Source organism: Perca flavescens, chromosome 2 (assembly GCF_004354835.1).
Source record: "Perca flavescens isolate YP-PL-M2 chromosome 2, PFLA_1.0, whole genome shotgun sequence".
NCBI lineage: Eukaryota > Metazoa > Chordata > Actinopteri > Perciformes > Percidae > Perca > Perca flavescens.
The window spans coordinates 10,432,417-10,575,175 of NC_041332.1; the positions used below are offsets into that span (position 1 = coordinate 10,432,417).

At 40.3% G+C, this 142,759-nt stretch overlaps 10 protein-coding genes across 15 annotated transcripts; 4 read left to right on the plus strand and 6 right to left on the minus strand.

The window, feature by feature from the left end:
• Positions 1–214: 214 nt before the first annotated feature.
• Positions 215–14,375, minus strand: tmprss6 (transmembrane serine protease 6). The gene is made up of 17 exons (XM_028566312.1): positions 14,301–14,375; positions 13,796–13,928; positions 12,815–12,984; positions 11,542–11,609; positions 10,203–10,390; positions 9,394–9,598; positions 9,037–9,173; positions 8,727–8,839; positions 8,503–8,612; positions 7,079–7,221; positions 6,841–6,939; positions 5,648–5,761; positions 5,329–5,445; positions 4,780–4,948; positions 3,394–3,671; positions 1,405–1,541; positions 215–610 (listed from the first exon to the last, which is right to left on the minus strand). Exons 1-17 carry the CDS (start codon positions 14,373–14,375, stop codon positions 446–448), a joined length of 2,421 nt encoding a protein of 806 aa, XP_028422113.1. The 3' UTR covers positions 215–445.
• Positions 14,376–15,150: 775 nt separating this feature from the next.
• Positions 15,151–29,390, minus strand: LOC114563768 (uncharacterized). Of its 2 annotated transcripts, none has more exons than XM_028590630.1 (10): positions 29,179–29,390; positions 21,956–22,173; positions 21,675–21,789; positions 21,475–21,568; positions 20,432–20,519; positions 20,198–20,337; positions 19,785–19,995; positions 19,001–19,094; positions 18,780–18,858; positions 15,151–18,158 (listed from the first exon to the last, which is right to left on the minus strand). In XM_028590630.1, the coding sequence occupies exons 2-10, from the start codon at positions 22,044–22,046 to the stop codon at positions 17,145–17,147; spliced, it is 1,926 nt and encodes a 641-aa protein (XP_028446431.1). In that variant the 5' UTR covers positions 22,047–22,173; positions 29,179–29,390; the 3' UTR covers positions 15,151–17,144. The 2 variants fall into 2 exon arrangements, with proteins under 2 accessions (XP_028446431.1, XP_028446438.1); XM_028590637.1 differs by lacking the exon at positions 29,179–29,390 and adding an exon at positions 23,807–24,035.
• A 6,377-nt stretch (positions 29,391–35,767) lies between these two features.
• LOC114563754 (colony stimulating factor 2 receptor subunit beta) lies at positions 35,768–58,170 on the minus strand. 4 transcript variants are annotated; one of them, XM_028590616.1, is made up of 10 exons: positions 58,039–58,170; positions 43,257–43,474; positions 42,989–43,103; positions 42,794–42,887; positions 40,359–40,446; positions 40,125–40,264; positions 39,719–39,929; positions 38,425–38,518; positions 38,215–38,293; positions 35,768–37,212 (listed from the first exon to the last, which is right to left on the minus strand). In XM_028590616.1, the coding sequence occupies exons 2-10, from the start codon at positions 43,345–43,347 to the stop codon at positions 36,199–36,201; spliced, it is 1,926 nt and encodes a 641-aa protein (XP_028446417.1). In that variant the 5' UTR covers positions 43,348–43,474; positions 58,039–58,170; the 3' UTR covers positions 35,768–36,198. The 4 variants fall into 4 exon arrangements, with proteins under 4 accessions (XP_028446417.1, XP_028446389.1, XP_028446408.1 ...); XM_028590588.1 differs by having other exon boundaries at positions 42,794–42,890; XM_028590607.1 differs by lacking the exon at positions 58,039–58,170 and adding an exon at positions 54,781–54,990 and having other exon boundaries at positions 42,794–42,890; positions 43,257–43,410.
• A 1,247-nt stretch (positions 58,171–59,417) lies between these two features.
• Positions 59,418–61,965, minus strand: LOC114545357 (3-mercaptopyruvate sulfurtransferase). The gene is made up of 2 exons (XM_028563634.1): positions 61,323–61,965; positions 59,418–60,328 (listed from the first exon to the last, which is right to left on the minus strand). The coding sequence occupies exons 1-2, from the start codon at positions 61,900–61,902 to the stop codon at positions 60,030–60,032; spliced, it is 879 nt and encodes a 292-aa protein (XP_028419435.1). The 5' UTR covers positions 61,903–61,965; the 3' UTR covers positions 59,418–60,029.
• Positions 61,966–65,001: 3,036 nt separating this feature from the next.
• On the plus strand, positions 65,002–70,747 carry rps19bp1 (ribosomal protein S19 binding protein 1). The gene is made up of 4 exons (XM_028603453.1): positions 65,002–65,221; positions 65,716–65,889; positions 67,107–67,204; positions 70,244–70,747. The coding sequence occupies exons 1-4, from the start codon at positions 65,167–65,169 to the stop codon at positions 70,391–70,393; spliced, it is 477 nt and encodes a 158-aa protein (XP_028459254.1). The 5' UTR covers positions 65,002–65,166; the 3' UTR covers positions 70,394–70,747.
• A 2,416-nt stretch (positions 70,748–73,163) lies between these two features.
• LOC114546471 (apolipoprotein L3-like) lies at positions 73,164–81,808 on the plus strand. Its single transcript, XM_028565256.1, has 12 exons — positions 73,164–73,234; positions 73,660–73,767; positions 74,129–74,236; positions 74,592–74,699; positions 75,061–75,168; positions 75,528–75,635; positions 76,836–76,886; positions 76,985–77,024; positions 77,102–77,153; positions 78,193–78,322; positions 78,468–78,656; positions 81,074–81,808. The coding sequence occupies exons 7-12, from the start codon at positions 76,884–76,886 to the stop codon at positions 81,500–81,502; spliced, it is 843 nt and encodes a 280-aa protein (XP_028421057.1). The 5' UTR covers positions 73,164–73,234; positions 73,660–73,767; positions 74,129–74,236; positions 74,592–74,699; positions 75,061–75,168; positions 75,528–75,635; positions 76,836–76,883; the 3' UTR covers positions 81,503–81,808.
• Positions 81,809–83,589: 1,781 nt separating this feature from the next.
• On the plus strand, positions 83,590–88,571 carry atf4a (activating transcription factor 4a). The gene is made up of 4 exons (XM_028605297.1): positions 83,590–83,809; positions 85,147–85,323; positions 85,631–85,939; positions 86,838–88,571. Exons 2-4 carry the CDS (start codon positions 85,278–85,280, stop codon positions 87,827–87,829), a joined length of 1,347 nt encoding a protein of 448 aa, XP_028461098.1. The 5' UTR covers positions 83,590–83,809; positions 85,147–85,277; the 3' UTR covers positions 87,830–88,571.
• An 8,630-nt stretch (positions 88,572–97,201) lies between these two features.
• Positions 97,202–101,412, plus strand: LOC114569994 (uncharacterized). Of its 2 annotated transcripts, none has more exons than XM_028600188.1 (3): positions 97,202–97,442; positions 98,869–99,133; positions 100,292–101,412. In XM_028600188.1, exons 1-3 carry the CDS (start codon positions 97,351–97,353, stop codon positions 100,967–100,969), a joined length of 1,035 nt encoding a protein of 344 aa, XP_028455989.1. In that variant the 5' UTR covers positions 97,202–97,350; the 3' UTR covers positions 100,970–101,412. The 2 variants fall into 2 exon arrangements, with proteins under 2 accessions (XP_028455989.1, XP_028455994.1); XM_028600193.1 differs by having other exon boundaries at positions 97,355–97,509.
• Positions 101,413–103,393: 1,981 nt separating this feature from the next.
• LOC114547095 (G-protein coupled receptor 4) lies at positions 103,394–107,028 on the minus strand. The gene is made up of 3 exons (XM_028566330.1): positions 106,999–107,028; positions 105,505–105,918; positions 103,394–103,924 (listed from the first exon to the last, which is right to left on the minus strand). Exons 1-3 carry the CDS (start codon positions 107,026–107,028, stop codon positions 103,394–103,396), a joined length of 975 nt encoding a protein of 324 aa, XP_028422131.1.
• Positions 107,029–113,182: 6,154 nt separating this feature from the next.
• On the minus strand, positions 113,183–128,429 carry sun2 (Sad1 and UNC84 domain containing 2). The gene is made up of 17 exons (XM_028566350.1): positions 128,260–128,429; positions 125,670–125,778; positions 125,425–125,528; positions 124,343–124,723; positions 123,671–123,730; positions 123,367–123,441; positions 121,964–122,112; positions 121,212–121,262; positions 120,962–121,012; positions 120,824–120,862; positions 119,289–119,483; positions 118,083–118,220; positions 115,645–115,741; positions 115,190–115,305; positions 114,756–114,929; positions 113,480–113,569; positions 113,183–113,302 (listed from the first exon to the last, which is right to left on the minus strand). Exons 2-17 carry the CDS (start codon positions 125,774–125,776, stop codon positions 113,183–113,185), a joined length of 1,947 nt encoding a protein of 648 aa, XP_028422151.1. The 5' UTR covers positions 125,777–125,778; positions 128,260–128,429.
• Positions 128,430–142,759: the final 14,330 nt, after the last annotated feature.

The window sequence follows — 142,759 nt, forward strand, 5'->3', positions numbered from 1 at the left end:
AATTTAACATAGGGGTGTACTTACTTATTCACCCTGTATTTTAAGGAAGAACATTCATTTATTTGCGATACATTATTCATTCACAAAGAAAATTGGTGTCCTTAAAGGTTGGATTTTTCCTATTTTTTTTTAATTAAGGCATTAAGATCAATTTCCAAAAGATGTTTTTTTTTTTTATTCCTCTTTTTAGTCAACTTTAGCATGGGTTCATAAACTTATGAGTGCCACTGTATGCTGCTTAAATAAGGTTGATTATTATTAGCTTTATTACTTTATGACTTTGGAATAAAGGGTTTTTAACGTTTTATCAGCTTGATGTTTGGCTGAGAAGCAACCTTAATTCATTTTCCAGCACTTTTTATCCTCACTTGATTAGTGTTTTTATTTGCACCCAGCTTCGGATTATGAGTACATTGATGTAATGATGATGAAGTTCCCCATTGTCTCAGGGGCTGTTGATGACCTGTTTGATCCAGCCAGTGAGCCTGGTGATGCGAGTGTAGACGCCGTAGTAGTCTGGACGCCCGCAGCCTTTGCCCCAGCTCACCACCCCGGCCAGGAACCAGCGGCCTGATGGCTCCTGGCACACCATGGGACCGCCAGAGTCTCCCTGACAGAGACAGGCAATGTTAAAAGGACAAGGGGTAAGATTTAAGTGTCTCTATAGCACAAAGGAACCAAAATAATTGATAAGGTTGATGATCAATACTTATGACTCAACTATGACATCACTCGGTGCTTGGATGTCTGGCTTTAAAAACTCATGTAATGACCTGAACTGTTTATGAGGAACACAAACTGGATGATTTATGATGTATTATATTAACTATAGAATATTGGCCAACTAGATAACTGTATGAAGTGCCAAATATAAAGCCTCTGAACATGTGCTTTGATTTAAACCTGCATTCATTAATTTTATATATTTGTTGCCACTTGGTGGCAGCGCAACTCTAGCTCTACAGTAAACACAACTGTGACACCTTATCAAGTTGTCATTCTGGATTTTTTTTATACATCCAGCAGACACAGCAAACATTATCATTTGGAATCATATTTCTGTCCACTCAACAAATATAAATCCTATATTCACTCTCCTACTAGCTCTATTTTGCTCTCCACCAAGTCCTGAAGGAAAACTCTAACTCTTGAGCTGCTAAATGCTAGACTATGTTCACCAGCTAGTCGCTCATAGTGACATTTTATATCTGTTTGACTGAAAATAGCCTGCTGCAGTTAAAAATAAGGTTGATGAGAGCGGTGAGATTGAACCAAAACAGTAAAGGGCCAGGCTGTAAAATCAAGTGCAACTGTAAATTCAACTTGCATTGTGAAAGGAAATTAAAACAAGCATTAGGCATTTATATCATCTGGTTTTGTATTTATGTGTTTTTTTGTTGGTACCTGACAGGCATCTTTGCCCCCACTGCGGTAACCAGCGCAAAGCATTCTGGGAGTGACCAGGTGGCCGTAAGAGCGAACGCAGGCTTCCTCGCTGACCAGGCGAACATCCACCTTCTGAAGCACATTACTAGCACTGCCTGAAGAGATCAGAGGGGAAAAGTCAACCAGGGAAGGCCAAAAGAGTCTTCCTCTTTTCTTTTTTATACACTAGAGACAATGTACGAATTATATTTTTAAGATAAAGTCTGCATTCACTTTGCCTTCCTAAAGTTGCTGTCACATTTGGCTTTTTCTTATTCTACACAAAGCTGATACTGACGTCTTAACTGCTGAGTTTCGATTTACCCACTGGATGTCAATAGTAGAGCTGCAGATCAAACTACAAACCCACGGTGAAATATGTCACAGACTGCTGATATATTGATTGCTCAGCTTCAGCAGAAATCATTAAATGTACCATATTTATGTTTAACAAACAAAAACCAGCCTGCAGATTTTCTTCATGCTGTAGTTGCGCTTTTTTATGTGCACACAATTACCCACGAGCTGTTAACAAAAAGGTATAGTAAAGGGTTCATCTTTAGAGTGAAAAGAAACCACTTCACTGGAAATATAGTGGTGTAACCGCACCTTAAAAAATGCACCTAAGCCTTTTCTCTCCAACACGTCTCCTTCAAACAGCCTTGATCTGTTAATTGGTTCATCAGAAACCCCCAGCCCACACACTTCTACTCACATCACTGTCTCCATCTGCCTCTTCAGTTCATTTCATGTGTTTTCACTCTGTTATCAAAACCACCAAATTACCAAGACTCTCCACTAAACAACACCACTCAAGACTTTTCAAGGTGCCACTGATAAAATGGGGGTTTTAGAGGTTGCACAAGTCACATAAAATCACTTCCTGTGAAAATACTGCACTACACTGCACAATACCTAAGCCAATGGAAAAGGTTAAGTGTTCATCCTGTAACAGACATATTAACAAATTGTATGAAAAACAATTAGTGCACTTGGACATCAGACTTTATACAATAAACCTACAAGTTATAAGCACCAAATAAAAGTCCATCTTACAATGGTTCATTTTTATAAAGCTACATAGTTTCATGTGAAAGTGTCCGTTTACGAAGCATGATGATGTGTTCCTGTAGGTCACGCATACCAAAGCCTTAGGCTAACTGGAAATTATAATGGGATACATGAAAAACTATTCCTTTACCTGAAAAATGAGGTTTTGCAACATAACAAGTCCTTGCAAAATAGATTGTTGAATTAATTAGTGTGATCGGTAGTTGTGCTCCAAGTGGGTCCTAACTTCGAGCTGTGGTCCTTTTAGGGGGTCATAAGATAAATCTGACTTTGTAAGATTGTCACGATGTAAACCTCAGTCCTCAGTCCCTCTCTTCAGCCACACACTCACTTCCCCAGTCCCCTGCATTGTGATTCTCCATCCATCCACCAGATGCCCTCAGACCTTCCCACCTGTCTTAGTCTCCTGTCATGTCTGATCCAGTCACTCTCTCCTGCCCTGCAGTAACCCCTTTCCCACCTCACCTGCTTCCCATTTTCATGGCTGCCTGGCTGTATCTTTACCAGCCCCTTTCCACCTACACTTGCCAGACTGTCATTGTTGTTTATGCCTTTGCTTTCCAGGCATTTCCAGCCTGATTATGCTACGATACGAAGAACTAAGGGAGGACTTAACACACAAACATTTGCTGCATTCGAAATTGCCTACTACATACTACCGACGAACACACTGCATACCTTTTTTCTGAATCAGAACAACATCCGGGTATTTTTGGCAAACTACAGATTTTGCTTTTGTTTACATACTACATGCTAAGTTTTAGGCAAATCAGTACGTACTACTTGTATTAATAATAGGCGACTTTGAAGACAGCTTTGTTCATAGACAAATATTTCACCCTCTATCCTCTCTCCACATTTCCCCCCAAGCTCCCCATTCCCTCTTTCCATTCTTACCCCCCTCGCGGAGAGTCCCCCAGCCGGTGACCCAGCAGAGCAGGCCCGGCTCCAGCTGGTGGGCGGGCGGAGGCAGGCAGGCGGGTCGAGCATGTCCAGCCAGCAGCGTGGAGGCGGGCCGGTCTAGCTTCAGCAGGGCCAGGTCGTAGTCGTGGGACTCGTCGTCGTAGTATTGGTGGAGGTGGATTTGCTTAACACGAGCCACTTCTTCAGTAGGGCTGCTGCGGCTGAGCAGGAGTTTCCCCAGGTAAACCGTCCACATCGAGGGGGAGTAGACACTGCAGGCAGGAGGAGAAAAAGAGTGTGTTACAGGGGAAATAAGTCAAACTTTTCTTTCCCAAGTACAAATTAAAATAACCAATATCTTCAATTTAGTATAGTTTATATACTGTATAGTTGCAGTCGTTGACTGTTGCCAACAAATGAGTCTATATTCAGGAAGTTCCACTTCCGGGATTGCTCCGGTGCTGCCTGAAATTCTGCCGGATGTCCCTCTTTTTGGCTGGATGTCCCTCACCTTCCACTTTCTTTGTGTTGGAATTTTAAACTCCGGTGGATTTCTGAGGACTATGGTTAACTGCTCCGCAGATCTCTGCAGGGTAAATCCAGACAGCTAGCTTTCTGTTGCACGACTAAAACATCTTTTGAACGTACACACATTCCACCAAAACAAGTTCCTTCCCGTGGCTATTTTGCAGTGGCAACGCGGCTCCGTCCGGCGATTAGCGCAGCCCATGACGATTGTGATTGGTTTAAAGAAATGCCAATAAACCAGAGCACGTTTTTCCCCCCATCCCCGAATGCTGTGTGGACTAGCCAGACCCTTCTCCTGCAGCGCTGTGGAGGAAGGTCTGGCAATGTGAGACTACCAACAAATACTTGAGCAACTGTTTCTCAAGTCTCTGGAAACTTAATTTCTATTTCCGTTTGCCCACTGAAATATCACCACTCACTAAATGCTGCACAAGCTTTTAATCACCACACAAAGAACATTAAGAGCAAAGACTGTTTAATCCTCTACAGGATGCTATAGTTTTGGTCGTGGTCCAGCCAGCGCAGTCTGGCTTTGAAAGACACAAGTGTACACACACACACACACACACACACACACACACACACACACACACATATAAATTTGCTGGCTTTGAATCAGACAGGCTAAACCCTAAACAGCAAAGACACAACAGCAGGTGTAAACAAAACATATTTAAAAAAAATGTTAAAATGCTTCATCAACTTCAACGAATAAACATCTTTAGCTGAAGAGAAAAAGCTTGTGATTTTTGCTCAAAGTCCCTCAAACTGTTTTTTTTTCTTTTTTTTTCGAAAGAACATTCTAACACCTCAATTAACAGACCACTTCCTTCCCTCTTTTCCTGCACTTACCGGTCGTCATAGAAACAGTGAGCAGCAGACACCACCCATTGGCTGGAGATTAGCGCGCCCCCGCAGATGTGCGTACCCCGCACCTGAAGGCTGGCCTGCCAGGGCCACTCCCCCTCTGTGGCATTGGTCCCCCCCACAATACGGCTGGAGAACTGCCTTAGGCCGCAGTCTGAATACACACACGGAAATATTAAAACAAACATTCAAAAATGTGCTTAATATGTATATGTAAATAGAATCAGCATAGTTGTATTGGGAAAAAAAGGAAATGCTTGAGAGTTCATTTCCAGTACATCTAATTCTTCCTAATGCCAATGGGAGAAACAAAACTAAATAAAAAATAAAAATAAAAAGTACAAAGTCAGATTTCATTGATTTATTTCTTTTCACTTTTTATCAAAAACCAGGTTGACAAGTCTACGAAAATCTCAAGGAACCTGTCCAAGGGAGAATGAAGGCATCATAAAAGTTAAATGTATAAAGTCCAAAACTGAATTAAGGTGGAATTAAAATATTAAAACTAGGTTCTGATAGGGGTGATATTCTCACCACACGCTTTCTCATCTGAGGCGTCGGGGCAGTCGGTAACAAAGTCACACTGTGGGTTTGGCTTTTTCAGACACGTTCCATCAGCGCACACATAGGTCATATCTGTACACTGCACACCTGCGCGCACACACACACACACACACACACACACACACACACACACACACACACACACACACACACACACACACACACACACACACACATACACACACAGATGTTTAATGGTTTGTTTTGCTGCTGATAGAGCCTCCACACACTAAAATGTAGGACTGAGATTTGATTGACGTTGACATTGTGATGAGTTTGAGTGTGTTACCATCAGTACAGTTCATCTCATCTGTTGCCTCAGGGCAGTCTGGGAGTTGGTCACACACCTTGTAGTAGTCCACACACTGACTGTCCTCCGGACACTGGTACTGTGCCACACACACTGAAACACACACACACACACACACACACACACACACACACACACACACAAACATAAGGAAATTGTAACAAGGCATTGTAACAGTTAAAAGTCCGGCATATCAAAAGATAAAGCAGCAAACAGAGGTAGTCTGCTGTGCTTTGCATCTCCAATTTATATTTTCATTTTCATTTGTCACTCACAGTTTCATAATTTGAGACTTGAATGTTGTGGGTAGATAAACCGATAACCAGATACAGTACATTTTGCCACATTTGACTATCTTTGCTGGGGGAAAATGATAAAAGTGGTGAAGAAAAATGTATTTTCCCCTTTTTATTTTATACAATCTATGCTTTTATGCTACATAAACTATCCATATCATATCATATGCCATTCTGCAAAGCATGCAAAAACAATTCACAAAGCTTTTACTTTCTCATGTCTTTATATCACATATATCACGTTTAACTCCCTATTAAATAGTATCTTATTAACGACTAATCCGTGTCCTACCAGTAGTAACGCCTAAAAAGACAAACCAATAATAGCATCGTAGCTTGACAGGCTGCCAAAACGAACAGGTTTTTACATTGTGAGATATACTGGCTGGCATTCAAATAGATTCTGAAGATTTAGAAAGAAAAGGCCCATGCCATCAGATGAGATCATCATCACCCTGCGGGCATTCAGGACAGCCTTTCGTGTGCAGCATGCTGACAAGGCTCATGTTACAGATGTTGAAACATCCTGTCTTTAGCAGTGTCTCAAAATAGCAACTTTTTTTATCTTCTGAAGTGTGACAACATGGTGGTGGATGTTTGGTTCACCCCTGACAGTCAGTCCCTGTCCTTTTTCCTGAAGAGTGAGTTGTTGCATCTCAATGTCTGCAATTCATTCATTTTGAAACATCTGTGATAAACTCAACGTTATTTGACAGTAAATACATCAAAATGAATTGGGCTTTATTGGCTCTGCATGGTGGTCCGACCCATTCGTTTACCCTGTCCTGCACCATGTCACAATTTCCTGTTTCAACAGAAAATAATAAGTACAACAAACTATGTGGGAATAAATTCTTTTGAAACATAAATGAATACCACAGTTCCTCTCGTCAAGACCGTTGGGACAGTCCTTGATTCCATCACAGGCAGGAACACACAGGCCGTTAATAGTGCACAGGAACTGGCCTGGGCAAGCTATAAAACACACACACAAACACATGCACACACAACATTAAAAAAGAAGATCTGTTTGTAGACATAGGTAGAAGACAACATTACTTAGCAGTTCATTTATCCACATGTCTTGGATGTCTCGCCTGCATCCACAACTTACGATCTGATAGGTTGAAGACACTGTAGCGCAGCTGAAGTCCCGGCCCTGTGAGTGACACCTCTGATGTCATGGCAACAGTGGCAGTTGTGGAGAGCAGGAAGAGGCGTTCATTGTATGGCAGCAGGCCCCTGGTGCCACACAGTCTGAGAAATGGACAAAGACTAATTTAAATGGAAACTCCAGGTTTCCCTGCAGAGACAGGATGGTGGAAGCCCACAGGTTGGAAAAGTGTTATTTAAATCACTATAGAGTTCCCTTAAAGCAAGACACTTGACTAGTTTGTCCAGGGCACTAACGAAAAACCTATCCTGGCTGAAATCTGGTTAGAAAAACTATTTGGTGAAAAGATTTAACAGTTGGAAATAAAAAAGAAAGGTAAAATGCCTCTAAATTGAAAAAATAAAATAATGGCCTCACATGAACTCTAAGGAAGCTAATATGGGACACTGCTGCCCCCTGTTGTTTGCTACAGAGTAGAATAATGTGACACTATGAACAAAAACTCTTTAATTCGTGCCCGGGTTGGATCAGTGGATAGAGCAGGCACACATATACTTTGAGGCTTATGCCTTGATGCAGAGGTCTAGGGTTCGAATCTGACCTGTGACGATTTCCTGCATGTCTTCCCCCTCTCTCTCACCTAGCTGTCCTATCAATAAAGGTGGAAAAGCCCCAAAAATTACCTTTAACAAAACATTCTTTAATTAGGTCCATTTGTGTTTTTTTGTCTTGTGAAACTATCTGATCTTTCAGCACATTATGACGTGAATGGAAACATTAATATGCACAGGTGCTTCCTGTCAGACACCAAACCCCACGCAGGTGGCAGTTAAAAATAGACATTAGTTTAATAATATGACAAGACACATGACTTTTTCTGATCTCTCTGCTCGTAATTGTACTAGGATGATCCCTTCAGTTAATTTATATATTGTCCTTATATTGTAGTAAGCAGGTTAAAAAAGCAGTAGGGGTCGACCAAAATGCAGATTTAATAGTTTAAATATATATAACTTGTTGTTATATGTGTGCAGATCTTTGTAGTTGTTTTTTATTGAAGGTCTGGCACGTTTTTTTGTAAAAAAAGAGGAAGCTGTTCGCAAAGTGCATGTTTTGCAGAGAGTCACACAGCTTATCAGTTAAAGTATAAAGTGAAGACAGATTCATTTTTTACAGAAAAATTTGTAAATGCACATTTATATTGCAGGTTGATCCAGACGCTGGAGATAAAACAAGGTGCAGTTGATGTAAACCATATTGGTCAGTTGAAGTTGTGTCTAATCAACTTCTAGTCTGCTTTTTTCCAGCTAAATTCTCATTGGCCTGTTATCAGTGTCGCTCTTGTTTGGCTGTGTTGTCTAACCATCCAGGCCGAATCTTACAGTCTTAAAGACCACAACTAGACTCATTGTGGCACAGCCTACCTGCGGTTCTGGATGACCCACTGTCCCTGGGTACAGTTCTGGTTGTAGCTGGCTCTGCTCAACTCGTAGCCCTCGAATTCCAGAGACAGGCCCATGCCTACACTGGGCATCTGAAACCCCACAGGACGATGAACACAAAAATACGAAAAAGTTCAAAACACACGCTGTAAATAATTATTGAACAGTCAAGAAGTGGGGGACATATAGAAGAGGGAGTGTCTTACAGTAAAGCTCCAGGTACAGTTGGTGTCGGGGGGGTAGTAGCTGGGAAAGAAAGGCGTGCTCAGTGTCCCCTGGACCCCTAATACTGCCTTCAGCTCTATAGTGGACTTGCAGTCTGAGAAATAGAAAGAAAAAGAGAGAGAGAGAGAGAGAGAGAGAAGTATTTCAATCCACAATGCCGCTTTGTGGCATCAGCGTATTTTTACTACAAAACAATAGATGAATACTCTCTCCTCTCAGTCTGTGTATGTAACATTGCGTGCAACATTTTCGAAGTAGTAAAAGAAGGCCTGGGCTTTCAGGTGGTCTTACCCTGGCGGCCCCAGGCCTGTGCAGACAGAGAGAAGGGGTCCTTGTAGTTGTACAGACCCTGTTTCCAAACCACTGTCATCCACTCGCCTGAAGACAGGACATGCACCACCCGCTCGTGTCTGCTGCAGCCATACACGCTGAGGGGGGGAGGAGGGGGGTGATGGACAGAGAGAGACAGTGGGATAGTTTGTCTAACTCTTAAGTGAAAAATTCAAGAGTTTCTTGAATGAAAAACGAGTGCTAAATATGATGCAAATTTCTTTAGAGGTGGACCGACCAATATCCGATGTGCAGCAGAGAACACATATTACCCTGCAAATGAATATATTCTGTCTAACTCTGTGGCTGGGGACTCACGATGTGATGAGGTAAGTGTCGGAGGGGGTGAGTGAGTTGTATACCACCAGCCTGTCCCGGCACTCCGGCAGCAGCCACTCCATCTGGAGCTCCACCTGGGAGCCAGGGGCGGCCTGGAGGTGCCACAGGCAGGAGGAGCGCTGCGTGTCGGGGCCACGGAGAGCCAAGGGGCTGCTAGACGCCACCTTCTGGTAGCGGTAACAGTCTGGAAAGGATGCCAAAAACTGGAGAATTAGAGTTGCGCTGGGTTAATTTGGGATCTGTGTTGAAGTAAATGTATGTAAAATTTTGCTTTTTTTTGATTTTATGTTTGGAGCTACTGTATTGAATAAAACACAAAAATTAACATTCAACATCAACAACCCCTCCCTTGAACAGAGATTGTCCAATCATAACGTAGCATTATTAACTAGTCACAGCAGGTCTGTCAAGCTTTGGATTTCTCGACTGGATGTTGAAGCAGTGCACATGGGGCTATAGTAAGAGAAATATTCCATATACAAAGAGTTTCAAAAGGGGTGCACATTGTGCTGCATGCTAATTACAGTTCAAATCAAAGCGAAAGATTGATCCAAATAAATTATGAACAAGCAAATGAAAATAAAGTGGGATACCAAATGAGGCTTTCAAAAGCTCTATAACTTTGGAGTCGGTTTCTGTAAGGAGCACAATACAAAAAAAGAGACATTTAAGTTAAAAAAAATGTCACTGTTTCTCACTTTTTTATCTTTCCTCACTGGCTTACACACACACACACACACACACACACACACACACACTGGTTCTCTCTGCTCCTCTTTTGCTCTCACCACTGATAAACAACGAGGGGAGGTGTAGGAGGTATCTGGAGAAGCTGGCCGTCTCACTCTCCCCTGACTCTTTGTACTCCCTCAGGCCATTCTCCAGGCTCATGGTGACTTTCTCCAGTGTGACAAACTCAACACGGCTACCTGGCACAGACATCACTATCCAAAAGTGAGCCACAACACTCCCTTCCCTGCAGAAACAAACCAGAGACCAACATTCACACAGCCGTTAAAGGTGTATCAAAATGACAAGAGGCAAATAATATAAGATGCAAATGGTTATTACAATTTATTAGGACGAAAAGCAGTGTTTCAATAGCCACTATTGTTTAAAGGTGTGGTCAGAAGTGTGCTTTGTTGCACCTGTAACCACACATGACAGTGATCTCACAGTGTACCGACACACCATGGGGTACACTTCTACATCACTGCAGCAAAAAGAGAAATGAAACCACTAGAGCTCAGCAAAACATCCTTCTCAGCTGATGTTAGGTCGCTCTTTAAATCCTGGATGCATTGTGCAGCCTTTAAATCACATTTCCTGTGATTTAGCCTGACATATTTGGTATTGTTGGAAAGTTGTCCATACAAGACAAAGTTGTAGGAAAATATTTTTATATTATATTTGCGTTTGTGAAATCTTTCCCCGTTCTTGTAGATTCTTAGTCTTAGCAAACTGCATTACCGTCTGCATGAAGGAGGACCAACCTGACATTTCCAGGTGTCTTGTTGAGGCGATTTGTGCCATGGCTTTGTTTTCACCCAATCATTTGAACATTACTAAAGGTATTGTATATGCTCCATGTACTGTGTATTCCTATGGTCTGTTTGGAGCACCACAAAGCTTGCAAAGATTGTTTCATACTGTCAGATTTTCCTTAAAAAAGAATTAGGAATCATGTGCAGAGCTGAATATACAAGCTTTGGACACAATTTACAGGCACAAAAAATGCTCCTTTAATATGATATTCCATACATAAGTTCAACAGGTTTAAATGTTGGTATCTGAGCTGGTGCTTCCTGTTAAAAGTGAATATAACAGCAACACAGACATAGAGGGGATACAGATGCTAACTGGGAACCACTTTTTCTGTTGTCACATGTTCTGCGGCTGAGCCTAGAAGTTACAGCTGTTATCAATCAGCAAAGTATTGATTACCATACCTGATTAATTGAATGAATGAACTGTATATTAACCAGCAACATGTGGTAACATGTGACATCTGACTAAGATCTTCCACTATAAGTATTTACTGTATGCAAGTTCTGTCACTCCCATATTGTGTCTATTCTTCCTGGTTATTATTACTGTACTGTATATGAAAATGTTTGATCCACATACCCAAAGGCAAACACAGTGGTGTAGTTGAAATATCGAGAAAGACTGGACCCCTTCATTATTTTATTTACCTGGAAGACAAAAAAAACAACAATATCATCTGTTGACATGAGTCTCATCAAGTTGTTTCCAACAGAGTATTGAATTGAATTTAAAATCCTTCATCTCACCTACAAAGCTCTTAATGGTCAGACAGCTCAAAGCACTTTTAGTAGTACTACTTACTCTATTATCCCACTAACACTGCAGTCCCAGAATGCAGGGTTATGTGTGGTTCCTAGAGTCTCCAAAAGAACATTGGGAGATAGAGCCTTCAGCTAATAAGCTCCTCTCCTCTCCAACTATCTTCCAGTTTTGGTTCGGGAAGCAGACACCGTCTCCACATTTTAAGGTTGCTTAAGACTTCCCTCTTTGATAAAGCTTATTATTAGGGATGGCTAAGGTTTTCCTTGGACCAGACCCTAGTTATGATGCTTTAGGTTTAGACTGCCAGGGGACTTCCTATAATACACTGAACTCCTCTCCATCTGTACGCATTAATGCCCCATTAATGCAAGTTACTACCTTGGTATCTTCCCTGGGGTCCTCATGCTTTCTTGTCCCAAAAGATATCCATGGATTGTGGTTGCACACGGATCGTGGTTGCGCCAGCTGCCGTGGTCCTGCTTGACGCCTGATGCTCTTGTTATTAGTCATGTTTATATTATTATTATAGTTGTTAGTGATATTATTGTTGCTGTGCTTCTCTGTCTCTCCCTCAACCCCCGGCCTCTCTCTCTCTCTCTCTCTTTCTCTCTCTCTCTCTCTCTCTTTCTCACTCTCTTGTTTGAGAGAGACCCAACCCAAAGGGGAATTCTTCCTTGCCCCGTTTGCTCTTAAGGAAATGTTGGGTCTCTGTAAATTAGAGAGTATGCTCTATACCTGCTCGGAATGAAAAGTGTCTTGAGATAACTTCTGCTGTGATTGGAAGCATTATAAAAAAACTGACTTGACTTGACTACTGCTGCTTTTCTTTTTTTACCAGGTAGTTTAAATGCATTATGAAAATGACATGGAAAAATATAAAAACCAAAAGCAGTCTTCAGGGGCGTCGGACTGGGGGGAAAAAGGGGCCCGAGTACCTAGGGCCCTCATGTGAGAAGTGCTCAAAAAGATTCTAGAATGAATAGCTGTGGATGCGGAGAGGGGACCATAGAAAATGCCTTTCTACAGGGCCCAGAATTTTGTGCTACGCCCCTGGCAGGCTTGATCCTTTAACAAAGTTGTTCTAGTGTACATGAGTATCAGAGGAATCCTTGCTCACCATGTTCTCTACTTCCTTGGCCTCTTTCTTGAACGCAGGGCTGTTGTGAGAGGACAGATCAGCAGAGAAGTTCCTGTTGAGGATGGACAGGTAGGCTGTGTACTGCTGCTGGACACGAGGCTCCAACAACCAAACCCTGTGTTCTGTTACAGAGGAAGGTGGGAAGATCAATACAGCATAAATAGACCTAAACAAGACATAAGAATCTACAGCCAAGCTAGCAGCTCTGTGAGACTGTACTTAGGCACAGCAGTGCTTTGAGCTAAATGCTACCCTACATGGCAGCATGCTAACATGATGGCAATGCTAACATGCTTATGTTTAGCAGGTATACTATTTACCATAGTCATCATCTTAGTTTAGCGTGTTAGCATGCTAACATTTGCTAATTAGCAGTAAACACAAAATTCAGCTCAAGCTGATGGGAATGTCTGTAGTTTTTAAACCAAAATATTGGACAACATTTTTAAATATTATATTTCACTCTGAGCGGGACATGAATGTCTGAAGTACATTGCATGGCAATCCATCCAACAGTTGTGTAGTTGTTGAGAAATTCACAAACAACAAATGTCATGACTCATGGTGGTGCTATGAAAAGTCATCGCCAAGGAACCATGAATATAACATACAGATACTATAATAATAACATTTTGTGCCAATCAATCAATCATTCAGAACTTTCACTGGATACATGGAAACTTTGACCTGCAGGTCACGCTACAGGAAAACTCGGAAGATCGCCAGAGTCAATGGGGTTTATCCTCTGCGGAACATTAATAGGCCTACCTGAGCAAAATGTCATGGCAGTTAATAGTTTTTGAGATGTTTCAGTATGAGCCAAAGATAGGGGACTGACTGACCTACATACCAATATTGCCATCCATAGAGTCATGCAGCTAATGTGACTGAAATGCAATTAATAAATAAAGAGAAAGAGAGAAGTCTCCTTACCCAGGAAGTACCAGGCTAGTGTGGCTCCTGCGGCTGCGAGAATGATGATGGTGATGATGAGGAAGGCCAGAAGACACTTAAAGGACCGAGTCTTCCTGGTGGGTGTAGCCACAGATTGTCCACCGGCTTCCACCTGTAGAGAACAGACAAACCCTTTTTATTTTGGGTTAGAAATAAGAAATCTGCTATGTAAGGAATCCAGTCTGAAGTGTCTTATCACGCAGTCTCTAAGTGAGGGAGTATCAGGGCATTTTTCCCAGTGGATTATGTTTTGCTGCAGGATTTTTTAGGTTTATCTCCTCTGTTGAAATCTATCTGCAGACATCATAGACCTAAACACTCAACATTACTTTTACAGTTTTGGAATTCAAAATTATAGTTTTTACAGTTTTTCATCTGCCAAAACCAAGCCTCTAATGATTTAGTTATACTAACTTATAACGTGGTTCCAGATCCGACTACATATGTAGCCTATAGCCTATATTATAATATTAGCATTACTGACCCCATTGTTCCGAGAAGCAGGTGTGACCCCCTGGTCACAAGAAATCGACTTCTTAGAGCCGTACACGAGCGCCATTGCATCACTCCGCGTCCTTTCTTCCTTGAGAAAGCATCTCACTTGCCTTTGGGGCTCATTAATGAATATCCAATTTAGCTTTTATTTTGCATCTCTTGTAAGCACATAACCAGACATGTTGCTCCAACAGACAGAGAACGACTCCCTCTCTGTTTGTAAGTCCAAAGGTGAAAAAAGAAAAAAAGAAAACATTAATCAATATTTCCCAAAGCTCGTTTGGCTCTGTCTATTGCTAAGTGATACTGACAGTAGAATCCAACCTAAATACATCAGCAAAGTCATAACCTGTTTAAAACTAAGCATACATACTCGTCCAAGAGGAGCAGCAGTGACTTAGAAGAGTACAGGTACTGTTTAACTAATCATTTCCTGGCAACAATGATGCGCCCAGTCAACTCCTCTGCACAGTAAATCTAATGGGAGTAAAGCAGAGTCAGGCTATGTACGTACTCAACTCATTTCCCTGGGTTCATTTCCATGCAAACAACAAATCCCAATGGGCCATTAAGTGAGTTAGATGCACAGACAGAAAGCCTGAGGTTGGGGCAGAGATTTGTTTATTGAAGGAGACTGTGAGTTTACCTCATGCACTAAAGATTCACTAGTACCTCAGATACTGACTTCTTCTGTCTGAAGTGCTAAGGAGGTAAATTGTTTATTCCTCGATTACATGTTAAATACAGACCGCTTTGTTGAATTGGGCTTTTGGAATCACATCAACACTTCAGATATTGAAAAAAGAAAAAGAAGTTTACAATAAGTTTACAATAAATACTCACATTTCTCATTTATTTTATTGAAAATTCAGAGTCCAGAGATGGACTACTGTTGGTCATACACATCGCCTTACACCTTACAGATTAGTTAAGACAATGCCTTTGTACATCCAAAAACATTCAACATAACCTGTAAGAAAATGTCTCTTGAGCAATTGTTCTATAAGTGTTGATCATAAAGACATTAATCATACTGTATGGCCAGAAACAATGTGCAATATATGATAAATTATATATAATTGGGCTAAATGTGTGTAATACAACAGTGTAGAAACTAAATACATTCAATGTTCAACTCTCAACCTGTCTTTGAGAGCATTTAAAATATCAGTATGATACGTTTGGTCCCGCTCCTGTTCAGACAAATTTCCAGCCTTGCTTGGTTTTCGAAAAACAACCAAGATAATTATAATAAGCCTTTTTTACAAAGCACTTGTTAAAAACACTTTCAAAAAGTGCTTCACGGATACAAAATACACAAAGCAGAAAAATAAGTTAATTGCAGCATAGATAAAAATAAAAAAGAATTCACAATTGTACAGCAATGGCTGGTAGTGCCCCTGTCTCTGTCTTAAGCCTTGCCCTGGGGACCGAGAGCAGCAGCTGTTCTAAGAGTACGAACAGAGAGGTGAGAAGGTTGATCATGTAAGAAAGGGTAAGGCCGCTCCGACAAGCAGTACAATTTCCAAATGAATTCCTAAAACTCTGGGTAAGCAGTGCAAAGAGGCATGAATAGAGGATATGTACTATTACATTCGAGGTTTTGTAAGAACTCTAGCTGCCGTATTCTGTACAAGTTGGAGGTTAAATGATTTCTAGGTCAGCCTGGCAAATAATTAGATGTCTGCAGCTTATCTGTTGAAGTACAATTTTGAAATTCTGATGGCAAAAACATTCATTCACAGACATAATGATGCCATCACAGCTCATCTCTGCACCCTGTAGTCTGTTTTTAAGTAGCTCAGTAAGCATTACAATGATACAAATAAACAGTAATACTTCACTTTAAACGGATATGTGAGTAATAAATATACAGAAAAGCAAATGGCAGGAAAAACATCAATGAAATCAAATGCCAGTCACAAGACATGTCAATGGTCTACAAAAAATAAATAGAAATAGAAAATAATTTACATCACAAGTATATAAGTTATTGTGGTAATATATAGCTGCAGTTCTTTCTCAATAAAAGAGAAATTTGACTTTAGCAAATTTACATTTATGATGTAAAACTTTTCAAAAAAATATTGAGATTGTTCAGAAACTATTATTTTTCATATATTGTGTTGTACCTGAGAAAACAAAACAGAAACACATTCTCCAGTAAAAGGTCAAAATTTCAGATAATATTATTGTATTTCTCAGTATGGCTATGTTCAGAAGATTGTGGTGTCCGGTGACTTTCCTGCGCAGAAACTCTTCTTCTGAAGAGTCCATCATGTTTTTTTAGTCCTCTGTCCTCCTTAGCTACTAGCAACTGCATCAAGGAGTATGAAAAGTAGCATGTCTGTCTTGTTTTATTATGAATATCTAATGAGAAAGCAGCATAGGTAAGCATAGAAATGCCCTTTCAAAGACGTTTCAAAGAAGCCACTGGTTACATTTCCTTTGTGATTGGGGAAAAGTTTAAAGTAGCCTAACTTTGTGTTTTTTATCCTCATTGATAGATACCCCTAAGTATGTTACTGTATATTTGACAGAAATGTTGGAAGTTGAGTAAGTAACAAATTATTTCACTGCCAATAATTTGCATTTTGTTACATTCAAGTATAGTCCAGAAGCTGGAGAGAATTTGACCGCTCTTACATCACATGTCAGTCTATCCAATCAGGTCCAGAGGCATGTTGGTCTACCTCAGTTTAAACCGCCCCTTGGAAATTGGAAAATGAAGTGAGAGGTTTCAGACTACACACATTTGCGATTTGGTCTAGCGATGTCAGGCTAGCGACATACAGTATTGTACAGCATTTACTGTAAGGCCTGCTGTCAGTTTTTAGCTCTGTTCCTGTCGAACTGGCATATATCCGTCACCAGAGGGCTCCACTGACCGGTTAGTGGACATTAGAGCAATCCTCTCAAGTAAATGACTTGGCAGAGGTTGCAGAGCTGGACTCAAACCTGGCCCAGAGAAGTTCAAAGGCAGTGGTGTGAAAGAGGGCAAGGAGCATGATAGGACGCTGGAAGGAGATGGAGAAGGCAGGAGGCTTGTAGATTCAGTGGACTTCCCAATATCCTCCAAGCTTTCCTCCTGACTCATCTGCTTCTCACCCCCGCTACCAATGTCTGAATCCAGGCTCCAGAGCTCAGGGCTGTCAGCTGGCAGCTTCTGGACTTGCTCGTAACCGGAACAAACCTGAATGGATCCTTTGCCTAAAATATCTACGCTGCCTCCAAACAACTTCTGCAAATCTACATCTTTGCCATTCCCTCCCTCCATCTGCTCCTCTCCTTCAGGCCCGTCCTCATGGCTATCAGTCAGATTGATGCTATCTGCCTCGAAGCTCTCTTGACTGACCTCTTCGCCACTGCACACGCCTGAATCCAGTCTCTGGAGCCTGAAGCACTCGACCTGGAGCTTCTCAGCCTTCTCATAGTCTGAAATTACCGGCATAAGCTCACTGTTGTTGCTGCTTTTGGAGAGCAACTGGCGGATCTCCACTTCTTTCCCTCTCACTTCCCTATCCTGTTCGGCATTGTTACCTTCACCTTGACTACCAACGGGTCCATAAGGTGTATCGGTGGCGCAGGGCGCCAGATTCCCCGCAGTGAGCGAGGAAACAGGAGGAGGAGGAGGAGGAGGAGGACACAGCTGGGAGTAACTGGGGTTGGTGAAGTTGGAACTGGTCGACGTGTGGCTGCTTTCACTTCTCATCTTCTCCAGCAGTGCCGCCTCCGGCCCGCAGGGTGCAACAGCATCCACAGTGGTGGTTACCTCGACAGAGACGATATCCACCGGTTTTAAGAAGGATTGAAAGGATTCACTGGTGAAGTAAGGGCTCAACCAATTCTGGAGGTGAAAATGTCAAAGATGGGGGAGCAAGAGGAGGAATTTGTCAAAGTTAAAAAATACAGAAGTAGTTTAATTTGTGATACAAGGTCTGTAAATAGTCTGCAAATACCCAGTGTTTGAGGTGTGTCCGTCTCTTTTCTATGTAACTACAATAAAGTTGGATTATAAAGGTCATACTGTATGTCTTTTGACTAATGAGTCATTTTTTCTGTCTGGTTTCACAGCCTATGTGGGCTGAACATCCTGCTGTTTTGTGTCATTTTGAGCTCTGCCTTTTTTAAACAGCTTTTTTAAGTTGCTGTGTTTAAAGCTGCACTAATGGAAATGTATTTATTAACCATGGATCATATGACGATGTGTGCCACTGGTAATGACAAACCCACAGAGAACTATCTCCCTACTCTGCAGATCTGTTCATCTTCATTGAGCCTTTTAGCATCTTTTAGAGAATTATTTTGGTTATTTGGATTGCAAATTTAGGGTCAAATCGTAGTTCAGCCTCACTGATATTGTCAAGCTCGTATCCAGCTGCTGCTTAAAACTCACTATAGTATGCTAACTGTACAGCAAAATCTGATTCAACTGAACAGGAAGAAAAAAAAGATTTCATACGCTCACCTGGAAATTTGCATCATTTAGGAAGGAGTTTGCTGGGTTCGGCAGGGGCGGACCTTTGATTCTCTTTGCGATGTAAACCCTACAAAACACAAGGATGTAATCCTAAAACAGAGTTGTCGGAAAAAATATACTGCTCTTGAACATAAAAGACAGCGTGTTATATGTTTTTGTAGCACAGGTGACACAAATGTCTTGGTAAAGTAGTTTGTGGTTGTGCTTACCAGGTGGTTTTGTCTGTCTTAATGTGAATGACAACCAGAAACACTGCAAACACTGTTGCCGCGGCAACAATGCCAAAAACACCCCCAGTAGGATCTGTCAAACACAGGAAAGAGCATATCACGTTAGCTAAGAGATAAGAACACTGTATTTATCCCACCGTAAAGACCAAATCTGTCTTATATGTCTGTGTTTTTTTATTGCAATTATCCTGATACTGTACACAATGGCATGTTAAGCAATTAGTTACCCAGATCTAGAAATGTGTTCTGGGAGAGCGAGCGATTTGGTTGCGATCATAGTAATGCCCTAGCACTCCCATTCAAAAGGCAATTTGACCGAAAACGAAAATACGCTCAATCTTAAAAGTGCCGCTTCCGTCCTAAATATGCCTTTAAACGAAAATTTTACTCGGGCACATTCACAAAAAGACCCTAGGTTGCATTTTGGCGAAGTTCAAATATTAGCAATCTTTGTGCAGAATCACTTACTGCACCTTTACCAAGATATTTTCTTGCCAAAAACTATGTTTTAAACTGCAACTCTAGTGAACCGTCATAGTTTGACATGTATAAGTGACGTCAAGTGTTCCTGAAAATATATGTGACGAGTGGCGTGCTATTAATACTATTTCCCATGAGCTCATAGTGCCAAATGCTCAGCAGGACTGGAAGGTAATCAAATACCTGAACTTGTCTTCAAAGACATTCATAACATGAGCTTTTCACTGCCTGCATTTCTGAAACTAAATCTCAATTGGCTTTGTTCACATTTGGCAACCTTTACCTGATGGTGGGGGGGGTGGTTTTGTGCTTCCTATCTGAGACACCCATGATGTAGTGGGGCTCCAGTCACTCCACATTGACTCTGTGTCGCGTGCAATGGCCTTCACTCGGGTGCGTGCCTGGTACCTCTCGGCTTGTATTATCTGATTAGGGTCCAGCTCCGCTGTGCAGTTATATTTACATTCAGTGTCAATTATTTTCACAGAGGGATCCTGAAAATGAAGAAATGTGTGGATATTTAATGGGCTGATTTCATGTACAGGTGCTTGGATTTTCTACTACCACAAGGCATGGATCATTTGTGCAAACAATTTAACATTCAATCGTGGGATCTATGATTTCTGACAGAATACACATAGGCCTACTCATTTAAACATTCACATACACACACACAGACACAGAATATATACACACATTCCATGACACATTCTCTTGTTTCCACTGCAATTGGGAGCTGTATAATCCGATTCTTCTATTCCCTTTGGGTGTAAGTCGGGATAACCAGGAAACGGTGGTAGAGTTGATAACTGGTTGTCGCGGAGGATCCAGCTTTACTGCAGTATCACACACACATAGTTTGTTTTAGGTTATTGTTGATAGCTCACAGGGTAAATCACATAGAGGTGATATGATATTCATTGTACTCACTGTGACAAGCTGGCGTGAAGGAAATGCTCAAATTCTGCTTTGCAAGGCTACAGCTCAGATGAATAGACAGCTGGTCCTTTTTTTGAAACTGAGAAAATTTCAAGAAAGGAATAGAGCTCTTAGGAAACATTCATAAGACAACAATACAGAATTAAATAAGATCTTAATTAATGTGGTGGTTTGAACATCATGATGTTTTTGCTGGTAGTAAAGGTGATCTGCTAAACAGGTGAACTAATAAGATGGTCTGATTAAAAGCTCCAGCTAATAGCCTTAAATGTAGACATAAATGCTGTACCAGAGGTTGCCAGATGTCAATGGAACAAATGACATTACAAGGACAAGGACTAAACTTTGAAAGACAGACTTAATGTATTTCATGAATGGTTACTTGTTTTGCTGCTATTCAAGCAATAAAGACCACTGTTTAGTTTGTTTATTTAGCCTTAATCTTCCCACTACTGTGGGGGCAGGATCAGCACCTTGGAGAGTTCCTCAGTCCTTGTCTCCTCTGTCCTTGACTGTCCCAAATTGTGCACTTCTGTACTGTGTCCTGTGATACTACTGCATAAAGTTGGTGCATTTATTAAAAAAAAACGACACGTGCATCACTACAGGCCAAAGTATCCCCCCTGTTTGAACTAAGGCCTAGTCCACACATACACAGATATTTTTATGAACAGAGTTTACTCCTTCATTTAACAAAAAAACTCTCCTCTACAAAACCAAAGCTTAAAAAAACCTCTGTCCACATGTAAACGTAAAAACATGCTGATACTGCGTTTGTGTGTGGACGAACGGCCAAACTGCATAGAAAAAGCTGCGTTTTTTAAAATACCTGTGTTTGTGTGGACAGGGCCTCAGCTAAGCTAACCATCTACAAGCTGTAGTCTTATTTAACAAATAGACACTCTCAGTAAGAAAGCAAAGAAGCATGTTTTGCTTTGTTAAGTGTTAAACTATTCTTTCAATGTCCACTATTTCATTCTTCTCTCAGTTGAGATATTATAGTGTGTGGTTACATGAGAGCTCCTCAGACTCACATTCTCTCCTCTTTTGTAGCTCAGGACGCACTTCTTTGGCATTGGTCTGGAGACGTCAACAGGCTCCAGGTTACATGGACTGCTATGAAATTTACTGTTGGAAAGAAAATGTCATGTTTCTTTTCATTTTGCTGCACTCATACACAATAACTGTATATTTGAATCTGTCCAGTTTTTCTTTTTGGGGTTGATGTCCTTACCTCCCTTTGGATTGTATTGTGCACACATTGTCTGGCTGATCAGACACATACGTGCTGTTCCACACACAAGTGATAGTAGAATTATAGTCAGTGTAGCAGGTGAGATCTGAGACACCTAATGGAGATGAGAAGAAGAGAAAAACATTAAACTTTGTCAATTTCAAGGGCTTTCACATTCACTTGTGTTGTCGTTATTCTCTGTGTAACAAAATATATCGAAATCTATTATTATGCCAGGCAATATAACAGTATAAAGTTAAGTTATCAAAAAAATCACTAACTCTTATGGAAGCACAGAGGGTTTCCAGCAGCACAGTCACAAAGCAGAGCCAGAAGAAGAAACAGCACAGGGGTTTTCTTATATCTCTCCATTTATGGTGTCATCACTCTTCTTTTTTGAGAGATCTCAAACCAGCAGGATGGTTGTTTCCAAAGCTGGGGGTTAGATGGATTGTTTTCACTTCAGAGTGTAACTCACTGCTTCCTCCTTCTTGTCATTCTGTGCAAAGGGATGACACACACTGTATGTTTCTCTGCTTCTTGATTTGTAGTATTTAACACACACGCACATGCACGCACGCACACACACACGCACGCACGCACACACGCACACACACACACACACACACACACAAAAAAACCTGCCCTGACCAGAAATACAGCAAGAAACTGCCAAAGAACAGGTGATAAAAAAAAAATCCAGAAATAAAAATGTTTCAGATCCTTGTTCTGTTTCCACGTACACAGACTGATTAAACACCTGTGTTACATGTGATACCCACAATACCCAGATACAGTGACAATGTAATACTTCGTAAGTAAATCCTCTGTTCACTGAGGCTTCAAAGGTCAGGATCAGCACCACATTAAACCTTTTTCTTTTGTATTTTTTAATCTTTTATTTTAATTGACTGTAGATTGAAAACAGAATCTGGGATCGAGGGTCCTGCACTTATTGAAGCCAATATGTTGAGATTTAAAGAGGAGCTTAAAACCAGGCTGAAAGCAGTGTTTTGTTGCCTTCCAATCCATTCTCATGAACGGATTTGTATGATATTTTATGAAAGGTTATGCATAGCAATTCGTATGATATCCTACGAAATAGGCGGCTGCAGGCTGTACCAGTTTCCAAATAAATGTCAAATAACCAAATTACAAGTAGTGAACATGGAACAGTTGGGGCTCCTGAAGGTTTGGGGCCCCGGAGCAGTTGTCCGCTTTTGCTTTGCTAATTGAGCCTTGGCTAAATTTTGGAATGAATTAATAATGTAATAAGTTGCTTTTGGGGGTTATATAATGACTTTAGGATGCAAAAGTTCACATTTTCAAATTCTGCACATAAATAGCTTTAAAGAGACAGAAAACCATGTAGTTTTGGGGTGCATGATGCTGGTGTTGTGTTTTGGGTAGCGATGCTGTGATGCTGTATAAAATCATTGATCTCACTCAGCCATCTAATCACAGAATCAAATAGGAAATCCTCTTCAACACATCACTCTGCTAGGATGAAAATCATTAACACAGTGCTCATGATTTCTCACCATATTTGAGCTTTATACAGACTTTAAACTTATAGGGCCGGATACCACACTGGCATTAATACTCACTTCTTCATTAACTCATTAAAATGCTGACAAGCCAATCATGGTCTACCATGAAAATATATCTTGGACTGTATACTGTCATCCGTGACATCTTTGTAGTTTGATTTAATGTGCTCCTTCTCATAATGTCAAATTAACAAAAACAAAGTTCTATACTACTTGAAATGATCTTTAGACATGTTATGTAACAGCAGTTGATAAATGAATTATCAAAGTGTCTTTAGTGGCTATGATTAAACTAAACAACCCATGGTAAAACACTACCTCGGCCAGATCTCTCTTGTAAAAGATATTTGATCTCAATGGGTCTTCCTGGTAAAATAATGATACATTACATTTATTTAAAAAAGACATAGCTACAGTCATTATACCAGTGGTCCCCCCCCCCCCCCCACCATTTAAGCAGATCAGCTGTCTGCCTGCTCAGCTTTCATATCCTCTCGTAACGGACACAAAAAATAAGTGATATGCAGCACATTTGTCATATATTTACATGGAAATGTACTAGTCTTATTCTTAATGTCTTACCTGTTGGTGAAGCTGCTCAGGATCTGCTTCAAAGTGCTGGTTTCATTCTATTTAATGTCTTGTGGACAGAAATAGTTTTTTTTTTTCTACAGGAAATGGCAAACCACCACACCTAGCATTATGAATAAAAGATAACGTCTGCACTCTTTGAAGGTCAATACTAAGAAATACAACCGCAAACCTAGATGACTTTTTTACTTCTCTCCATTTAAATCCACTTACGCTCAAGGGTGTGAAAATGTAAAGTTTTTGTGGTTAAGTTAAGTATGTTAACACTTCAGAGCAGTTTTGTATGTTCCTTCAACTGATCATTAATGACATATTCTAATGGCAGTACGTGTTGTGCACCTGTTGCTATAATTAGAAGCTGATACAGGGTTTCAATAGGTAAAAAAAACAATACAACAACACACACAGGTGGATACTGGCTACTTCAGTGTGGATGCTACAGTTGTATCACCTGTACTAGTTAATTTGTCCTTTACTTCCTTGCAGCCTGCTATTTCCCCAGTCAGTTATGTCTATTTACACGGAGCACAGGCACTCGCACACACACACACACACACACACACACACACACACACACACATACAAACCCCATGCACATATGTACATACATACATACATACTCACACTACATGTTATTCCTGCGCGTGCACATTGAAGTATATGCGCAAGTAAGGTATCCATGTAGCAAACCTGAAGTATATATGTATGTATGTGCAATTGAAGTATGCATATCTCAGATTTGAGACGAGTGTTTCTTCATTTTTTGCACTTTGTGACAAACCCTCAACTGATACATACTATATTGAACGGTTGTTTGCTTTTGAATCTGAACCACACTGACATTTAAAGTGTATCAAAAACAGGATGAAAAATAAGTGTCTCAGGTACATGATTTGTGGTATGTGGTTACTACAGGCCACTGCAACCCGACCCACAAACACCCACAGCATCAAATGCAAAAAACTAACTTTCTCTCTGTACAATAACAGCAACACTACTTCTTTTCAAGACCCTCTAAACATTTTATATTTGTAAAAATACATTTCTAATGAAGTACACTAGCAAACTTGTCTTTTTTGCCATGTGCACACAACATTTATATAAATATAATTTTTTTCAGACTTTTTCCATTTCCTTGCAAAGGGGAAACAGCCCAAGTTCTTGCAGACAACCCGGTCACCTGTTTATGCGGTTTAATAAAGGTCAGAGTGTTTTTTTTTCTGAGAACCTGAATGTTCCATTATTCTAAAAGGGGCACTTCATGCTAACGGCACTTCCTTTTCTTAAAACAGCACTAATCAGACTGTAGATCATGTCCTTATTGTCACAATGAGGTAGTCAAAAAGCTGAAGTGTATGCATTGTCAGTTATATGCATTAAGGGAAACAACTTCCTGACTGGCACATTTTCTTGACAAATTTATGAACAAGTCACTTATTTTTCTTTTGGTAGTTCCGCACATTTCCACCTGTTTCCGGTCAGATCATTATATGTACTCTTCACTAAGCCGTCCAGCCACTTTGCCTGCATGCACCTACCTGTATGACCAACTCCCCTAACTTTGAAGCCCTGACTTTTTCCCTGCTTCCAGCTTGGTTCAGTCTACTTTCCTTTGTTTGCCTGCTTGGTGTGTTGTGTTGCTTGTGTCCTGCAACCAACAGGCCGCTGGCCACTCCCACCAAGAGTCTGGGTCTGTCCAAGGTTTCTGCCTGTTTAAAGGAAGCTTTTCCTCGCCACTGTCACACCAAATGCTTGCTCTTGGTGGGAATTGTTGGGTCTTTGTAAATCATAGATTGTGATCAAGCCACTATAAATAAAATTGAATTGATTTGGTTTCAGTAAAGACACTCTTTTATCTCTACCTGCTTGGTCTTTGAGTCCTGCTTTTGGGTCCAAACCTTTGTTCACCAAATCATTACAGATTTGTACACAAACCAGATCGACAAGTGTAATCCACTATTACTCCTCAGTGTGCGCGGCTTATGGAAGCAGTTTTTTACTCTGACTGATCTATAAAACCTGAATTATGCGTAATGCAATCACAGTACTGTAAAAGTAAAGAAACCAGACTGCTCAAAACAGAGTAGATCGCCTTAACTGATGATGGATGTGGGAGTATTATCATGCTTAAAGCCATAGTTATAATCATATAACAACATGGCTGTATTCAAATCGTAATCCATTTGTCAGTTTGTCAGTTTACCTGAAGGTCAGATAAAGAGCCCCCATTAGGGTTAGAGTTAGGGTTAGGGTTCATGTGTCATGACAGTGTCATGTGTTCATGACAGTGTCATACCACTCTTATGTAGATACCTTCAAGTAAAGTGTTACCCTAATGGCTAATGATTTTAGTTGTCAAACTCTCTATCCTGATTGGAACTGTGATGAGATATGTTCAGTGGAACCAGCTTACTTGTCGTGTCATTGTGTGTCATGATGACACGACAAGTAAGTTGGTTCCACTGAACATATGTCATTCAAAGTCATCATGATGTACTGTCCAGCAACTTCCCCAGTTAAAGGTCTGTACTTATCCAGCTCATGATCAGTGACTGAAAAACCTCACTGGTCAAGCAGCAGTTTGAATCAAGACAACAAATAGAGAACTCTTTCAAGTCTCACAGCTACTATCTGCCTCTGTCTAACCTCTCTCACTGAGTTCTGCTTTTATGCGCCCTCTTCTAACATTTGGATTTCCCCTAACCGGCTCCAATAGCTGACGCTCTGTTCTCTCACTCACTTTCCTCTCAAAAGCACAGAAATAACCACAAACTACACACACACACACACACACACACACACACACACACACACACACACACACACACACACACACACACACACACACACACAAACCACTTCCTAACCCCCTTCTCTTTCCAGAAAGCTACTGATGTTTCTAATAAGAAAAAAACAACTCATTCCCTATGAAGCAAGTAAATCTTTATTGATCTCTTACATAAAGAAATGTAAGTTACTTGTGGAAAAACTACTATGGTCCACTGGTGCCAGAATAGGGGGGACAACGAGACTTTATGTCTACCCACTTTCAGGTGTTATGGTAATAAAGTGGTAACATCTAAGCCACAGGTAATACAGTCATGCCTCTCTCGGCCAGGCTCTCTCGGCGCCCACCTGCGGTCACTCGTGCACGGGGTGGGATCAGTAAGAACACATTGGGTGCATTAAAGACAATCGTGGCTTTTCACATTTACTACTTTCACCCCGTTTAATCAGAGAGTTCTCCCAATCATGACCCACTGACAGTTTAAGGAAACTTATTGTTATCTGGGATGAAAATAGTTTTTTGAACTTTGGTTTTGAGCCCGAACAATCTCTCTCTATCAAAATGACAAGTTTGATTTGTACATATTAAGCATAGTGCCAGATGCTTTAAATTATCGTAGGCTATTTTGAGGGAAATTATCGTAGTTTGACAATGTTTGTACTAGTCTACTATATTACAAAATTAAATTACGAGACGCCACAACTGGAAGCCTGTTTATATTCCGCATGAAACAGTTAAGGCCATAAACTAAGCTAATCAAATACATGTACACAACTGGGCTTACTGGTGCATTCAAAAGAACTTGACTTGAACACAGCATACCTTAATGAGAAAGTTCAAGCTTCATCTCCAAGTCGCTGGCTGTGGCTGATGCAGGAGAGAGAGAGACAGCGCTGCTTGCGCTAGAGCGCAGACTAAAACCAACAACTACATTTTAAAATGGTCAAATTATCCTAGATTATGGCACTTTTAGCATTATTGAGCGTACATCGCACAGAGGGCAAAATTATCGTACAAATACAACATTTATCGTACACGAGCTGATCTGCCGTGCGTAATTGTGCGCAATGCTAAGTCTATATCCACAACGTTCCACTTCAGTGTCACTCTTTTCAGCCAGGTGTCCATAATCCACTTTCTTTGTGTTGGCATTTTAAACTCTGGTGGATTTATGAGGACTATGGTTAACTGCTACTCAGATCTCTGAAGGGTAAATCCAGACAGCTAGCTAGACTATCTGTCCAATTTCAGTTTTCTGTTGCACGACTAAAACAACCTTTCAACAAATTAACATAACTTGTGACAGCATCATGTAGCACGTAGGCGTAAACAACAGAAACAGCAGCTACAATGTGACAAATCAGCATAATAAGACCGTGGGCTTGAATTATATATTCAACATTTAAGCCTACTGGATAGATTACTACAAAATTTGGGACAGACCTTCCTGGTTCAGAACATCTATCCCAATAAATGTGACATCTATAGAGTGAAATGTCATAAAAACTGTTGGGAGGATTCCCGACCTGTCCTGTAGCGCCAACACCAGGTCAAAATTTAAATCTAATACTTTGGTTGCTAACATCAGCATGTTAGCCCTGTTATTGTGAGCATGTTAGCAATGCTACCGTTAGCATTTAGCCTAAAGAGTGTTAGTGTACATTCTTGTTTATTAGGCAAAAAGCATGTTAAACTACTGATATGGCCTCCTAAACACTCCATTGTGAGATCTGGGTCCCTTTTTTCCTCTCTCTCTCTCTCTCTCTCTCTCTCTCTCTCTCTCTCTCTCTCTCTCTCTCTCTTTAGCTCTCTCTCTCTCCTCACTCGCCCACAGTTTCCGTTTGTCTCTCACTCCCTCCACCTTCTCTCACCTTCCCACATATTAAACCCCACACACCTGCCTTTCTCTCTCTTGTTAAATATATTTTTGTATAAAAACTTGTGTGTATGTATGTAAGCGTGTATGTATGGCAGGGTGTCATCACTTAACTTTGAGTATTATAAAACCCTTATTTTAATAATGACACCATGTGAAGAATTTCATGCCAAACTACTTTCATTTGTTAGTATTTTCTACACATGAAGTTGGATGGTTGGAAATTGTAACTAGGATGGAACTCTTAATTTGAAAAAGTTCACCGGCATGAAAATATATCTCACTAGCACTAAATTATCTTTTATAAGATTTGGCTAAAAAAGTTTGTTACCACAGTGACATAACTTGCAACCCAAAACTTTTCCAATTCAAACACCAAAATTTGCTGTCATTGTCATATTTCATTGGCAGAGCATGAGAGGAAAACTTAAAAAAACAGCTAGCAAGAGGACCTTGAGTTCAAAACATCTTTTTTTAAACACTTTTTTTTATGTTACTATAAAGGTTTTTGCCAACATTGTCATCATCGTTTTGATCATCAAACGCACGCACTACAAGTGCCTCATGAACAAACAAAAATTGCTTATCATCCACACCATCATCATTGCCACTTCTGCTATAGCATCAGTTCCTGTCAGCGACTCATTCATTCATTACACAAATTCCTCTTAACCAAAGATAATTTACACAAGAACCTACCTCTCCAGTTTCTTTCTGTCACAAGTTCTTCCCCTGTTCTTTTACATCACAAATATTCAAGATAATCAATCAGTCGTTTTCATGTCTGTAGACTCCTTCAGACTTAACTAAAGACTTTTGCTTCGTATCAAAAGCTAAACCATCTCTTGTCAGCTTGTGAAGTGACGTAAAAAAAAAAAGTGGTTAATGTGGTTCCCCCATTACTAGCATAGTGATATACGATCGTGTGTTTCAAGAGAAACTGTGAAAGAACAGGGTGGAAACCCTTTTATTGTCAGCATTTTTTCCATTCTCACTTTGAGTTCATCACTTTAGGATCAGGCAGAGTAGAAACTCTGAGTTTCATTTATTGTTGTTTCTTGTCATTGTGTTACTGTCCTTGAGAGCAGTGTGTGCTTTCCCAGACTAGAGCCTAAAACGCCCTTAAGCACTCATTAAAAGACAAAAATAGCACCACACTTCAACGGTAGCATAAAGAGGGTCCCTACATGTAAACCGAAGCATTGAGAACTTTGTAAGTGTACAGTGACAGTTTATAAAAAAAGATACATTATAAAGACCAGTCGAACGACGAACGGCGTGCTTGAGCTATGTTACTGGTTACTGGTTGCATGGTGTTCGGCGTTCGACTGGTCATGACTGGCGCCTGCTTGTATACGTTCAAGCTAGAGACATATTCAATTAGCATGAAAACATATCCCAGAGAACGGTCGACTCAGTAATCATGTGTTATAAACCCCTAGGTTCATTTTGCGCTGGATTGTCCTTTAAGGTGTAAGTGGATATTTCATGGTAGTCATATCTAAGGATGTGCTGGAATGAGATATCTTGAGTTACAAGCAGAGCAAATCATGCATTTGCACGAAGAAATAGTTATGTTGGACTTTACAAGGATGAGGAACTCCAACAGACAGAGGCAGACTACCAGGAAACATTCCTCTGCCACAGAGGGATGCAAGACTTTGGAAGAATCCAACTTGATTCATTTAAGTCAGACTGCTGAAGCCTCATATTGAGTTCAGTTCAACTTTAAAATGCATGTCATCTCACAGTGTTGTGCTATAGGGATCACTTCATGGCAGCGTGGAGAGGAGGAATGATTACAGCAGCCAATAAGGTAACCCCTAACCCAATATACTTGACTTGTAAAAATCCAAGCCTGTCCTTTTAGGGACAGAGCACTTAAACATACCTTTAATTCAGTGATCAGCCTTCAATAATAAAGGCCTGGTCAGACAAAGGTGCAGGTTGGACTTGTAGGGCTTCACTTTGTTTACCTAATTGTTTTTTTTTTATCACTACAAGTAAGTTCTTTCATGCACTTGTTTTGCCTGAATGCTACTATGAAAAGTTAAAGGGATTGTTACTGTAACAGAAGATAGATAGATAAATAGATAGATTGCAAAATCTCTGCTTTGTTTGTTTAACTTTGGCTCCCCCCAGCGGTAGCATCAGAAAGATGCTGAGAACATTTGCATGGATATGCAATGTGGCAGACAGCAACACTGCTAAGTCATAAAATGTTAACTTGCATTGCAAAACCAACAGTTACCCTTCACGGCGTTGTGATCAGTCAACAGCAAAAAAACAAAGAAAAAAAAAAACATGTTGCTGTTATGCAGACTGACCATCATAAGCTGTCACACAAATAACAATTGGTTTTCCAGATTTTATTTTTGCGACACATCTGAGAGTGAAACATTGGGTACCTGCCCCGGATCACATCACACATGAACTTGAACGTTGAACTTCAACATTTTTAAACCAGCGCACACAAATGAAACTTCGGCTTTGGCCACTGCTGCTCTCACATCTCTGTTCACAACGTTACATGCAACCCTGTTTCCTAAAATAATGATGTTCCTACACAATGGAACTGCATACTCAATTACGTTTCGAGGTAAAACCAATTTACCAGTGCACGTTGTGAAACAGTCGCTGTTTTAAACATGTGTTTAACGGTATGAATTGAAACCAAATTGGTTAGGTTTAGAAAAAAAGGATGATGGTTTGGGTTTGAATAAGTACGTTTGGTTGTTGTCAGATGTTTTGCTGCCCTCAAGTGCAAATTGTTTAACAACCAAGATAATTATAAAAAAGCACTTTTCAAAAACACTCTACAAAGTGCTTCACAGATATAAAATACACAAAGCAGAAAAATAAGGTAATTGCAGCATAGATTTAAAAAAAAGAATAAAAGCACAAAACAAAAGAAAGGTAGCTTGCCTGATTACCAATGGAGGATTATTTCACAAGTGTACAGCGAAGACTGGTAGGGTCCCTGTCTCTGTCTTAAAGGTCCCATGGCATGAAAATGTCACTTTATGACACTTTTTAACATTAATATGCGTTCCCCAGCCTGCCTATGGTCCCCCAGTGGCTAGAAATGGCGATAGGTGTAAACCGAGCCCTGGGTATCCTGCTCTGCCTTTGAGAAAATGAAAGCTCAGATGGACCAATCAGGAATCTTCTCCTTATGAGGTCATAAGGAGCAAGGTTACCTCCCCTTTCTCTGCTTTGGCCGCCGAGAGAATTTGGCCCACCCATGAGAGAGAGACATCATAGCTTTCAAACAAGCAAAGTGGCAGTTGGTCAAGGCCACACCCTCACCCTCCATCTTGCCTTGCCCTGGGGACCGAGAGCAGCAGCTGTTCTAAGAGTACGAGCGGAGGAGTGAGAAGGTTGATAATGTAAGAAAGGGCAAGGCCGCTCCGTGATTTAAAACAAACAGTACAATTTTAAAATCAATTCCTAAAACTCCGGCTAATCAGTGCAAATAGGCGTGAATAGAGGATATGTGCTCTTACTTTCAGGGTTTTGTAAGAACTCTACCTGCCGTTTTCTGTACAAGTTGGAGGTTAATTGATTTCTAGGTCAGCCTGGCAAATAATGAGATGTCTGCAGCTGATCTGCTATCTGTTGAAGTAGTATTTTGAAATTCTGATGGCAAAATCGGCAACACTCATTTACAGACATATTGATGCTACACCGTCACAGCTCATCTCGGCACCCTGTAGTCTGTATTTAAGTAGGTCAGTAAGCATTACAATGATACAAATAAACAGTAATACTTCACTTTAAACGGATATGTGAGTAATAAATATACAGAAAAGCAAATGGCAGAAAAAACATCAATGAAATCAAATGCCAGTCACAAGATATGTCAATGGTCTACAAAAAATATATAGAAAATAATTTACGCAAGTTGTATAAGTATACAAGTTATTGTGGTAATATATAGCTGCATTTCTTTCTCAATAAAAGTGAAAGTTTACTTTAGGAAATTTACATTAATACATATATTGAGACTGATCAGAAACTATTATTTTTCATATATTGTGTGAGAAAACAAAACAGAAACACATTCTACAGTAAAAGGTCAAAATTTCAGATAATATTATTCAAGATAAATTTACAAATATTTTGCCACAGTTTACAGTTATGCATATTTCCAGAACGGACAATATTTTCAGTATGGGAATCACATAAGGCACAGCTCAAATCAATATAATTTTGGAATTTGATAAAAACCTAACCGAGAAAGACATTGATAAACAACCCTTAAACAGCATCAAAGATTATGGAAACGTGTTTAGGAGATACAAGTATCTCATAATTGTTTAATGATTTCCTGTTAACAAATAAATAAATAAAACACCATTACTATTGAACCATTGATTCACCAAATAACTAATCAATGTTATTATTGACCTATTCCTTGTAAAAAGGGATGTGTTGTTCTAATGTATATCTCTATTGCTTCATATTTAACGGTGGTGCGGGGAAATTGTGTGCTTATATATCATAGACCATGCAAGCAGCGCTTGTTTGATCAAGTTAGAAAGGTGAATAGGAATGTTTTCAATGTTGTAGATGCACACTATTTTGCAAAAATGTAACTTAAAGCTTTACTGCGTAACTTTTTTATATTAATAAACGTCCGTTACGTTCAAGCCATTGCCAAATGAGTTGCTAAAAAACTAATTAAGACTATCAGCTCCACACAACTCTCTCTGGATTTCCCAGTATGACTTTCACGCGCAAAAACTCAAGTGAAGATTCAGTGAGATTGAGTGAAATTACCTCTTCTGAAGAGTTCATCATGTTTTTTTAGTCCTCTGTCCTCCTTGGCTACTAGCAACTTCATCAATGAGTATCAAAATTAGCTTGTCTGTCTTGTTTTATCATCAATATGTAATGAGAGAGCAGCATAGGTAAGCCTAGAAATGCCCTTTGCTTTTGTAATTAAAGTTCTACATTTCAAAGAAGCCACTGATTACATTTCGTTTGTGATTGGGGAAAAGTTTAAATTAGCCAGCTTTGTGTTTTTTTATCCTCATTGATAAGTATGTCACTGTATATTTGCAGTGGTGGAATGTAACGAAGTACCAATACTTCGTCACTGTACTTAAGTACATTTTTCAAGTATCTGTACTTTACTTAAGTACAATCAATAGTGCATACTTTTGACTTCTACTTTTTTTGCAGCAATTATCTATACATTTCTACAACGTTCCGTTACATTTTCGTTACATTTTCTGACCAGTTTTTCCCCCTGGCGATATTACAAATCCCACAATGGATACACCAAGACCTGCCCTTCAATAGCATTTATTGGCCAGGCGTCCATGCTTACGCAAGGTAACATAACCCCATTTGTTCAGGTCCTATCCCCTGACCAATCACCTATCCTAACCTAAACCACTCAAGGTCAAATGCCTAACCCCAACCAATCGAGCTGCTTCGTAGGGCGGGTCTTGGCGTGGCCATAGTGGGATTCGTAATTTCGCTTCCCCCTGCCAAAAGGTCTTCCTGACTGTCACACGTTTGCAGTCCGCAGGGAAGCCTTCAGCAGCGGCCGTCTAGCTCCCGGTGCCGCTCGCGATATTACAAATCCCACTATGGCCACGCCATGACCAGCCCTTCAATAGCATTTATTGGCCAGGCGCGTACCGCTCCCGGTACTACTGCTCCAGGTACTACTGCTCCAGGTACTACCGCTGCTCCCGATACTCTGCTTGGTCATATGTGAAGCATCCGTTCACATAGGGTTAATATACAACCCGTATATTTATCTTAAAAACACTCACAGTCCTCCTCAGCTGTGAAGCCACGTACTAGTGATGTGCGGATCGATACTAAAGTATCGATATTTACGATCCCAACGTCTCCTGCTCTAGTATCGATTCTCTTATAAAAAGATCGATATATAAACTCAGTAATTTGGTGTGAGTGTTTATGTTATCATAAGTAACTTGTTGTCACCAGAAAAGTCTAATTCTACCCGGTTAGGTGGAGGGAACTACTTCTCCTTCCGCCGGTCAGTTGTGTGTGCACTGTGGCTCTGTGACGGAGCCGGCTGCTGCAACAGCCCTTCTTTAATTTCCCACTAAGAAGAAGACTGCAGACTGCAGTCTGCACAAGAGTGTGTGGAAAGACAGTGAAATACAGTGGTAACACTACAAACCTCGCTAAACATCTGAGTCATAAGAGTGAATATGATGATATAATATAGCGTCAGTCTGAGGAAGAGGTCCAGGGCGAGAAGACGCAAGGTGCTAGGGCAAGACATACTTCAATCAGGGAGTCATTTGGCAGCAGCGGCAGAAGTTATCCAGGTACAGGGAGATAGCATGATAGGCTCACTGACTGTGGGAAAGTTATTAACGCTGTTAAGGCTTTAGTTTTTTAATGTTCAAGAGTTCCCTGGAATCCCAGCATTCTTACAAAAAGCTAACAGAAAGCAGTTTGTTCTGAGATTGTCTTTATAATTAAATAATATGAGAGTAGTTTATTGTCTTGTCATTATGCAGCTATAATTTGGAATTGGTAAGCCTACAGCCTACTTTTTTACTTTACTTTAAACTAGTTGTCACATCACACTACAAATAAAATACGTAAAAAGTATTGGTATTGGTATCGGTATCGGCAATACCAGCCTCGGCATTACTTGGTATCGGATTGAATAGGAATTAAGTGGTATCGCACATCACTACCACGTACTTGTTGTCCAAGCACGTGTGTTCTCACTAGATAAACGAGTGCAGCATTCACTGTCCCGTGGGAAATAATGCAAAGTCGAGCATCATGCAGATCACCCTGATAGATAACCAGAATTGTAAGTCAGAATGTAAACTGGGCCACTTTTTAAGTCTTATGTGAATATTTTATATAGGGCTTTTGTTAATTTATTGATAAACTATGTATTTACTGTAGTAGTAAATCTTATAATGCAATGTTTTTTGACCTGTGTGATCTTAGCCCGTAGGACTATGGATGGAAATTAGCCCTTGGCTACAATCCGGCATGTTTACAGGCATGTATTCCATATTTGTTTATTAACATGCACTGTCCCAATCAAATAAATTAATTATTATTATTATTACAGATGGTAAGGACAATTACATTAACCTAAAACTAATTTAATTAAAATGCCACAGCCACGTTAAGAGAATAAATCGTTATGCAAGTACTTTTAATACTTAAAGTACATTTAAAATCTGGTACTTTTTACTTTTACTTAAGTAGGGTTGCCATTGTTGTACTTCTACTTTTACTATAGTAAATATATCTCTGGTTATTTGTACTTTTACTTAAGTACTGAGATTCAGTACCTCCACCACTGTATATTTGACAGAAATGTTTGAAATTGAGTAAGTAACAAATTATTTCACTGCCAATAATTCATATTTTGTTACATTCCAGAAGCTGGAGAGAATAGATGTATTATATCTACAGAACAAGATATCTGAGCAATGCTATTTTTTATTTTTAAACAGTGCTTTCATCTGCTAGTTGGCTCTGCTGCAGTCTGTTCACATTTGACCGCTCTTACATCACGTCAGTCTATCCAATCAGGTCCAGAGGCATGTTGGTCTACCTCAGTTTAAACCGCCCCTTGGAAATTGGAAAATGAAGTGAGAGGTTTCAGACTACACACATTTGCGATTTGGTCTAGCGATGTCAGGCTAGCGACATACAGTATTGTACAGCATTTACTGTAAGGCCTGCTGTCAGTTTTTAGCTCTGTTCCTGTCGAACTGGCATATATCCGTCACCAGAGGGTTCCACTGACCGTTTAATGGAAATTAGAGCAATCCTCTCAAGTAAATGACTTGGCAGAGGTTGCAGAGCTGGACTCAAACCTGGCCCAGAGAAGTTCAAAGGCAGTGGTGTGAAAGAGGGCAAGGAGTATGATAGGACGCTGGAAGGAGATGGAGAAGGCAGGAGGCTTGTAGATTCAGTGGACTTCCCAATATCCTCCAAGCTTTCCTCCTGACTCATCTGCTCCTCGCCCCCGCTACCAATGTCTGAATCCAGGCTCCAGAGCTCAGGGCTGTCAGCTGGCAGCTTCTGGACTTGCTCGTAACCGGAACAAACCTGAATGGAGCCTTTGCCTAAAATATCTACGCTGCCTCCAAACAACTTCTGCAAATCTACTTCTTTGCCATTCCCTCCCTCCATCTGCTCCTCTCCTTCAGGCCCGTCCTCATGGCTATCAGTCAGATTAATGCTATCTGCCTCGAAGCTCTCTTGACTGACCTCTTCGCCACTGCACACGCCTGAATCCAGTCTCTGGAGCCTGAAGCACTCGACCTGGAGCTTCTCAGCCTTCTCATAGTCTGAAATTACCGGCATAGGCTCACTGTTGTTGCTGCCTTTGGAGAGCAACTGGCGGATCTCCACTTCTTTCCCTCTCACTTCCCTATCCTGTTCGGCATTGTTACCTTCACCTTGACTACCAACGGGTCCATAAGGTGTATCGGTGGCGCAGGGCGCCAGATTCCCCGCAGTGAGCGAGGAAACAGGAGGAGGAGGAGGAGGAGGAGGACACAGCTGGGAGTAACTGGGGTTGGTGAAGTTGGAACTGGTCGACGTGTGGCTGCTTTCACTTCTCATCTTCTCCAGCAGTGCCGCCTCCGGCCCGCAGGGTGCAACAGCATCCACAGTGGAGGTTACCTCGACAGAGACGATATCCACCGGTTTTAAGAAGGATTGAAAGGATTCACTGGTGAAGTAAGGGCTCAACCAATTCTGGAGGTGAAAATGTCAAAGATGGGGGAGCAAGAGGAGGAATTTGTCAAAGTTAAAAAATACAGAAGTAGTTTAATTTGTGATACAAGGTCTGTAAATAGTCTGCAAATACCCAGTGTTTGAGGTGTGTCCGTCTCTTTTCTATGTAACTACAATAATGTTGGATTATAAAGGTCATACTGTATGTCTTTTGACTAAAGTTTTTTCTGTCTGGTTTCACAGCCTATGTGGGCTGAACATCCTGCTGTTTTGTGTCATTTTGAGCTCTGCCTTTTTTAAACTGCTTTTTTAAGTTGCTGTGTTTAAAGCTGCACTAATGGAAATGTATTTATTAACCATGGATCATATGAAGATGTGTACCACTGGTAATGACAAACCCACAGAGAACTATCTCCCTACTCTGCAGATCTGTTCATCTTTATTGAGCCTTTTAGCATCTTTTAGAGAATTATTTTGGTTACTTGGATTGCAAATTTAGGGTCAAATTGTAGTTCAGCCTCACTGATATTGTCAAGCCCGTATCCAGCTGCAGCAGACAGCTGTTTTCAGGAAAGAAAATAAAACTCTTATAAACTCACTATATGCTAACTGTACAACTGACAGACACTCTCTGGAGAAGAAACTAAACATCTATCAGCCAAATTGACACCAAATAGAGTAAAAAAAAAAGAGTGAACATTGGACGTACATGTGCGTACATGTTGTGTACACAACACGATATAAATGCTAATGATGCTCTCTCTCTGCTAAATATGTAAATAAGTAATTTTACACTAAAATGCTTACCATAATTATATATTTGCACATCAATGCAGCTTTAATGTGTTTAATGTGCAGCTTTTAAGCTTGATCTAATACAGTTTTTACAGTGTGCTATAAACATTTTATAAGAATGCACATTTGAAAACAATTGGAAATTGTTTCCACTGTAAATCAAGTCTGTATTTGCAGCAAAACCTGATTCAACTGAACAGGAAGAAAAAGAAGATTTCATACGCTCACCTGGAAATTTGCATCATTTAGGAAGGAGTTTGCTGGGTTCGGCAGGGGCGGACCTTTGATTCTCTTTGCAATGTAAACCCTACAAAACACAAGGATGTAATCCTAAAACATATACTGCTCTTGAACATAACATGACAACGTGTTATATGTTTTTGTAGCACAGGTGACACAAATGTCTTTGTAAAGTACTTTGTGATTGTGTCTGCTTACCAGGTGGTTTTGTCTGTCTTAATGTGAATGACAACCAGAAACACTGCAAACACTGTTGCCGCAGCAACAATGCAAAAAACACCCCCAGTAGGATCTGTCAAACACAGGAAAGAGCATATCACGTTAGCTAAGAGATAAGAACACTGTATTTATCCCACCGTAAAGACCAAATCTGTCTTATATGTCTGTGCTTTTTTTTGCAATTATCCTGATACTGTACACAATGGCATGTTAAGCAATTAGTTACCCAGATCTAGAAATATGCTCTGGGAGAGCAGGTAAAGATATTTCAACAGAACAAGTGGGAAAAGTATGACGTTTCAAAAGAGAAACGTTGGTGTATGTTTTAAGTGCATTAGACTTGGATTTTTATGTGAGAGTACACCTGTTTAATCAACATAAAACATTTCCGATGTGATGTATTTTTCCTTTAAACTTTCTCCAGAAAGAGGAGACATAGTATAAAGATAGAAAGCAATTTAGGGTGACTGGGAGAGTTGGTGGATGGGTCAAACAAACACATTGTCACTCAGGAGGCCGCTGTTTGTGTCCCGTGTGAAACCAAAACTCAACGTTGGGTCATTTTAATTTAAATAGTAATCGTCATTATTTCAACCCAAACCACACTGTTTTCCTAAACTTAAAGGCATAGTAAGCGATATTAATCCAATACACTTTTTGTCAACATCAGATAATATCTCCTCACAGCCACCCAGCTCTCTGTTTCCTGTTTGCGTTAAAAAAGAAATCCGGTGTTAATACAAACAGAAAACAAACAAAAGGAGTGCACAAGCCACAAAACACTGTTCCAGCCAATCAGAAACAGGCAGCGACAGTTAATGATTGGGGGGGGAGGCAGCATTTGAATGTGCCGGCCGGCTAACTAAAGTAGTTAGGAGCTTCTGAAGGGGGGGTGAGGGGGGATGTATTTGTTTGGCAGTAGAGTTCACATATCAGCAATCTTTGCACAGAATCACTTACCGCACCTAACCAAGATGTTTTCTTGCCAAAAACAAAGTGTTTGAATTTACAACGTTAACCATGTTTAAAACTGCAACCGTAGTGAACCGTCATAGTTTGACATGTATAAGTGACGTCAAGTGTTCCTGAAAACATATGTGATGAGTGGCGTGCTATTCATACTATTTCCCATGAGCTCATAGTGCCAAATGCTCAGCAGGACTGGAAGGTAATCAAATACCTGAACTTGAAAGACATTCATAACATGAGCTTTTCACTGCTTGCATTTCTGAAACTAAATCAATTGGCTTTATTCACATTTGGTAACCTATACCTGATGGTGGGGGGGGTTGTTTTGTTCTTCCTATCTGAGACACCCATGATGTAGTGGGGCTCCAGTCACTCCACATTGATTCGGTATCCTCTGCAATGGCCTTCACTCGGGTGCGTGCCTGGTACCTCTCGGCTTGTATTATCTGATTAGGGTCCAGCTCCGCTGTGCAGTTATATTCACATTGAGTGTCAATTATTTTCACAGAGGGATCCTGAAAATGAAGAAATGTGTGGATATTTAATGGGGTGATTTCATGTACAGGTGCTTGGATTTTCTACTACCACAAGAAATTGGATCATTTGTGCAAACAATTTAACATTCAATCATAAGATCTATGATTTCTGACAGAATACACATAGGCCTACTCATTTAAGCATTCACACACAGACACAGAATAAATACACACACTCCATGACACATCCTTTTGTTTCCACTGCAGTTGGGAGCTGTAGGAATCGATTCTTCCATGCGGTTTGGGTGTAAGTCGGGTTGACCAGGAAACGGTGGTAGAGATGATATCTGGTTGTCGCGGAGGATCCAGCTTTACTGCAGTATCACACACACATAGTTTGTTTTAGGTTATCGTTGATAGCTCACAGGGTAAATCACATAGAGGTGATATGATATTCATTGTACTCACTGTGACAAGCTGGCGTGAAGGAAATGCTCAAAATCTGCTTTGCAGGGCTACAGCTCAGATGAATAGACAGCTGGTGGTTGGTCACAAACTGAAAAAATGTCAAGAAAAGAATAGAGCTCTTTGGAAACATTCATAAGACAGAATTAAATAAGATCTTAATTAATGTGGTGGTTTGAACATCATGATGTTTTTGCTGGTAGTAAAGGTGATCTGCTAAACAGGTGAACTGATAAGATGGTCTGATTAAAAGCTCCAGCTAATAGCCTTAAATGTAGATATAAATGCTGTACCCAGTGATGGGTGTAACGGCGTTTAAGTATAACGGCGTTACTAACAGCATTATTTTTTAGTAACGGAGTTATCTAATTAATTACTTTTCCCATCGTTGCAAGGCCGTTATCGTTACTGAGAATGTAAAGTGGCGCGTTACTACAATTTGGTTGAATGAAGCGCAAGGTGTCAGGCTTTGGCTACACATCAGCTGCCTGGAGAGAGCAGGGGTGGGGATGGTGACACCGTTGCAAATGTGATGATGATTGTGCACTTCTGTACTTAAACTTGCTATTTTGAGTACATAGTACTTTCACACTGATGAAGTGTGGCCAAATGCAGCGCACTACCAGTACCCTGATGCGGCACTCAAAACGATCAAAACGTTGAGTGTGGAACGCTGGACACTACTCGCCCTCCTCAACTTTTTTTTGCTACCTAGCAGAAGCCACAGGACCACCATGTATTTTTGAACTTGTAAATATATGGCGGGCGAGGAAGTTACAGCAGATTGCTATATTATATTGAAATGCTCATTCATGTGTAATTACTTCCACCAACTAATCAAAGTATTCTCGTAAGCGTAGAATCTGCCATTTAGAATCATTCAGAATACATAGGAGCAACTCACTCGAATGATGGCAGCCATGTAGCGCCTTTAAAATACATTAGCCAAAGAGGGACATACCTCCACATTTCGCCATCTTACACCTATTGGCACCGTGACGAATGCAAGGGGGAGATTACTCGCAAGGGAAGCGAAAAAGACAATTAAAACGACAACACGACAGGCAAAGCAACAACACCAAAGATAACATTGAAGCCGCAAGCAGCGTTGGACGGGCCCTTGCGCCTCTGCGCGCGTCGGGGTTACATTCAAATGCTGCCTCCCCCCCCAATCATTAACTGTCGCTGCCTGTTGCTGATTGGCTGGAACAGTGTTTTGTGGCTTGTGCAATCCTTTTGTTTGTTTTCTGTTTGTATTAACACCGGATTTCTTTTTTAACACACACAGAAAACAGAGAGCTGGGTGGCTGTGAGGAGATATTATCTGATGTTTACAAAAAGTGTATTGGATTAATATCGCTTACTATGCCTTTAAGTTTAAGAAAACAGTGTGGTTTGGGTTGAAATAATGACGATTACTATTTAAATTAAAATGACCCAACGTTGAGTTTTGGTTTCACACGGGACACAAACAGCGGCCTCCTAGGTGACAATGTTTTTGTTTGACCCATCCACCAACTCTCCCAGTCACCCTAAATTGCTTTCTATCTTTATACTATGTCTCCTCTTTCTGGAGAAACTGGCGGACACTGCAAATCGTCACCAATGAAAAGCAAACAGTTATGAAAGGGGTGTGGCTTAAGCATAGGGGGCGGACCAAACCATCGCCAATGAAGAAGGAACTCTGTGCTGAGTTCAATGACACCTCACACAAGACTACCTTAAACGGTTAAAATTGTATGAAAGGGGCGTGGCCAGCGTAAGTGGGCGTGGTTATACGTTTCATGTAAATTGGATGATGTTTGTCATATAACGCTGATTTCCTGTTGCCAGTGGGGGGCGCTGTGACCAAAAGTCAATATTGGCCTGTAGATGTCCTCAGGCCTGGATTCTTGTTGATTGTGGGAAATTACCAAGCAGATATGACAATGTACACTGTAGTTACAGCCACTTTCTCGTCTATGCTAAACACTCAAAATGGTCGCCACGCCCACACCGTTTGCCGAAAAGTTTTTCTTTTAATAACTTTTCATCTTTAAGGTGTTGAGATGGTACAGACTAAATTTAAAGTTGATCTGATGAAATCTCTAAGAGGAGTCTGTTAAAGTACGACATGTGGAAATGGCCAAAATCACACTAATTTCAAACTTTCAATTCAAAATGGCAGACTTCCTGTTGGGTTTAGCGTATGGCTCCAATGAGCTTCTTTGTTCATGTGGCCAGGACCTAAGCTAAGCTAACCATCTACAAGCTGTAGTCTTATTTAACAAATAGACATGAGATAGGTTCTAGTCTTTTCATCTAACTCTCAGTAAGAAAGCAAAGAAGCATGTTTTGCTTTGCTAAGTGTTAAACTATTCTTTCAATGTCCACTATTTCATTCTTCTCTCAGTTGAGATATTATAGTGTGTGGTTACATGAGAGCTCCTCAGACTCACATTGCCTTCTCTTTTGTAAATCAGGACGCACTTCTTTGGCATTGGTCTGGAGACGTCAGCAGGCTCCAGGTTACATGAACTGCTATGAAATTTACTTCTGGAAAGAAAATGTTATGTTTCTTTTCATTTTACTAATACACAATAACTGTATATTTGAATCTGTCCAGTTTTTCTTTTTGGGGCTGATGTCCTTACCTCCCTTTGGATTGTATTGTGCACACATTGTCTGGCTGATCAGACACATACGTGCTGTTCCACACACAAGTGATAGTAGAATTATAGTCAGTGTAGCAGGTGAGATCTGAGACACCTAATGGAGATGAGAAGAAAAGAAAAAGATGAAACTTTGTCAAGGGCTTTCACGTTCACTTGTGTTTATTCTTGTGTAACAAAATATATTGAACCCTATTATTATCCCAGGCAATATAACAGTTTAAATTAAGTTATCAAAAAAATCACTAACTGTTATGGAAGCACAGAGGGTTTCCAGCAGCACAGTCACAAAGCAGAGCCAGAAGAAGAAACAGCACAGGGGTTTTCTTATATCTCTCCATTTATGGTGTCATCACTCTTCTTTTTTGAGAGATCTCAAACCAGCAGGATGGTTGTTTCCAAAGCTGGGGTTTAGATGGATTGTTTTCACTTCAGAGTGTAACTCACTGCTTCCTCCTTCTTGTCATTCTGTGCAAAGAGATACACACACTGTATGTTTCTCTGCTTCTTGATTTTGTAGTATTTATCAGACACACGCACGCACATACACACACACACACACACACACACACACACACACACACACACACACACACACACACACACACACACAATACCCCTGCCCTGACCAGAAATACAGCAAGAAACTGCCAAACAAAAGGTGATCGAAAAAATAAAACGGAAATAAAAATGTTTCAGATCCTGCCTCAGCTTGTCTGTTCTGTTTCCACATACACAGACATGTGATACCCAGAATACCCAGATACAGTGACAATGTAATAGCCTTGTGAGACCGTCCTGATCTCGCGAGCTCCAGTTTTCCACTCGCAGAAATTTGGAGCCGTTCGCCAAACGACTGACCAATCAGCGTTGGTTTTGAGAAGCGACCGTTCAGTCTAAACAACATTGCAGCTTCCACGGATGAGATGAGCGTAGCTATCGCGCAAGTTTTATCCGAATTAGAAAGTATTCCTTCATTGAAAGAAGAGCAAAAAATGGCACTGGAGGCTTTTCTTGGAGGAAAAGATGTTTTTGCTCTTCTCCCGACTGGTTTTGGCAAGAGTTTGACCTGATTGGTTGATTTGGCTCGTCTATCACCAACATAGGTGGTGATAGACAGATGGTTTATCCAATCAGCTAACCAGTATTTTCGCCCATTCCCCAAAGTTCTCCAACGGAAAGTTCCCAGATGGATATGCCGAGCAATGCGAAGCAAACCATCTGGCGGAGTCAGTTTAACAATGTAATACTTTGTAAGTAAATCCCCTGTTCACTGAGGCTTCAAAGGTCAGGATCAGCACCACACTTTTATTTTTGCATTTCTTATCTTTTATTTAATTGACTGTAGATTGAAAACAGAATCTGGGATCGAGGGTCCTGCACTTATTGAAGCCAATATGTTGAGATTTAAAGAGGAACTCCAGGCTGAAAGCAGTGTTTTGTCGCCTTCCATTACATAACAATTCATATGATATCCTACAAAATAGACGGCTGCAGGCTGGTCACTTGGCAACCAGTCAAATGACATGTTAAGTTTTCACATTATTATTAACTAAAACAATGTAAATGTAGATTTTAAGTATTTTTGGAAAGCCTTTTTTTTTAGCCTAAATTATAGACGGAGAGATGACACAAAACAAGTGCAAGAGATAAAACAAAGGTTCCCAGCTGGACTCAAACCCAATTGCAGTTCATGGATCTTAACCCCAAAGCTACCGGCACCCCAGGAACCAACTTGGTTGATATTGTACATAAGTAGTACCAATTTCCAAATAAACATCTGCAATTAATCAAATAACCAAATTACAAGTAGTGAACATGGAACAGTTGGGGCTCCTGAAGTTTTGGGGCCCCGGAGCAGTTGTCCGCTTTTGTTTTGCTAATTGAGCCTTGGCAGAATTTTGGCATGAATTAATAATGTCATAAGTTGTTGTTTTTTGGGTAATACAATGACTTCAGGATGCCAAAGTTCACATTTTCAAATTCTGTACATAAGTAGCTTTAAAGAGACTGAAAACCGTGTAGTTTTGGGGTGCATGTTTGTAACAAGCACTGCCAAAGCATGATGCTGGCATTAATACTCACTACTTCATTAACTCTTTAAAACGCTGACAAGCCAATCATGGTCTACAATGAAAATATATCTTGGACTGTATTGTGTCATTAACAAAACCAAATTGCTATAATACTTAAAGGACAATTCCGGCACAAAATGAACCTAGGGGTTAATAACATATGTGTACCAAGTCAAAGGTTCTGTTTTCATGCTAATTGAATGCGTCTCTAGCTTTAAACAAGCTACCACAAACCGGTGGTTAGCAGCTAAGGCTAGCTTTTGGGGCAGAGAGTAAATCGCTATTTTATACCACTAACAAGGCTCCGAATAGCACCACACTTCAACGGTAGCATAATGATGGTCCCTACATGTAAACCGAAGCATTAAGAACTTTTTAAGTATATGATGACTGTTTTCCCAGATGGCGCCTGCATGTAAACATGAATGCTGCTATCTTTATAATCTATCTTTTTAATAAACTTTCTGTACACTTACAAAGTTCTCAATGCTTCGGCTTACATGTAGGGACCCTCATTATGCTACCATTGAAGTATGGTGATATTGTGAGCCTTGTTAGTGGTATGAAACAGTGATTTACCCTCTGCCCTGAAAGCTAGCGTTAGCAGCTAACCACCGGTTTGCGGTAGCTTGTTTAAAGCTAGAGATGCATTGGATTAACAGGAAAACATGTCCCAGAGAACGTTTGACTCGGTACACATATGTTATTAACCCCTAGGTTCATTTTGCGCCGGAGTTGTCCTTTAAAATGATCTTTAGACGTGTTATGTAAAAAAAAAGAGGACCAACAATAGTGCAAGTTACAGCAATTGATAAACAAATTATCAAAGTTTCATTAGATGTAGGTGTAAAGCTCTGCAAACCCAATGGCTATGATTAAACTAAACAACGACACAAAACAGACACAAACAATAGGTGATATGTAGCACATATGTCATACCTTTTACATGGAAATGTACTAGTCTTATTCTTAGTGTATTACCTGTTGATGAAGCTGCTCAGTTCTATTTAAAAATGGAAAAAAAGGAAATGAAAAACCAACACACTTAATTAGGCAAATAGAAGATAAGGTTTGCACGCTTTGAAGGTCACTACTAAGAAATGTAACCGCAAATCTAGAATAGTTTTTTACTTCTCTTGAGTTAAATCCACGTACGCTCGAGGGTGTGAAAATTTAGTTCTCACTTTAAAGTTTTTGTTGTGGTTAAGTATCTTTACACTTCAGAGCAGATTTCTCTTGTATTTTCCTTTAACTGATAATTAACGTTCTAATGGCAGTACTCGTTGTGCACCTATTTCTAGAATTAGAAGCTGATACAGGGTAAAAAAAACAAAAACTACAACACGGTCCTCACACAGGTGGATGCTGGCAGTGTGGATGCTACAGTTTTATCACCTGTACTAGTTAATTGTTTACCTTCCTTTGCTTCCTTGCAGCCTGCTATTTCCCCAGTCTGTTAGGTCTATTTACACAGAGCACAGGCACTCGCACACACACACACACACACACACACACACACAAAACCCCATGCACATATGTACATACTTATGCACACATACATACATACTCACACTACATGTTATTCCTGCATGTGCAGTTGAAGTATATGCGCAAGTAATGTATCCCTGTATGCAAACCTGAAGTATATATGTATGTATGTGCAATTGAAGTATGCATGTATGTGCAAGTGGTTAGTACCAGTATATATGTATGTGCAAGTGTTTAGTACCAGTATACATATACTCTATTTCCAAGTGAAGTATTCAATTCTAGCCTAGACGGCTTCTCATAGCTTTAAAGCTCAAATGTTCTCAATTCTTTTTTTGCACTTTATGGCAAACCCTCAACTGATACATACTATATTGAACGGTTGTTTGCTTTTGAATCTGAACCACAGTGACATTTAAAGTTTGTCAAAAACAGGATGAAAAATAAATGTGTCTCAGGTACATGATTTGTGATATGTGGTTATTACAGCCCACTGCAACCCGACCCACAAACACCCACAGCATCAAATGCAAAAAACTAACTTTCTCTCTGTACAATAACAGCAACACTACATATTTTCAAGACCCTCTAAACATTTTATATTTGTAAAAATACATTTCTAATAAAGTACACTAGCAAACTTGCCATGTGTACACAACATTTTTTTCAGTCTTTTTCCATTTCCGTGCAAAGAGGAAACAGCCCAAGTTCTTGCAGACAACCCGGTCACCGGTTTATGCGGTTTAATAAAGGTCAGTTTTTTTTTTTTCTGAAAACCTGAATGTTCCATTATTCTAAAAGGGGCACTTCATGCTAACGGCACTTCTTTTCTTAAAACAGCACTAATCAGACTGTAGATCATGTCCTTATCGTCACAATGAGGTAGTCAAAAAGCTGAAGTGTATGCCTTGCCAGTTATTTGCATTAAGGGAAACAATTTCCTTGAAAACTTTATTAAAAAGTCACTTATTTTTCTTTTGTTATTTCTGGATGTTTAAAAAAAAAGGTGAGAAAGAGGAAGCTGAACTGCATACATCCTCTTAAAGCCACAGTACTTAGAAATTTAGAAATTCAGGCCAGCTGCTTCTTGTAAGGGTCAAAAGGTTTCCAGTATTGAACACAAATTAGTTCTTTATAGTTTTGTCTTGTTCTTCTTTTTATGAGTTGTGTTCTTACACTATCACAAATGTTTCCACCAAATGTCAAACCCAGAGAAATCTGTTATTTTATTTTTTTGACACCGGACGTTACCTTGGTTGCCTGTCAATGGCGTCATATAACCTTTCACCGTCTAGAAACTCGTAACTTCCGTCAGAACACTGGCACTCAAATGATACGTTCAGGAGTAATTGTAAATCATACAATGTCACAGAAAAAAAATAACTATCATTTTGTGATTGATTACATGCTACTTTTTAACACAGTAATACAACAGAGACCTTATTTATCCAGCTTAACGTTACTACAATGTGCTGGTTGACAAGTAGCTAACTTCAATGCTAATGCGTAGTGGGTAACATTATGAGGTTACAACATCTTTCAACACGCTCATAAAGTTATTTTTAGTATGATTGTTTTGACCACGGTCAACAGGACTGAGCTAACCCACGAATAACTTCACTAGTAATGTTAACGTTAGCTGTAGATAGACGATTAATCTAATGCTAATTTAGCCAAAGTAGCACACCCCGGTCTGTCTGCCTCACTCCCCCGGCGCAGAGAGACTCAGTCGGGATGACAGCTGACAACAGCCCCGGGACATATAGCTAGCTAGTTACCGTTAGCCCCCAGTCAGCTAGCAGCCAGTCACTTTCATTACAGCAATCCACCCGGCCAGCACTTACAGCACGTTACCTTGTTCATCTTTGTTTTTAGCCATAACGTTATGTCTGTTTCTGTGTTGAAAGCAACACAAAGCCAGACTCGAATTCCCTTGTGTTTACACTTACTTGGCCAATAAATCAGTTTCTGATAAAAATCTGAAATATAAGTTCTTTATTTATTAAGTATCTTTGCAGTGTGGGACCAACCTTATTTTTCAGAATTAAAGCATTATTTTGGAAAATGCACCCACTGAACTTGTGAAAAACTTTGTGAAAAGGTATTTTTCATTGCATGGCACTAAACAAATTAATTGGAACTGCTGCCACAGGCTTGAACTAAAGTTATGGTAAGACTTTACAGTAAGGGTACATGAATTAGGAATTTATGCATGAATTAATTCATAATTTGTGCAATACTTCATTCCTTTATAACTTATGAATCACCAGGAATTGACATGAGTTCATAGCCTCTCATTCATGACCTCATGCATGAACAACATATCAACTAAAGCATTAGGTAAGGTGGGTACAACATTATGCACAAGTTGTATAATAATAATAATAATAATAATAATGAACTCTTCGAATGTTTTGTGTGTAACAATTTTAATTTGTAAAGCAACTAAAGCTTGCATATAAATGCAGTGGAGTAGAAGTAGAAAGTGAGATGAAAAAAAAGTACAAATACTTATAAGTACAGTACTCGAGTAAAACTTGAAAGGTCCAGTATGTAATAAATTTATTGTATTTAATCAAGAAATGTCCACAATATTTCAACAGATATTAAGGAAACATGCTAAGTTGAAATACTATATTTTCTGACAACAATGCCAAAGCCAGTGTTCTCCATATTTAAATATAAATTTCCATATTTTGGCCTGTGTGTTGCCTATTTTGACACCCGTGTTGCAGCCGGACAGGAAACGCAAATACACAAAAAACAAGGTGCTGGCAGCACCGATGGTAGCAACAACCTAACAAACTGGATTAACATATATAGATTCATTCTACCCGACCTTAAAAAACTCAGCATCTTTTCTAAACAGTTGCATAACCAGAGAAGAGGTAAAACACGGGTAAATATTGGAGATGCATGTAAAATGTGGAGAAAGCTTAGAGCCCAAAAGGACGACAAGTTGGCTCATTTCCTCCTAACTAAACAGGTTAGCTTCATAACACAGCTAACGTAGTAGGGATGGACATTATCAGTCATTTCAACAATTCATGTGCTTGCATAAATTATATAGAGAAGCCTACTCAAGTTAGTTACTCGCGATATAGCCTAACCGTTACAACGAAACAGATAAGAAGAGGCATTGCGACAATGTTTACAAATATACATTATAACGCTGGCTGTACAGATTATGCAGACACAGACCGCTACGATTGACTGACACACACACACACATTGTTAAAATCATACGCTGGACGCTTTATTAGTCTTTCTACATGGGTTTAGTTAATGATCGGGCTATAATAAGACCACGTCGGCTATGTAATCGTTGACAACCGGGACAATTTCATAGTGGTTGGTGTAAAATGGGACATTGTAGCGTTCCGACAGGCTTTTGTCGGGACTCGGGAAATGCAACTGAAAATTGGGACTGTCCCGGTCAAATCGGGACTGTCCTGGTCAAACCGGGATGTCTGGTACTAAAACGAATAGTTAAGATTACTTCATAAAGTGAAGGGGGGGGGGGGAAGACATGCAGGAAATCGTCACAGGTCAGACTCGATCCCAGGACCATCTGGATTGAGGAATAAACCTCAGATTCATTTTAATTATCTGATAAGAAAGTATCAAATCAGAAGTACTACTGCTATGGTTAACCACATTTTAACATTCACCAATAACAACAGTGTCACTTTTCCACTTTTCCAGTGTTTTGCAGCTTTGTCCATATTAGGGACTAATGGCTAATGATTTTAGTTGTCAAACTCTCTATCCTGATTGGAACTGTGACGAGATATGTTCAGTGGAACCAGCTTACTTGTCGTGTCATCATGACACACAATGACACAATTCAAAGTCATCATGATGTACTGTCCAGCAACTTCCCCAGGTCAGGTCTGTACTTATCCAGCTCATGATCATTGACTAATAGTTGGAAAAACCTCACTGGTCAAGCTGCACTTTGAATCAAGACAACAAATAGAGAACTCTTTCAAGTCTCACAGCTACTATCTGCCTCTGTCTAACCTCTCTCACTGAGTTCTGTTTTTATGCGCCCTTTTCTAACATTTGGATTTCCCCTAACCGGCTCCAATAGCTGACGCTCTGTTCTCTCACTCACTTTCCTCTCAAAAGCACAGAAATAACCACAAACTACACGCACAAAAAACACACACGCACACAAACCACTTCCTAACCTTCTCTTCACAGAAAGCTACTGTTGTTTATAATAAGAAAAGAAAAACTAATTCACTATCTAGCAAGTATGCTCTTCCTTTATTGATCTCTTATATACATTTTTTTATGTTACTTGTGCAAAAAGTACTAAGGTCCACTGGTGTCAGAATAGGGGTGACTTTTTGTCTACCCACTAAGCCACAGGTAATACAGTCCCGCCCCTCTCGGTGGAATCAGTATTTATTATTATTATTTATAGACACCACTAATGTGTAGCACCCACCTGGGTGATGCACGGCAGCCATACAACGCCTTACGACGCCAGACGCCAGAACGCTCACCACACATCAGCTAGTTAGGGAGGGGGACACCACACATCAGCTAGTTAGGGAGGGGGACATATTTGGGGGAAACCGGAGAAAACCCACGCAGACACGGGGAAAACATGCAAACTCCACACAGAAAGGCTTGGATTTGAACCCAGAACCTTCTTGCTGTGAGGCCACAGCACTAACCACTGGGCCACAGTGCTGTCCAAGAACACATTGGGTGCATTAAAGACAATCGTGGCTTTTTACATTTGCTACTTTCACCCCCTTTAATCAGAGAGCTATCCCAATCATGACCCACTGACAGTTTAAGGAAACATATTGTTATCTGGGATGAAAATTGTTTTTTAAACTTTGATTTTGAGCCCGAACAATCTCTCTCTATCAAAATGACAAGTTTAATTTACATAGTGCCAGAGGCTTAAAGGAATACGCCACCGTTTGTTGACGTTCTACCCTGGCTGTAGATTTTTTGTCTCAGTGCAAGTAATTAGGTTGTTTTTTTGTCTTTTGTTGGCTCACTTTTACTCACAACATTTTAACCGGCAACATAGGATTCCATTCACTATGCTAAGCTAACTAGCGGCGCCGTTGCCGGTGTTGCACCGGACTAAAACAATGCATGCACAAAAAATGCGTTGGCCCATCTATCTACAGCTAGGGGAGACCTATTTCAACAAATGGTGGCATATCCCTTTAAAATTCTCATAGGCTATTTTGAGGAAAATTATCGTACGCAAGTCGTAACAATGCAAACAAATAGGCATAAATGTGTAATTTAACAAAACATGTATTGAAGCACGCCTACATATCTGCCCACATTGTTTCTTAAAGCAAGCGGACAGGCTGCCTGCATGGGGGCCATCAGACTAACAATGTTTGTAATAGTCTACTATATTACAAAATTTAATTACAAGACAGCACGACTGGAAGCCTGTTTATATTCTGCGTGAAACAAGTTAAGGCCATAAGCTAAGCTAATCAAATACATGTACACAACTGGGCTTACTCAGCCTGGGAAAACTCTGATGGACTTCCGGCAAATTTGAGATTTGCTCTGCAAGTCAGTCTGGCCAAGAGCCCATTGAAGCCCATTTACAGTTTTTCCAAATCGAGGCACCAATCACAACCGTTGAGGAGGGCTTTACGCAATGACAATAGCGCAGCAACGGCAAACAGCTTTTCGTTTACATTCACCATGACAGCCACCGAAGCGCAGCAACCCGTTGATGCTGCTGTCGCTGCTACGTCACCCGGATCGTTGGTCTGATTGGTTGAAGGACTATCCAATTGCGCCCAGAGGCATTTGAGCGGCGTCCGTTGGTGACGCCCCTTTGGAAATGGCCTGTGAATGAACCTTGCAGATCCACTCTCGTCAACCAGGCTAGGGCTTACTGGTGCATTCAAAAGAACTTGACTTGAACACAGCATACCTTAATGAGAAAGTTCAAGCTTCATCTCCAAGTCGCTGGCTGTGGCTGCGGCAGGAGAGAACGTGCTTGCGCTATAGCTATAGCGCAGACTAAAACCAACCACTACATTTAAAAATTGTCAAATTATCCTAGATTCTGGCACTTTTAGCATTATTGAGGGCAAAATGATTGTACAAATAGGATATTTATCGTACACAAGCTGATCTGCCGTGCATAACTGTGCGCAATGTTAAGGTCACATTTCTCTAACAGCTGCCACATTGGCAGGTAGAAGATAAAGTAGTCTAAGTCCTGCTAGCATTTAAATGCATTAGCCTAATACTGACTGCTAAGGTGGCTAGTTTCACGCAATATACAAACATTTTAAATCATTAATATCCAGACATTGGAATTTGTTTTAAGAACATGTAGAACAAAGATTCAGGATATGTAGGCTCTTATGAAGTTTGAATCAGTCGGTGTTTATTGTACACAAGATGGTTATTACTGATCCTTATACAAGCAGAACTAGCCTAAAAAAGCATGTTTAATAGTGACTTAAGTTATGCTGTGTTCAAATAAAGCCTGCAGGATCCAATGTGCGATGGAGTTGCATCAGAAACACAGGGACCCTCATTGTGTGAACTCATATCGATAAAAAGAGATTAAAACACATCAGTATTCTAGACTGTCTTCCCAGGAAGAACAGCATCAGACAACACACCACCACCAACACAGCCACCTGTGTTGTTAACACTGGTCTGTTTTCGGTTTGAATATTTGCTTAGCTATCGACAGTTCTTTGTGTTGGCATTCTAACCTCTGGTGGATTTTTTGAGGACTATGGTTAACTGTTCCTCAGATCTCTGAAGGGTAAATCCAGACAGCTAGCTAGACTATCTGTCCAATCTCAGTTTTCTGTTGCATGACTAAAACAACCTTTCAACAAATTAACATAACTTGCGAGAGCATCATGTAGCACGTAGGCGTAAACAATAGAAGCTGAAACAGCAGCTGCAATGTGACAAATCAGCATAATAAGACCGTGGGTTTGAATTATATATTCCACATTTAGGCCTTCTGAATAGATTGCTACAAAATGAGGGACAGACCTTCCTGGTTCAGAATATCTATCCCAATAAATGTGATGGTCCTGGTTATTGCTCTTGTGCCACCTTGACATCGTGTGTGAAAATGTCATAAAAACTGTTGGGAGGATTGCCTTGAACTTTGGTTCAACAATTAATTGTCCCGACCTGTCCTTTAGCGCCAAAACCAGGTCAAAATTTAAACTTGTCTAATACTTTGGTTGCTAACATCAGCATGTTAGCACTGTCATTGTGAGCATGTTAGCAATGCTACCGTTAACATTTAACCTAAAGGGTGTGGGTGTTCACTCTTGTTTATTAGGCAAAAAGCATATGTTATGCTGATATGGCCTCCTAAACACCCCATTGTGAGTTATCTGGGTCCCTTTCTCTCTCTCTCTCTCTCTCTCTCTCTCTCTCCTCACTCCCCCACAGTTTCCTTTTGTCTCTCACTCCCTCCACCTTCTCTCACCTTCCCACATATTAAACCCCACACACCTGCCTTTCTCTCTCTTGTTAAATATATTTTTGTATAAAAACTTGTGTGTATGTATGTAAGAGTGTATGTATGGCAGGGTGTCATCGCTTACCTTTGAGCATTATAAAACCCTTATTTTAATAATGACACCATGTGAAGAATTTCATGCCAAACTACTTTCATTTGTTAGTATTTTCTACACATGAAGTTGGATGGGTGGAAATTGTAACTAGGATGGAACTCTTAATTTGAAAAAGTTCACCGGCATGACTATATGTCTCACTAGCACTAAATTATCTTTTTTAAGATTTGGCTAAAAAGGTTTGTTACCACAGTGACATAACTTGCAACTCAATTTTCCAATCCAAACACCAAACATTTGCTGTCATTGTCATATTTCATTGGCAGACCATGAGAGGAAAACTTAAAAAAAAACAGCTAGCAAGAGGACCTTGAGTTCAAAATATTGTATTAAACTTTGTGTAAAACACTTTTTTTTTATGTTACCAAAAAGGTCTTTCATTATCGTGACAGATGCCGAAGTTATGAGCATCAAACACACACAATAAACCGCCTCATGAACAAATAAAACCCGCTTTATCATCCACACCATCATCATTCAGTTCATCATCAGTTCCCGTCAGTGACTCATTCATTCATTACACTGAAAAAAAGCTTGATCTACATCAACAAAGTCCTCTTAACCAAAGATAATTTAGACAAGAACCTACCTCTCCAGTTTCTTTCTGTCACAAGTTCTTCCCCTGTTGTTTTACATCACGAATATTCAAGAAAATCGATCGGTCGTTTTCATGTCTGTAGACTCATTCAGACTTAACTGAAAACTTCAAAAGCTAGACCATCTCTTGTCAGCCTGTGAAGTGACGTAAAAAACAACTGCGGTTAATGTGGTTCCCCTATACCAGCATAGTGACATTACAAGCCTGTGTTTCAAGAGGAACTGTGAAAGAACAGGGTGGAAACCCTTTTATGGTTGGCTTTTTTTCCATTCCCTTTTCACTGCTGTTCATGCTGTTCATCACTTTAGGATCAGGAAGAGTAGAAACTCTGAGTTTTGGTTTATTGTTGCTTCTTGTCATTGTGTTACTGTCCTTCATCATCTGTGAGAAGTGACAGCAGTGTGTGCTTTCCCAGACTAGGGCCTAAAACGCTCTTAAGCACTCATTAAAACACAAAAATACATCTTAATACAAAATGGAGGACAAATGAAGGGTCCTTGAGTTCCTTTACTTTGCAAACTTAAAGGATAGCTCAATTTATAGTGTAAGTAATACTTTTATTGAAATGCCCTTATTTGCTTTCTTGGCAATAGTTGACAATGAGAATATTAATACCACTCCCATATATGTATGATAAATATGATAAAGATGGTTAGCATAGCTTAGTATAAAGACTGGAAACAGGGGGAAACAGCTAGCCTAGTTTTGTCCAAAGGTAACAAAATCTGCCTATCAGCACCTCAAAAAATGACCAGTTGACATGCTATATCTAGTTTGTTTAATAAATTTAAAAACCAAGTGTAAAAACTACATGTTGTTGGACTATTTCCTAGCCAGAGGAGTACACATGGTTGGTTGCTGTGATTATTCTTTCTCTCCAATTGGCTCTGAAGTTATCACTTACTATCATAATTCAAGTCTGTAAGAGAACAGTCCTCTTTCTCTGTCAAACTCAAAGTTCAGCTGAAGTTAATATGCAGCAGTCTGAGTCAGCCAAGTGGGTATCTTCCTAACTTATGGTGTTAGGGGATATTTCCTGGTAGTCATGTCTAAGAATGAGATATCTTGAGTTACAAGCAGAGCGACTATGAGAGCAGCGGAGCTTTGGCAGCTAAAATGTGACATACACCTCAGACCCACAAAAATGTGCAAAGTTGCTCTACTTGGGACTGTCTTTGACTTTGAATAAACAAACGGCAATTCCCGAATTTAAGGACGTTTCAGAATCCCACACATGCAAAGCACAACCAGCTACAGACAACAAGTGGCAGCGAGACGCATCTGTATATGTGTGTCCGTGTTTGGGGCCGTGTTTGGGGGCAAGGTAACCTGCACATCACACGCAGACGCCACATGCAGAATGATTTACAACAGCAGGGAGGGACTCTTTTCCTGCTATTGTATTAAATTGCTGTGAGCTATCAGAATGTAGCGTAATCTCGGAGATTATTTCTTCACAGCACTTTGCAATGCAAGAAAATCTCAGAGTTGAAACGGGCCGACACATCAGTTTTCATCGGACTCACCCTGGGTCAGGTTAATTAAGTCTACTGCTGACTTACAACACTAATAACATTACCGTCGCCAAAGACAACACCGTCTAACTCTGTCTCTCTCTCTGTGTCTCTCTGTGTCTCTCTCTCTGACTCTCTCTCTCTCTCTCTCTCTCTCTCTCTCTCTCTCTCTCTCTCTCACACACACACACACACACACACACACACAGGGTCTGGTTCTGGTGGTTGATTACCACAGTTATGTGCTGATTAGCTCTCATAACGGGCCGCGTGGGTAGCACACTCCCATGACACTAATGTCTCATTACTCCACAATGTCATTGTGATATTGTGTGATTGTGCCCCGTTCTCTATAGTAGTACAAAGTCTTCCTCTGATGTAGACGTAGCCTACACTGTAAGTCAGTAGTAGGCTATACAGTGGAGGTGCATATTACGTGGTTTGGGGTCCTTCTGTAAGTAATTTGGGGTACAATTTGGTTTTGAAGAATTCTACAAGCAGCAATACCAAAGGCCAAGCAATTGCCCGTTCCAAACAGGCACATTTTCAACAAGCACTGCACTAGTACCTTTAATTCAGTGATTAGCCTTCAATAATAAAGGCCTGGTCAGACTAAAGTGCAGGTTGGACACGTAAGGCTTCACTTTGTTTACCTAATTGTTTTTTTATCACTACAAGTAAGTTCTTCCATGCACTTTTTTTGCCTGAATGCTACTATGAAAAGTTAAAGGGATTGTTACTGTAACAGAAGATACTGATAAGTTTGTTTGTTTCACTTTGGTTCCCCCCAACGGTAGCATCAGAAAGATGCTGATAACATTTGCATGGATATGCACTGTGGCAGACAGCAACACTGCTAAGTCAAAAATTTTTAACTTACATTACAAAACCAACAGTTACCCTTCACAGCGCTGTGATCAGTCAACAGCAAAAAAACAAACATGTTGCTGTTATGCAGACTGACCATCATAAGCTTTCACAGCCACAGCGGGTTCCGGAAGTAAAAATACAGTGCAATTTCTCCATTGACAATTGGAGTATAAGCCATAAAATCGTAACTGTCGATGGTAGACTTAAAACCAGCTACGACATGACTAAGCGATTGCATATGTCCATATAGATGCTAAAAGTTCATGGGGCACCAACCTTGTTTTGAGATAAATGTCTTTTATTTGCAATGTCTTGAATAAGTACTCCATTACCCACAATCCTGAACAATTATTATTTTAATATTTTCAGGTTTTATTTTGAGGCTAGCAGTTAGCTGAATTAGCTGTTAGCTAAACTAACGTAGCTTCCTTTATTCAGTGGTTTATGGGATGAGTAGTTCTTTCATTTGGTTGTTGTCAGATGTTTTGCTGCCCTCAAGTGCAAACTGTTTAATGTTACCATCCTGAACAAAATATTTGTCATTAGCAAGGTCTGTTTGTATCAGCTGAAATCCAGAAAATAATTTTGTTTTTAGAAAATAGAAAGGCTTTCATATATTGTTCACTGAACAATTCTAAAGATTACACGTTACTAAAGAAAATAATTGTCAATCCTGAAAGACAGTGGCAAACTTCAGTGGTATAAAACAATGACGTGTGGTTTTATATTTTTAAAGTTTGATTTGAGAACAGTCTTGGCGGTGTATTTCTCCCATAGCTCGGTCCATCTTCAACACGGTGTCGGAGGACCTCATGTTCACAACGAGATAACAGAAATAATTTCTTTATCAGATCAACACACTCACCAGTTATGGCCAGGACGAGAGGCTACTCCCTCAGGCTGGAACAGCAGAGATGATGAAGTAGAAGAATTATTTGACACATTTTTGTGCTATTTGTAGAACATCTGTAAACGAGAATATTGTGAGCAGACTGACTGTCCGCTTGAAAACTAAAAAAGGGAAGTTGGGAAATGTTAAGGCTTCATTTCCTTTTTTAATTTTAAACTGTACTGTCCATGTCCTCTTTATTATTGGGAGCTGTGTGAGAGGTAGTAGTAGGACCTACTTAATATGATCAGTTATTGTCTATAACTGTTTTGTTTCTCATTGTTTTTATACAATGTGTGTGTGTGTGTGTGTGTGTGTGTGTGTGTGTGCGTGCGTGCGTGCGTGCGTGCGTGCGTGCGTGCGTGCGTGCGTGCGTGCGTGCGTGCATGCATGCATGTATGTGTGTTTGTGTGTGTGTGTGTACGTGTGTCTAATCAGCAATCAGCTCAAAGGTCTGAAGTCCAAAGGTCAAATTTAAAGCGCACTTTTACAGCTTGCCAAACTAGACGCTGATCTCAGGTCAGTTTTGTGTACCTTCTAAATTAAAGCGTAACTCTCACCAAAATGCAACCTAGGGTGTTTTTATGAATGTACCCGAGTCAAACTTTCGTTTAAAAGCATATTTAGGACGGAAGCGCCACTTTTAAGATTGACCGTATTTTCGTTTTTCGGTTAAATGGCCTTTTGAATGGGAGTGATAGGGGCACTTTTATGCTAGCCTCAAAATAGCTATTTTTACAACACTAAGAAGGCTCGACACAACATGAAACTTAGCTCGAAGTATCACCAGGGGCTCTACACCTTAACACAAGCATTGAAAACATTGTTTGTGTACCCAGAGTTTACTAAAAAGAAAGGTTTTGAACAACTCACTGTAGCTCTTGTTGTTTCCGGCCGCAGCCATTTTATCAGTCAAAAATAATCGATTTCTGAATGCAACATAACAGGGAGGAGAGTAAAGACGGAAAGCTCCTAAAGTTTAGTTCCATATAAATGCACGGATAATTCGTTGTTTTGTTGTTAGTGAAAAACAATATTGACCTTGTAGTTAAAAAAGGAGCCTCATATAAGAATGACATTTCCTCCTATGGAATCCGTTCATTCGCATTCGGATATCGACTCGTTTTGACTGCCGAGGTGGTAGCGGCCGGAAACAACAAGAGCTACGGTGAGTTGTTCAAACCTTTCTTTTCCATTTGACCGAAAAACGAAAATACGGAAATCGGATACATTCACAAAAAGACCCGAAGTTGAATTTTGGCGAGAGTTACGCTTTAAAGCCCCACAAAATGTATACTTACACATATTTCATGAAGAATAAAAGTACATGAGATTGTTCATAATTTATTCCAACATAAGCATTACAGCTGTAAACAAATCTTTTCCGGTTTCAAAACGGATTATAAAGTCAAGTTTAGTGTTCACATATTGCCGGCTCTTTAGTCAAGTCATCTAAGGTGTTTGGAACAAAAGAAAGGTTCCTTAGTGATGTATGCTTGGATTACCCATTTTTGGCAAAGGAATAGTTTGATTTGTTTTGCTGAGAATTAAATGAGAATTTGAGCTTAGCATAGCATAAAGACTGGGGGCAGTAGAAAACAGCTAGCATGGCTCTGGCTCTTTTGCCCTTTTTTTTGTGCACAGATTAAACAAGATATATCGTGATAAATTAGTCTAGCACAATAGTGCTGGATGACAGATTTTCTAGATCTGTGAACAGAGTCAGGCTAGCTATTTTTATATTAAGCATACAGACATTAGAGTGGTATCAATCTTCTCATCTAATTCTTGCCAAGACAGCAAATAAGCAGAATAAGCAGAAAATATTTCCCAAAATGTCAAACTATTCCTTTAAACCTTAGCACTCAAAAACAATCAAAGAACATCCCCCTTCTTTTCTTGTCCTCCAGTACCAGTCTGATCCAGTCTTAACCCAACCAACCACACCTCCTGCTATCATGAACCAATCACAAATGTTTCCCTCGTCCTTCAGATATGACGTGCTCGGGCACGGCGCGGGTGTACCACTCCGACCACCCGCCGTCGTACACCGACACCCCCGGGTGCCCGCACTCGTGAGCCGCCAGCGCCACAATACACGCAGTCACGGCCGAGCCACACGAGACACAAATAGGGCGGCCGAGGTCCACACCAGCCTGGGCGAACAGAACCTGGAGCTGCTCCTTGGGCAGGAAGTGACCCGATGGGGACAGGAAGGAGTGGAAGGGCATGTTGATGGAGCCGGGGATATGGCCTGGCTCTGTGTCTGTCGATCAGAAAGAAAGAATAGAGTGAGATATATTGAGTGAGTGAGGGAGTGAGTAAGGGAGTGAGATATAATATTTTATAATAATTGGCAACATTTCAGTTTGTCTGAGGTCAAGGTTCAGTGCTGAGACTGCTTTTACAAAAGGAGTTTCACATGTGGGTGGGCACAGCACATGTGTGTGTGTGTGTGTGTGTGTGTGTGTGTGTGTGTGTGTGTGTGTGTGTGTGTGTGTGTGTGTGTGTGTGTGTGGGTGTGGGGGGGGTGGGGGTGTATGGAATAAGATAAGGCACGTACTATGGGTGTCTTATCACTGTAGACTTTCTGTAAAGATCAACATATCTAAGGGCCAATATCTACATTCTAGGCCATTCAGTCTACTGTCCCGCAGTGTGTGTGTGTGTGTGTGTGTGTGTGTGTGTGTGTGTGTGTGTGTGTGTGTGTGTGTGTGTGTGTGTGTGTGTGCGCGCGTGTGTGCGCGCGATCGTGCGTATGTGTGGGTCAGTGACCGTAGATAAAATGCATGTCTTTATCACTCACTAAGCTCTGTGCTGACTAATTTGTGTTTGGCTAACGTGCCAGCCATTCAGCACTCACAGTAGTTTGTGTGTAAGCGTGATCAATGAGTGAACAGCATCTGATCAGTGAGGCTCAAACACATGTAACTTGATTTGTGCGATCAATAAGGCTATGGATTAATTATTTGTGGGGCAGTTACTAAAGAGGTTTTTAGTTAAACACTTATGAATCATTATGAAAATTAATGAAAATCTTTCAGTGCTGTCTGCTACATTTTCTTCATTAAAAAGACTCTGATCTCCTGAGCACCCAAAACTGCAACTCAGTTATGGGTTAGCCTATGAAAGGAAGATGAATCAGTAGACGGCACAGCCTATGTTGTTAGACAATTGTAAAAGATATCTTAAGGTAATAAACCCGTCCTGTGAATGGGATCCATGATTTAGAGCTGCACCTTAACATAACACACACTCACTGTCTCTGGGTTCCGGGTCCAGTCCTCTGAACCTGCCTGCAGGCCTGGCGTCCACCACCTGGAACCTTTTGGTGTCCAGGTTATTCAGCATATCCTCATAGCTCTTGATCCAGGAGCGGTTCAGGGAGGCTTTAAACTCGGACGGTGTTGGTCTGACGCACTGGTCACTGACTGGTCGACCCTCCTGCTCCCAGTTCCCGAGCCCCCCGGTGAGCAACGAGACCGCGCTGTGCCCGAACACCCGAAACATCCACCACACCCGAGGCGCCGAGAACGCGCCGAACTTGCTGGCGTCGTACACCACGACGTGCGTGTCGCGCTCTATTCCCAAATTCCCGACATAATCTGCAAAAATCTCCTCCGACGGGAGCATGTGGTCCAGAGGAGAAGTTTTATCACAACACTGATCTATGTCGAAGAAAGATGCGCCCGGGATGTGCCTCTTCTTGAACTCGCTCCGGGCGTTGCGTCGCAGTTTGGGCAAAAACCAAGAAGTGTCCAAGATGCGCATTTTCCCCCGGGCCAACACAGCCTCCGCGAGCCATTTAGAGGTGACCAGAGCTCTCGCTTGAAGCGCCATGGTTAACTCTGGAGAGGTAGACTGGGCTACAAGAGTTTACTATAGGTTACTGATCGACCTGATTGTGCGAGAGAGAGCGCGCGCGAGAGAGAGAGAGAGAGAGAGAGAGAGAGAGAGAGAGAGAGAGCACCGTGCAACAGCTGAAGGTGATTGGAACCGGTGACGCGGCGTTACACTAAACTGACAGCTTTCTATACGGGCTATTCTGTTAACTGTGTAACTCGTGTATACATTTACAAATAAGCCTATAAGTCACTGCACAATCACATTCAGTTGTACCCCTCCTGAAATTTGAAGTAGCCTATTAGTCCAAAGTATTATTCCACAGTGACAGACACTCGCTTACAGCTCTCTGCATTCTTTCATTTCTGACCCGATGCAGCAACATACACATTGGACCTTTGCTGTGACGCTGCAGGTCATCTTTTAGGGCCAGTTGTTCAAAACATTTAACCTGGATCAAAATTATCCGGATTTAGAAATCCCATTTTTTGCTATCCAGGATCAGGTAATCCGTCTTACTTTTTATGCCGGTTTTTCAAAGCAACATTGGACTGGATCACCCTGATCCAGATACACAGTTTTCAAGATTACCAAATCCGGATTACCAGTGCTCTAAATGGGACAACATATTACAATGTGGGCTACCAGCTATGTAAAGAACAGGTAGGAGAGCCAACATGGGGGTCACTGTAAGTGTTTCTTATTTTGAGACAAAACACAACAATAACATAACCATCCACTTCCATTCATAATTTCTTTTATGACCCCTCATCTGAGCCACAACAAATAAAAACAAATATACATTAACAAATACATTGTGGATATTTTGAAAACGTCAAAACAAAAGTCTAAATGTCCAATAGTTAACAAAATAAAGAATGTTCAGGGTTCTTCTTCATCTGAGGAGGAGAGACCAGCATTTCCAAGCCCTGCTTTTAGGAGACGGTCTGAAGTTTGACTTTGGCTTCCTCCTGTTATCTTGAACCAATCACAAATGTGTTGGTCAGCTTGATTTGTTCCTCTGCCAGGACGATCTGTGCTTCGGCTCTTTCAGTTTCTCGTTTAGACATGGGGACATGATCATTTTTATTTTTATTTTATTTTTACTTTACTATACCGAATAGCTTAATTGGTAGCCTATGTCTACTTTATCTACTTTACACTGTTACAACGGTTACACAAGTCAAGTGCAAAATATAAATAAAAGTATTCACGATACAAATGTATTATTTGACCAATTTTAAAGTTTTACTACATTTTCTTCATGGAATCCACCTTGAAATCCTTGGGATAAGGATAATCCTGTTTTTTTGGATCAAAGTTATCCAAATCCTACTGACAACACAAACTGAAGGTTTGATCCAGATAAAACTAGGATTGGATTCCGTGATCCAATCGGATTTCAGATTCCTTCTTTCCCTTTTGAACAACCCATTTTCAAGATTTGATCCAATCCGATAACCAAAATCCGATCAGTTTACCTTTGAACAACTGGCCCCTAGTGATTACTCTGAGATGAGTTTGGATATTTATCTATTTGTTTATTTAAATTCGTAAAGACAGCTAAGGTTGGAGACAGCCAAATTAGGTTTGTTACGGAAAGTAAGTATAGGCATAACATAGTCATAGCCAAAATAAAAGTATTTGATTTTTCCAAGATGTAATTATTTAGGCTTTGCTGTCCCCTCCTCTTGCAGTTGGTTATTCTCTACCCGCTCCATAAAATATTCACAAACATGCACAATTAGGATTGATTCTTAAACACATTTGTGGACAACTTTCTTCTTCTCATGACCTTTTAGGCCTACTGCACATAAAAATGTTTTGACATAGAAGGCTATATGCTACAGCTGCTGATTATGTGCGGTCCTCTTAAGTCTGCAATCCATTGTTTCATACTTTTCTTTTTCTCTGAGCATATTCTAGTGTGGAATTAGAGCTGGGCAATACATCAATATTATATTGATATCGTGATATGAGACTAGATATCGTCTTAGATTTTGGATATCGTAATATTGTGATATGACATAAGTGTTGTCTTTTCCTGGTTTTAAAGGCTACATTACAGTAAAGTGATGTCATTTTCTGAACTTACCAGACTCTATTATTTGCCTTTACCCACTTATTCATTATATCCACATTACTGATGATTATTTATCAAAATTTGCATTGTGTAAATATTTTGTGAAAGCACCAATAGTCAATATCGTTGCGGTATCGATATCGAGGTATTTGGTCAAAAATATCGTGATATTTGATTTTCTCCATATCGCCCAGCCCTATGTGGAATGTTGGTGCTTTTCTTTGTTGAGGGACACTGATGCTCCCTCAATTTGTTCAAATTATTAGGCTAACCAAATTAAATGTATTATTATTATTATTATTATTATTATTATTATTATTATTATTATTATTATAAGTAGTAGCAGTAATAGTAGACGGTCTAGTAGTAGTAGTGGCAGTTGCCTATAAACATAATAGGGTAGGTAAGAAGTTCCTAAGGGGAAAAGGAGGCTATAGATGTCACCATTAATCTATCCAAGGCGGAGGGTAAAAGTATTGTGTGGCAGGGAACAATTTTCAAATGGCAACAGCTCTGGGAGCAAGAACATAAAGGCAGGCATTTATTCTCAATCTCTAGTAAGGTCACTGACTCAGTTAATGTTTGTACAAGAAGGGAGGGTAGACGTAGGGACGAGGTTATTATTTCTAGAATGAGGATTGGTCACACGTTTCTGAATAGCAATTTATTTATTTTAGGTAAGCACCAGAGTGGTTTGTGTTCATGTCAGGATCCGGAGACAGTGCAACATGTTTTGATTTCTTGTGGAAATTATGACCGTCAAAGACAAGATCTACTCAGAAATTTGCAAGGACTTGGCTTGGAAGAAGTGTCAATGAAAAGTATTTTAGAATTAGGATCAAGTGGGAGGGGAAAACGTTGTTTTTTCAAATTTTTAATAGACACTGGACTGTATCATCGGATATAGTGCATTAAGGTGCTAGTTCCGTAGATGGCAGCAATGCAACGTATTGGCTGCCGGCTGCCGTAAAATTTCAAAGAAGAAGAAGAAGAAGTTCCTAAGGGGGAACTTTACACATCTTGGTTTTCCAGCCGGTTGCTTTTAAGTGGTGCACAGGAGTAACTTACCGGATGTTGATAGATTCACACGCGTTGCTGTTCAGAATTAAAGGCGATTTCTTCTCGATGTAGCTTTTAACGTTAGTCACTTGAGCTAAACCTGGTATTATTAAATCAGGATGTCGGCGTCGTTGATCAGGAGAGGACTGGAGCTGCTGAACGATGATATTAAAGGTCAGTTTAGCCTTTAGGCTTTCTAGCTTTATTACAGATGGCTAACAGTAGCTAGCATTGGACATCAGCGCTACAGTTTGGGTACAGACATGGTTAACGTTTTCACTTACTGCTGCTGTCTTTAAATAAAAAATGACTACTTTTTTACTATTTTAAGTGATAATGTAATTCAAAAACAACCCACTACAAGTTAAAGAGCTCTTATATATATATATAGATAGATAGATAGATAGATAGATAGATAGATAGATAGATAGATATACTTGTACAAAATAAACAAAAGTATACTTTTTTTTAGCATTAACAAACCGAGAAAAATTAATTAAATGTACATTATGTTAAGGTAAACCCACCAAAATGTATGGTTAAATATTTTATTGTATTAAATAAAGTATACTGTACTATATCCAAATAATTCCAAAATGTGTTGAGGTTAGTATCCCTACACAGAGAAATGCGTTGACTTTGGTTTTCTGCCTTTCTCTGTGTCCTAGATGTCAAAAAAGTCCAGAAGAAGAAGCAGCAGACCCCCAGCTCGGCCAAGGTGATGGAGCTGGTGAGCACGAAGCGACAGGGAGTCACCAAGCAGGTCAAACGGCTGCAGGGTCGCCTGGGTCCCGGCAAGAGCAAAGCTACGGTGAAAGACAAGAGAGTCAAGTCTGCAGTGGGTCAGTCCGCTCATAGTCTATATCGACAACGTTTCATTTCCGGGATTGTTCAGGTGTCGCCGGACCTTCCGCTTTCTTTGTGTTGTAATTTTAAACTCCCAAAATAAACCAAGGGGTTAATAACACACGGGTACCATCTCTGCAGGGTAAATCCAGACTGCTAGCTAGACAATCTGTCCAATCTGAGTTTTCTGTTGCACAACTAAAACAACTTATGAACGTACACGTTCCACCAAAACAAGTTCCTTCCCGAGGCTATTTTGCAGCGGCATCGTGGCTGCGTCTGGCGCTGAGCGCCGCCCAAGATGATTGTGATTTGTTCAAAGCAACACTATGTTATGCCGCGTTCTATTTACCTCGGAACTCGGAAGCCGGAACTGGGAATGACATCATACCCGAGTTGAATGCGTTCTATTTAAAAGTCGGTTTTTCATTGTTTCCATTAGCTCTAGCCCGGTTAGCTATTGTTAGCATCCAGTTGATAACAACACATTACGCCGTTTTTGAGCGTAACAACATTTCCACAGATAGAAGTTGGACATGCCTGTGTGAACGACTGATTTAGTGACACAAATGACACAGAAGTGCTTATAACTTTATGTTACTGCAGCTTTCAAAACTGTTGATACAGGGGACAACCATGTTGGATTTTGAACTCGGGCTACTGCGAGGTTGTACGAGTTCCAAGCTCATAAATCCGAGGTCAGGGGACGTGATTCCGACTTTTACCTCGTTAAAAAACGAGTTCCGAGGTAAATAGAACGCGGCATAACTTTTAGCCCTACAGGTTGTCTCATTGGAACTACAACTCTCACTACCCAACATGAGTTGTAGTTCAATGAGAGCTAACCTATGACGGACCGCCCCCCCTGAAGTTGTCTCATTTGGGGGGTCCCCTGGTTGTCTCATTGGAACTACGGCTGCGTGTAAAAGTTACATAGCTTTAAAGAAATTCCAATGAACCAGAGCACGTTTTTCTCCCATCCTGAAATGTTGTGTGAACTAGCCAGACCCTCCTCCGCAGCGCTGTAGAGGAGGGTTTCATAGTCCGTTTTTCTGCACAAATGTGTTCTCAGGGAAACTAGAAAATGTGCAGCTGAAAATAGAACATTTTAATGTAATTGCAGAGTTAGAGGCCCTGTAGTGTTTTTTGTATCACAACCTCTGTTATGCCTTTCTACTCTAAATGACCTCTTCTTCTTTGGTATCGATTGTAGAGGAGTTCAGGAAGAAGCAGGGGAAGAGTCACATGAGCGATAACCTCAAGTACTTCATGGAAACTGGCTACAAAGCAACAGATTCTGACACTTCGAAGGTAAGAAAGATCTCTTAGCCTGTTTCAGTTAACAAAACAAATTCACAAAATTTCAAGACAGGAAATACTCAGAAAACGTAAACAGAAAAAACACAACCGTACACCTTCAAGTTTGTCTCTTCCACCGAACCAAGACCAGACCGATGTCCTTGTTAGCTCATCCTAAAACACACTTCATTCAATCAGGACAGAAAGGGAATAAAACTCATCAACACCGTCTTAGTTAGTCTTTCCATTGTTCCAGCTATCACCAGCTCTGGTTTGGTCAAAATAAATCCATAATTCACAGAGGAAGATAAAAAATACGCCTAAGCTGCAGCTCATTATTATAAAATAAAATGAAAAAATAGAAAAGCCCAAAAACCTCTTGGTGGTCTTGGTATTAAGCTGCAGACACACAGATCAGATGGCCAACCCTCGGCAGAAAAGGCAGTTGGACTGATCAGTCTCCCCGAGTTGGTCAAAAAAGTGCCCCGGAACACACCAAAGCGACGAGACGGAATACGTCTACATAACAGCAGGTGGCGCTAATCTGTATTGTTGCCCAAAAATGAAAACCGGCAGCTGAGTGGACGAACGCATCACGTGGGTCTGGTTTCTCCGGAAATTCAAAGACAGGCTGTCAATGGCGGCTCGTTCAGAATACGATCTCATATTGTACTAAAATAGTTCACTGAAACGTGTTTCTGAAAACATTTAAAGCGAGAAATAGGCCGTGCAGTTGCTGAATCTGTCTTCATTTCAGCTCAACAAAGGTCAGTTTAAAAGATTTTCGTCAGATTTTGAGAGACTCTCGCCCTGCCGATTAAAATGAAGGCCGATGGCCCCTCGGACGAACAACGCCACGGAACACACCGAACAGACTCGAGTCACCGACCTCGCCAGACTGTCCAACGGCCGATTATCGGCCTGGTGTGTCAGCGCCTTTAGGCACACCTCTGTCCAAGTGAGGAGTAAAACCGTCACGCACAGTAACGCACAAATGGGCTGTCATGTGCGGTTTTTGTAGGATACTGTGATCATACTGTTGATATCGGAGGGCAGTGTGAGCCGAGGCACCACCAGTTGTAGCAGTTCAGGTTCTGGAGGCTCCCGGCCGCCAGCTGCAGCCTCCCTCGGCCTCTCTCTGGCTGAATATCAGCTCAATACATTATGTAACCTGTAGGGATGGGCGATATGGCCTAAAATCCATATTGCGATATACATTGCAGCCTCTTGCGATAACGATATATGTCGCGATATATAAATTATAATAGAACCATTTCAGACCAGGTTACATAGACCCTAAGGAAAACCAAACTGCTATATGTATTTTTTTTTTTAAAAGAGAAAGAAACATAGTATGTAGTTTTGAGAACATTTATTGTTCAAAACTGTAATTCTACAACATAATGTTGCAGATAAATAAAATTCAAGTACACTTTTTGCAGAGACTTTGAGAAAGAAAAAGCTTAAAGTATTGGGTGTCTTCTCTTTAGTGCAAACCATTCTAAAAGGCACTACACTTAGTTAGTTTAAGTCCTTGGTTCTTAAATGCCACCCAAGATGCAGAGAACAGGAAAAACTGGTGTCTGTTTAGTTAAGGAACAGACACTGTACTGAAAATACTTTCAGTATTAGGCAAAGATGCACAGATACTTTTAATAAAACCATATTACCTGCAGCCTAATGTAACGCATTTGAGCGCACGCGCGCGCACACACACACACACACCCACACAGAAGAGTTGGGACTTTTCCCGGTGGGCCGGTCTGATAATAGTTATACATTGGAAGTTGTTAGCAACACCATCCGGCGGCCTGGCAGTCAAACTGTGCAGCCTCTGCTCAACCCGTACGGCAGGGCCCGTAAACGTCCCGGTACATATTTTGGTCCCACTCCGCCGCTGCGCACACACACACACACGGCTGTATGTTCAGCGCGGAAGTACAACGTCTGCAAACACCGGCTTCCAGGATTCCATTAGTCCGTTATATAGTGAATTGTCAGGCTGATGAAAGGCTCCATGGTACGGCCCGACCACAGCTCCGTTGTAGCGGCTTAAATCCAAACCAAGTCCAAATAATGGATGTAGCACCGGTCTTTTTCACCAGCTCCTTGTTTCGCTTTTAGTCATGTTTACTCAAGATGACAATGACGCGTTGCAGCCTGGTTGCAGCTCGTGGCTCTAAACTTCGCGGGTAGATTGCGTCATCAACATGAATTATCGTGATAGTGTAATATAATTAAAATCTCTGGTATAGGCCAATTTTGTATCGTTTATATTGCATATCGCCCATCCCTAGTACACTGTAAAAATAAATAAAAATCTCGTGCCCAACATCCCCTTGCTCGTATAGGGTTGGGCATTGTTTGGAATTTAACAATTCAGATTCTTCCTTTCAATTCCGGTTCTTATCGATTCCGATACTTTGACAAGTGGAGTTGAAACGGGTCACTTGCCTATTTTCACAAATAAGAGGAATGTTTTATTTTGATTCAATGGTGGTTTGCAGTTTTACAGGGATTTTTTCCAACGTAAAATCAAGCCACACTAAAACGCTGCTTACTGTGCTCTAAGGCTGCAATACAACGACCAAAACTTGTGCATTTTAAATTGGGAAGCAATGATCGGATTTGAAACCAAATCCTCTAAACGATTCCAAACGATTCTACTGGAATTGTAATTTTTGAAACGATTCCAAGTAGGAATCGGTTTTCGATGCCCAATCCTACGCTCGTAGCTAGTTTGTAATACAAAAGAAGATAACAGGGAAGTTGGTCAACGGCATTGCGCCCCACTATAGTTGTTACGTTCCCCAGTGATGTCATTGGGGTATGGAAGTAGAGCAGATTTTGGAGCTGTGGCCGGCTGAGCCCCGGAGACACCGAAAACATTGGAAAGAACTGCAGGCTTTTTTAACGCTTCATCTTTCATTCAGATAGATACGTTTTGAAATCGCTGAATTGTCCCTTAACTTTAACTTTACATGTGCTTCTGCTTCTGCCTACAAGTGAGTTTTTCATACAGCGTTGACTTGCTCTCTCTGTCTCGCTCAGATCCTGAGCCACAATTCGGGGAGACAGTCTCGGAATCGGCCAGAGCAACCCGCCAAGAAGGCCAAGGAGTCACAGTCTTTGTTCACAGAGGAGGAGTTCCAGCAGTTCCAGAAGGAATACTTTGGCAGGACTGTGGAGGAGAAGAAATAAAGCGCAGCGAAACACAAAGACGCTTCAGCCACAGTGGAAACACCAGGGCTCAGTTTTGTTGATCAAAGTGGGTTTCTGGACCAGCTAATGTTCTGGAACGATGGAGCAAGAGAACTTTGAGGCTACATGTTTTTGTAAGATGAACCTGTGCTGGTGTTATGACTGCAGACCCATACCGTCGTATACAGGGGACATGAGATCTACAGCGTTTGGAGTTTTAATCCAAAATGTGATTTTGAAAGTACAGTGTCATATGCGTCATCTCATTTGAGTCCCTTCCTTTTCACACATTGAAAATGTAACCTTCATTATATTAATACAAATTCCAAAACAATAAAATGTTTTTCATTGAAATTGTTCAACTTCTTCTCCATAATTATAATTAGCTGGTATTCTGATTCTTGGTCTCCTCCAGTCAAGACTCCAATCAGGATAGTTCAGTTTGTATTAGAAATTAATTAAGTTAAAGTGCTTATATTATTCTTTTTACCTTTTCCCCTTTCCTTTATTGTTATATATTTTTTTGTGTGCATGTTATAGGTTTACAAAGTGAAAAAGCCCAAACTCCACCCCAAATGGACTTACCATCTCCAACAGAGAACACTGTTCACAAACTGCTCCAAACAGCTCTACTGTAGTCCAGCCTTTACTTCAGAGACAAACGTGTGTCACTTTGTAACACACATTATAATGCTCGCCTAGCTGCTAGCGTGGCACACCCTCATGCTCTGCAACTGACAAGCTAGCAGTCCTTACTGAGCATGTGTGACTCCCAACAAAGATGGAACAGAAGTGAGATGCCTCACTCTGTAGCTAAAACAGAGAGCTCAACACACAGGGTGAAAAGAGCAGCTGCAGCAATGTGCAGTACAACAAAAATATGGTGTTTTATGAAAATTAAGCCACATAAACCCATTCTGGTACAACCTCTAAATACAATTATGAACCTGAAAATGAGCATAATATGAGCACTTTAACAGACACTCAAGAATCACAGGGATAACTGTTCTTTTCATTCAGAGTGTGACCAATTAATCTTCATGCAGAAATATTTTCAGAAAAGCCGGTTTAACTATAACATCAACATGCATTAATGTATTAAGTTCAGAAGACCAAATAAAGTTTCAGGTGTTACAGTTAAAAATGTTGAGTTAACACTTGCTGTTTGGCATTGCAATAACGTTAAAGTTATTATTAATGAAGGGATGAGAAGTTGGAAGTTCTTTTGACAGTAGGTGTGCCGTGTTATCTGCGGGGAATGGATTTGACTTTAGAGAATACTTTTCATTCTAACAACAGCAGAACCATAACAGGTGTGTAAAGCACAAGAATGCAGGTGCTTGAATGGCCATGAACCAGTCGAGCTGTAGAATGTCAATCATCTTCACCTACAACCTGCTAGGACTTTGGGATCAGCATTCAGAAGTCGATGGTGAGAAGGAAAGTGAGAACAGCAAAGGAGAGCGATAGTGGAACGTCTCAATTACAGCAGGGGAAGTTACACAATGTCAAAGGTAAGAAATTAGATAATTAAATCAGGTTTAACGGTGTCAAATGAGGAGTTAAGCTGCATTTCTGTTAAACCAAATGCTACTGAACAAATTAATTTGAGTGAATGCACACATTTGGTATTTAGCCTCATGTTGGTTAATTTTGGTGTCCAAGCTTCACTGCAGGATCATCTATGTGCAGAATTTGACACTAAAAGACAGTTTTTAACATTAATCTGCTGTGGAAAGAAACTTGATTATCTGTTCTCCCCTTAAATCTCAGTTTTATGACGTGTACTCGCAAGATTTTGTGACATAACAAATATTTGAGAGCAAATTGTGGTCCAAAATGTAATTTAATGTAATATAGAAAAATGAAGCCTCCAGTGCATGTAAACTGAGAATTGAATTTTCAGTGAATCTTGTGTCCAGCAGTTAAACTTGTCAAAGGAATAAAATGTGCATATTTATAGCTTCTGAATTTTTTATTGAGGGAGAAAAGGTATACTTGCTTTCAAGAATTTTGAAACAGTTCATTTAATTAATTTTCTGTGAAAATGACAGACCAGACACATTAATATTCAAAGCAATTATTTTATGTCTTGAAACAAATCAATTTCATCTGCGTCACAATATTTCTACGTAATATCCAGTTTGCAAAGGTATAAATGAAAAAAGGTATTTGTTCAGGGCAAAAGTAAAAGCAAAAGCACATTTGGCATACTCCCGTCTGTAGTAAACAAGTCGTGAGTGTGCCAACTACAAAGATGTTATCGATCTTGTCTGACGTGTTTGGCCAGCTCGATTCAGTTCAGTTGTCCTGAATCTCAGCAGGTAGAGTCCACCTTGATAAATACTGCAGTATGGAATTCGGATTAGGAAAGCAGATTTATGTTTTATCTCTCAACAAATTCAATCTGATATGAATATACAAAGCAGTTGCAATGAAATGTTTTTTTTTTTTCTGATTTGTAATAAATCTAACCTTTTGTAGGGATCTTGATAGAGTCAGGTTGGGAATTGGACTCAAATTGGGATCATGTTTAATTAGATACATGCACGCTATTAAGTGCTTAATGTAGGCTCAGAGTTCTGAGAAAAAGGTTTTGAATTAAAGTTGTAAACTGCAACTTTGTAATCTAAAAATCACAAAATGTGAGTGAATAATACTTTCCTAATAAAGTCCTGTGATTGGCAGCCTCAACGCTTAAATGTGTCACCTCCTGTCTTACTGCAGAAAAACCCACCAGTTCCCATGGCAAGGAGCAAGTTTTTCCCCTCAGACAGCACTGAGGACGACAGTCTGTTACAACATAGCTCCACTCCTCAGTCTCCCACGAAATCTCCACAGGTTGGTGCCTAGATGAGATTACATTTTGATATTTGTTATTGATCTGGTTTTTCTGAATGGCCATGGGCTAATATTGATAATTTTGGTATCATTATTGTTTGTGATAATTTCTAATTTTACTTTTTTCTTGACAAATTAAAGTGCAGGCTAATGGCATCATTTTATTAAAACTGTGTGCTGTACGCCTCTGTGGCATCTCTGTCTCCTTACATATACGCCGAACAGATACTGCATGTATCATTCAATCCAAACTTTGTGATGCACAATTCAAAACTTGCATACAATACATCAACATACAACTAATAAAGCCGCACACACATTAGGCAACACAAGGTAACATTATTAGTAGTATATTTATATCTTTCACGCAATAACACCGTCAAATGTTACCACACTTAACGAAGAGTGTTTTCACTGAAACTCAGGGAGGTTCGGTCGGCTCAACTCCTCCACCAGTCTCATCAAACAAGTGGATCGTTAGACAGAGCTCCGGAGGATTGGACTCTGGAAATGGAAGTGTGGAAATAGGAAAGGTAAAGTTGTTTCATGTTTTATTTCCAATATGTTGTGGGACAGAATCTACTCATGTAGTAAAAGAAATCCCAAAGGTTCCCCGCAGTTTCCTTAAATGTTTTTGTAGGATACAGCATTAGCATCTCAGCTAGTTAATAAGTACAATATGAATATATTACAGATACTGCATTTATCATTCAATCCAAACTTTGTGATGCATAATTCAAAACTTGCATACAATACATCAACAGACATCTAATAAAGTCGCACACACATTAGGCAACACACAGTAACATTATTAGTAGTATATTTATATCTTTCACACAATAACACTGTCAAATATTACTACACTTAATGAAGAGTGTTTTCACTGGAACTCAGGGAGGTTCGGTCGGCTCAACTCCTCCACCGGTCTCAACAAACAAGTGGATCGTTAGACAGAGCTCCGGAGGATTTGAATCTGGAAATGGAAGTGTGGAAATAGGAAAGGTAAAGTTGTTTCATGTTTTACTTCCAATATGTTGTGGGACAGAATCTACTCATGTAGTAAAAGAAATCCCAAAGGTTCCCCACAGTTTCCTTAAATGTTTCTGTAGGATACAGCGTTAGCATCTCAGCTAGTTAATAAGTACAATATGAATATATTACAGATACTGCATGTATCATTCAATCCAAACTTTGTGATGCATAATTCAAAACTTGCATACAATACATCAACAGACATCTAATAAAGTCGCACACACATTAGGCAACACACTAACATTATTAGTAGTATATTTATATCTTTCACACAATAACACTGTCAAATATACTCTTAACGAAGAGTGTTTTCACTGAAACTCAGGGAGGTTCGGTCGGCTCAACTCCTCCACCAGTCTCAACAAAGAAGTGGATCGTTAGACAGAGCTCCGGAGGATTGGACTCTGGAAATGGAAGTGTGGAAATAGGAAAGGTAAAGTTGTTTCATGTTTTACTTCCAATATGTTGTGGGACAGAATCTACTCATGTAGTAAAAGAACTCCCAAAGGTTCCCCGCAGTTTCCTTAAATGTTTCTGTAGGATACAGCGTTAGCATCTCAGCTAGTTAATAAGTACAATATGAATATATTACAGATACTGCATGTATCATTCAATCCAAACTTTGTGACGCATAATTCAAAACTTGCATACAATACATCAACAGACATCTAATAAAGTCGCACACACATTAGGCAGAACACAGTAACGTTATTAGTAGTATATTTATATCTTTCACACAATAACACTGTCAAATATTACTACACTTAATGAAGAGTGTTTCCACTGAAACTCAGGGAGGTTCGGTCGGCTCAACTCCTCCACCAGTCTCACCAAAGAAGTGGATCGTTAGACAGAGCTCCGGAGGATTTGACTCTGGAAATGGAAGTGTGGAAATAGGAAAGGTAAAGTTGTTTCATGTTTTATTTCCAATATGTTGTGGGACAGAATCTACTCATGTAGTAAAAGAACTCCCAAAGGTTCCCCGCAGTTTCCTTAAATGTTTCTGTAGGATACAGCATTAGCATCTCAGCTAGTTAATAAGTACAATATGAATATATTACAGATACTGCATGTATCATTCAATCCAAACTTTGTGATGCATAATTCAAAACTTGCATACAATACATCAACAGACATCTAATAAAGTCGCACACACATTAGGCAACACACTAACATTATTAGTAGTATATTTATATCTTTCACACAATAACACTGTCAAATATTACTACACTTAATGAAGAGTGTTTTCACTGAAACTCAGGGAGGTTCGGTCGGCTCAACTCCTCCACCAGTCTCACCAAAGAAGTGGATCGTTATACAGAGCTCCGGAGGATTTGACTCTGGAAATGGAAGTGTGGAAATAGAAAAGGTAAAGTTGTTTCATGTTTTATTTCCAATATGTTGTTGGACAGAATCTACTCATATAGTAAAACAAATCCCAAAGGTTCCCCGCAGTTTCTTTGTGAGCCCAATTTTAGGAAATATGGGGCTAGGGTAAACATAATCATTTGACTCTAGGCACAGCAAGAAGCCCTTAAAATCCCACCAGTTTAAAAAAAAGCATAAATTAAATGTATATAATATATTATATTAATTTTCTTTGAACAGGCTGATAGATGTTTTGAAGACAAGCAACCTTAAATATTTTTGTAGGATACAGCTTTAGCAAATCAGCTAGTTAATAAGTACAATATGAATATATTACAGCTACTGAAACCACAAAATCTTCTAGATTATGTCTCTAAAAATTCCTTTTGTGGATAACTGTTCCTATGCATTAACAAAAAAGTTCTTATTGATGTATGTTTTAAAAATGTACATATATGTTTGAATAATTAAGAGGGTATTTAAACCTTTAAACAAATAAAACTATACCCAAATATATTCCCTAGTAATCCTATATGACTTTAGGAAAAATCTATTTAGATGTGGTGAAAGCACTCAAATCCTTTTCTCACACAATGTTATTAAGTAAAATCCTGCATTTAGGTTGAGAAACCCTGACACACTTCTGGCAAATTTGAGATTTGCTCTGCAAGTCCGTCTGGCCAAGAACCCATTCAAACCCATTTCCAATTTTTCCAAATCGAGGCACCAATCACAACCGTTGAGGAGGGCTTTACACAATGACGATAGTGCAGATACAGCAAGCAGCTTTTTGTTTACATTCAACATGACGGCCACCGAAGCGCAGCAACCCGTTGATGCTGCTGTCGCTGCTACTTCACCCAGATTGTTGGTCTGATTGGTTGAAGGACTATCCAATTAAGTTTATTGTAGTTTAATGTCAAAAGTAAAACTGCTTGTGAAAATTGGATCAGGGGAACACTGGTGGAGTGGTAGAAAATCCTTTCCACATTAAGTTCTTAAATGTGTGGCAGAATAACATTCTGTCGATCTGTAAGAGAAATCACATCTATTTTGAAAATTCTGAAGGCTGCAATTGCAACATTTGCAAAATTTTCACAAAAAAGTGAAAATAAACCATCAGACTGCCTCCAACCTGCTGTGAGATGTTATATGTACGTATCTTCACTTAACAAAACTGGATTGTGACTCATTTTCCCAGGTGGGTACCGAAAAAATCCCAAAAGAACGGCCTCATGATGGACACAAAATGGTGGCTATTTTACAATCATTAAGCTATTTCACTAAAACAATATCAATAGAATACATCTATAGTTAGTTTTGCTGAATTTACCTGTCTTTTTCTATCAGGCTGCCATCTCTTTGTCCAACTGGCAATACGGACTAAAACGTGAGTCAGAAAAACTGTTTGGTGTTCTTAATTTGTTTGGTAACTTGTTACTAAACTAAAGTTGTATTGACTTGCAGCCTGGACTTCTCAGAGCAAAGACCTCAAACTTAGAGGAGAGGAAGAAACAAAGTAAGTACATCGATACATGTTTTATATTTCTATAGTTGAGGCATAGTGGTGCTTTAAACCAAATTTTGCTAACATCAATAATAATAATAAAAACAATATGCTAACGTGCTCAAAATGGCAACACTGACATGCGGATGTTTATCAGAGTATAATGTTAACCATGTTCAGTGTGTAAACATGCTAACATTAGCTTTTTAGCACTAAACACAGAGCACAGCTAAGGCTGATGGGAATGTCTTGCTGGTTTTTGGTCATAGAGGAACATGAACACTTCATCCTCTGGGAACATGACTGTTTTTACAACATTTTAAGTAAATGTTGACTTATTCCACAAGATAAAGGACAACTTTGAGTTGTGCTGATGGTGCTAGAAGAAAAGTCAGGTCATCATCAAATTCTTGGTTCACCCTCTGGGGAGCACGGCACGGTGGCTCAGTGCCTCACAGCAAGTTGGCACTTCAGAGTTCGATCCCCTGTCCAGGCAGGGCCGTTATATGTGAAGATTGTATGTTCTCCCCGTGTTTGCGTGGGTTTCCTCCGGGTTCCCCGGTTTCCTCCCACCATAAAGACGTGCATGCTAGGTAACTAGGACTCCAGTTGAAAATTAGCCATCTGGCTAACACTGGTGCATTTAAAGAAATGTTGATTAATGGGCATCGTCGTAATAAAATAAATACAAAAATCTTAAATATTTGTACCAAATTTCATGGCAACCCATCCAGTAGTTGTTCAGGTAGTTCTGTCTGGACCAAAGTGGTGGATCAACCGACTAGCATTGCCATCTGTGGACGCCAGTGTCGTTAGTGTAGCTAAAACCACTTGGTCTTCATCAGGGGCCAATTTTCTAATCAACTTTAGACTGACTGGGATTCTTAGGTCACAATGTTATACATGAAAGGCCATTTAAAAGCCATACCTGCCTTGGTGTGAGCTAATGATGATGCATCTTGTTACCCACTGGTCCGCAGCACTGTCTTAACTCAAAGTAAGTCTACTAAAGCTGACTGATAATAATCAAAAAAATATCAATACATTCCAGAATCATCAAAGTTGAAGCTGAACAGCTCTACGAAGCTATCCAGCGTTACATCGTCCTGCTGTCTCAACATGGTGACACTCTGAAGGGGCACACTGACGAGTTGCTCTGCATTGCTGACAACTTGGACAAGGTAAAAAGGCCACATATGCTAATCAAAGGCCATGTATATTGCATTTAAGTTTATGATAGGAGTTATACTTTCATTCAAACCAATCATGTATAAAGACTAGTCTAATCAAATACTTTTAATATAATCAATTCCCTTTAATCTTCAGGTTTCAAAGGGGACAAAGATTGCTGGCATCACAGGAGGAGCTACAACTGCAGCAGGAGGTGTTGCAGCAGCGGCTGGGGTGATTCTGGCCCCAGTAACACTGGGATTATCACTGGCACTGACTGTAGTTGGGGTTGGCATGGCCGCAGCCGGCGGCGTCACTGGTGCATCAGCAGCCATCGCCAACAAGGTGACCAGACATTACACAAACTTTAGTGATTTATATATATTACAGGGTTTTCAGCATTATAAGGCTAAGGTTCAGCACCTAAGCCATTTTTGGGCACCACCAGCGGAATAAATGTAACCAAAATACTTTACCCACATCAAATATTTGTAGTTGGTCCCAATAGCTTTCTTTGGCAAGTTTTGTCCTTAAGCTTTTTGAGTGTTAAAGCTATAGTACGTAGTTTCTGTTGCCCCTGTGAGGAATTCTAAGTAATGACAACAAAACTGCCAGCACGTCCACATGATACAAGCCTTCTGTGATCACGCACCACCCCCACCCCTCCTCCACGCAGTTGCTAGTAGCCAAGGAGGACACGGAGGATTAAAACAACATGATGGACTCTTCAGAAGAGGTCATTATCTTCCCTTGAGCTTCTGCGCACTGAAGTCGCGAGACGACACAATCTTCTGAACATAGCCATTCTGAGAAATCCAGAGAGAGTTGTGTGGAGCTGATAGTCTTAATTAGCTTTGTAGCAACTCATTTGGCAATGGCTTGAATGTAACGGACGTTCATTTATATCAAAAAGTTACGCACTAAAGCTTTAATTTTTGTGTTATCTACTCTAGCTTTTTCACCATTTTAAACAAAGATAGGGTAATAATGGTCCAAAATGATGTAAAATTGCTTATTTTTAAAAATTAAAAAACATATTTTCTTGAGAGAGGACCCCTAAACCCCCTGAGGTGCAGCGAAAACGCGTGCATGCTAGAAATAGAACCGACACCTATTTTTCACGCAACACGCAAGCATGTTACAAAACAGAATAGGAAAAGACATTTATATGTCATTTTGACACAAATACATATTAATAAATGACATGTTGATGTTTGAAAGTCTCTAGGTTTTGACATAAATGCAGATATAAATGTAATTTAAAAAAAAAAAATAATAATAATTATCGATTTTCAAATATTGCACCGGTCAATACAGAACTAAATATTCTTTAGCCTATTTTGCCGTCAATACTGCCGACGACGTTGTCTTTGCTGTAATCATTTATGTTTAACATGAAGTATAATATTACTTGAGTGCAGTAAACACGCTATTATTTCATTTTATCAATGGGAAACGTGTACAGACAAGGCTAGCAGCAGCGCCGCATCAGACACGTTTCTGGTGTGCAAAGATATAGAAAACGCCACACAGCCGCGACGCAGCTGACATGCAACAGAAATCCCACGCTCACGCCACGCAGGCAGTGTGCAGGAGGCCTTAGTCTTCCACAAACCTAGGGAAAACACTAGGGCTGCCACCTCTTAGTCGATTAGTCGACTAATTGGTCGTTTTGGTCTTAGTCGACTAAGATTTCTTTAGTCGATTAGTCATTTTTTATGCTTATTCATGCTTAATTACTTATTTCCAAGAAACTTCTGAGCACATTTATGGTAAACACAAGATTTAAAGTGGTGCTTTTGCAGGATTAATTGTGGAGAAACTCAGTTTTACAGATGGTTAATTAACTACATTTATATTGTGCTTTTCTAGTCTTAACCACCTCTCAAAGCACACAGCTCTGTCAATTAAATCAACTAATCGATTAGTCGACAAAATCGTATAAGTGTCAGTTGACTAAGAATTTCTTTAGTCGAGGACAGCCCTAGAAATCACTGTATTGTACGTTTTTGATGGTGGTTTGTGTCTGTGGGTTTTTAAATGTTTGGAGGGTTTTTTCTTTATGTTGTACTTTATCGTATTTAATGTAACTTAATCTATTCTGCTTTCAAAGTAAAGCACGTGCACTAGTGACAAAATGTCATGCTCAAGCTTTGACAGATGTTCCTCAGGCACATAGTATATTCACACAGTATATTCCTTCAGGCAAGTCTGGTGCAAAAAGAGCACAAATAGAGTATTGAACATGGTAGACATAGAGAAAAATAGGACTGGATGCGCTCAACTCACAGAGATACTTAGAAAGCTTTGAAGGTTTGGTGCTGGATCCTAAAAGTGAATAATAATAGACAAAGAGAATATTATTGTGTTCCAACGATGGTTAAAAAGACTAGAAAACTACCTAAAATCTTCTTTCATATAAAACACAAGGAATACGATCCGTTCAAGTGTTGTCATTTTGGCCAACAAATGATTTAAGTTAAAGCCACTAGGTGTAAAACTTGAAACATTTCCCCCCCCCATGATGGTATCACTGTGGCGGACAGCAACGCACCGGCTGAAGCTCAAAGCAAAATCTAGACTGCGCCAGTTACCACCAAAATTGCTTTGTTTCTCTACAAACCAAATTGTATGCCAGCAGAATAATAAAAAAAAGAAAATATGAACACAAAACTATTTCCCACATAGTGGTTTTAACTTTTTATTTTACCATTGTGTGTTTAAAGCTGCTGTCTAACAGATTAGGAAACCTGTTCTTCCAGGCGAACGTCAGTCAGGGCAAGAAGAAACTCGAGAAGACCTTCCAGGAGTACAAGGACCTCATGGTGAATTTTCAGGATTGCTTGAAGTTCATCAACGAGGGCTTAGAGCAGCTAAAGCAGCATGATCTGTCTGTTCTGAGTGAAGCCAGGAAGGAGTCGGTGAAAGTAGCAAAGATGGTACAGATGGCCATTACTGGAGGAGCCAGTGCCAGGGCCATAGAGGCTAACAGTAAAGCGTCCGGGCTGATTGACGGCTTCGCCCTCGGCATCGATCTCTTCATCCAAGGAAAGAATGTTCAGAGGCCGAAGAAGGACCTCAAGTCGGAGCTTGCTAAGAAAATCCGCAAGCTAGCAGAGGAGCTCAATAAGGGTTTGGATGAGCTCAAGGACTTGTTCAGTGAGCAATGTTCAGGAGTGAAAGCTTTTTAACTTGTTAACCTTCTCCTGCCTGATTTCATCTTCATACGTTTATATTTGCCTATTTTAAAAATATATCAACATATCTGGCAATGTAGTATGTGTAGGTTAAAAAAAAGGAACAAACCCAAATACTGTATAACACAACAAGGAACAGACTTCTCAGTCTCCACTTTAATGTCCTTATTTTTCTCTGCAAAACTTCAGTGAATAGGAATACAGAACCACACGTCATTACACTGATTAGACAACTTGAGTGGTTACAGCTTTAGTAAAAAGATGTAATTGTTTTATTGATTTAGATTTTTTAATCATACATTATCTATCTATTATCTACTGTATAACCAACTTGGTTATACAGTAGATAATCTATGATTAATATGTTATGTATGTTGTTGCAGGTTAAGACTGGACCTGACCTGGGAGTTTACTTACAGAATATAATAAATATAATTTGGGAATTGTGTTTGTGTATTATTTCTATCCTTTTAATTTGCCTGGTGTTTTATGCAGAATTTCATGTTCAATCTTTGTTTTCAATGCATTATGTGAAGACTTTGAATTGCCTTTGTGTATGAAATGTGCATTATCCTGCTTTAAATATTAGGTAGGCTATTATAGGCCCTAACTTTGGGTTCAACATTGGGAGGGGGGGGTGAGATCTCCAACTATCTAGTGAGGTCCCGTCAAAACGTCAAAAGGAGACAAATGTCGGAAAAAGCGACCAAAAACTTTTAGTTTTTTAAATGCCCAAAAAACAGCGACAAAACTTCAGAAAAAACAACAATGACATCAGAAAACCACCACAAAAAGGCGACAAAAACTGCGAAAAAAAATGTCCAAAAAAGTAAGTAGCAAGGGTACCTCCCTTTTCTCTGCTTTGCCCGGCCAGAGAATTTGGCCCACCCATGAGAGAGAGTCATCATGGCTTTCAAACGAGCAAAGTGGCAGTTGGTCAAGGCCACACCCCAACTCTCTACCTTGCCCCCCCTTTCTCCTCCTCAGTAGCTACAGACTAAGGAAAGCTCATTGTGGGACTGGCTCTAGTGGCTGTAATTCTGCACCAAGGCTGAATTTCAGGAAAGAGACTTCAGATACAGTATTAGGGGACCACTAAGGCATATATAAAAGCATCCAAAGAGCACCATGTCATGGGACCTTTAATGTTCTGTTTACAATAGGTCCTGTTGTACAATGTCATGAAATAAGAGAATGAAACCTGCAGCTAGCCACCAGGGGGCAATGGAGTTCTTACCCCTGTGAACCATACCGGTTCATCAGTTTTAACCTATACTGTCTATGGTTTTAACCACCAGTTGCAATGAATTCTCAAGAGACTTAGCATATTGAAAAGTGCAGAGACAACTAACATAGAACAACTAATATAGAAATACAGGTACACATACATCCCACTAAAAACTGGAAATATAAGAGACAGAAAGTGGAATAGCTACACAGATGTGAACGTTTTCCCCTCCAATTATTTAGTAACTTTACTGTACACAAACAACATGATTTTAAAATAACTTAAATACAATTCATAAACCTGGATACAGCACACAAAAAGTAAAAGCGGGCTTTTGGGGGCAGGGGCGTATTTCATTTGAGATGCTTCTGAAATAAGTGCACCGGAAATAAAACGTAGATTACTGATCTTCTTTTCTTTTTAACAAATGTAAAGGTATCTTGAAGTATGCATTATCTGATATTTGTTGTGGTCTCAGTCGCTGACATTTGTAAAAGACTCAATTTCTCAATGTTTACATTTTGCATCTGACCTACGTAGGAGGACACTCATGTTTAAAGCTCCATATGGATCTATTTTGTCAGCTGTTTCGACGATATGCATTCTAGCCAATCACAAACCAGACTCGAGCGGAGTAATACAGCGGCTCTTTGGGTTAACGCTACTTCTCTGCCTACCTGGAAGTTCATTACTTGTACATATTTGTTCTAAAAAAGAAACTCCTCTTACCCTCACTGATAGCAGAGACGGGTTAGACGCTATTACTAGTCGTTAAAGAGAATCTTTGCTGCCAGTTACCATGGATGTACGGTACCATAGGGATGTACACACAAACGCCCCCGCGGTGTGACACCGCGGAGGAATACAGTCGGCGGTGTTTCGGCACTTTATAAAGTACTGTGACTCTTTCCTCCCGTGCTTCGTTTCCATATTTGTAACAGTGACTGTTGACTCTCGGTGAAAGCTCTCCCGCGCTAAAATGGCAGTTTAAAGGCGTGCAGCGGCTATCCTTGCAGCGGCAGCAACCAGGCAGTGCAAAGGCTAAGTGCACTGGCTATTTCTGGCAAAATGGCGTAAGTATTTCTTATTTCGACATATTGGCTTCAGCCGCCTAGCTAAATGTCAGCTGGACTAGCGTTAGCTATATGCAGTTTACAGACCTGATGAGTACGGTTAAGCACTTGGGCGTTACTAATTTATGAGACTATTGTTGCAATGGATACAAAGTAGATCCCGATATTACGATTTCCTGGTTCAGGTGTCGGTGTCAAATTACGAACTGTCAGTTGAATGAAAGGTAGCTAAGTAGCCAGCCGGCGGAACAGCTGGGGTTGTGCCAAGCCATGGTAACAGTGGCCTCTGTAAACTGCAATAGCTTTTCAAGTCCATGTAAAAATCGTATGTATTATAGTGACAATAAGGCTAAACATTTGTGTTTGTGTATATTAGCTAGTTAGCTAAACATTGACAACGTGGCGTGTCCAAAATGGCGCGCACTCTTTCTTCCAGCCCTCGTACAGATGGCTCTGTTGTGAAAATGGCGGTTGCCCTCCCATATCTCCGCTGTGACGCAGGGAGGGCGGAGTTACTGGCCAAAGCATGACCAAATTAGGAAATGTTATGCCCCGGTGGAGGGCGGGGTGTTTCTCGTCAACGCCGCTTTGTCAACTTCACTGGAACGGATTAGCCAAAATTAGTCTCCCCTCCCCCGCTCTGCCAGCCTAACTACCCGAGCACACGTCAACGAGAAAGTTGTATTGTTTGCACTGGGGTTGTTAAAGTCTGGAAGGTGTAGGCATACTTGTTTCAGGACTCGAAGACACTATGAGGAGTGTTTCAGATATACAGATAAGGTTGGCCTATATCAAAGGCATGTCTCAACTTCAACTATATTTGTGTCCCCGGAGGGCGAGTAGGTGTGGAGCAAGTATAAACACATACAAGACACATAAATGCATACAAGTTCTACACACAGTCCAACTGGAACACAACCGTAACAGTACGAGGACAAATCAATACCAATACAAGGTGCATGGATAGCAGTGTCAAAGTACGTGTCAGCCTACAAAGTTGACACAATATAATCAACAATGACTATCGTAAACAACATCCATTACATGACCAACCCTTTTTATCAATGCTTCTCACATCCTCAACACATAGTCAACAGACTAGAATATATAACCAACTAAGGAATAAAGAAATTATAATACTGCCATGTATCATATTTTCCTAGGATTTCAATACCTTTTTTTTTTTTTTTTTTTAAACATCAAACATGCTTGTTCAGGTGTGTTCAGCTCCCAAAATATTTACGCATATTTAACCCATTAGGGTTCTACACTCAAACTGTCTATATTCCTCGCTTTGTCCCCCCCATAACAGGCATCTCTGTGTCTCCTTTACCCAGGTCTCTCTCGGCAACCACCTACAGCTTTGCTGCCGTCGACAGCAGTACGGAACCCCTCGACTTGCTAACGTCATCAGACTCTCCTTTGTTTTTATTTGCCCTTTCACGTCTAACGTTGACCAGCAGCAACCATGACACTCGAGCTGGCGTTGGAGGACGTGGAGGCCCTGTACTTAGGTTAGTGTGTTTTTAATGACAAATGTTCCTAAAGCACGACTACAAACGTTACTGAATATACAGCACTTGTGTTTGGATAACAAGCTGGAAACTCTGGCAAATTGCAAAGTTTAGCATGAATTAAAACATTTCATGTATCAAAACAAATGTATATTTTAATTTGTATTTTGTGGCTCTGATCTTCAAGTCTGACCAATCAGATCGCCAGGCTTAGCGGGGCTATAAGTTGAAATGCATTATTTTTCTATATTAAATAAGTATTTTGTACATGAAATTAGGCATTTAATGAAGAGGTCCTTGTCCACAGGGCCCTCGTTTTTGATGGCTGACCCCATGGGGCCCCTTCTGGACCAAGATGAAGAAGAAGCTCTTTCTCCCTCCACCTCTTTAGAGGGGAAGGCGCCAGCTTCTCCCCCCCTCTCTTTCTCCTCTCAGTCTCCCTACCAGACCTTGTCGTCCTCTCCGTTTTCTTCTGCCTCCCCTCCTCCCTCTCCTCCTCCCCCCACCCAGTCCTCCTTGTTCCTGGGAACCAAGGCCGGAGTGGACTCCCTGTCCCTCCCCTGGCTGGGAGCCAGCGACCTGCTCAACACCCACGTTGGAGCGGACGATGGCAATGGTGAGAGTGACTTAAATTTTAAAAAATCGATGGAATAATAATCAGAAGCCATAAGGAACAAAAGATTGTAAGCACAGTTGAGTAGGATTACAATTACTGTATGAGAGTAGAGTAAGGTAATTCACTAACTAAAAATGGAGCTGATGTATAAAGGAAAGTTTTAGGCTAAATTAGAAACTGGCTTCATCAGTGAGTTCTTATGTGGAAAGAAACCAAGGGCAGAATGGTTTTTCCACCATTGAGGTGATTAAGTTGGGAATGCTTAGTGCTTTCTGGCCAGCGGTTAATATTTTATAGTGGCCTTAATAGGTTTGTAAAGCACTTCTGGTTGCCCTGTAGGCAGCATGTCCTAGATGTTAAAATTAGGTTGTACTCTGACATTGTTCCCCTTTTTTTTTTTTTTTTTTTTATTAAAGGCGTGCCTCATTTTGACATTCCTACAGTCAAGTTGCTCAAAATATGTGGGCGTTAATGTCTTTTGCAAGACGCTGTACAAACTTTGGCCAAGACCAAAATTTAAAGGCATTTAAATTGGTAGTTATTGGTAGGTGTGTTGGGCAATGGAGAACAATCATTGGTTAGCAGCTGGCAGGTGTGGTTCTCAAGGGCGTACTTGAACTGGCTCAAACCAGTTTTGCTAAATGTGGTATCTCATTGCGGCTCTTAACATCTATTAAAATTAAGAGGTTCCTGGTGTTCTGAATACACAATTGAACATGTTTATGTGCTTCACAAAACAGTACAGGGCGGGAGTGTCAGATTAATTTGTATAAAACCAGTTCCAGCAGTTGTTTTGCTTTTGTATTTGCTAAAAAACAAATCCAGTCCACAACAAGGACCTTTTTTTTTAAAATGTGTGAAGTAATAACATTAATTAATAAATCCTCTCTATCGGCAGATGATGCTTTTGCGGGCATGGACTGGATGTCAGAGAAAATTGACCTGAGTGAATTTGACCTGGATTCCCTCATTGGCTCCTGCTCATCCGATGAGTCTCCCACCTCCCCTAAGGATCTCCTGGCCTCCCTGGACTCCCACATGGATCTGGATCTAGACGCCTTTGGCCCAAGCATCCCCGCCCAGCACGGGAGCCTGGAGCTGGGTCTGTCACTGCCCAGCATCCCCCCTCTCCCTCTGGAGCTCGCTCTCCCTGGAGCGGCAGAGTCCAAGAAGACCGAGATGGCTCCGGATCAAGAGCTCATTGTGAAATGTGAGCCCCCCTCTCGGGCTCCCTCTCCAACCTACACACTGGAGCTGGGCAGTGAAGTGGATGTCCTGGATGCAGAGAAAACAGCCACATCCCTCTCAGCCACCATCATTCCAGATCCCAGTGGAAGCTATCAGACCACCAACCCCATTGTGCTCTCTATTCCCACCTCTGGCCACTTTGTTGTGGTGCTCACCAGCAAAGATGAGCCCCCCCTTGTACCTCTCCCTGACCAGTCCATTAAAACATCTCCTCCATCAAGCGACTGCGACAGTGACTCTGGCATCGAGTCCGTTGCCGGCTCACCTGCCCGCCTCCCATGTCCTCCTCCCGCCCCCTCTCCAGCAGCTGGTTCCTCCAGGACCAAACCCTACTCCAAACCAGAGCCCTGTGATGCTTCCTCCCCCTTGGCCAAGACCTCCAGGGTCAAATCTGTGTCTGGTGCTCCCAAGGTGGAGAAGAAACTGAAGAAGATGGAGCAGAACAAGACGGCAGCCACTCGCTACAGACAGAAGAAGCGGGTCGAGAAGGACCTGCTTCAAGTCGAGTGCGACGAGCTTGAGAAGAGGAACCATGAGTTGGCGGAGAAGGCAGACTCCATCAACCGAGAGATTCAGTATCTCAAGGACCTGATGGAGGAAGTTCGGAAGCGTCGCGTCAAGACCAGTCCTGTGGCTACGTAACCAGAATGTGTAGTGACGGCGCCGTTTCTGCTCCAACACTCGCATGCCACAAAAATGTTTTTTTAAATGACATGCTAGGGTGGATGTATGAAACGGGCTACAAAAAAGAAAAGAGGGAATTGCTAGATGAAAGCGAAAAGACTCTGGAAGTTGATGATTGCTAGTGTAGAGCAGGGGGCTGGGAGGTAGTCAGGTGAAGCATCTGTACATGCTTGTCTCTCAGTCCCCTGTTAGATCCCCAAAATGTACTCTCTGTCTTACTAACGGTACTTTGGCAAACAGGCAGGGTGTATATTTGTATTTGTAGACTAGGCATGCAAAACATGAGTCAACAGTAGCTCCCGGTAGTGTTAGACTTTGAAAAGAGATTTCCTCACACTCAAAGCATCAATCAACAGCCAGACCCCAACTCAGTGTCAGTAAAGTGAGAGACTACTTCTACCTTGTTACCCACTCCTTTTTAACCCAGTGTCACCCCATTTCCACTGTCCTCTTTAACAGCTTCAAGTCCAGAAAGGGGCCTCAACCTATTTATGAATTCTTGATGTTACACTGTCAACTTGGGATTTATTTTTTATGTTTATTTACTTCTCTCCTCCTTTGCTTGCAGATATTAAATACTGTTATTTAATACTGGATAACACCTGATCATGTCTTGAGTAGCTCAGTCTCTTAGTACAGTTGTATGGCTTGTAAAAAATGCTTGCTCTTCTTTTTCTAATAAATATCTGTCAGAACTCAAGTGACTTGTGTGATGTGCTTTACTGATTTTAAGATGGTATAAAACAGAAGCTGCAGATCCTTAAATGTGAGAAGCTAAAACTGCCAGGTTATTGACCCAAAGGATTTAGTCATTTTCAAAATTTGAAGTTGATGAATAATGCTTTGTGGAAGCTTTCAAGAAAGGATTAAGCTATTGTTTTATCTATAAACCAAAAGGGTGGTGTGACAACCCAAATTTAAATTACATGATGTGTTTGGAATTTGTTATTCTATCATGGAGTAACCACAAAATATTGTGTGCAGGAGTACAACAAGCCTTCTTTCTCAAATATAGCCATAGGAGAGACAATGGATGTTAGTCATGTTTTATGTTAATATGGCAGTCATATGTGTACCTATGCAACAGACAAACTAGAGACATCTTGCTGTACTGCTTCCACTGTCCTCAGCATAATTATGCTGTACTAATATTTACATGTTCTGTGCATGAGTCATACAGTCCTGATGATAAACTTTGGTGTGTCACTAATCCAGTGAAATAAAACTGGTTTATTTTTACTGCCAGGAAAAGAGTATGGACACTGAGGGTTACCAGAAAACCAGTACATAGTAGTTGCAAAATATTTTTAATTCTTCAGCAAGATAAGGCAGCACACACCTTTTTAAATAATTTGTTTCTTATTTTTTCTTTCTTGGAAATTGTTAAGTATTCATAAATTTGACAACAATAGAACCTTGGAACGGCACTGGATCCTGTGTTTGAATGTGCACACCACATCAGATGTTCAGTGAACCAACACCATCAGTGAATAAGAGTTTCTTCAGTCAGTCTTAAATGGGGGTGATAATCCACAAACCTCACTAACTTAATGGCAAATCTGGCAAACAAGTTCAAACCAGTCAACTTTCAGCTGTAAAAAGCTTAAGCGAAGTCTCATGTCACTACCTAAACTCTAGGTACTTTTTTTTTTTTGTTGTTGAGACAAGCAGGAAGAAAGCGAGAAACATATGGGCAAACTTTTTATGGGAAGGTCCTTGTAATTGTGAAACCAGTCTCACATGTTTTACAGGTGGGTGTTAGAGGAAGTCCATATTACATAGGGGTTGAGCCGCAGATGTCTGGTCTTTAACAGCTTGAGTGCCACATATGTGCTTATTAAACATCTGTTGTGTGTGTGTGTGTGTGTGTGGGGTCACAGTTGGAGACATATTTTTTACATCAAAGCAGTTGATTAATAAAGACAACCTTTATAACTTGTTCCAAAAGTGGGGCACACATTAACATGCTTTCTGTCTAATTTGTGACAATGTGTAGGCGATTCCAGTAATACCTCCTGAGACCGAAAAGAAGTCAGTGTAGTATCCCTGAAAGTGATACTAACACGTGTGTGTTTCGGAGTCAGCTCAATGTGCTGACCGCTGTCAAGCAGCTGTGTAAATTTAGTCTTGGCAGAAAAATCCGTGAAGCACACGGACGCACTCCTCCCTGACAGATTCTACAGTAGTGAGGCCTTGCCCTCCTGAGAAGTCACAGATAAGAAGGGGGACCCAGCTGAACAGCAATAACAAAGGCTGCTTTATTATGACTTTGATATTGAGGCTACAAATGAGTTGTTCGGTGGTTTCATTGGTTGTAAAAAGAGAAGTTCGGCAGATTTTACGCCACTTTCTAAAGCAGTAGGCTACATCTATTCATTTTTTTTTTTATGTTCATGATATATGCTTGATATCATCTGTGATCAAGGTTATTATATCACAGTATAATGTTGTCTTTTCCACTTCTTGTAACGGTTTTCCCGTCAACCGTCTTTTCGACGCCTTTTTTTCACAGTTTGTTTTTGCTTTTTCCAACGTTTCAGCACTTATTTCTACGTCCCATATTTTCTGATATAAAACAAAAATTGAAAACGGGTCAATTTGACCCTAAGTCAACACAAGGGTTGCTAATGAGATATTATTTTAGATATCATTGGCCCAAGCAGGTAGAAGCATACTTTACTAATGAGATAATATTTTAGATATCATTGGCCCAAGCAGGGAGAAGCATACTTTAAGAAGTGGAAAAGACAACATTATACTGTGATATAATAACCTCGGTAAGCCACATGCCATCGTGTCATGTAATGTCATTTGAAATATAGTCGAGTATTGTCTCAACAGCCTATAGCATCAAAGTGCAGGCAATACGAGGGTAAAATTCAATTTGTACCCTTTCAAAACCGGTTTTACCGGGTTGGCTTCGGGCAACAGGTCCAAACAGATATGAAGAAAGGATGTTTAAAGAAAGGAAAAGAATAAGAGGAGAGCTTAAAGGCTATAAACTTGCTGTGTTATTATGTACACCTATAGCTAAAACTAATGCAGTCTAATGGAAGAGCCATGACAAAAATCCAACATTCATAAAGTAAAATATTAGAAACACCTCTCAGTATAAAGAAGTGCAATTCAAGGCTTATTCACTTTTTTTGCCGAAATTTAGATGGGGAGATTGATATCATGCTCATATCCCAGATGTGTGTGTGTAATTTATATGTGTCTAAGAAGTAGGCCTTAAGAATCCAGAGTAAAGCTGAGTTTGACATGCCCGTGGAGTCTGGTAACTGGAAGAGAAACCTCAAACATGCTTCAGACACGGATCTGACAGAGGTTGGGAAGTTTGTTTTAAAGCACTAAGGATTAAGACTAAAAAGTGTCTTTAAAAGTAGAGCATCTAGTGAAAGGGATCTTTTACACCTCCGAAAAGCTGATAGACGGAAATAAACTGTTTGTTCAACCACATGGATCATGGGTGTGGTGGCTCCGAGCAAAGTGGCAACAATTATTCTTGTCTCGTCACATTCCATGCGGTCCATAGTAATCATTACTACAGTTTCTCACAGTTACTCATGCAATTTAGCAAAGACAGCGTGAGGCCAGAATGTGTGCGTGCTTGTGTGCAGTCATGTGTCCTAGGGTTACCCCTTGTGTTGTCCGTTTTCAATTTTTGTTTTATATCAGAAAATATGGGACGTAGAAATAAGCGCTGTAAATATAAAGAAGAAAATGTTTACAATTTAAAACGTTGGAAAAAGCAAAAACAAACTGTGAAAAAAAGGCGCCAAAAACGTCGAAAAAAATAGCCATGTAGCTAAAACCAGGATGGTTATCTTAGCTTATCCTAGCAGACCGGAAAAGAGGGGGACACAACACTGAACCAGGCTGGTCAAACAACATCTGCTTACTTGCACCTCTTAAACTCACTACCTGGTGTTTTGTACAAATTAAACAACCCAGATAATGGTCATTAGAGAGCGTTAGCAGTGCTGGTGTAGGATGTTGGCACCTTTCAACGGAGCTAGCTGTTTCCCAGTCGCCTTTGTCTTTGTGCTAGTTTAGCTAACCGGCTGCTAGCATTAGCTTCATAGTTACCGTACAGATATGAGAATGGAATCTTGTCATTAAATCCAATGAGCGTATTTCCCAAAATGTCGAACTAGACTTAAGCAATATTCCTTCAAAGGTCAAAGACTATTAGTAGGATGTACATTTTGTATAAAGAAATACTGTTATCCACTGATGCTATAAATGAATGCCTAAGAAGTCCAGAAGCCTACTACGTTATATTTCTGGACTCCAAAGCAGGCTGTTGTGTTTTGTATACAAAACGAGGCTTTAGTTCCAACCAAGTCGGTCATGAAAACTAGGACACATGACTGCACACAAGCACGCACACATTCTGGCCTGACGCTGTCTTTGCTAAATTGCATGAGTAACTGTGAGAAACTATAGTAATGATTACTATGGACCGCATGGAATGTGACGAGACAAGAATAATTGTTGCCACTTTGCTCGGAGCCACCACACCCATGATCCATGTGGTTGAACAAACAGTTTATTTCTGTCTATCAGCTTTTTCGGAGGTGTAAAAGATCCCTTTCACTAGATGCTCTACTTTTAAAGACACTTTTTACTCTTAATCCTTAGTGCTTTAAAACAAACTTCTCAACCTCTGTCAGATCCGTGTCTGAAGCATGTTTGAGGTTTCTCTTCCAGTTACCAGACTCCACGGGCATGTCAAACTCAACTTTACTCTGGATTCTTAAGGCCTACTTCTTAGACACATATAAATTACACACACACATCTGGGATATGAGCATGATATCAATCTCCCCATCTAAATTTCGGCAAAAAAAGTGAATAAGCATCGAATTGCACTTCTTTATACTGAGAGGTGTTTCTGATATTTAACTTTATGAATGTTGGATTTTTGTCATGGCTCTTCCATTAGACTGCATTAGTTTTAGCTATAGGTGTACATCATAACACAGCAAGTTTATAGCCTTTAAGCTCTCCTTTTATTCCTTTCCTTTCTTTAAACATCCTTTCTTCACATCTGTTTGGACCTGTTGCCCGAAGCCAACCTGGTAAAACTGGTTTTGAAAGGGTACAAATAGAATTTTACCCTCGTATTGTCTGCACTTTGATGCTATAGGCTGTTGAGACAATACTCGACTATATTTCAAATGACATTACATGACACGATGGCATGTGGCTCACCAAGGACTGGACCTAGTAGGGCTGTAACTCTATTCATAGTTTGTCTACTGTAAGTGAGTAACAGTCAAGCAATCTGACACTTTCTAATATTCCAGTCTATTCCTGGCTGATATTAATACATCTATCATGTGAAGGATAAACTTGTTTCAAAGTCCACGTGTGGATACTGACACATTGGAAGAAATGGAAGTGCAGGATAGTTTATTGTGTCGGCAGCTTGGAGGAGTTGGACTGAAGGATTTATTTTGGCTTTTTATGTTGTAAATTTGCATTCAAAAGTCCACTTGTCATGGTAACCTTGACATTACATTACCCAACACAAAAGCCCAGCACAGCACCTGGATGTTTTAACAATTAACATTCACGGTTATGCTCCTTTGTTTTTACTGTAAAGTTGACTCATACTCTACCAAGAATATCATTTGTTTGGAGTTTGGTTGGTTTTAGACTCTACCAAACTATTCTAAGATTTAACGGCATTCGTTCCTGTGGGGGAAATTACGTAACAGTAAAAGTAAAGGAAATGGGAAAGAAAATGAAGAAATAGGCCGTTATAAACAGTGTATGGGAAAGCTCCATCACATTCTGTATGTCTATAAGGGAGAATAGGTGAAGGCTGCTGGGTGACAGGAACAAATCCACGTCAGTGGGCTTGAACACATGGCACTTTACTACAGCTCGACCGCCATTGGTCAATGACCAAGTCGAGGCAAATGCACTCTCTAACTACATGTGACCAAACCACGTGTCAAAATGAGTTAGTTACTGTCAAACAGAGAAAGGGAAGACAAACAACAGTCGCTCTAGATGACCCCAGGAGTAGTATGTGGAGCGTTCAGTGAATTTTTCAGTTTGTTTCATTCATGTTTAAAAAAGACTTATTTCTCCTCTGGTCAGCGTTTGTGGGTTAGTTCGTCATTCTTTAGCCATCTGGGCTTGATTGTGGTGCAAGAGTTTGTTACTTCACATCCTGTCAGTACATGTTTCATCCCTTGTGTGTTTCCTACTTTACACCTCTGTCGCCAGTACACCTGAAGCAGAACAAGAAGCAGGGAGGCAGTACAAGTAATTGAGTAGCCTTGTTGGAATCAGCTCAAGTATTTCTTATTTATAATTTGGCTTTGGCTGCTTTGAAAATCATATCTCTTACATAAATATAAACCCTTGAAAGCATTGCAGCAAAAGTCACTAATGAACTTGCCACATGTACAATTAATTATTTAATTTTGTTATATTCTTAAATGTAAACAAAGCAGTATGACATCTGTCCAATCTGCCTTTTTTCTATCTCTTGAAAGCCCCATATCATTTTCTGAAGCCTGATCCTTTTTCAGTCAAACATGACCGTGAACCTAAAAAGCAAATACAACTCTAATACTTTTTTTTTCTTTCTTAAAGGGTTCCTGTTGAAAGTTAACTAATTTTGAGCGGATTTTTACACCAGTAACTTGTATGAGAGCACTTCTAAGTCACCCCGTGAGAGATATTTTGGTATTTGTGTACTCCGCTCTTGAATTTCACCCAGTGTGACCTGCGACCACTCTAGCTGAGTGAATCATCGTGCTGGTCATCAGCTGATATGCTCCACAGAGGATCTCTGAGCAGCTCATTACTGAGGTCATGGGCTTCAGATTAGGAAGACAGATTTACTCCCAGAAAGTGGGCCAACACATTTTGTTCACTAGTACCTCACTGTCTTTCACGTGAGACCACTTGTAAACCAAAGGAATTCACATTTATTTTGACATATGTTGGAAACCACATCCCCACATATATCTTACAGTATGCCAATGGTTTTTCTAAGAATGAATCACTTTATAAACATGACCAAACATCCCATATTTTTCTTACACACAGTGTGCATGGTAACTTTACAGATAATATAGCTGACCAACACGTTCTGCAATTATAAGAATGGGCAATAACAGGTGTATTCTGCTATATGTTTGACATACATATGGTTATCCCCACTCCATGTATTGTTTTGCCTTCCTTTTATGTAGTTAATCTTATCCAAATGCTTCCATCTGTATAAGTTCAATTGTGCAAGGGCAGTGAAAATGTTTTGGCTACAGACAAAGTGATATTAGTTTGTGTGATCTTATATGTCTAACTTTGTGAGGACCAATGTGAGTTCTGTATCTGTCCTGTCCTCACTTCCTCATATTACTGTTTAATGGTTAAGATTAGTTTTTTAGAAGTAAGGTTAGAATTATGTTTAGCTGAAATTTAGGAGAAGAGCAGTATTTGTGATGGCTAAGAATATGATTAAAGGCTAGTATTATGTCATTGAGGGTCTGCGCAAGTGGGCCTGTTAGTACAAGTTTGTGTGTATGTGTGTGTGCATGTGTGTGTGGTGTGTGGGTGTTTGTGTGTGTGTGTGTGTGTGTGTGCGTGTGTAGTATTTCCAGGCGATATTGGTGTATCGGTTTGAGTGGACACCCGTTTCTCTATTTGAATTGTATGAAGGGTATGAAGATGTAGTCAGTGTGGGGTTTTTTATGTTGAAATTCCACAGAAGGAGGAAGTGAGTAATTCTGAGAACAAGCCAACGATAACAGAGGATTCACACTTAAAACCTAATATTTGACAAATTGATGTAGATGGAATGGGTGTTAGACAAATAGTTATGACTCAAAGGGTTTTATTGCAGCAACTGTTGTGCAAATGTTTACTTTCTTTCGGAACCTTTTTATTTCACCAGTGAACAATTCACTCCCTTTTGTCTGCAGCTCAAGGGCTCCCTCTGGTGTCACCTCTTCATACTGGTTAACAGAGATGTATGTTTTACAAGATTGTGTGTTTTATTGTGTGACCTACTGTATGTGTCATATATAGTAGACCCCTAAACCAGAGCCTCTGCTGGATGTCACTGCTATCAACATTTATTGTCGGAGAGTCAAAAGCTCGTCTGAATAACATCTCCGCTTCGAAGACGTTAACCTTTCTGTGTTAAAACACACTTTGGGAGACATGAGTCAGCAGGTAACATGAATATAAGCTGTGCTGACACAAGTCAAAATGACCCAGTCGTGTTGATGTGTTCATAGTCAGTTCCTGGAGATGACCGAACAGTTCATTTTATCTTGATTTTCAAGTTTTAACTTTTTAAAGCAAACTACAGAATTTACACTGACATCCAGCGGTTATGTTTGCACAATGACGGAAGATGAAGAGATGGAGCTGATCCAAAAATTTGCATGGACAAAAAAAAAAAAAAGGTCCAGTGCATTTATTTCCATGGTAATGAACTGTGCTGTCGAGATTCAGAGAAAGTACCCAAAAACAAAAGATCAAGATGGTGCTGGACGCAGATCGATTTTTGAACCTCGTGGATATAGTTTGAACCTTTTAGATATTTGAACCTTGTGGACAGTGCTTGTCTGTGACTCATCACCACCACTGAGGTGCCCTTGAGCAAGGCCCTTAACCCCAACCGCTCCAGTGCAGCTGCTTAGTCAGTAGGGAGTTGGGTTGGTAAGCGGAGGGTTGCTGGTGCAGGTCCCCATACGGACGGAAGTATGGTGGTGAACTGGTAGCTGGAGAGGTGCCAGTTCACCTCCTGGGCACTGCCACGGTCCTCTTGAGCAAGGAACAGAACCCCCAACTGCTCGGGGCGCCTTTCCATGGGCAGCCCCCTCACTCTGACATCTCTCCATTTGTGCATGTATAGGTAATGAGCATGTGTGTGTAATTCAGGCCTGTGTGTAATGTGTATAATAATAACAACAGAGTGAAAACATTGTAATTTCCCTTGCAGGTTTAATAAAGTATTATTATTATTATAAGGGTTACTTCACTGAGTTTAAACAGAAGGGAAGAAGTGGTCTATACCAGACTTAGATTACTGTAGGTCATACAGGATTGAACGCTACCTTACAAATAGTAGGAAATGGTAATGGCGTCTGCATAGAATGCCAAGACAAAGAAGATGTAGAACATGTACTTTTTGCATATGAGAAATATAGTAGAATAAACTGGCAGGAAATGGAAGGAGACAACTCAATACATGATACTTGAAGAAAAGGGTATGAGACTTTGTTTTGAAGTTCATGGTAGTACACACTCCTGTACAGTTGGTGGCGGTATACTAAAAAAGTAGTAATCTGCCAAGAAAAAGAAGAAGAAGAACTGGCTTCACTGAAAGCAAGAGCAAAATAGAGTGGGAGGCATGAGCACATAGCCCGTGGCGTTACAGTCATAAGATCATGGCTTTCTGTTAGCCTATAGTTCCTTTTTCTCTCTTTCACTCAGCACTACGGATGTGGCGAGGCGGAACCGCAAACGCTGCCATACTGTTAGCTGCTTATTTTGCGGCCTGCTGCGAGCAAAAAGAAACAGCTAGAAGAAGAAGGTCGGTTGAATCGTCACCTCCTTAGTGACTTCATGCTGTTTAACCTTACAGGGTTCCTTATTAGAAGGTAGGTCAGCTCAGTATGTGTGTTCATTAGTAAGGTACTTGAGTGGACAGACGGTTAAACCAAACTCCATTATAAAAAAATAAAAAAAAACTAAGTTGAACTAAGTTATTTAGTAGCCTTTTGGTTTTTATTTTGACAGGTTTACCTGAATTGGAAGTCTTTGCTCGAGAGAATTTGTTCTAGAACTAGTCTAGCTAACGTTAGCGTTACATGTTAAATATTGTAAAAGCCCTCGTGGTCCAACCGTTTTTGCTTTATGTGAACAACGGAATATCTATAATGCTTTTCTCAACATTTTAGAAATTATGTGCGTCAGCTACATTTCTTTTTATCATCTCCATCAATACAAAACCTGTCTGTAGAACAGTTACCCACCATAGATCAGTGGCTGATTGAAATGATTTCTGCGTAAATGCCACACTGCAAGAATTCCGTGTTGCAACTAAAAGTCCTCTATTTATGATTTGACTTAAAGGAACACGGCGACTTCTTGGGAATTTAGCTTATTCACCGTAACCCCCAGAGTAAGACAAGTCGATACATACCCTTCTCATCTCCGTGCGTGCTGTAACGCTGTCTGACGGCTCCAGCATTAGCTTAGCCCAGCACAGATCCTGCAGGTAACTGGTTCCAACTAGCCTACTGCTCCCAATTGTGACAAAAGTGACAAAATAACGCCAACATGTTTCTATTTACATGTTGTGTCACATGTTACGTTGTTTTTTGTACACGCTGTGACTGTATAAATCACAACATGTAAATAGGAACATGTTGGCGTTATTTTGTCACTTATTCGGAGCAGTAGGATTACTGGAACCATTCACCTGCATGTTCTGTGCTGGCCTGATGCCGCTGGAGCCGTCAGACAGCGTTACAGCACGCACAGAGATGAGAAGGGTATGTATCGACTTGTCTTACTCTGGGGGTTACGGTGAATAAGCTAAATTCCCAATAAGTTGGCGTGTTCCTTTAAGTAAGTAGGCTATTTGTAGAAAACAAGAAACAGAAAAAGAAAAGTTACGTCACTCATGTTATGCTGTGTGATGATTTTTCTCCTACAAAGCTACTTGTTACATAAATGACACTTGTCGTTGTGAGCCAATCAGATTTGTCCATAATGAATTATCGAAGCATGCGTGTGACATGACGTGCTTGCTGATCCTATAAGAAGTTGCAACAAAAAAAGGTTAATTTTGTTACCTAATAACTAAACTTTAGATAACTAAAGTTTGTGAAATTAAGCCCATGCCAGACATGACAAATTAAACAATAAAACATTCTAAATAGGTTTAAATTAATTATACTTCTAATGACAGATTAGACTGTATCATCCATCCTCTCTCTCTCGTGGCTCCACAGAATGTCCTCAGCTCTTCCCCGTCATGTCATCTGGGAGTCCGAGGGGCTGGTGGCCCACCTTAACCCCCGGCCCTGGACCCCGGGCTCTGTTATCCTGGAGCGCAGCACCCCCGGCAGCCTCGGAGGCAGTATCTTCCACCTGGAGAAGCAGGAGTTCTTATCCTGGCTGTTAGGGGCCAGAGCTGTTGCAGAGCTGCTGTGTGACAGGTTGGGGGTTAGGAGGTGTGCGCTGGTCAGCAGACCCCACAGAGACAGACCGGCCCAGGTGAGGGTCTCTTTGACCAGTTGATGGACTGGTTGGCTGTACTGTTCATGGAAAGAGAGCCTTTAGGATTTAAAGGGTAACTGCTGTTTTTTTTCATTTTCAAACCTGGACCCCATTTCCCCATGCATGTGTGTCTAATAGACCAATGTGACCAAAAATCTTTGAAGTTGGTCCAGTATTGAGCGAGATCGCAATGACGGGCCAGTGCGAACCGAGCTGCAATGTCACCTAATAGAGCAATTGTGCAGCATGGCTTTTTTTCCACTGAAAGTGATATTTTATGCTACTGACAGGCTCAGATTGTTATATATATTTATTAAACTTTTTTTTTATTTGAGACTTTTGATTTAATAATCATCAGTAATGTGGATATAATGACGAAGCGGGCAAAGGCAAATAATATCACCGCTACAACAGTCCGGTAAGTTCAGAAAATGACATCACTTTACTAACTTAATGCAGCCTTTAAAACCAGGAAAAGACAACACTTGTGTCATGTTGCGATATTACGATATCCAGAATGTAAGACGATATTCAGCCTCATATATCAATATAATATTGATACAGTACAGGCCAAAAGTTTGGACACACCTTCTCATTCAATGTGTTTCTTTATTTTCATGACTATTTACATTGTAGATTCTCACTGAAGGCATCAAAACTATGAATGAACACATATGGAATTATGTACTTAACAAAAAAGTGTGAAATAACTAAAACATGTCTTATATTTTAGATTCCTCAAAGTAGCCCCCCTTTGCTTTTTTTGATAACTCTGCAAACCCTTGGTGTTCTCTCAATGAGCTTCATGAGGTAGTCACCTGAAATGGTTTTCACTTCACAGGTGTGCTTTGTCAGGGTTAATTAGTGGAAGTTTTTACCTTATTAATAAAAAAGCAAAGGGGAGCTACTTTGAAGAATCTAAAATATAAGACATGTTTTTAGTTATTTCACACTTTTTTGTTAATTACATAATTCCATATGTGTTCATTCATAGTTTTGATGCCTTCAGTGAGATTCTACAATGTAAATAGTCATGAAAATAAAAAGGAGACACACTGAATGAGAAGGTGTGTCCAAACTTTTGGCCTGTACTGTATACTGACCAGATCTAGTTTCAGTTACTAAATAGTACACATTTATTTTCATTTTCCACAGATCCGTGTCCTCCCTCTACATGGCCTGGATGCAGAGTGGCGCCCCCACCTGGCAGGAGAAGAGGAGCACAACGCCCACGACCCGGGATACTGCACCTCGAAGACCGCTGGCCGATGGACTAACTCCAGCCTGACTGAAATCCAGACCAAGATTCGAGCCAAGCTCCCCATCCCCGACGCCCCGCCCAATCTGTCTTTCCTCGGGGACGACCCGGCTCATCCCGGCCTGTTTTCGCGCATCGTTCGCGGGGAGGAGGAACAGTGGCGGGTGTGGGAGGACGAGGGTCACGTGGCCTTCCTCACTCCTTTCCCCAACTCCCCCGGCTTCACCGTGCTGGTCCCACGCCGACCGCTGACCTCTGATATTTTCCGACTAGAAAAAGAGAGCTACGAGGGACTTGTGCTGGCAACCTGGGAGGTGTCGAGGCTGGTGCAGGAGGCGCTGGGCGCCTGGGGGGTGGGGCTTATTTTTGAGGGCTTCGAGATTGACTACGCTCACGCCAAGTTGATACCACTGCTTCTAGCGTCGTCATCGGGGACGGGAAATGAGACCGCTAAACCACCACCACCACCTCCCCAGTTTTACCCCACTTATCCTGGATATGTGACCTCAGAAGATGGACCTGAAGCCAGCCTGGAAAGTCTGAAGGAACTGCACGTTAAAATGACTCAGATTTAATGCTGTTACCTATAGTTTGATTCCTTCTCACCTGCCTAACTTCTAATAGTTTTAGCTGTGACTGGAATTCCTCTTTGCTTCTGAATTAACAAGAATTGTGTAAAATAACACATTAAGAATGAAAGAGATGTGATGTGTCTTCTATAATGTGAGGTCATTGACATACATTTTTTTGTACTGTCAGTCATTAATCTACCACAGTCTTTTTTTTGACTAATCATGACTGGACAGGGATGCCGCTTTGCACCAGCAAGCATGATCTGTAGGCATTAGATTAGATATCCAAAATTTGACACATTTATGAAAGATAAAGAAATCAAACATCTAATCCTGGTTAAGCTGCATAACTTGCAAATTAGACCGGGTCTAAAGTTGGTAAATATGAATGTGCTTCTGTCAATTACGAAGGAAGTTGCAAGTGTAATAAACTGACTAAAAGCGGATGTTTTTGTAAGGAGACTGTATGTCCTGCTCTGGCTTAGAATATAAGATCAGAAATAAGTAATTCCTTTACACATTCATACACTTATTTAGAATATACCAAATAAAACCCAATAGTTTGTGCATTTTAAATATTGAGCCATTTAAATATTGAGCCATTTTTGTAAATATATAATAGAATCTGAAGTTCTGTTATTAGGCTTACAATCAATATTTAAAAAAGGTAAAGACAAGTTCTTTCACACATATTGTACAATGACAAACTCTTCAGGAAACAGGAATTTTTTTTTTTTCAAAATAAAGACTTGTTGACATGTTTATCTGTCAGAGGTCATTACGGGGACTGCAGATGGAAACTAGCATTAGCTAACGCTGGTACAAAACCTCTTTTTGTACGTCCCCGACAAATAAACTAATTAAATAAATAAATACATTTTTCAAAATGCAACACATGCATTCTGAAGAAAAAAAGTCCGACATAAGTTGCATTATATTTTTTGCCAATTAAAAATAGTAACATTTTTTAGAAATGGATTATTTTGAGAGTTGAAATGATATTTGTTAGTTTTTAACTCGCAACAAAACTTTTATAAATTGAGTCGTTACTTAAATCATGTAATAGTCATTACACCGCACAGTTGTGTTCTTTTATTAATTACACTGTGTATTTACTTTTTTAACCACTTGCATAATCTGCATGCCCACTCATTACACTGTTGCTAATTGGTCCCACAGTGCATTTCTGATTATGAGGCTTAATAAATGACTTAATCAGTGCTCTGTAAACCAGGCACTGCCCCAGGCTGTCATTCAAATGGTCTAATAGAGGTGTACGTGTTAACAAGTTAAGACTGGTTGCCGTAGAAGAACAAACTCAACTCTCAAAGGAATAACCTACCTTAGTTCAAATTATTACCAGCCGCGACAGCAACACTGTCATTGTCTTTACCGTGTGTGTGTGTGTGTGTGTGTGTGTGTGTGTGAGGAACTACCACAGAGGCAGTTTTGAGTACTTTGCCAGTTGTTTATGTCTGTCTACCAGGAATGTGATGGGAAAATGCCGCCTCTACCAACAAAATGTGTTGTTTTCGCTTTCTTATCCATGTTAATTAGTTTGTTTCAGAAAATAAACTTCATTTTGATTATTTACTGTCTAGTAATGTTAATAAAATGTTTTTCAAATGTGTAATTAGCTTCAGCAGGAATTTTGCTGGATTATTTCTCTGTCATAATTTAGCCACTGCCACATTTAGTTTTATTTAAAACTAAATTACCGAGATGTATGTTCCTCAAAATTAATATTTTTTTTCAATTGCAAATAGCTAGGGAACAATTTGTAAATAACTTAAGTTTTAGCTTTAGCTAAGGCTAAGCTTTAGCTATCTCACCAGCTAGCTTTCACTCGAAATACCTCTCTTGCTAGCTGTCTATTTCTCACGGTGCAGTTACTGCTATAACCATAGAAAGCCATTTCCAGGAGGCACCTACTATTGGTGCTTGGGTCAAGAATATTGCGCAATGTATGTCAATGGACAGACTGACATATATATTGAGACTGAGAGGCAAATTGGGGTTGTATGAGAAAATCAGGAGGCCATTGGACCGGTTTGTGAAAGAAGAAGACATGGAGCTGCTACTGTGATACTCTCATATCATTAGTTTATTGTTTTTTGATTGTTTTCGTAAGGCAGAGGTTGAGAGAGTAATATTGTTGTGTGTTATGAAAAATTAATAAAAACGGTTACACTTTACTTGAAGGTATCTATATAAGAGTGGCATGACACTGTCATGAACGTGTCGTAAACATAAACAAGTCATTCGTTTTTTTGTCATGACAAGTTAGGGTTAGACTTAGGGTTAGGATTCATGTGTTCATGACAGTGTCATGTCACTCTTATGTAGATACCTTCATGTAAAGTGTTACCATAAATGACTCCTAGACATTTCTAAGAAGGGGTTATTTTATGTTTAATGGAAGCTTGATCACACCTTGACATCGTGTGGCTTCTTAGAGAAACTCCCTCCACAGCACCTGCCCTCCACACGCTCCATCTTGGTGATGTAGAGGAGAGGCTCAACGCTGCTGCTCAGATCCATTATGGAGAACACGCTGATGCTGATCTGGCAGCGAAACGCCACAAAGGTGTAGTAGGACACGAAGGGCATGAGAGCTATGGGCGGCAGGTAGTTGGACACGATGATGGCCAGCATGATCAGCACCATCTTAAAGGCCTTCTTCTTTACCGGGTGCATCACCTCCTTTCCCGCCACACAACGTCTGAGGACCCAGATGATGGAGATGTTGCAGAAGAGCATGACCGCAAAGGCAAAGAGGATGACGCCGCTGAAGACCTCGTTGACGCTCATGACTCCCAGAACACACTTGGTGAGGCCGTAAGCCAGAATGAAGCCCCAGACCACCGCAGAGATTCCAATGCGCATCTTATTGTCTTGAACACCAGTGAAGAGTACTGGGTGGACCACAGCAATGTAGCGATCCAGACAGATACACACCTGGAACAGCAGATCAGTGAAGAAATGTTACATGTTACAGTATACTTAAATTCCTTTCCCCCGGCTTTAGTAGGTAGAATCCAAATTACTGGACTAGAATTTTAGTTGATGAAAAACTGAAGAAGCTTTTTGGATAACTTTTATGTTATGACCCCATTTCTTTCAAAGGAGAAAGTGTTCTGCACTTAGGCTCACATTTTTTAAATACTCATACTCAACTTACTTACTCCTGAAAATGACCACAAAGAGACACAAAACCTGAATGAAGTAAGTTTGAAGTTATACTTTTGAGTGCCTAGTCTCGCGTCTAGTCTCGCTTTGCCAGACCCTCCTCCAAAGTGCGCGGGAGGAGGGTCTGGCTACTCCACATAGCATTCGGGGATGGGAGGAAAACGTGCTCTGGTTTATTGGCATTTCTTTAAACCAAATCACAATCGTCATGGGTGGTGATAAGCACCGGAGAAAAGCAGCGGTGCCGCTGCAAAATACGCTCGGAAGGAACTTGTTTTGGTGGAACATGTGTATGTTTAAAATTTGTTTTAGTCGTGCAACAGAAGAACCCTTGTGTTGTCCTCGTGTCAAATTTGACCCGTTTTCAAAGTTTTTATATCCGAAATATGGGTTTCTTTGAACCAAAATGACCAAAAATAACATGGATGCATGGATGTATCTTTGCATGTCAAATTAATGATTACTTTTATTGAATTTTGGGTGTTTTATTCAATTTCATAAACATGTTTAAATGGTTTTAAAACAGTATCGTGACCAAACTTTGACATAAACCAGTCTGTGATTCACTCACCATCCTTTGATCTTAGTCAAAATAATTCATAATTTCTGCTTTTTTTAACTCAAAAATTAGGTATAATGTCATATCAATTAGGTTTACTGACCATGAATTTAAAAATAAAACGTTGAAAAAAACATTTTAAAAAGTGTCAAAAGCATAAAAAAATGCTGGAAAAAGCACCAAAAATTCAAACTTCTTGGTCGACAGCAAGACAACACAAGGGTTAGGTGGTCGATGAGAAAAAATTAAAATTAACATTTTTGAACAGAGTAGAACAATCTTTTTAATATTACTACTTTTGGATATGATCCAAATCTTACCCTATAATTATCTTTCTTAAATTTCACAGACAAATAAGGTCATGAGGTTACGAGATTATACAATTTGCAGCAACCACATTATTTTATATATTACCTAAAATAAACCAAACTAATGTATATGGGTTGACGTTATTATGAGCAAGGTAACATCCAAAATACAGTGCTGAACTTGCATTCGCCTTTGCTTTTGCCCAACTGGGGCTGTATTTCTGATCTTTCTGCATAAAAACCAAACTATCTGATATCATGTATATGTATTAGAGCCTAACCACATGTATCGAGCTGCACGGGACCCTGTATTATCACAGGCAACAGGTTAAGAAAGACTGTTTTTACTGCAGTTTCTAAATTGAAGGTATAGGGTCATAGAAGTCAATTCTTATACATTAGCCTTTTTTTTTTTTAGATGCAGAGATGTATCAACCCATTTATCACTGCTCTGGTGTAAGGTATCACACACAAAAACTCACCAGAAAGAGTGGGGCTGTGTCCTTGATCCCATATGCGAACCTCTGAAAGTACCAAATGCGACTGTCATCCAGCAGCAGCCGGTTGACCATATCTACGGGTGTCATTACGCAGAAGTAGGCGTCCAGGATGGCCAGGTTGAAGATAAAGATGTCAGAGGTGGACGTGTCACTTTTCCTGGTGGCGATCTGCCAGATGACCAGGATGTTACAGGGCGTCCCCACTGCCAGGTTGAACACCTTGACCCCAAAGTAGAAAATGAAGCCGTAAGGGGAAACGGCGCACTCTGGGAACTGGTACCATGGTGGAGGTCCACCGGGGGTGGAAGAGTTTTCATAGAAGTTGGTGGTTGGGTTCAGAGTGGTGTTGAACATTGTGGGGAAGAAGTGCCGATGATGGAAGGAGAGGCTGGGACGCTGTGAGAAGGAAAGAGAGTAAAGGTGATCATCCACATTTCATTTGTGTACATTTTGACCCCAAAAGTGTGCCATGTTTTAAAGTCTAAATTTTACAGTAACAATCATAGCAACAATTACAGTAGGCCCTTGCTTGTGATCTAAAAGTAATTTCCCAATTTGAATGCACCAAAACGGGGGTTGAATGTGTGGAAGTAGCGCGAGTAGAGAGCTGGGGTGGGAGTCAGAGGGTTGCTGGTTCAAGTCCCCACATGGACTGAAGTACAGAGTGTGGACTGGCAGCTGGAGAGGTGCCTGTGCACTGCCATGGTGCTCTTAAGCAGGTCAGTGCGCCTGTCCAAAGGATAATCTACACATTATTTATTACACCCCCCCAACTGCTTGGGTGCCTGTCCAGCAGTCGCAGTCCTCTCACTCTGACATCTCTCCATTTGTGCGTATACACAGGTCGAGCATGTTTGTGTATTTCTTTGTGATCTAAAACAGAGTGAAAAAAATATCCAATTTCCCCATTCAATAAATAGTTTAAAAAAGGAATAAAATAAAATGTATTTTAAATGCTACATACAGAACACCTGACAGAGGCCTACAGAGTGGAACTAGAACATCACATCAACACATCTTACCCTAACAGAGATAACAGTGTCCTGCAGCCCTGGTCTTCTTCACTTGCTGTAAAACTTTTCTGCATGTAGCACGAGCGGGGCCGAGGGCTTATAAACACGCTGCACAGGGACTAATGCCATTGCTGGATTGGGCCAGTCAGAGGGACAATGGCTATCTCTCCTCAATGTGGTGTCAAACCCAAGCTGTGATTGGGCAGTAATGCAAAATAGATTTGCTGAGACATGTACAGTGATTGGACGGTTTGGATAGGTACAAAGGGGCGTATTTAGGTTGAGTTAGACAGGGTTGGCATGATGTCCTAGAAGTAGACGCATACATGCTGCGGGGGCAAAAAAATGTATGGCATATTCTCTCGTCATTGAGTAATCCATGCGTCAAGGGGACTCTGTCTTTGTCTTCAGGGCTCCCTGAGTGTTGAACTGAGGAATGTACTGTAGTGTTGTCGTCATGTACCGTCCTGTAAATTTCCCTTTGGTGTGGCATGGTGGTTGCGTTAATATGCATATTCCCAGTTGTTGCGTTATGAAGACATCAGCCTTATAGTTTCCCAAGCCGCTGGCCTGTGGGTGACTTTTCATTTTTCATTTTTTGTATGGTTCATGTTAGGGCGTAAACAGGTAATCTGATCCCAGGTTTGTTTACTATGGCTAATTTCTATCTCCAGCAGCAGTGCAGCTGAACATTCATTCTCACTGATGCAACTGTACACTGTTCAGTAAACAGGTGATGCAAGGTAAACATAAATGAGAAATCTAAGGCAAGGAGTTACTAATGTGACCAGACTGTGTTGAGAAAAATCCTGCTGGGAATACAAGCTTGCAAAGTCACGACAAACACCCACCTCTATAAAGACTGCTGTGTGTTTTCATAACAGTTTTGATTACACAACCAACAATTTTACACATGATCAGGTTACTGATAATGAGGAATACTACTTAGCCGGTAAGAAGGAGTGTGGAGTTTGAAATATATGGGCATTTACCAGGCATACAGAGTCCAGTGAAGGATGCTATCAAGTTGCAATATGGGAAATGGATCCAGTCACTGAATTTAACTATTACTGGGGATTAAAAGATCCATAGAGAATTCCATTTCTACAAGGCCCAGAATGTTGTGCTACACCACTGCTTCAGGACATGTAGATGTATAAGTGAAGATTGTGATCTAAATGGTGGAATGGCAATATATCAACGTTCCATATATTTGTTGTGACTTTATATAGATATTTTTGAGAAATTACTTTTACCTCTGGTGATACTACTGAAAAGCATTGTGGTGGTAGTTTACTTGTCTGCAAACCTGGATTTCTTTTTGTTTGTATCTTTTTTGTTGTTGTTGAAAATTTGGTAAAAGTAATTTTTGTGATCAAGAATTAGAATTGTTAATAATTATAATAATAATTATGTAATTAGAACCCAGACAGGTCTAAAAACAGCAACTGGACTCTGAAATGTAATCACTTTTTTTAGTTTATTTTCATATTGCCTGTGAATATGCTCTGCAAACAGCACGTTTTCTCCATAAAGGTCACCAGGCAAAATTCAAAAATAGAACTTTATATATAACAAATGCGATGACAAAAATACATTACAATATTTTATTTAATAAATCAAACATTCAGTTGGGCTTACAAATAGGCATTGGTAGTCAAATACTCTGGAGAACACCTCAGGCCGATTCTGACACATCAATCAGTTTAATTAAAAGAGAAAATCATTGGCAACAATGGTCATGTCTGAATGTATTGTTTAAGTTAGAGTACATACATTATCAGATGTGCGTGGAGAAGTTGAACCTGATTAACTGGGATGCATTTAACCATTTTCGTCAGTGTTGCTTGTACAGCTTCACACTAACCGGAATCTGAGAGAATTAAACTGCCTGCATTATGTGTTCCAGAAAGAGCACGTATACACAAAGATACAGCTTCAGCCCTGTACCGGCTGTCAAATTTCAAATATAAAATAAAACGTGTCGCCTCTTTTAGGTAATACAAGTGAAAGAAACAGAAGTGTTGTTTTTTTATTTTCTCCAAATCCATGAGACATTATACATTGTACTGTGTCCAATAACATATTTGACCCTAATCTGCATCTCAAAAGCCAATCAAGTTTGAATTCAATGTATGACATCAGTGGTTCTCAAACTTTTTTCACATCAAGGACCCCTAAACTGACACAAATTAGACCACGGGCCCACACCTGATAAGACTTTGTCCCAGGGTCCCATACTTGATATAACTTTTGCATTTAGATGATTTATTACAGGACACGCAGCAGAAAGTGAATGAAATCCATGAGCAAAATAGTCATACAATCTGTCATTGTGTTACTTATGGATGAAATTAGAGTGAAAATAGGGTAACACTTTACTTGAAGGGATCTACATAAGAGTGACATGAGACTGTCATGTCACTCTTATGTAGATACCTTCAAGTAAAGTGTAACCGAAAATAAATCATTCCCGATTTTGTTGGGGACCCCCTGGAACCTCTTCAAAGACCCCTGGGGGTCCCCGAACCCAATTTGAGAACCACTGGATTACATAAAAGCGCTTCAACCAAGAGGATGTTCTAAAGATTTGTAAGCGCATTCTAATTTATGGTAACACATAATCAAGCATTAGAACTACATTTAGTTTAAATACCCAATGCAATGTGCACTAAGATTAGAGAATTATGTAGCCTGCAAACATTGTATCAAAATATAGAAATATATATATAATAAATAATTTGCGATACTGAATTTGTTAGGATCCAAATCACAATTGTCTGAAAACACAGAAAGCCTCCTCTGTCTCTCTTTTCCTACATGTCCTTTAAGACTAGTACATATTTAAGGGACGGACTTGACCTGGATTCACCTCTAGTGCACTTCATAATTAGATAATAATTATTATTATAATATTCTCTCCACAATCTCAACAAACGCACAAAGAATACATGAGAAATGACTGAATCACACAGACGTACACAGTTTGTCTGTTATTTGGAATCCAAGCAGCTACTCAGTCATCAAATTCATGTGTTATTAATTCATAACCCAGAATATTCCCATTTTACAAATGAAAAAAAGAAGGGAAAAAAAACAAACATTCTTTCTCATACAAAATCTAAGTGTTATGTACAAGAAGTAGAAAGTCATGAAGTCAACATGACCTCTTTCAAAGAGGTTAGAAAAAGAGGTTTTCAAGTATTCAAGTACCGGTAATAAAAGAGTTCAAACTTGCTAAAAAGAGAAAACAAAAGAAATGTTACAAAGCTGCATATTTTATCTTTTGTTGGAAGATCAAACCAGACATGGATTTAAAAAAAAAAATATTCACTGCTGCTCTCTGTATAATTTCTACCAATTGTTCAAAGGATGGTACATCCCATCAGTCACGACATCAGCAACAAACAAATGCATTAAAAATGGCCAAACAGCTGTCAATCATTTCAGATAGCAGGAAAATAACACGTATGACTGAAAACTTCACAAACTAGATCTATATATTGTAAAGATATTAAACATTGCAATTAATTATGTGGCCAAAAAATTGACATATCATAGAGACATTTAAAAAAAAAAAAGATTAATTAATGATAAATTAATGTCACTTTATCAAATATGTTGAAGCTTTGAGGTGCAAGTTTGCAACCAGGGTCAGTAAGTTCATTGAACCCTTGTGTTGTCTTCCCATCGACCATGCAACTTTTTTTTTTTATTTGTAAAAGTTTTTGTCACTTTTTCCCGATGTTTTTGTCACTTTTTTTTTGTTACTTATTTCCAATTTTTTTTTACCTTTTTCTTGTTTTTTCCCCAACATTTTTTGTCACTTTTTTCCAACGTTCTTTGATAATTACTTTTTTTTCTCAAACGCTATAAAATTGAATAACACACCCAAATTCAATGAAAGTAGTGAACTGATCATTTATTTTAACTGTAAAGAGTAATGGTTGGATGGAACCGTCCACGTTACTTTTTTTTTTTTGATCATTTGGTTGAAAGAAATCCAAATTTCTGATATAGAAACTTTTTGAAAATGGGTCAAATTTGACCCGAGGACAACAGGAGGGTTAAAAATACTTTCTTTCCTTTTCATTTGTCAGACTACCATGAAGAAAGGCGCTTAACACTCAACTGGTATAAAGTAATGTAACTTCAGTAAGGAGCTCCTGGGTAGGTTTGTGCGCTGCACTAATGCGAAGCAGAAAAAAACCTGATAAATAGTAATAATTAATACTAACAAAAAGTTAAAAATTATTCCGTGGCACTCTCACATAACTGAAAGTTTCCAAAACTATTATGCTCCCAAATGGTTTTACTAGGTACTTTTTGGTTTTTAGAAATATATTTACACTTCATTCTGTACATGTATTCAAAAGTATTCAAAGTGTGCACAAAAAAAAACCTCCTATGATTTCTGTCACTTTAACATTAAGCAATCCAAAACATGACACACAGGAGTGACATTACTCAACGCTAAACATCTTTTCAGTAGCATTTGGTCCTGAACGCACCTCAGACCACAACGTTGAATTTAACTTAAATAGCGCACATTGCAAATGTACTTTCTGATATGGTGGAATGAGCCGCCGCGGCCCGGTCGGTAATAACGCATCCCGCATCAATTTGAACAGGCACTAAGAGAAATGAACACATTACTTCCATTCTAGCCAACTTACACTGGGCTGCCTGTTATGTAGCGTATTGATTTTCGAATTTTACTGATCACTTTTAAAGAATGAAATGGCCTTGCTCCAAATTATATCAAGGATTTATTGACCCCCTGTGTGCCTGGGCTGGGTTTTATCATCCCTCCCTGGCCATTTTAGATATTTATTTTACTTTTACTCTATCCTCCGGTGTTTTTACGATCACTCTGTTGCTTGTATTTTATTCTATTGTCGTATTGTTGTTTTTGTTTTGTTTTTGTAACCTGAAGAAAATTGCTATATATATACAGTGGGGGAAATAAGTATTTGACCCCTTGCTGATTTTGCAGGTTTGCCCACTTACAAAGAATGCAAAAATCTACAATTGTAATCATATGTACATTCTAACAGTGAAAGACAGAATCCCAAAGAAAATTCCAGAAAATCACATCATATGAATTTATTAAAATTGATAACCATCTGATGAGGAAAAACAAGTATTTGACCCCCTGGACAAACACCATGTTAATATTTTGTAGAAAAGCCATTATTGGCCAGCACAGATGTCAAACGTTTTTTCTAGTTGGTGACAAGGTTTGTGCACATTTCGGCAGGGATGTTGGCCCTCCTCCCTGCAGACAGCCTCCAAATCATTCAGGTTCCGAGGTTGTCGCCTGGCAACTCAATTTTAAGCTCCCTCCAAAGATTTTCAATCGGATTCAGGTCTGGAGACTGGCTAGGCCACTCCAGAACCTTGATGTGCTTCTTCTTCAGCCACTCTTTTTGTTGCTTTGGCGGTGTGCTTAGGGTCGTTGTCGTGCTGAAACACCCATCCTCGACCCATCTTCAGCTCTCTCACTGAGGGAAGGAGATGTCGGTCCAGAATTCCACGATACATGGCCCCGTCCCATCCTCCCCTCAATACGATGGAGTTGTCCCGTCCCCTTGGCTGAAAAGCACCCCCAAAGCATGATGTTGCCACCACCATGCTTGAGGGTGGGGATGGTGTTCTTTGGGTTGTACTCGGTGTTCTTTGCCCTCCAAACACGACGAGTTGAGTTGAGGCCAAAAGTTCTATTTTGGTCTCATCTGACCACATCACCTTCTTCCAGGCCTCTTCTGAGTCGTCCAGGTGGTGAATGGCGAACTTCATGCGGGCCTGTACATGTTTCTTCTTGAGCAGGGGGACCTTGCGTGCGCTGCAGGATTTCAATCCATGACGGCGTAGTGTGTTACCAACCGCTTTTTTTTAAACTGTGGTCCCAGCTGCCTTCAGTTGATTCATCAGTTCCCCCCCTTGTGGTTTTGGGATGATTCCTCACCGTCAGATGATCAGGGACACCCCACGAGGCAAGATCTTGTGTGGAGGCCCAGACCGAGGGAGGTTGGCGATGGTGTGGTGCTTCTTCCATTTCCTGATAACTGCACCGACAGTTGATCTTTTCTCTCAAGTTGCTTTCCGATTCTCTTGTAGCCCATCCCAGCCTTGTGCAGATCAACAATCTTGTCCCTGATGTCCGTAGAAAAGCTCTTTGGTCTTGCCCATGGTAGTGATGTTGGATGCTGGTTGTTTGGGTGTTCACAGGTGTCTTTTATACAGGTAACGAGGTGAGGCAGGTATATTTGATGTAGATAATTGGTTCGGATTGGGGCTGTGTCTTAAAGAAAGACTAACTGGCTTGTAGGAGCCAGAATACTTGCTGTTTGTCCAGGGGGTCAAATACTTGTTTTTCCTCATCAGATGGTTATCAATTTTAATAAATTCATATGATGTGATTTTCTGGAATTTTCTTTGGGATTCTGTCTTTCACTGTTAGAATGTACATATGATTAAAATTGTAGATTTTTGCATTCTTTGTAAGTGGGCAAACCTGCAAAATCAGCAAGGGGTCAAATACTTATTTCCCCCACTGTATATATATATATATATATATATATATATATATATATATATATATATATATATATATATATATATATATATATATATATATAAATGAATTACAATGTGGAGGCGATCTGTCCGTGCACACGGAAGCGATAGAGGCACGTGTATTCAACATGTCCCCAGTTACTGAGGACACGCAGCTCCACAACTCGATACACCACGTCACTGGGCTTCTGTATGAAGGGGAGGAACAGAAAATGTAAGAGAGTAGAGGAAAGATAAAGATAAAAAAAAACAGAAGTTGTCAGATTATTTTCCTTTTCACAGTCAACAAATAACAGCAAGTGCTTACGCTAACCTCATACTTTTCATATAGAACAGGAAATAGTTTGGTCTTTATGTCAACTCACAGGCAGCTTGAATGTTTGCGTAGGCTCTCCATTTACATCGTAAGTGAATGTCCCCAGCAGTGTTCCTTCCTCTATGTCATCTCTCATTCCCTAGGAAAGAGAAAACAAAATCACAACTATCAGAGCAGTCAGCGTAGACTTTTCAGAATCAGAAAAAAAAATTGGTAAGCTGCTCGGTGTGACTTTTGTTCTTGTTCCTGAGGCTTAATCACAGAGTGACAGGACTTGTGAAATGAAGGAAAATAAAGGATGACCAACAGACTTTACAGTTTAGTCAGGATAATGCTATAAAATTGAATACAACACTCAAAATTCTATGAAAATAGAGATCTGATCCTTCATTTCCTTTGTGAAGAGCGTCTTATGGAACCACCTGTGTTATTTTGGGGCAATTTGGTTAAAAGAAACCCAAATTTATGATATAGAAACTCTGAAAACGGGTCAAATTTGACCTGAGGACAACAGGAGGGTTAATAACTACTGTAAAATACAGCTCCATTAAGCAGGCTACAGGCTGTGTTCTACGTAAGCTGATGACCAAAATGTTCCCACCTTTATTAGCCAATACTAGCTTTTTTGCAAGTCTTTTTACAAATGACGCAAATGCCAAATAAGCACAGCTTTATCAAAGTGTTCATGTTGAAGTAAATGTTTTTAAATAACTTTTCTTTCTAAATGCCAAATCCACAATCATCCAAACTTTGTTAGCAGTCATAGCTGGACTGATAACAATGACTTTTTAAAACTGCTATCTAGGGCTGTCCTCGACTAAAGAAATTCTTAGTCGACTAACACTTAAACAATTTTGTCGACTAATCGATTAGTTGATTTAATTGACAGAGCTGTGCGCTTTGAAAGGTGGTTAAGACTAGAAAAGCTCAATATAAATGTAGTTAATTAACCATCTGTAAAACTGAGTTTCTCCACAATTAATCCTGCAAAAGCACCACTCAAAATCTTGTGTTTACCATAAATGTGCTCATAAGTTTCTTGGAAATGAGTAATTAAGCATGAATAAGCATAAAAAATGACTAATCGACTAAAGAAATCTTAGTTGACTAAGACCAAAACGACCGATTAGTCGACTAATCGACTAAGAGGTGGCAGCCCTACTGCTATCATCTACTGGAAAAACTATTTCAAATCTTATTGTTATCTGTCAATCAAGGCAGTTTAGGTAGGTTTGGGTTTGCTAATAATGTTTTGTCTTAATAATGAGAGACATGCAATCCAGCAAATCACTTTTTAAGCAACAGCGGCCATGGGGAGCACTCACATAGACTTCAAAGTCTTTGGGGGAGGAGTCGATGCGGCCGGTGGGGGAGTTGTAGCGCGGCAAGTGGTCCAGCGTCACATGAGTTATAGTGATGGGGTGAGACAGAGAGATGACAAGAGTCCCCTCGACACCGTGGAATGCCCAACATTTCCCTGGGAGCAGCACCGGGTAGCCCTGGGGGAGAAGGAGGGGTTAGTATCTGGCCATGTGGTGAAAACTGTACAGTCATTGAGAGAGAGAGAGAAGAGCGGGGGAGTCGAAGAGAAAAGACAGAAGGAGGGACCGAACGGTCTTCGGAAGATAGAAGAGAGAGAGGAAGTTAGTGGATGATAACTTGTTTTGGGGGAAATAGACAAGATTTGAGATGACAGGAAAGATGGAGGAAGCAAGTTAGAAGAAAATAAATATAAATAACAGAGAGAACGTAATAACACCTGAATAACAGTGCGTGGGCTTTCAGATGGGTACCACAGAGGGAATCCAAACAGGGTCACACATGCTGAACGAATACGATAGGTCTCTGAACACCTGGTACTGATCACACTGGCACCTGCAAACACAAAATGTGGATCAGCGTTTCCCAAAAGACCAAGTTGACGTCCTCAAATGTCTGGTTTTGTCCACAACTATAAGATATTCAGTTTACTGTCACAGAGGAGAGAAGAAACTAAAAATTATTCACATTTAAGAAGCTGGAATCAAAGAATTTTTACTTTTGTCTTAAAAAATTACTCAAACCGACTAATCGATTATCCAAATAGTTTGCGATTAATTTAAGAGTTGACAATTAATCGATTAATCTTTGCAGCTCTACATTAGTATTGCTTTTACTTGTCTTCCCAGCCATCATATCGATTTGGTAAATAAGGCTAAGTGAAAGTATCCCAACCTTGCGTCTCCAATGCAAAGTCGGCCATTTTGTCAGCCATGGGATGTCCACAGTCGGAGGAAGCTCCTTTGTCACCAAGCCTGATAGCATCCTGCTCCTGAGTCACATACAGTACAGACGGTTAAGTGTGTGTGGACCAAGTCATACACGTCAACATATGCCAAGATACAGACACGCACGTAAACATTCAGAAGTCTAATCAAAATCACCCACGACACAAATCACTTCCTGTATAGTGAGTATGAGCTGATGCCTTTAGGCAGAAGGTACAGGTTACCAAACTCCAAGCTTAACAGGTATACATTCTCATTTGTGCCGCTTTCAATCAAATTAATGAATAATAAGATGTGTGTGTATTGGCTGCAGTGATGTATGTGTGACTAATACTACTATATATATATATATATATATATATATATATATATATATATATATATATATATGGGTTATGTTATATTTGATTTGGTATTATGCCATTGGGCATTGTGCAATACAGAAGTTATTGACCACAGCATGAGTTAATGGGAAATGTGCAATCATTATCAAAATTAAGTGTTGTGGGTTCTCTTCTGGTCTTCTGTGATTGTGAGGAAAGGTAGGGGTGGGGTTATTGTGTGAGGTTTATTAGATGTTCAATGAAGCAACGGATGAGATAATGTATGATTATGTTTCTATGTAGTTTAACTGTATGTTTATTGTGTGTTTATGCGCGATGTGTCGCCTTTTCTTTTTTAAAAAAAAATAATATATATATTTATATTATATACAGTGGGGGAAATAAGTATTTGACCCCTTGCTGATTTTGCAGGTTTGCCCACTTACAAAGAATGCAAAAATCTACAATTTTAATCATATGTACATTCTAACAGTGAAAGACAGAATCCCAAAGAAAATTCCAGAAAATCACATCATATGAATTTATTAAAATTGATAACCATCTGATGAGGAAAAACAAGTATTTGACCCCCTGGACAAACAGCATGTTAATATTTCGTAGAAAAGCCATTATTGGCCAGCACAGATGTCAAACGGTTTTTATAGTTGGTGACAAGGTTTGTGCACATTTCGGCAGGGATGTTGGCCCACCCTCCCTGCAGACAGCCTCCAAATCATTCAGGTTCCGAGGTTGTCGCCTGGCAACTCAATTTTAAGCTCCCTCCAAAGATTTTCAATCGGATTCAGGTCTGGAGACTGGATAGGCCACTCCAGAACCTTGATGTGCTTCTTCTTCAGCCACTCTTTTGTTGCTTTGGCGGTGTGCTTAGGGTCGTTGTCGTGCTGAAACACCCATCCTCGACCCATCTTCAGTTCTCTCACTGAGGGAAGGAGATGTCGGTCCAGAATTCCACGATACATGGCCCCGTCCATCCTCCCCTCAATACGATGGAGTTGTCCCGTCCCCTTGGCTGAAAAGCACCCCCAAAGCATGATGTTGCCACCACCATGCTTGACGGTGGGGATGGTGTTCTTTGGGTTGTACTCTGTGTTCTTTGCCCTCCAAACACGACGAGTTGAGTTGAGGCCAAAAGTTCTATTTTGGTCTCATCTGACCACATCACCTTCTTCCAGGCCTCTTCTGAGTCGTCCAAGTGGTGAATGGCGAACTTCATGCGGGCCTGTACATGTTTCTTCTTGAGCAGGGGGACCTTGCGTTCGCTGCAGGATTTCAATCCATGACGGCGTAGTGTGTTACCAACCGTTTCTTTTGTAACTGTGGTCCCAGCTGCCTTCAGTTGATTCATCAGTTCCCCCTTGTGGTTTTGGGATGATTCCTCACCGTTCGCATGATCAGGGACACCCCACGAGGCAAGATCTTATGTGGAGGCCCAGACCGAGGGAGGTTGGCGGTGGTGTGGTGCTTCTTCCATTTCCTGATAACTGCACCGACAGTTGATCTTTTCTCTCCAAGTTGCTTTCCGATTCTCTTGTAGCCCATCCCAGCCTTGTGCAGATCAACAATCTTGTCCCTGATGTCCGTGAAAAGCTCTTTGGTCTTGCCCATGGTGGTGATGTTGGATGCTGGTTGTTTGGGTGTTGACAGGTGTCTTTTATACAGGTAACGAGGTGAGGCAGGTGTATTTGATGTAGATAATTGGTTCGGATTGGGGCTGTGTCTTAAAGAAAGACTAACTGGCTTGTAGGAGCCAGAATACTTGCTGTTTGTCCAGGGGGTCAAATACTTGTTTTTCCTCATCAGATGGTTATCAATTTTAATAAATTCATATGATGTGATTTTCTGGAATTTTCTTTGGGATTCTGTCTTTCACTGTTAGAATGTACATATGATTACAATTGTAGATTTTTGCATTCTTTGTAAGTGGGCAAACCTGTAAAATCAGCAAGGGGTCAAATACTTATTTCCCCCACTGTATACACACGTGTGTGTTTTGGAGTTGTTAAGTGGTCTTGAAAATTGTCTACAGTATCTCTCCACTTGCCTTGATGCGCTCAGTGAGCCACTTCTCCATTGCCTGTTGGAGCTCCGGGGTGAGATGGTTTTGGACGGGCGTGGCGCTGGTCTCAGGACAGGGGGCAGGAGGAGGCATCAGCTGGATGGACGACCACTCCTGGGACAGCTACAAGAAACATTTGTTATAGCCACACAATCTTAAGGAAACAGGTTAGGTTGGAAGATAACATGAACAAAAGACATAGCTCTGGTCTTTCCTTACCAGGGTTTTCCCTACCATTATAAGGCTTAGGAGCAGCACCCAAAGCTGCTTACACATTTAGCTGACGGCCGACCGTCGAAATGATCAGTCTCCCCGTGTTGGTCCAAATAGTGCCACAGAACACACCAAAAAGACGAGACGAGACGTAATACATGTCTATAACAGCAGGCGGCGCTAATCTGTATTGTTGCCCAAGAAATGAAAACCGGCAGCTGATTGGACGAGCGCGTCACATGGGTTTGTTTTCTCCGGAAATTCAAAGTCAGACTGTAATGGCGGCTGTTCAGAATACGATCTCATATTGTACTAAAATAGTTCACTGAAACATGTTTCTGGAAACATTTTAAGCGAGAAATAGGCCGTGCAGTTGCTGAATCTGTCTTCATTTCAGCTCAACAAAAGGTCAGTTTAAAAGATTTTCGTCAGATTTTGAGAGACTCTAGTTACCTCATTCCACTCGCCATTTCTGGGTGAGTCCCGACTACCCTGCCGCCGACTGAACATGTCAGGTCGGCCAAAATGAACGCCGACAGCCCCCCAGACGGACGACGGCACGGGACACACCGAACAGGTTTGCGTCACTGACCTCACCAGACTGTTTAACAGCCGATAATCGGCTAAATGTGTCCCGGCTTATAAGCTAAATGAATGCAAAATCAATGTGAGAATCAAAACTGTCTAACTGAATTTTCTCAGATCTAATGAATGTAGTTGGTCGACTTCTTTAGTAATGTTTGTCTTTAAGCTTTCTGAGTGTTACTTATTTATTGTCTGCTCTAGCATTTCCATTGTTTTAGACACAGATACAGAATTAATAATGGACCAAAATAATCTGAAAAGCATGTTTTTGATTTAAAAAATGTCACAATTCCGTCAAATATGTGCACCTAAGTCTTCCACAAACCTAGGGAAAACACCGCTTACATAAATCTTGAGTCTATCAGTTGTGTACATCTCTACCAGCGATGTTACCTTTGCATTCTGGGACTCTAAAGCTTGGATCCTGAGCCTGAGGCTGGCAGCGGCCGAGTGGCTGTCTGTCTGGTAATCCACCATTTGCCTGCCCAACCCAGAAACCTCCTGCTCCAGACGCAGCCGACTCTCCGAGTCCACAACCTCAAGCTTGGCTTTCACATCCTGCATGTCCAGATGTAGTCTCTCCTTCATCTGAGAGAGAAAGATATGACAGGGCTTATGGTGAGATTGGAGGAAAAAGTGTTGGGCAGTGTCAGGGAAGGTGAGTATCGTTCAAATCAGTCTAGAGGCTCCGTGCTGTGAGGCTTCTGGAGGCGTTGTGGTTCTAATTAAATGTTACATAACTGATGGTATGTTAAAGGAATACGCCACCGTTTGTTGAAATAGGGTTACTCACCGTCTCCTCTATATTTATATAGGTGGGCAAACGCATTTTTGTCTCAGTGCATGCATTGTCTTAGTCCGGGGCCGCCACCGCTAGCTTAGCTTAGCGTAATGAATGGAATCCTTTGTTGCCGTTAGCATGTCGTGAGTAAAAGTGACCCAACAACAACAAAAACAAAACCTAATTACTTCTTGTGGCCTGCGTATTCACAACGAGTAAAAATAGCAATGCAGATTAACACTAGACGATTTCCTAGGCAGATAGTGACGTGGGACTATATTGGGTGGAAGTAGACTACAGCCGAAGCACTGCTACTCGGGCACAGAGATATCAGCAGCCCGCGGAGCTCCACGACCGGCGCAAAGTCACCCTTTCTGGACGGGCAGCAGCCCGCGAGCCCCGCGGAGCTCAGTCAGGGCAGCGCATTTGGTAGTCCAGTAACCCAGAAACAGTGACTTTGCGCCGGCCGTGGAGCTCTGCGGGCTGCCGAAAATTAAAACAGATTGGCATTTCAAACGTTTAAAGGTACCAAAGTCCAGAATAGGGCTGCACGATATGAGGAAAATATCTAACTGTGATTATTTTGACCGATATTGCGATTGCGATATGATTCACGATATTGGAGGGAATGATCATTTTTATATCATTAATATGATTTTCATTTATAAATATTCAAATTAAAAGAAATTAAAATGATTATGGTGTGATTTTTGCAAGGATACCAAACAAAGATCTTTTCTTCAGTCTGTAATACCTAAATCTGAATGGTTTGACACATATTTTGCGATTAACAAATAATGCACCCTCCTGCGATATGAATACTGCACTTGTCCATATTGTGATTTCAATAAAATGGCGATTAATTGTGCCGCCCTATTCCAGAAAACAGCTACTTCCAGCGAGTTACATGAAAGCTGCAAAATCACGCAGACCATCGGCCTGTATTCTCTGCAGTTCCCCTTCAACACCACTAGATGTTACTCTATAGCAGAGCTGGGGTTTGACCCTTTTGTTACTCCCAGTCTGGCTTCCAGGTCTCAGCAGGCAGGACTTTTCACCATACACAGTTTGTTAACTACAAGAGGAAAGGAATGAGAGAAGACATGGAGCATAACAGGGAAAAAAACAGAGAGCGAGATTCCCTCACCTGAGACAGAATGTGTTCCTGCTTCAGCTGCTGCTCCTCCTGCGACAAACACAGATACAAGTTACACTCCAAAAACAAAGTAAAGCTGGTGGAGCTACTACGTCACACTTTCGAATTTGCATACAATTGGTGTCTTACCAAAAGACGATGCATCTTTGCTTCTACAGCAGCAGAGACAACGGCTGAATCCTAGAGGGAAAAAAAGTACTCTTAATTCAATTAAGTTCACAATAAAGACCCCACGTTTTCATGCCAACAACAGGGGCGGGGCTAGAAGGGGGGCACGGGCTGGCCCCCCTGTCCTTGAAAAAATCCTTGATTTGGCCAACAACCCCCAAAGAAATAGGTGTTTGTCATTTTTAATATTTGCAAAAGATCCGTTTCTCACCAAAAATTGTTCTATCCTCGCCTCTACAGCAGCAGACACAACGGCTGGATCCTAGAGGGAGAAAATTAACTTTCAACAATCGAGGTAACAAAAAGACCCCAATTTTTCATGTCATCAACACCTAAATAAATATGTTTTTTCACAAGGAACTCCATGTAAGAAACTTTTTAGTTATTTATGATTTTTTGCCCTATTGTAGTTGTCCTTTTACATTCTGACAGTATACTTTCAGTATATATACCAAATTGAGGTCATAACAGTTCCTTGTGCGTTTGTGAGCTTTTAAATCTTTTAAAAGATTGCTTAAGGTTCCTAGGCCTCTTTTGACCTCCTAAAGGAGTGGCCAACAAGTCTGACACCAAAAAGAAGATGTACACGTCCTTGTTGTCTTACTGAATTATTTTAGTCTTTCAGTTTAGCACAATCTTTCAGTTTTACTCTTTCAATTATGTCCTTATATTACATTTGTGTGGCAGGAAATAAATACTACATTGTTCATGTACAGCCCTGCAAAATGTAAATGAAGAAATGGACACATTACACACAAGGAAATAATTCTGAGGATCTGAATTCCTTAGTAGCTAAGTTAAAGTTATTTGAAGAGGCTGGTAAACATTGGCAATTACCAAAGTTATCAATCAATATCCACCACCCATTCATCAAATGGCAACCAATTTCACACACACACACACACACACACACACACACACACACACACACACACACACTGAGAAGAAGGTTATCTGTCCTACCACCACGGGTGTAGAATGTATGATATTGGATTGAGGAAGAGGAGTGGCAGGGGAAACAGGTTGACTCTTGGGTTTAGTTTGTGACAGGGTCTTTGTAACAGCCATGCGAGAGATGAGCGAGGTCAACAAAGGAAGGAGGAACCAAATACCTGGAGAAAATAAGAGGAATGGTGCCTTAAGAACAGCACTTGGAAACAGAGACATGAAAAAAAAGTAAATATCATCTGACTCCATGAACCTTCTAGGATCAAAGTCCCTGAAACTTATAATGACTCACGTTTAGTGTGACTCATTCAATCACACTGAGGAGGGGATGTGTGAGGGGAAACAAATCGACACACAGCAGTGCTGCTGTGCAAGTCAAACACACATAACCTGCAATCTCTGCTAACCAATTACCTGGGAGAAACCCCTGAGTACTACAAATGTAAGATGTATTAAGGAAAGTAGGTCCTGTAGAAATTACATCATTGTGCCACAAAAAGGCATGTACTTCTTTTTTTTTTAAATATATAAAAATATACAGAGCAATCGTCAAAACATAAGAAAACTTTGGATTTCTTTTAATTCTTTTAATTTGTGAGCATTAGGGGTGTAAGAAAAAAAATCGATACACTTGAGTATCGCGATATTTTATTTTGCAATACTGTATCGATTTTCAAAAAGGCACTATCGTTTTTTGTTTTTTTTAAATGTTCAAAAATATTCATGTAAGACAGTGGTTCATGTTAATGTTGTGTTTAAACCCCCTACCGCTATGCTGAGACGCACCACGAGTGTCCTCGCCTAACAGTGCCTAGCAGGGCCTGACTTTTTGCTAGAAGCTAACAATGTAGCTATGGCTGAACTTTGGACTACTTTAACATATCAAAATTAGTTCACTAAGAACCTGTGAACCACAATCCCAAACTGGCAGTTTGATTTTTTGTGTACTGAATTGTTCACCTAAAGTAAACTTCTTTGACTTTTATGAACATCATGTCTTTTTTTAAATATTTGTTTTTCTAAAATTATACTTAAAAAAAACCTAATATATCGCTTTACGCACAGTATCGAAATATATTGCAATATATTAAATCGTGCCCCATGTATCGTGATACGTATCGTATCGCCAGATTCTTGCCAATACACAGCCCTAGTGAGCATCACATCAAACATAGTGTAATCAATGCATTTTTCCTAAGTGAGCTTAAAAAAATAAAACTTATTTTTACCTTTAAATAACTTTTTTTTATTTTTATTGTCTCATTCAGGAAACATGGAAAACTAGACTTCAACAGCAGGCACAGCAGCGTAACTAAACACTATGTCCCAGGGGATGATGAGGTGTCTCCGAGTTGTGATTCAAAAATTTGCCAGATGACATGCAAAACTTGAATCTGTTAAATGTTTAAGCCACTTACATAAAAGTACAATGAGGATGAGGAGGAGAAACAGACCACAAGCCTTCTTCATGCGACTGCTGACTGAAGTATTAGCTGCAGGGACACGGAAACAAAGTTGGTTTACAGGGATTTCCAAATCACATGCAACGATTGTGAAAACACAAAACTACTGGCATGTGAAAGCAGTATGTATGCGGACACTGTGCAAATCTACTCAACAATGCTAGAAAAACAAGCATAAGAAAGTACATACTAAACACGTGTTCATACATGTGCAAAAATACAGTCAAGACTAACTGAAACACATACAGCAAAACCATACCTAAAGCTGTCAGATGCATTATTTTTGATTGTAATGCAGCGGCCATCAATGAGACTGAGTCTGCACAAAACAAAGGAAACAGTGAGATTATTATATAGACATTCAGAGCAGTTGCAGCGCCAGAGATTTTCTTTTGGGGTTTCTCGACGTTTCAGAAAGGGTGCTCTGAAATGTAGACTTTCCCTTGACCTACATAGCCTACACACACGCGCGCAGATACGCACCCACCTCCGCTAAGGGGGAGGCTACTGAGCGAGCGAGCGAACGAGAGGGAGAGAGAGATATTGATTTATGTTTGGCCCATTGGCCAAATACGATCACTTGTGTTGGCTTTATGTTTTTCTTCTAAAAATAATCTTCTAAAATAGTTTGTTTTATTAATGTATCTATTCATTTTTCAATATATAAATGTCAGTGTTCACACATTAATGACATTGTTTTTTTATAAACCACAGCAATTTCTTGGGGGTGCTAAGGGAATCCTAGGGGTAGCTACAGTACCCCCAAACCCCTCTCTGGCTCCGCCTATGGTACACACACACACACACACACACACACACACACACACACACACACACACACACACACACACACACACACACACACACACACACACACACACACACACACACACACACACACACACACACACACACACACACCAGTTCTCACCCATTAGACCAAAGAAGGCACGGCTGACTCTGTATCCAATACTGGGAGCCCCACTATTACTGCTGATTCTACTGGTACTGCTGCTGGCGGTGGCGGCTGTGGGCTTCCTGTGAGGGCCCTCAGAGGATGAGTAGCCTGAGCTGTCCACAGCGCTCTGACTCAGCTCCTTGTGGTTGGGTCGGAGGTGTAACCCTGGCCTGCTGGAGCTGCAGAGCCCAGCGTAGGGGCTCTTCTCTGGAGGTACTGAGGGGCAGCATGGGGGCGTCTGGCTCCGGGTTGATGATGGGGTCAAGGGTGGCCGAGGGGTAGGTGTGGTGGAGATGTTGGGCACCGCCCTCGTGATCGGCTGGGTCTGGCTGCTCAAGGAAGAAAGACTCGGGCCTGAGAGGCAGAAGAGAGACAAAAACAGTCAGCAACAGTCAGCTATGAATAATTAGATGATAAATAATCACTTGTTTTCTAAAATAAAAAAAAAAATGGATATTTGATCATGTATTCAGTTTTATGGTGTATCATTTATGGACTAATTAAACCTATGAAAAGGGGCTGCAGCAAAATGCTATTTGTAAATGAATGATTCCATTTGATTTCTTTCAGACTTCCCTCTAACCCTGTTTTTTTTTTCTTCTTGTGAAATACTTGACAATTTTGCCTTATCAGGCCTCTAAAAATTAAATTGTCGGAAAACAATAATAAAAAAATGCATATTATTATATTATAGTTTTACCCAGCCCATTGTGATATCATCACATTACTTGTTTTGTTCAACCAACACTTCAAAACTCAATATTACTTAATTGACACTGGTATAACCCAGTAAAAAGCAGCAAATCCTCACGTTTGAGATGCTGGAATCAGTTAGCGTTTAGAATTTTTCCTTATTACATGACGATCAAAGCATTTGTCGATTCATCAACTGCAATTAATCAACTAACTGTTTCAGCGCTGCTCTGAAATGTCTCTGAAACAAATGTCCCCCAATCCGGTTTCATTCATGCTGTTATTATTACTTTTGTATTGACAGGATACTATGTCATTATTCTTGCACCGATAGGATGTATTGTTTTTACCATCAAACTGACCTGCAGTGATGGGTGTCTCGGGGCTGGCAGAACTCGCATTGCTATTGGTTCTAGTGGGGGTACGGGAGCCGGCCTTGCGGGTCCCCGCCTTCTTCTTGAAAACCCTGAAGACAGTAAACAAACCAACACATTAGCTGCTGACTAGAATCCAAGCCACACACACACACACACACACACACACACACACACACACACACACACACACACACACACACACACACACACACACACACAGAGTTACATACTTGACAGGGTTTTCGCGGTAAGATATGTTCGTCACGCTACTCGAATCAGATTCTTCGTCTGAATTATAGTAGCCGCCGGACACCAGGCGAGAACTCCTACGGGACATGACTGTAAGACACAGAGAGAAACATAATAAGACTATGATTTACATGATTAAAAAAAAGCCTCTGATAAAAGGGAGAAACCCTGAATGGTGCCATTCAACCCATGATACATGATGTGGTCAGAGTGGTAGATGCAGCAGCTAATACTGCTACTGAATGAATCAGTCACAAAATCAGCACAATTAGGCTAGTAGAAGTGTTGAAGTAGCAGCCGCTAGCAGCAACAGTGGTTACCGTACCACTGTGTGGTAGTTCTCACTGTTAACAGTTGTCACAGCAGGTACATTTGATTTCTTATGCAAATATAAAGATTTTGTATATTTGTGTATGCATGTATGTTTCTATGTATTTATGTATAGTGTGTTATATTTTTTTTAAAAGAAGAAGAAAAAAAAGCAGCAGTCAGAGCAGCAGTTATAGTAGCTGTGGTAATAGTAGTTAAAAGTGGTTACAAGTAAAAGATGCAGTAGCAGTAGTTAGGGTTGGTTATCGTTTAAGTTTTTTACGATACCAGTGCTAAAGCGATACTTTTAAAATGGTGCTGGTGCCTGACCCGGTACTTTTTAATAAAGTGAAGAAAAAAAAAGAAGGGTACTAAACAGTCGGCGACATTAAAGAACGGCTTGTTTATTGCTAAGGCCATATGGTCAAAATTAAAGATTTAATAATAATGTAATAACTACAACTTATAACAAGAACTTATTTCACAAGTAAATTGCTGTTGAACAACAAAAACAACCGCCAGATGGGAAAAGGGTATTTTACAATAACTTTGAATGCACCATGAGGGTACCCGTTTTAAGTGAACGCACCATCTGTGTTTTTTAATTCTGACATCAGCTGCTGCGCTGCAGAGCAGGCTGTTGGAATCCTCTCCAGTGAAATACAGTCACACTTTACACTGTTTAACGTTAGCTGTCAGCATTTTAACCATGTTTAATACAGCTGCTAGCTAAAGGTAGGCTAACGTTACCTGCTGTCGAGTGTAGTGTAACGTCAGGCACCGAAATTTTCGTTCTTATTCGGTCTCGTTACTACCGTTTACGTCGGCACCAGTGCCCTACTGGCACCAACCCTAGCAGTAGTAGTGGTACTGTAGCAGTTGTAGTGGTAGTAGTAGTACTAGAAGAAAGTCTCTGACAGAAGCTCTCTTTGTTAATCTGGGCAGTCTGTAATCCAACTAATCTACAGGAGTCCTCCTGCTGCTCAAACACTAAACTCCAATTCACAGAGCATATATAAAACACCAACGCACTCAGATACAAATGCATTTGAACACACAAGCCTAAAGAACATACACTGATAGTACGAAGCAATACCGCACTGTAGAGAGACAAAAAAAACACACAGAAATGCAGCATACCTCAATGGACCCACCATATTTGGGTATAGGGAGGAAAGATCTTGGAAAATATTACAGTTGAACAGTGGGTGATGTAGATGACGAGAGCAAAGACAACCTGAATTCAGCTGCATTACGCTATGATGTTTGTTAGAAAGTATCCGGTCGTGTTATCTTTCAGAAATGCAGCCATCACAGTAGTTATGTAACAGGCATCTTAAGAAGAGCAATCCGATTGGTCAGTGTGTTGCTACCGTGCAGAGATGATTAGCATAAACCACAGCTCACCAGCTTTACTTCTTGCTGTGCCAACTCTTGTAGGAAGCAAACTTCCTTTAATTAATGTGAAGAGCATAGAAAAGCCAAAGATGGATCTGCTTAAAACATCATTATTTTCCGAAAATGAATATTACTAATCCAAATTACTATCAAATATGAGACTATATTACTCTTGCGGTATTATTACTGTAAGGTGCATTGCATTTTCTTTCTATTTGCACAGAATCATTGCGCTGTTGTACCTACAATTACAGTAAAAATGTGGCGGCTGGCCTCTTGTATGTAATTGCCAATATCTATTCATTCCCCACCAAAAAGGCAGCACACAACAGCCTGAAAACAACAACAGGTACTTGCATGTATTCTTATTATGGAAAAGACGAAAAATTGTATGGTTGGAATATCTGAATTTAACGCTTCCATCTTTAGAGTATATTTCAAGAGTGCCGTAAGAAGAGGGCCCAGGTATTGATTCATTCGGCATTGGCTCAGTCTACATGACTAGCTCCAGAGATGCTGCTCCGTTGTTTCCCCTTATGTCTGAACTGGAAGTGGGGAGAACAAGCGAGAACATAGAGGAGAATTTGAATTTCATAATGTACATTGCATCACAACCCAATGTCGTAGGGTGAATATCATAACCCAGACACAGACCTCATCATCTGGAAGAATGAAATGAAATTTGTACATCAGCATTTTATGCAACTTCGGTTGCAAGACATACTGGCCAATACAAGTCAGAGGTTAGAAAGTAGCCGGATTTTGAAAGTGATGAACGTTAATCTATCCCCTCCACTGGGCGTTATGCAACTTGATGACAACCATGTCTGCTCAAGTCTCCATACTGTCAGAAAATGTACTAACCTGCTTTGTAATCCGGTCTTTACAGTATATCCTGCATCATACCGGGCCTCCTCTCCATTAAATGAGACTGGTTGTCTCAGAAAAACTAACCTGGTCACAGTCTGAATTAGCCTTCTGATATTGAGCCAGGGGACAGGATGACTGCAGAGCAGTTACTACCTAATGCTACTGAAACGAGCGGCAGAAGATGACAGAAAGGGAAGCTGTGGCTTTTTGTACCCAACAGATAGAGACAGGAAGTCAGTGTGAAAGCACACACACGCACGCACACACACAGAAGCCTCCACTCCCCTAAAAAAGGGCGTTAAGGCTTAAATTAGCTTATCTTGATCAGTGGAGACACTCGTGCCCAACTCTCTGATGTTTTTCCACTAACGCCTTCCGCACACGCTCATCATTATTACAGGGATCTTCCACGTCTTTTTTTTTCCTTTTCATTTCAACTTCCTCCACTGGTTATGTGTGCATGTGATTGTCTAACAGGGTAAATGAGGAGGATTTGGGGGTCTTACATAAATGTATGTTGACAGACTAATAAAAGCATTGGTCAGAACATCAGCAAACATCATCGCTGCTGTAAACAGACAATAACAGCAACGTGACACGTGACGTGACTACGCCTAACAGTAGTCCATTACTGTGGTTGCCCCTGGCAACAGATCTTCTCTGTTTACTCTAAATAGGGACAACACACCGTCATACAGGAACTGGTTTCTCTGCAGCAGCTGCAAACAATCCATAAGTGAAGTCTTATTTAAAAATAAAACACACACACACAAAAAAAAGCACATTACTAGACTGGGTAAACCCAGCCCGATCTGCCGGTGATTTGATTTCACCCTGCAGCTCGGGCTGGAAACCTGTACATTACAATACTATGGGGACTGCATGGGGACTATATATCTGCTGTGGGACTACAGATGCAAATTAGCCTAATGCTAACTCTGGTGCAATGCATTAAATGATTACATTTATGTTTAAATTGCACACTGTCCCTTACAAATAAAATAGAAATTTGTAAATTTGTCTATATTACTACATTACAACCGTTAGAGTACCGTTACAAATTTGCAGGGAACCAATCACAAACTGGCTTATCCACCTGGCGCGCTATTGGCGGGTTTAACACGGTGACGATACAGAAGCAACCAAGCAGCTAGACAGCAGACTATTACATAACACCACGTATCTCTTCACTTAAGAAATTTTATCTTTTGTCATATTTTGTCACATGGCAAAATGTTCATCAGTTCAACTTTACAGGGACAAAAATACCATATTGGAACAGTGATAAAAATGCGTTTAAGACAACTCTCCCTCTCCCTCTCAAGTCAATCCAGCTATCAGGCAGTTTATGTTAATGTGAGTTCTTGCATTTTAATTTTACATATTTGCATGAGACTTTTCACTGAGGGCAAAAACAAATCCCTTTATCAGACACTGCCAGCAGCCAATATGAAAGATGTCTCTGACAACTATTTAACTCTATTTAACTTTCATTTTCCTTTAGCGTGTTTAGATACATTTTTTTTTTTAAAAAGAGGACGTTGCTATTGGACTGTGAAGAGTGCGAAATATTCCACACAAACCTCAGATGTCAAAGATACTATTTCATAAAAACTGATAACAAAATGTGTTATCTTTTCAATGGCAACAGCCATAAACACAAAACAAACAAACGGCAGCAAATGTCACAAATATTTGGACACTACAGCAACAACAGCCTGTGTCTGTACTGAGCAAACAAACACCTCTTTCACCCAATTAGCATGTCTTTCTTTAGGGCACGCCAAGAGGCTTTAGCTAAGAGTGTGGAGAAAGGAGCGCTTTGTACGATTATTCCCTCAAATCCTCACTTCCACTTGAAATAGCATCTCAGTGCAGCCTCGCTCAGCACTTTTCCCCCTCCTGAACATACCAACCCCCCTCCTTATTAAAGCAGACACCTCAGCACAAAGCCACATCTCCTCTTTTTCTTACCCACCCCCCTCATTCTGTCATTTTGCCTCCTCATCCTTGACCAGTTTTCCCACTAAAATACTGAAGAAATATTTTGATTCCGTTTATTATCATATCCCATTCCCCTTGATCTCAAAACTACATTATATTTTACAATTTACCATTCATACTCTTTTTTTTTTTATCCTGGAATGGGTTGGATATATTTAAAAGATGTCAAAAGCCTCTAAAGGACTGGAAAATAATATTTGTTTTCATTTCTGGACACTCATTGCAATGCACTGCTCTATGTGTACATAAGCTATGCTTCCTCCAAGTGTACGTGAGTGGTCTGTAAAGTCACGAATAGGCAAATCTCAGTGGGACCATCCCCTTATAGATAAACTGAAACCTGTTTCAGTTCCTGTGGGACTTATGTGCATAAATACACAAAAGGTGCTGTTCTTCCAAAGCTAAAGGCTAAACACTTGCAGTGATTATTTTGGAAGATTTAACCTGCCTTAATTGTGGAGAAGGAGGGCAGAAGAGGCGAATTTCACATCTGGCAGGCACTTACAGTAAGACTAGGGCTTTCCCCTGTCATTATAAGGGTTATGTCGCAACACCCAAGCCATTTTAGGCAGCACCTAAGCCAAAACGAAAGTAACTAAAAGATCTAATCTCTAATCTAATCTCTCAGATCTAATGACTGCATGTAGTCGGTCCACATCGGACTTCTTTAGCAAGTTTAGTTTTCAAGCTTCTTGAGTGCTTTTTATTTAATATCTGCTCTAGCTTTTTCAACCTTTTAGGCACAGATATGGGAATAACAATGCTACAAAATGATGTGAAAAAAAGGGACGCAAAACTGCCAAAAAAGAAACACAACACGACTACAAAGAGATGCAAAAAATCCACAAGGAAATGTGGTATGGGGACATTTTTTTCGAAGATGAATTTATCCAAATGAAACTCTGCATTCCAGGTATTGTTAGCGCTCTGCCCACAGGAGGTGAATTAGAAGCAAAACTGTCTCCTGAACACCAGTGAGCTGCCTCAGTCATCCCTTTTTGCTATCTTACATCCCCTTACCGGAAATTAATTGAACTTTTGGGAGTATGAGCACTGCTTAATGCAGGTTGGACCCACACCCCACCGTGATTCAACAGCAGTGTAAAAAACTGACCAACACACACACATATAAGCATGCATGAGTCCAGTAAGCCCCAGCAAGGCATCTATACTGCATGGGTCAAAATCTGAGGCATGCAGAGATCGGGATGTAGTGGTGGTGTTTGCTCAGGGCTGGGCAGGGCGGGGCCCTGTAACTGGTTCAGTATCCTGACCACTGACACAGGCCCCAGATAAAGAAGGAAAAATGACAAGAGCAGACTGGGACAAAGGCAAATGGGGGCTGAGAGAAAAAAATTGAAAGAGATGGGCAGCAAAACAAAGACGAAAGAATGAATGGTGGACAAATGGATAAAATGACAAAAGGGGGCAAAGGTGAAACAGGGGCTCGTGTGTGAGAAATGTTTGTTTGAATTCACAAGAGGGAACATGTGGAAAACACTCTTGCGGGTTTAAAAACCAGCAAGGGAGTTAAGAGTTTTCTAATGAGTGGAAAAAAGCAGGAATACATTAAAGAAAAAGCACAGGAATGAGAAGCTGAGGGAAGAAAGAAAGTAAATACAGTGGGAAGGAGAGGGCAAAGAAAGGAATGCAGTTAAGTAGCCCCCATCAGTCCAAAACTGGCAAACGGTTTAATAATGTGGCTAACTTTAGGACAGTGCCAGTGAAATATGACTCAGCCATACAGATCAGATGAGTCATCTGTGTGGACTGGATCTAGACAAATTACCCCAAGCTCTTTGTAAAGTAAAGAGGGGAAAAGACACAAACTACAGTCTAGTGTATTAGCTAGTTAGCTGAGTAGCTACCCAGTAAGATCTGATTATATCAATGTGAACCAGATGCTTACATTACATTCTCTCTTTCTCTCTTTTCCGTGCTACATATGTGGAGTTACAGCTGCCTGAGGATCAAAATGTCCTCTATTCCTCCTAAAAACTAATTTTATCTTTCAGCCTCCATCCACATTGTGTAATGTACTGTTGCATCTGTAAATTTGCCCATTTGTTAATGCAGTATCTTTGTTTTAGTGCTATAAACGAGTTCATAAATATGGATAAAACGGTACTAGTTTTTCGGCACAATATATGAAACTTATAATTAGGTTAACTTAAGTATAGAGTAGGTATGTATACTCCTTATTCCTTTCAGATATCATTTTTTGAGATATTTTAACTGTTTATTTTTAAAATTAGACAACATAAAAACATATTTGAACATCTCTAATAATAGATTAAAATAGATTACAATACTATTTACATATTTTAAGAAGTTACAACCATTCAGAAATTTTACAAATGCCCCTTGTGGTTAACAGTAACGTTACATGGCAGTTGTAACAGGACAGTAGTCCCTGTTGTGTCATCCATCACCGCAGCGAGTAGCTAACGCACGTTAACGTAACGGTAGTCCATCACCGCAGCAGGTAGCTAAGCCGGGTAACGTTAGTCAATCAACTAACAAAAGCCCATAGAGCTCTATGGCAAAAGCGCTAGCTATATAAAGAGACAAAAGCATCACCCAGAAGCAGCGCATGTGCACATTTGGACACAAAAACTAGTTGGCGTTAATTGTTTAAATATTAACAACAAAATTACCAGGCGAATACAACATGTGACATGAGTTGGGCTACTGTTTCTGTAGTCTGTGAGTGTCCTTAACTTACCTCGCTATGTAGCTAGGTCTGTCACGGGTAAACAACAACAACACCACGCGTCCACGCCAACTAACAGTCAGGCGGGTGACTGTCAAATTCTCTGTCAGGAAATGATAATCCTCGCGACCACCCAGCTCCGCTTAAAGAAACATCTCCACTCTGTTCAACTCCGAGAAAGTCCCAAAACAGCAACCTAAGTATTAGATAAGATAGATTTTCGATAAGTAATAAGTGTGGTGATGGATGGCATAACTGTGGGCTGAGGCAGTGAGACTTACCGACGCTTTTGACAGCTCGGAGGTTTTGCCGTTACAAATAGCCACGGCAGTAGCAGAATCAAGCTAGCCACAATAAAGACGAAGACTTCCGGTGAAGGTTAACAAAATAAAGTTCTGCATCACGATTCCGTGCCAACAATTAAATATGAACTTCATCTATATATTGTATTACTTATTTTCCAGTTATTTTAATGTACTATTATTATTATTATTATTATTATTATTATTATTATTATTATTAGTAGTAGTAGTAGTAGTAGTATTACTACTACCGCTAAAAGGCAATTTATTGAGCACGTAGTAGAATGGTGTATGATTTCCTTGCTTATCTTTAAAAAAATATGTATTAGGACCAGAAAGAACAAAGAACATTCCACCAGAAAAAAGTGCATAACAGAGAGGCCCCCTTTTTTTAGAAATGATGTTGTACACTTTTGAAACTGTTTCCGGTCTCGTTCTGGCAGTTCATGGCACCGCGCATCCGACAATAACAAAACAAATGGCGCCCTCTAGCGGTAATATGTTTACCCTCCATTAAACTGTTCCCTTCAGTTGCTATTCAGGCCTGGTGACACACAGTGGAGCCATCTGGCCGTGAATAACTATGTCCTGTAGGCTACAGCCGAACAGATCTGTCACACTGTAGAAAAGGTCCTCAAGCATCATTACATTGGCAATTTAATGTTTACGACCACATCCAATGTATGAAAATATTACCCTATTTGATGGGATGTTTGAAATTAAATATCCAAATTTCAAATCAAAGTTACAGAATGAGAGCTGAACACCTGACACACCTAATTCAAACTCCTAACCGAGTGAGCAAATTATGTTGCTGCTCGTAAGCCCTACGCCTTCTTCAGTGAAATCTAAAATGAGGCTGCTCCAAAAGATACTGCAGGGTTTTATTATAGCCTATCAAGAAGCAATCTAAACTGTCGGACATCACAGTCATGTCAGAAGAAAAAGAAACATCCAAACACAAGGACAGGATGGGGATGCAGAAGTGTAGGCCTAGAGATGAGCGATATTTCAACAAAGCTCTCAAGTGTGAATGTGCGTATTTCATAAAGTTTGCGTGCTCACCAGACCTCGGCTGGATACAACTCATTTTCTCCAGTAGTACTGTAGTATTGAATACATTAACTGCACCGCTAAATTAAATTAGAATTAGGCTTTGGAATGTAACATTGGCATGAAAGCAAAAGCATTCATTATTGACAATTTACATTAACTCACCAATGTGTGCAGCCGATGTTCATCTTGTTAAAGGGATACGCCACCGTTTGTTGAAATAGGGCTTATCACGGTCTCCCCTAGCTGTAGATAGGTGGGCCAATGCATTTTTTGTGCATGCATCGTCCGGTGCAACACAGGCAGCGCCGCCGCTAGTTAGCTTAGCGTAGTGAATGGAATCCTATGTTGCTGGTTTGCACGTTGTGAGTAAAAGTGAGCCAACAAAAGACAAAAAAACAACCTAATTACTTGCACTGAGACAAAAAATGCATTGGCCCCCAATCTACAGCCAGGGTAGACCGTGATAAGCCCTATTTCAACAAATGGTGGCGTATTCCTTTAAATTACACATCTACATCCTTGTATCAATGTATTTTTATTTGCCAACCTAACTGAACTACTATGGCTGTGTTATATGGTCATGGAAACGAAAGCCTTAGCTGCAGAAGTAGCTGTAATATATTAGAAATATATGATATAGTATCATGTATAGAGTCTATAGGCACTTGAGAACCTTACTTATAAACAATAACACTTTTAGAGAGACTGCAAGACACTGCACGGATGAATTGATTTTCAAAAATGTATATCAGAATCAGAATCCGAAAAGGTTTTTATTGCCACAATAAGTTACACTTATGTGGAATTTGCCTTGGTGAATGGTGCATATAAATAGCTTTTCATTATGTTTTTGATTGATTGAAGAGAGAAAGCGACAACACTAGTAGCAGGTAATGCAACTAGTCAAGATTAAACTTCTTAGAAAGAGAGACCAGGTTTTAGAATTGTTGCCTCAGTCTGTTCGCCACACCTGAAGGACCAAACCTCCCAAACACAACAAATTGCTTTTAAGGGAAACCCTCAGGGCTTTGGTATTCTTTGCAGTATTGCAAGCAGCCTAAAATAAACCCAATCTGACCTTATCACTGGGCAGACAAGGTCCAGGCAGAGGAAGGGAAGGAGGGAGAGGAATAATTCTTTATTCCAACGGGTCATTTTAGGAAGAAAAAAAAAAAAAAATAGAAGCTCAGAAATGTGGCAGGTATGTCCGGATTGTTCCATATTTGATAAATAATTTCAGAAGGTCTGGAGACTATCAGCAGCACAGGCAGAACCCCTGACCCCTGAGCTTGTCGGACACAATGTGTGTGTATGTGTTGTGCATGAACGTGTGTGTTTCTGCGCGTGTATTTACGCTCGTTGGACCCATTGTCTCCGATTCTGTTATCATTATGCAGCAGTTTCCTCTGGCTGGGGTGAGGGAGAGGGAGAGACAGAGAAATAGGAATACACTCAATCATCAGATGCTCAACAATGAAGAGTCTATAAAGTTGACAAGCCCATCACTCCGGAGGCCAATTCCACTGACTTTCAACAGAACATTTCTTATGCACTCTTTCATGTCTGGCATTTCCCTCCTCTCTTCACATCAACACACACAGACACACACACACAGACACACACACACACACAAACCCACACACACACACACACACACACACACACACACACACAGACTCCCACCCTGCTTATCTACTAAGCTGGTGCCCCAGACACAACCACAGTATGCAAACAAACAACTGACGTCATGGGCACACACTCACACACAAGCTTTCCCGTTTCTGGTCTGAAGTCACTGCGTTGGAATGCGATCAAAAATAGAGTGAGAGTGAAATGTGTGTATGTGCAGAGTGTTTGTTTTTGAGAGTGTGACAGAGGGAGGGTGGGTAAAAACGAGGGAAGATTGGGGCACACTGGGGGATGTAATCTTTTAACAGACACGGGGGGGCGAACCTATAGACGGTGACACACACTGTCCACACTAACAGACCAAGACACACACGCACATATACACACACTCACACACACACACACACATTTTATTTTTCAAGACCTTTCTGGTTCCTCCTTTTAAAAATGAGTTGTTATTCTGTTTACTTCTTGCATTGCATCGTGGGATAATAGTGTGCATCAACAGGACACAAATCAAAGGCATTTAGTATGCATACTAACTCAAGATACTTGAAGGTATCGACATAATCGTAACATGACACTGTCATAACTATGACATGACACTGTCATGAACGTGTCATAAGCGTTATAAACAAGTCATAAACATTTATGACTTCTGTCATTAAGTGTCATTCGGTTGACATTGTTTGGGTTGTCTTGATTATGACAACTTGACATTAATCAAAGTGACATTACCAGAAGTTGTCTTGGTCATGACAACTTGACATTAAATTTGTTTGGGATGTCTTTGTAATGACAACTTGATATAATATCATCCTGTTTAATGTCAAGTTGTCTTAATAAGTACGCTCCAAAGAAATTGAATATCAAGTTGGCATAACCAAGACAACTTCTGGTAATGTCACTTTGATTAATGTCAAGTTGTCATAATCAAGACAACCCAAACAATGTCTACTTGTCATGACAAAAACCGAATGACACTTAATGACAGAAGTCATAAATGTTTATGACTTGTTCATAACGTTTATGACACGTTCACAACGTGTCATGTCATTTCACGATTATGTCAACACCTTCAAGTAAGGTGTTACCTTTTCATTTTATTTTTTGGGGCTTTTCCACTTTTATTTGATAGGACAGCTAGGTGAGAGAGAGAGAGAGAAATTGTAACAGGCCGGAGTCAAACCCTGGACCTCTGCGTCGAGGTATAAACCTCCCAGTATATTTGCACCTGCTCTACCCACTGATCCAACCCGGCCACAGGATTAGGGACTTTTAAAACCTGCGTATAATTAGCATGTAGTATTGAAGTGGGACATATAGCTTTTAACTCAGAACCTACAGGTGGCTTGAAGGGTGGAGGGGGACTTATAAAAGGCTTTATGAGCTGCAGCAGCAGATGTAAACTCTGAAGTGTTTGAGCAGAGAGGACAGATCATAAACAGATTAAATAGACGACCCTCTTGCAAAGGGTGCGTTGGATGTATGTTGCAGTGAACAGAGAGTGTCGTGTGAGTGTCGCACTCAAGCTCTCTGTCTGCCTGATCTGGCTCCCTGGCTTTGCTTCATTTATTCTAGGTCACACTCACTAAATATTTTATGGCGCGAGTCTGGTGAGAAGCTTAAATTTAGATGGTTAAATCTGGGATGGAGTCCAGACATCTGTGGTTGCCAGCTGACAAGTGTTTACACTGTAACCAGCCGATGAAATAGTCCCACAACAATCATGCGGCCTGCTGAAGTGTTCTTGAGCAAGAACCTGTAACTTTCACTATAGAATTAACCTACCGATACCTAGATAAGAAAATAGGAGTTGAGATTACCTTCAAAACAGTAGTTTTTAACCTGAAAAAACAGGAGGTTAAGGAAGGAGGTTAAGGAAAGCAAGAGGCTGTACACTCGTCAGTACTTACAAGCTATGTTAATCTATAGGGAAACAATAAGAAACAGACATTATGATAAATTGATATAGCAATATTTTTTTCTGTCCAATCAAACATGTTTTTTTTTGGTTATGATTGTTTTTATTAACGTTTTTTTGACAACATTTGAAAGAAATATATACAAGTTTGGGCTGGGCGATATGGAGAAAATCAAATATCATGATATTTTTGACCAAATACCTCGATATCAATACCGCAACAATATTGTAGTGTTGACTATTGGTGCTTTCACAAAATATTTACACAATGCGATTTTTGATAAATAATCGCATTATTTATATATATATATATATATATATATATATATATATATATATATATATATATATATATATATATATATAATTAGCACCAATAGTCAACACTACAATATTGTTGCGGTATATATATATATATATATATATATATATATATATATAAATAATAGAACAGCTTAGAAACAGTCTGGTAAGTTCAGAAAATTATATCACTTTACTGTAATGCAGCCTTTAAAACAAGGAAAAGACAACACTTACACCATATTACGATATTACGATATCCAAAATCTAAGACGATATCTAGTTTCATATCACGATATCGATGTAATATTGCTACATTGCCTAGCTCTAATAAAAATCAACACCCAAAATACAAACGAAACAAACAAGCACACTCACATACACACGTACACAAACACACCCACACACACACAAGGGGGGGGGGGGGTGTATAAATATGCCCAATTCGTGTTATAGCCGAGAAACACCAACCAGACGGCCGACCGTCGACAGAAAAGCCAGCCAGAATGATCAGTCAGGTCCCCGAGGTCCAAAAAACTGCCTCGGAACACACTGAGGCGACACCGACTTGAGAAACGTAATAGGTCTCCATAGCAGCAGGCAGCGCTACTCTGTATTGTTGCCCAAGAAATGAAAACCGCCAGCTGATTGGACGAACGCGTCACATGGGTTTGTTTTCTCCGGAAATTCAAAGCCAGACTGTCATGGCGGCCGTTCAGAATACGATCTCATATTGTGCTAAAATAGTTCACTGAAACGTGTTTCTGAAAACATTTTAAGCGAGAAATAGGCCGTGCAGTTGCTGAATCTGTCTTCATTTCATTGTCCAATGGCCGATTATCGGCTTGGTGTATGTCGGGCTTTAACTCCAAGCCAAAGAAACCAAAACCCAAAGATGTCCAGTAGTATGCATACAAAAACCAAGCAAAGACCGGCATAGACAAAATCAATGCATAAGTACATGCATAAATAAAAGTAGAATCAACTCATACTTAGTCCACAGTTTCACCAGGTGGCTCACTGAAACAAGTTAATGTAGCCAGTTTCTGAAACATGTTGGATTTGATGTTTTTCCAGTCCTTTTTTTCCCAGTTTTTTTGCCAGGACCATGTCCATCAATAAAGCTGTTTGAATGTGTTCAATTAATGGGCAGCTCCAAAATAAATGCAGCAATGTACCATTATCTGATTTACATTAGTCACAAATTGGAGAAACAGAGGGGTATAATTTATGTAACATGACCTTAGAACAATAATAACGCTGCATCACTTTAAATTGAATTAATCTGTGTCTCCTATTTATTTGCAACTTGCAAAAAATGACCTCATACACCTCATGTTGGGACCCCACCTCACCATGATGATGACCATTGGGGTTTTCCTAATAGAGGAAATGAGAAAACTTCCAATGAATTGTTGATGAAGTAACTATGTTAACAGTTGCTTTTGTTTTTCTCCCCAAAGAATGACCCAAATTGTTTCATGAGAAAGCTGAGGGACATTTCTAGCCTGATGTTTTTCCTGTAAGGACGATGACACATTGTGACCTTTGTAATTTTTTGGATGTGCAGGATGGAACAACAGGATGGATTTTCCTTCCATAGAAGCCAACAAGTATATTTTAGTGGCACAGTTTACTTAAAGGGGCCGTTCACCTGAATTCCAAAAAAAAGTTCTCACTTCCCCTGACTGTTTTTTGTTGTTGCTGTGAACTTCGTTGGACCTACTGAATAAATAGTCCTTGATAACAAAGTGTTAACTACATGTCGTTTAATGGATAACAGTGTTTCTGGAAAGGGGTGTTGCTGTTTTAAATGCTGTGCGCACTGAAAACAAATGCATATCATATGTATTGATATCAAACGGATGTCTCAAAATCTGGACAAATGAAACATGCGTTTCGAAAACATTTTTAACCCTCTGATATAAATTATTTTCTGAAGAAGAAAAGCAAAGAAGAAAGCCAAGAAAAAAAGGGACGATACGCAATATAGGCCAAGAGCAGGGTTCAACTTCATGACATCACCAGCAGCATGGCACACATTTTAATCTGTTGAGCCACACAGAGTGGCCCTGTGCGGTCAAGCTTAAGCTACCAGTGTGACAGCAGCGTGCCGCAGGTTTAATCCTCTCCCAGTCTAACAGGACACTGACCTCACTGCAGTGATGTCATCCAGGTGAGTCAGAGACGTCTGCGAGAGAGTGAGGGTTGGGAGGAGTGTTATGGTGATAGGTGTACACCATGTCACAATACCACAGAGACTGTGTACTTGTATGATCCCGAGGAGAAGATAAACCATGAGATTTCTCCAGTAAGGCTGCACGATGAAACGACTGCATTCATGCGGGACGCTATAGTTGTGACAACAGAGAATTATCACCCAACTTTGCAGTCCCCCATTTTAACGTTTTTAGTTTTACGGCCCACACCTTTACTGCTCTGATTCAGTCTCACTGCTCTCATCAACCTCATTTCCAGCAGCTGTTTTCAGTAAAAAGGCTCTGATAAACGGACAGTATGCTAGGTCTATACAGCATCAGACGGCACACAAACAAAATGAACTTGCCGGGGAACATAGTGGAGCAATTAGCGGCTGAAGAGCCAAATATTTCCCTCAGGAATTGGTGGAATAAACAGGGGTAAACAGGAATAAAAGAATAATAAATATTCAACTGAGATTCATCTGGTGGCTGGAAGCATCACTCCAGATGAATACTAATGTTGCTCTGTGTCTCCTGCATCTGTAAATACTTACCTGTTCGCTTAAACGTTTGCCACAACAACTTGTACACAACTGCAAGGGTATAATATTCCGATGTTGTGTTTACAGCTTATTTGCTTTGCCCCCAAGTGGCTCTATGGTTATGCGATTACAAAATTGTACAAGTGCATGTTTGTGCGTGTGTGTGTGTGTGTGTGTGTGTGTGTGTGTGTGTGTATATGTGCAGATAACATAACATATCAGACATTACACACTTTTATGCAATTGTATATGTCTGTGTGTCTGTGTACGACAGACTGAAGACAGAGAGACAGCAATGAGACATTTGTGTGTGTTTTTGTGTGGTACAAGGGCCAGGAAGTCCTTAGTTAGATATTGTCAATTATTAACTAAAGCCTCCCTGCAGTCTCGCCAGTGGGGAATTCTTTATCAGTGACATCACAGGTAGTGGACAGACAGCATAGAGAGAGAGACAGAGAGAAGGAGGGAAAGAGGGTTTCAGGCAGCCAACGAAAAAAGACTCCTTAAAAGGAGATTTATGTTGTTTTTCGTTTCGGTCCACCGCCGTCAAACATCATCTCGACTTCCTCAGATTGTCCTGAGGATGAATACACCGGTAGATGAGTTCCAGTCACTTCAATGTTATTCCAAAGTCACTAACCCTGAGAATTATTAGCTTCACATAACTTGTGAGTGGGTGTCAATGATCCGTACAAGTTTGACTTCTTTCACAAGCCTCCACATGCATTTATTCTCAAGTTACACTGTCAAGAATACTACAGCTTTTTGATATTAATGTCCGTTACATTCAAGCCATTGTTAAATGCTACAATGCTAATTAAGACCATCAGGTCCACAAAACTTTCTGTATTTCTCAGTATGGCTATGTTCAGGAGATTGTGTTGTCCGGTGACTTTTACCGCGCAAAAACTCGAGTGAAGATAATGACCTCTTCTGAAGAGTCCATCATGTTGTTTTAATCCTCCTCTGGGGGCGCGTGCGCGGTCATGGAAGCGTTATTATGGAACCCACGCAACTTCTAGGAAAGGCCCGCCCTTCAATAGCATTCACACGCTACTATTGGCCAGGTGTCCATGCTTACGCAAGGTAACGTAACCCAATTTGTTCAGGTCCTATCACCTGACCAATCGGCTATCCTAACCTTAACCATTCGAATTCAATGCCTATCCCCAACCAATCGAGCTGCTTCGTAGGGCGGGCCTTTCCTAGAAGTTACGTGGGTTCCATAATAACGCGTCATAGAAGGCTTGTATCATGTGGACATGCCGACAGTTTTGTCGTCATTACTTAGAATTCCTCATGGGGGTGACAGAAACTACGCACTATAGCTTTAACCAATAAATTCATTACAGCATCAAAGTCGTATCAACTTTTTTACAATTAAGTTTGACCTTTTTTTGGCAATTGTTGGTAATAATAATAATAAAATGTAAATATTATTTAGGTCTATATTTTAACTTTTGGTAAAGTCTCTGTAAAATACAAAAACAACACAAATTAAACTACAGTGGCTATGTTCATCATATTACTGTAATAATCAATAGTTTTTGGACAACAATAGAGGTCTATGAGGAATAAACTATATCACATGGACACTACTTGTTAGAAGGTTCAATTTAATTGTTAATGTTGGTCTTTGTGTGGGATTTGTTAATAATATCATAATATCAGACTTATACTTTAAGGTGGCAGTATTCTTCAACAAAGTCAAATTTGCATAAGAAACACAAATTGGTTACAGTTAGAAAAGATTGATTTTCAGTTAAATGGTTTCCGTTAAATGAAGAAAACACTGCATCTCATGCTCAGTTTTCAATATTTAA

Excerpts from the sequence above, each read along its gene's own strand:
- tmprss6 (XM_028566312.1), bottom strand. The coding sequence starts at position 14,375 with ATGGCGCTCGTGTACGGCTCTAAGAAGTCGATTTCTTGTGACCAGGGG. Across the intron at positions 12,985-13,795 it reads ACTAGCCTGGTACTTCCTGG|AACACAGGGTTTGGTTGTTG; the intron begins GTAAGGAGACTT and ends CCTCTGTAACAG. Across the intron at positions 10,391-11,541 it reads ACCACTGTGTTTGCCTTTGG|GGAAGGGAGTGTTGTGGCTC; the intron begins GTATGTGGATCA and ends TTGTTTCTGCAG.
- LOC114563768 (XM_028590630.1), bottom strand. The coding sequence starts at position 22,046 with ATGGAGAGATATAAGAAAACCCCTGTGCTGTTTCTTCTTCTGGCTCTG. Across the intron at positions 19,996-20,197 it reads AAGAGAATGTGTCATGGAAT|GATCCCTCTGTGAAAATAAT; the intron begins GTGTGTATATAT and ends CTTCATTTTCAG. Across the intron at positions 19,095-19,784 it reads ACCACCCCCCCCACCATCAG|ATCCTACTGGGGGTGTTTTT; the intron begins GTAAAGGTTGCC and ends TGTGTTTGACAG.
- LOC114563754 (XM_028590588.1), bottom strand. The coding sequence starts at position 43,347 with ATGGAGAGATATAAGAAAACCCCTGTGCTGTTTCTTCTTCTGGCTCTG. Across the intron at positions 40,265-40,358 it reads CTTCACGCCAGCTTGTCACA|TAAAGCTGGATCCTCCGCGA; the intron begins GTGAGTACAATG and ends GTGATACTGCAG. Across the intron at positions 38,519-39,718 it reads ACAACCCCCCCCACCATCAG|ATCCTACTGGGGGTGTTTTT; the intron begins GTATAGGTTACC and ends TGTGTTTGACAG.
- LOC114545357 (XM_028563634.1), bottom strand. The coding sequence starts at position 61,902 with ATGGCGCTTCAAGCGAGAGCTCTGGTCACCTCTAAATGGCTCGCGGAG. Across the intron at positions 60,329-61,322 it reads GGACCCGGAACCCAGAGACA|ACACAGAGCCAGGCCATATC; the intron begins GTGAGTGTGTGT and ends TCTGATCGACAG.
- rps19bp1 (XM_028603453.1), top strand. The coding sequence starts at position 65,167 with ATGTCGGCGTCGTTGATCAGGAGAGGACTGGAGCTGCTGAACGATGAT. Across the intron at positions 65,222-65,715 it reads GCTGAACGATGATATTAAAG|ATGTCAAAAAAGTCCAGAAG; the intron begins GTCAGTTTAGCC and ends TCTGTGTCCTAG. Across the intron at positions 67,205-70,243 it reads CAGATTCTGACACTTCGAAG|ATCCTGAGCCACAATTCGGG; the intron begins GTAAGAAAGATC and ends TGTCTCGCTCAG.
- LOC114546471 (XM_028565256.1), top strand. Across the intron at positions 77,025-77,101 it reads CTGGCAATACGGACTAAAAC|CCTGGACTTCTCAGAGCAAA; the intron begins GTGAGTCAGAAA and ends ATTGACTTGCAG. Across the intron at positions 78,657-81,073 it reads CAGCAGCCATCGCCAACAAG|GCGAACGTCAGTCAGGGCAA; the intron begins GTGACCAGACAT and ends CTGTTCTTCCAG.
- atf4a (XM_028605297.1), top strand. The coding sequence starts at position 85,278 with ATGACACTCGAGCTGGCGTTGGAGGACGTGGAGGCCCTGTACTTAG. Across the intron at positions 85,324-85,630 it reads CGTGGAGGCCCTGTACTTAG|GGCCCTCGTTTTTGATGGCT; the intron begins GTTAGTGTGTTT and ends CCTTGTCCACAG. Across the intron at positions 85,940-86,837 it reads TGGAGCGGACGATGGCAATG|ATGATGCTTTTGCGGGCATG; the intron begins GTGAGAGTGACT and ends CTCTATCGGCAG.
- LOC114569994 (XM_028600188.1), top strand. The coding sequence starts at position 97,351 with ATGTGGCGAGGCGGAACCGCAAACGCTGCCATACTGTTAGCTGCTTAT. Across the intron at positions 97,443-98,868 it reads GAAACAGCTAGAAGAAGAAG|AATGTCCTCAGCTCTTCCCC; the intron begins GTCGGTTGAATC and ends GTGGCTCCACAG. Across the intron at positions 99,134-100,291 it reads ACAGAGACAGACCGGCCCAG|ATCCGTGTCCTCCCTCTACA; the intron begins GTGAGGGTCTCT and ends CATTTTCCACAG.
- LOC114547095 (XM_028566330.1), bottom strand. The coding sequence starts at position 107,028 with ATGCCACACCAAAGGGAAATTTACAGGACG. Across the intron at positions 105,919-106,998 it reads AAAGGGAAATTTACAGGACG|CGTCCCAGCCTCTCCTTCCA; the intron begins GTACATGACGAC and ends TCCTTCTCACAG. Across the intron at positions 103,925-105,504 it reads ACACAGCCCCACTCTTTCTG|GTGTGTATCTGTCTGGATCG; the intron begins GTGAGTTTTTGT and ends CTGCTGTTCCAG.
- sun2 (XM_028566350.1), bottom strand. The coding sequence starts at position 125,776 with ATGTCCCGTAGGAGTTCTCGCCTGGTGTCCGGCGGCTACTATAATTCA. Across the intron at positions 123,731-124,342 it reads TGCCTTCTTTGGTCTAATGG|ACTCAGTCTCATTGATGGCC; the intron begins GTGAGAACTGGT and ends TGTTTTGTGCAG. Across the intron at positions 114,930-115,189 it reads GCCCACGCACTGTTATTCAG|GGCTACCCGGTGCTGCTCCC; the intron begins GTGTTATTACGT and ends CTTCTCCCCCAG.